At 54.9% G+C, this 141,943-nt stretch overlaps 1 protein-coding gene across 1 annotated transcript; it reads left to right on the forward strand.

Moving 5' to 3' along the window:
• Positions 1–48,495: 48,495 nt before the first annotated feature.
• On the forward strand, positions 48,496–93,245 carry HS3ST2 (heparan sulfate-glucosamine 3-sulfotransferase 2). The gene is made up of 2 exons (XM_037911008.2): positions 48,496–49,326; positions 91,760–93,245. The coding sequence occupies exons 1-2, from the start codon at positions 48,812–48,814 to the stop codon at positions 92,376–92,378; spliced, it is 1,134 nt and encodes a 377-aa protein (XP_037766936.1). The 5' UTR covers positions 48,496–48,811; the 3' UTR covers positions 92,379–93,245.
• The last annotated feature ends 48,698 nt before the right edge of the window (positions 93,246–141,943 follow it).

Raw genomic sequence — 141,943 nt, forward strand, 5'->3', positions numbered from 1 at the left:
CCGGCGTGGCTCCTTTGTTCCTGTTCTCCGGGTGCACTGCAGCTTTTACTAGTTTCCTGTAATGAAACTTTTTATTGTTATATTATAATCTGCTTCGTGTAAATGGCTTGTCCGTCCAGCCCTGCAAATCACTTGTTATCATTGCAGTCAATGGTCTGTGTCAACCCAATTTCACAGACAAACGCCTCTCTCCCTGACCACAGTCACCGACATGGAGAGCCCTGATTTACAAGCCAATAAAAATAGATCCACCGAATTACTAAGAACCACTGACTTAATATAAGAGATTAAAATCTCCAAATTTAGGGTGACTGGAAGCCATTTAATATGAGCAGGGTGGCAAATGGGTTATAGAAATGTCAGTGTGGCCAGGGTCAGATGCCACAGTGTGTGATTTATTGGAAAGAAAACAGGCTAATTGATAAGTTACCTGTAGTTCCTTTTCCAATTGCAGGTTATTTAGCCTACAGTCTGCTTGTCATCCTTCACTTTTGAGGGGGTCAGACCAAGATGTGTATAGTACAAGAGTGCCTAAGCCCCGTTTGTTAGAGTGCCAAGGTCATGGTGAAGGGTGACATTTAGCTGCAAATAATCAGGTGATGTGATGAATGAGGCCGTTATTACACATCACTGCTGGGGAGGACCAGGGCAGCGCCAGCCTCTGGAAGAGAGAAAACTTTGGCCAAAGGCAATTGACAATTGTGTCTTTTTTTCCCTTCAAGACAAATTAAATAATCATACGACTGTGCCAGGTGACAACGCCCTGGAAACCTGCAGCCCTTTTTCCAACTCTTGTATTGCCCGCAACAGTGCCTGCGTGGCAGTTCACAAGCATCAGCACGTGGTACCCATCTGCGCAGGTCCATCTGCGGGCCCCGTCTCTGGAGAGGTTGAGACATTGCCCCCGACCTGCATGGCCGCATGTGAGCTGCGGGTATGACACAAACCCACATGACCCGGGATACAGAAGAGCCTCAGACTCAGTGCAACCAGGACATTCCCATTCCATGTTCACCCCTGTCATTCACCCGCTGCCATTCACGGGCACACTGGGGTGAGCTCGACCAACTGCTTATTTCCCCCCTTCCTAGGAGAGGAGCATGGCAGGGGGGATTGGGGTTTACTCCGCTGCGAGCAGCAGCCCCGAGACCGGGGACAGTTTGTGAGATAACTTAGCTAGGGACACGTGTGTACCTAACCCAGTGTCCTGAGGGCGCGACGTGATGCAGCAGTAAATCTGTGCTGACCATGGGGTATGAGGCCATCGAGCGAAGGGGTGACTGGCTAAGTGTCTGGCTGCGTTGCCCCTTTCCCTTGGTCAGAGACACTTCCATGGCCTCGTCACCACAGTCATCAGCTCAGTCCCTGTAACGTTCTGACAAAGCTGCAGGGAGTTGTCCCTGGATTCTGAATGTGGGAAAGGTCAAAATTTCTCCCCAAAATGGCCCTGCGTCCAATGGACCCCCCCGTCCTCCCAGCACCGTGGGTTTTGTCTATCCAGCCATGGGGCGCTGGGATCAGCCTGGAACCTCTGGGCACAGGCCTCCTTAAGAAGTGATGGCGTGGCCGGAGCTGAGGAGCAATGGCTGCTGAAGGGGTGAGGAGATTCTGTGGACAGCAGAGGCGGCTTCAAGACCCCTTTGTGCCCTCTGGACTCTGGGCTGCTCCAGGGACCAAACAGGCCCTGGTGTGACGTAGGCAGTCTGGAGGGCTGCTCTAGGTGCCGGTAGCCTGTCTCAGGGGACCACCCTGCTCCTAACACATCCCCTGTGCTGCAGCTTATGAAGGGGTCTGAGCAGGGCTGCGTGCACTGTCCTATGTAATACCTGCACCAGGGAAATCCTCCTCCAGCCGTGGGAGACTTTTACAGCCTTAAACACCACTGCAGCAGTGCACAGGGGCTGCAGCCTGGGTGGGATCTTACTCGAGATCTTTACTCTTGGCCTGACCATCCAGAGAAAATTAACCTGAGTTCATCTTCCTCCCAGCTGCAGCCCCATCTGGACAGGTCAGGAGCCTCACCATGGGGCCCATTCTTTCCAAACTTGCAACAATGTGCACAGCAAATGAAGTCTGGATAATCGTCCCAGACGTGGCTCCAAGAGCAATGAGCAGAGGGCCTGGTTGTGACTCTGAGCCCCCACCCAGCCCAACCTGGGCCTTGGCAGGCACGAGAGGGCAGGTCCTCCCCATGCCACCCCTCACTAAGTCACTCTGCGTGTTCCATGTGCTCTCTCTGCCATGCTAGGGAGCGCACGCTGGGGGCAGGCTGCCCTGGGCCTTTCTGCAGAGGGGTTGCAGCCCCCATGTCTCAGGCTTCCCAGAGCTGCAGCCCAGCTCAGCCCCTGCAGTATCTGCTGCCATCCTGGCTGGCGTCTCTGGTCCCTGCCTGCAGACATTCATATTTCATCCCCAAGTCACAAATATCTCAGGGTCGAGGGACACCTTTGCTCTCATATTGAGCCATCCCCTGACCTGGCAGGTTGTTTGGCTGGACATCACTTTGTTTTTCTTCTGTGTGGCTAGTTTGGTTTTGCCACATTCCCCTTTTCAGTTTTCCTGCTGCCTTGGGGAGGCTGGGGCCCGCAGTCATCACTCTCTGCATAAAGATCTTTCTTCTGATCCCCCTGAAGTGCCCTGCCTGTCTTGCTCTCTTGTCTTTGAGTCACTGAAGATGGATAGCTGGATTTTTGCCTTTAAGGACCACTTTGTCTATCACCCAGGAATGTACTTGCAGGTGTGTTACCTGTGCTGAAAGAATGACAGCTGCTGGTCCGTCTGGATAATGCACAGCACAAATTACCCGCGTCCCATCTGTTATGTCAGATTTAGTTTGGACTGTCTCACTAGCCATTATTGGCCCAGTTTTCAGTATGCAGGGCTAGCTATGATTGCAGATATTGCACAAATTAAAACTTCGCACTATGGTGAGCAAAGTGCCCACATAGTTGTGCATCTCACTACTTGTTTGCGTGTGCAGTTATACAACTTGTGTGTAGAAATCTGGATTTTTGTACCTATACACGGATGCACGTGCCAATACAACAGATATGATTCAAGAGGCCAGATGAAAATGAAGCTTCCAGTAGCAAATGAGGAAAAGCTAGATGAAGAAGGGAAGGCATACGAAGGCTTTAGAGTTCACTCTGCCATCGTCAAGGTGTCAGTTAGAATTATTTTGGGTGTTTACGTACATGGTTTAGTGCCTCACCCGCTAAAACAGTTTTGGTTTTTTTTAAATAATAGAATTTGCAGCCTGGCTCATGCATAAAAAAATGGCAAAAACGCGACCCAGTTGCATAATTTTTAGTAATAAATAGAGTCAAAAGTGTTTAGCTCAGCTGCCTGTGTGCCTTAGTGTGATGAGCGCTTCCTGCACGCAGCTATCCCAGGGCGGGGGGCTTGTGCAGCTGGGGTTTAACAAATCTTTCTAGGTTTCGTTTAACCCTTTATACTTGAATGTAAATGGCCCTTGGGTCTGGTCCTCGGCTGCCTGGGGCTGAGGGTGCAGGTTCAACTCCAGGGAGAGACAGGGCACCACCTTGCTTCCTGGCAGCCACCGCTCTGGTCTCGTGCTGCCTTGGCAGGGCAGGGCTGGAGTCCTGCAGGGGGCAGCACACTCAGGCCGTGGGAGGATGGAGCCCCCCGGCATCAGTGACCCAGATGGTTACAGGAGCAACAAAAAGAGTTCCATCCGTTCCTGCTTTGCCGGAAGGATGGTGGTCCTGGTGCTGGGCGTTGTGGGGGGAGGAGTTTGGAGTGACGTTAGTTGCGGGCTTCACATTTCTCGGGTGCAATCCAGACCAGTCAGGGGTTGTGTCACCACTTGCCCTGCAACCCTGGGTGCCCTACTGTGCTGTGATCCCAGCCTGGGACACTCACAGCCAGCCTAAGCATGCAGGTCACACAGTGAGGGTATGTCTACACTGCAGTAACCTCCGCAGCTGGCCAGTGTCAGCTGACTTGGGTGCACGGGGCTCGGGCTGTGGAGCTATAAAATTGCAGTGGAGACTTTCAAGCTCAGGCTGGCGCCCGAGCTCTGAGAGTCCCAGAGCCCAGGCTCCAGCCAGCCTGAATGTCTCGGCTGCAATTTAATAGCTCCACAGCCCGAGCCCCGCGGGCTGAGTCAGCTGACACGGGCCAGCCGCGGGTGTGTCACTGCAGTGCAGATGCACCCTCAGGGTCTGTGTGCTAGACAGCCCTGGTTCAGCAGCTGTGAGCCCAGCAGCCTGGCTACAGCCCCACTCTGGGTTCATTGCTCCTTTAAAGAGACAACAGCACATCACAGCTTATTAACTTACTGGGGTGAACACACCCTTCCCTTCAAACACAGCACTGAGCTGGTTTAGAGTTAAAAAAGTAAAACAGATTGATTAACAAAACAGCCACAGGATTAAGTGTGTTCAAGTATAAGGAATGAAGATAGAATTACAAGTAAAACAAAACCAAATATGCTTTCTGTGGCTAAGACTTAACTTAATGAGCTACAGTCTTTGCTCAAGGAAGATTTCATGCCAGTCTTTCTTCTTTCAAGCCCTGGCTGACTTTCTGTCAGTTGGGACCTTCCACAGAAGCACAAGGTGCTGGCTTCCCTTGTCTTCCTAAGGGAAAGATCTACACCTAAGCAGGTTCCTCAGAGACTTCCACCCCTCCTTGGCTGAAGGACCCAGCTTTCTCAGCTTGCAAGATCTCTGGCCCCTTGTGTCTGTCTAGTGATGGATGCCAAAGATGGCTTCTGTCTTTGCTTATGTTGTCCAAAGTTCAGTGACCTTGTTTTAAGAGCAGGATGATCTCAAAGTGTTTTTCCTTTCTTATGGGCTCCCCATTCCCCTGGGGCTTCCATTGTTTTGATGTCACCATGTTTAATTTACATAGGAGACAGGTAAATAGCTGTGCCATTCCCTGCTGTCTCTGAAGACCTATTTCTCCCCTTGTTTGGACACAGACTGTAAAGCCTAATATCAGTGAGGAGCCATAATTCCTTATATGGTGTTAATACAGACATTTCATGATGATATTAATGGCTGATGTCGCAGGCTTTCAGACAAGACCTCACTCGATACACTGTTAGAATGCAGTGATCTTGTATCCAGTCAGTCCCTTCACTTGGTTCACCCCCCGCCCTGTCCTTATAGCCCAGCAAAACTTTACAATGTTTTCTTTGAAAATAAAACCCAGACCAGCCGTCTCTCCCCGGCTGTCTCCTGCCCCAGACCTCACATGTTAGCGTGGTAGCTTTGTTTACCTAACACGTAAATGGACCTTCATTGCCTCTGCCTGACGAGCAGGCTGGTCAGAGAAGCAAACACACTTTCCTTGGTCTAGGGCAGCGCTGTTACCAGCTCCTGGACATGCCTGGTGTAAACACATTCTAGCCATAATTCCAGCAGCTACCCAGAACTCCTAATACACACCCCGTACGCCAGGCAAGAACGTTCATGACCAGGCAGTTGTTAGTGTTCCAGTGACATATAACATGGCCCTTTTAGATCCAGACTGTAACCATAGCAAGTTGGGGCACACTGCATTGGTCAGGCCAGCTGAACCCATTGGGCCCTTTGCCCTTTGGCACTGGGATGCTCTTTGGGTCACACCGCCCCCATTACAATGCTGTAAGAGGGTTAGCTCATGGCTGACTCGTAGGCAGCAGGTCAGAAAGTCCTCTTTCTTGGACAGGGTGTCTGCCACCATATTGTCTTTCCCCATTATATAGACAAAACCTGTTTTGTTGCCTTGCTCTGTTTCCAGGACATAATCTCAGAGTCTCCATAATCTCACCTCCAGTGTAGTTCCCTACATCCGTGCCCAGAGTGTCCAATTTCGCAGGCTGTATCACGTGTCACCTTTCCAGTAAATACCGTGACACCCGTGTGAGAGGTGCACGGCGCATGTTGGGCCTGGCAAGAGTAGCTGACTCAGAGCAGTAAGCCTCAAACGGGCCTCTGTGTCCCGGGGGCCTTCCAGCTCTGGCCGCGGCACCGAGAGGGGACATGCCAAGGCCAGGCTGTGTGTTCTGGTAAGGGAGAGACACTGCCCTCGTCTTCCTGCTGGTGCCGGGCTCCCTTGGCCCCTTTCTGCAGCGTCCCCACCCGCCACCCTGGTGCCAGCCCTGAGGGTTGTTTTCACTCACAGATGAGGTGAGGCTGTCCTCGGGCATTTGTTGCTGTGGCTTTCACCACCGTGGTCTTAGTGACAGTCTGGGTTATTGCTACAAAGGAAAGCAAGAGTCTCCCAGCGCCAGTGTGTGACGCTATTGTAACTGCTGGGCGGGAGAGCGGCTATTTCCCCTCTGGGACTGCTTCCCTGTTAGCTTTTCTACAGCTCCTCCAGAGAGCGCTTGGACCTGCCAGCAATTCCCCTGGCTGTCCTTTCTTCCAGCCCCAGAGCCAGTACCATCAGGGGAGAGTATCTGATTTCACACCTTGTCAGTTCCAGGCATTAACTCACGCACAGACCCCGCTCTCGCCTCTGGCCCCCCCACTCTCATTGCCCCCACGGACGTCTCTTCCCCATGCTGCGACGTGGCAGCATGTGCAGGGCTGAGACGTCTTGTCTGTGCCCTCAGCACAACGCGGCTCTGCCTGGAGCGCGGGGCTGACTCCCATCCTGCCCGGCTCCTGTTACAGAGGGGTAGGAATAGAGCTTCTAGTCTGACAGCTCCATCTCAGGGTAAATGTCTCCCACTTTCTAGTCCAAATCAGACCCTGAACCGTTTCACCTCCTTACCGTTAAATAATTGGTGCATGAAAAAGGTTTCTATAGGAACCCCACAGATCCCAGCTGAGTAAAGCCCCAGCAACGTACCAGAGGTGTTCATTGGCATCCGTACACAGATAAGAGAAGAGAGGGGATGTAGCAGAACCTATTTGCCCAAGTCTTTTGCCCTGTCTGTTGCTCACGGTGCTCCTTCCTGCACCGCTAAGGATATCACTGGTCCCTCGCTGCTTAGCCCAGTAGCGTTCTCCTGCTCTCTGCTTTCAGCTCAAACCGTGTCCTCCTCCCCTCCCAGCCCCGTGATCAGTTCCCATGCTGGGTGGACTGGGGTGACTATCTGGGCTGGTTTGCTCTTGAATCCTTGAACCCTTCCAACACGCCCGTGAGCTAGGCAATCTGTTATCGCAGAGCGGGAAACTGAGGCAGAGAGGTGCCCAGAGTCACCCAGTTAGTCACAGACACCGGTGGAAATAGAACATGGGAGTCCTGGCTCCCAGGCCTCTGTTCACTAGGCCACACTCCCTCCCAAATGTGGTTTGTAACGTTGCTCTTGTATTTCTACTGGCAGAGGTGAATGCAAGGGCCAACTACACGTGACACCCAGGGGAATTCAGCTTACTGCCTCTTTGTACATTAGGCTCAACCCACTAGGGTGCTTTAAAGTTAAATGAGCCAATGTGGTCGGCACAGAATGAGGAGAGAGCGCCCCCAGCTGGCAGGAGTGCTGCAGGGCTGCCTGCTCTGGCCCTAGGGCATTTATAGGCCAGGCTGAGAAGTGGCTTTTTAATTGTTTGGGAAACGAATGTAACTCCTCCCAACAGCTCCTCTATCCAGAGCACTGCTCCTTTCATATGTTTATTGTGTAAAACAACAGCGCCCCTTGTCAGAGCCCCCCCGCCCCCATCTGCTGGGTTCATTAGCCAAAGAAAACTGGAGCTCCCCCCAGAGCCGCTGACAGTTGGAGAGGTTCACCCCAATTAACTCGACCTGTGATTAGCCTGCACTCGGGTCTGTTTGGGACCGTACTGCCCGGAGTGGAAGTGCCGGCTGCTTCGGCGGTCGAGGCTGATGCGTCCTATGGCCTGCCGAGAGTGCTGAGTGCGGGACGGCGCATGGGCCGGAGTCCTGAGTGCGGGACGGCGCACGGGCCGGAGTGCTGAGTGCGGGACGGCGCACGGGCCGGAGTCCTGAGTGCGGGACGGCGCACGGGCCGGAGTGCTGAGTGCGGGACGGCGCACGGGCCGGAGTCCTGAGTGCGGGACGGTGCACGGGCCGGAGTGCTGAGTGCGGGACGGCGCACGGGCCGGAGTCCTGAGTGCGGGACGGCGCACGGGCCGGAGGGCTGAGGGCTGAATGCTGAGGGCTGAGTGCTGAGTGCGGGACGGCGCACGGGCCGGAGTCCTGAGTGCGGGACAGCGCACGGGCCGGAGTGCTGAGTGCGGGACGGCGCACGGGCCGGAGTGCTGAGTGCGGGACGGCGCACGGGCCGGAGTGCTGAGTGCTGAGTGTGGGACAGCGCACGGGCCGGAGTGCTGAGTGCGGGACGGCGCACGGGCTGGAGGGCTGAGGGCTGAGTGCGGGACGGCGCACGGGCCAGAGGGCTGAGGGCTGAGTGCTGAGTGCGGGACGGCGCACGGGCCGGAGGGCTGAGGGCTGAGTGCTGAGTGCGGGACGGCGCACGGGCCGGAGGGCTGAGGGCTGAGTGCTGAGTGCTGAGTGCTGAGGGCTGAGTGCAGGACGGCGCACGGGCCGGAGGGCTGAGTGCTGAGGGCTGAGGGCTGAGGGCTGAGTGCGGGACGGCGCACGGGCCGGAGGGCTGAGGGCTGAGGGCTGAGTGCTGGGTGCTGAGGGCTGAGGGCTGAGTGCGGGACGGCGCACGGGCCGGAGGGCTGAGGGCTGAGTGCTGAGGGCTGAGTGCGGGACGGCGCATGGGCCGGAGTCCTGAGTGCGGGACGGCGCACGGGCCGGAGTGCTGAGTGCGGGACGGCGCACGGGCCGGAGTCCTGAGTGCGGGACGGCGCACGGGCTGGAGTGCTGAGTGCGGGACGGCGCACGGGCCGGAGTCCTGAGTGCGGGACGGTGCACGGGCCGGAGTGCTGAGTGCGGGACGGCGCACGGGCCGGAGTCCTGAGTGCGGGACGGCGCACGGGCCGGAGGGCTGAGGGCTGAATGCTGAGGGCTGAGTGCTGAGTGCGGGACGGCGCACGGGCTGGAGTCCTGAGTGCGGGACAGCGCACGGGCCGGAGTGCTGAGTGCGGGACGGCGCACGGGCCGGAGTGCTGAGTGCGGGACGGCGCACGGGCCGGAGTGCTGAGTGCGGGACGGCGCACGGGCCGGAGTGCTGAGTGCTGAGTGCTGAGTGTGGGACAGCGCACGGGCCGGAGTGCTGAGTGCGGGACGGCGCACGGGCCGGAGGGCTGAGTGCTGAGTGCTGAGGGCTGAGTGCGGGACGGCGCACGGGCCGGAGGGCTGAGGGCTGAGTGCTGAGTGCTGAGTGTGGGACAGCGCACGGGCCGGAGTGCTGAGTGCGGGACGGCGCACGGGCCGGAGGGCTGAGTGCTGAGTGCTGAGGGCTGAGTGCGGGACGGCGCACGGGCCGGAGGGCTGAGGGCTGAGTGCGGGACGGCGCACGGGCCAGAGGGCTGAGGGCTGAGTGCTGAGTGCGGGACGGCGCACGGGCCGGAGGGCTGAGGGCTGAGTGCTGAGTGCGGGACGGCGCACGGGCCGGAGGGCTGAGGGCTGAGTGCTGAGTGCTGAGTGCTGAGGGCTGAGTGCAGGACGGCGCACGGGCCGGAGGGCTGAGTGCTGAGGGCTGAGGGCTGAGGGCTGAGTGCGGGACGGCGCACGGGCCGGAGGGCTGAGGGCTGAGGGCTGAGTGCTGGGTGCTGAGGGCTGAGGGCTGAGTGCGGGACGGCGCACGGGCCGGAGGGCTGAGGGCTGAGTGCTGAGGGCTGAGTGCGGGACGGCGCACGGGCCGGAGGGCTGAGTGCGGGACGGTGCACGGGCCGGAGTGCTGAGGGCTGAGTGCTGAGGGCTGAGTGCTGAGTGCGGGACGGCGCACGGGCCGGAGGGCTGAGGGCTGAGGGCTGAGTGCGGGACGGCGCACGGGCCGGAGGGCTGAGTGCTGAGGGCTGAGTGCTGAGGGCTGAGTGCGGGACGGCGCACGGGCCGGAGGGCTGAGTGCTGAGGGCTGAGTGCTGAGGGCTGAGTGCGGGACGGCGCACGGGCCGGAGGGCTGAGTGCTGAGGGCTGAGTGCTGAGGGCTGAGTGCGGGACGGCGCACGGGCCGGAGGGCTGAGGGCTGAGTGCTGAGGGCTGAGTGCGGGACGGCGCACGGGCCGGAGGGCTGAGTGCTGAGGGCTGAGTGCTGAGTGCGGGACGGCGCACGGGCCGGAGGGCTGAGGGCTGAGTGCTGAGGGCTGAGTGCGGGACGGCGCACGGGCCGGAGGGCTGAGTGCTGAGGGCTGAGTGCTGAGTGCGGGACGGCGCTCGGGCCGGAGGGCTGAGGGCTGAGTGCGGGACGGCGCACGGGCCGGAGGGCTGAGTGCTGAGGGCTGAGGGCTGAGTGCTGAGTGCTGGGTGCTGAGTGCGGGACGGCGCACGGGCCGGAGCGCTGGGTGCGGGACACTCTGCATGCGTCTGCAGGACAGCAATATCCAGAGCACGATGCTGCGTGATGACACCCTCAGCTCAGGGCCCTGTGGCTGCACCCACAGCTGTGAGGTTGAGGGACATAGCAACCCAACCCCCGCCCCCGGGGGCCATAGCAGGATGAGGGGTTCTCCCCACACCTCCAGCAGGGGTGGCTCCCTCTATCCTGAGCTGCTGAGTCCCTTAGTCTGGCAAGGCCTGGACCTGGCTCTGCTTTGAGCTCCAGTGTCTTCTGGCCCCACTGCTCCTGGCTTCCCCCGAGGGGCTGGCCGCACAGCCCCCGGCTCTAGCCCCGGGAGGACGGAGACGCTTGTTAACCACGTGCTGAGGGACGGTGCCCCGCTGAGCGGACTCTGGCTATTTTAAGAGGTGCAGGCACCGGCTAGGCAGCAATGCCTGAGTCAGTCCCAATGTATTTAACACAGTGACATTTCTTCCAGCGACTTCCCTGTTGGCTCTCCCTCAGTGTCCCCCTAAGACACACCCACTCACACCCACAGCTAGCACACATTGCACACTCACATTGCACACTCACACACACAGCTAGTGCACACAGACTCTCTCGCCACCCACGCACACACACACTCTGTGCTCCCAGACGAGTGCGCTCCCCAGACAGACCCCAGTGTGCAGGGCAGGTCCCATATCCCAGCATATCACCCGTGGACCGGCCATGTGTCCCTGAGCTCTGATCCCCAGCCCTGCAGGGGGGACGCGTAAGAGTTCTGGGCCGGGAGCAGCCTCAAGAAGGAGCTATCTCCATCCCTCCTAGCTCCCCTTCACTGTGGGGGAGTGTAAGTTACTGCAGCCCTGGCTCCCTTCTCCTTCGGCCTGGCCAGCCCCTTCCACTCCCTGCCCGCACACTAGCTCCCAGGAGGACATCCGGAAAGCGGCATTCGTTCCCCACATGAGAGCTGGGCCCAAGATCCGGACAGGCCGACCAAGGGGGAGAACTCACTCCTCCCCCACGCCCCGCCTGGCTGAGAGAGAGAAGGGCCCACCCAGCCCCTGGCGAGCAGGTGCAGGAGGGGTGAGCCATGGTCCCAGTCACTAGTCGGAGAGAGGCTGACCTAAGAAGCGGCACTTTGATTAATGGCTTTTGACATGCACAAACTTCCCCTCAGCAGCCAGTCACTCAGCCGGCTGATTAGAGACTCTGACGTGGCTATTTAATTAAAAGGCTCCCTCCTGTTTTAATTCCTCTGCCCTCGATCTCCCTGTTCCGGATCATCTTGTAATGTGACACTGACGGCCTGTGACAAACAGCGCGGGATGGCCTTTCCTGTCTGGCATGGCTCACGAACAGCACAGCAAGCCCCCCTGGGGATGAGCGCCCCAGATTAGCCCCGCTCAGCGCCCTGGCGTCCCTGCGACTAACAGCCCTGACATGGCAATGGCTTTCGTTCTGTGTTTGCGGAGCATACCCTGCAAATCTTTAGGTTATGGCCAAGGATTCAGACCTACCTTCCCCCCCTGGCTGGGCACGCTGCGTGCTCCAGAGTGAGACTCCCCCCTGCATGCCTGGGCAGGGATGATGTGTCCAGGTTCCACCCACTGTGTCCCCAGCCCCTTCCCAGTCGCGGCCTGTCAGCTGTTTGCAGAGAGGCCACAGGCTTTCCCTGCTCCCCCTGTGCTAATGCTGGACTGGGAGATGGGTGGGGCTGGGGGGACGGAACACAGGGGCGTGCTTAAGGCGAGGATGTTGCAGGTTGCTTCCTTGCCCAGAGACCACAGGATCCTGGTGGGGATGATGAGCGCTGCTCCCCTAAAATGCCCCCATAGGCGCCCTATAGCTGTCTCCCACACCGAACATGAGACAACCTCTCCCTTCCATGCTCCTTGCTTGGAAGGACTGACCCCTGCCAGGCCCCTGCCTGTGTACAACCCTCCTCCAGGCTCCTGAAAGCTCCTGACAGACTCCTACCCCTGACCCCAGAACTCCAGGGGACGACGGGGGGAAGTCAGGGAATTAGCCCCTGTCCCAGACTCCGCTTCCTGGCCATCCAGCTCACCGGCCCCTCTGCAGGGAGTGCTTTGCTCCTGGCCCATCAGGGCTCTCTGTGGATTGCATTATCACCTACTGAGTGCATTATTATTGACACACCGTTTACCTCTGTCCACGCAGGTAAGACCTCTCTGAGCCTCCCCTGCCCACCGGGCTGTCACCGAGAAATCACTACAGCAAGGGGTGCCAGGGCACTGCCCCCGGAAACCAGTCGGTGTCTCCAGCAAATGCAAAGTCCTTAGCTAGAGCCTTCATGCTCTGCTGTGTGAAGTGCTGTCAATTTTTGCACCAGCTGGGGATCTGGCTCTACCATTGCAATGGCTGGCTTTTGCTGTTGCTTCATGAGGAAAATTGGTTGTTTCTTAAATCAATAAACATCAGATTCTGTAGAAATTACTTTAAATTTAAGGCCCATATCTTCAAAATCTCCTACCCCAAAATCACATGCAATCACGGGCGTCATTTGTACAGGTTCATTTATTGCACAAACTGGGAGAGTGCATATGCAAATGGTCAGCCTTGGTCAAATGTGCCTGCATCCGAATTAGGAACGTCTGGTGCTCATGGACCTTCCTGTTGGGCAGGCGGTAACACCGTCGGCTGGGGGTTGGCAGGGCAGACTAGTTAGGGGCTCTCTCCTGTCTGGTGATTTACATGCTTACAGAGGCTCATAATACACAGGCTTAAATATTACCGTACAATCTGAGCTACTGATATAAGTGAGATTCATGCCGGCAGCAGCTCCCAAGCCCGCAGTAAATGCTAAACACATTCTTCATACCCTAATGCCTGTTTTAACAACGCCAGCAGAGGGGAGCCAGACTGATGCCAGCTGCGGATTGGTCACTGTTCAGCTGAGACATGGGGACCTTGCTCGGCCAGCATCACACTCTGCACCTGCTCCAGTCTGGATTCCCAAAGTGTGCGCAGCGTTCCAGACGCGGCCTCACCAGCACCTTGGGAAGTGCTTTAATACGTCCCTCTCTCTCTCTCCTGGCAATAGCTCGTTTCACAGCACTTGCCTTTTCCATGGCTGCATCACAGTGATGGCCCACAGTCATCCGGTGATCGACTGATACACCATGGACTTTCTCCTCCTCTGGTTTTTCCATCTGACGAGCCCCCAGCTTACAGCAGAAAGTCTTACTATTAGGGAAACAATTTTGAAATATGGGCCATAGCAAAATGAATATACAGCTCTCTGCAGCAAGTGGGCAGAGAGCCTGCGGTAGAAACAGATGCAGACCAGGTTCTAGCTTGTTTCTAGTTAAAACTGATCAAAAAGGAGCTTGTAAGGTAGAACTTTTGTAGTTAGAAAAGTTGTTTGTAGAGGGAATTGGCAGGTTCTAAAGATTCCTCGTGGTCCCCAGGAGCCTAGGTCTGGTAGCGTTCTGGGAGCAATCTTTGGTATAACGCAAGGGAAATGATTTTTAAACACAAGTTTTTACTCCTATGGCATGAGCCTGATTGTGCCTAAAAATAAATCCCCTGAATCAGAAAAGACACCAGACAGCAGAAATTCTAGTTAGAGAGAGAGCCAGGGTCTGGCAAGGGCATAATACTGAGTGTGGCAGAAGAACTGGATGGATAGGTGACCAGATCTATCATCCCAAGAGTTAGCAGTGATGCTCTGTAGAATCCTGCGGTTGCTTTCTGTGGACAGGAGCTCACTTTTTTATTTTGGGACAGAGGGAGAAGGTGAGTTAGAAAGTTTGGAAGGGAGATCTGGGCCTCTAAGGTTAATGTCACTGGCAATAAAACTCAGGTCACTAGAAAACTAGTGAGATTCCTGGACAAACGTCAGAGACGCTCTCCCAGCAAGATGCTTCATCCTCCTTCTTGGCTGCATCTACCCTGAGAAACTTCACAGCTGGGGACTGCACCTGTCAGAGCTGCAGGACTGACAGGACCCAGGCCTAGGGGCAGACGGCACAACAGCAAAGTCACCACTCACCCTGTTCTCCCCTTGCTCTTCACTGTGAAGTCTGCATCTAGAGATAAGGGCTTTTTATGGGGGCCAGAATCAGCAGCATCCTGATTATGGATTCATTTCCTATTCAAACTGGGTCAGACACTCTCAGCTCAGCTCTGCCACAGCAGAGGGTTCAGCCTTTGAAGTTTATTTATGGACCCAGAGTTAAAGGTGAATTGAAAATCTTTTCAAAAACCATAAATGGAGGAAGGGGGGAATGTTCCAGCTCCCAGACCAGCAGCCCTATCTCCCTGCTTCATCTCCCCCGCCCTGCCAGCGGGGAGCTGCGTCCTGCCCCCTGCTCCAGGGAGCCTAGTAACCCCGCGGGGCAGCATCCCCGCGCCAGCTAGCAGCCTCATGCCGAAAGAGCGAGTTTACTGGGAGCAACCCGTGCTGTTGGGAAACAAGGAACTGCATTGTTATGGTAGGGTCTCGCTAAACAGGCCCCGGAGGTTGTCACTCAGTGTGTCTGCATCCTCCTGCCATTCAGCTCTGCTCCTGGAAAGCAGGCCACCCTCTCAGGCGCTCCCATGGAAATTCCCACCTTACCACTGAGTCCCCAGTGACAGCACGGAGCTCACAGCCTGGGCCCTGGCAACACCCCCCTCCCGGCACCCCTCTCCCCCCAGTGCTCACGGCACTGTCACCCTTCCCCCCGTCCCCGGTGTTCTTTGATCCTCCTGGCCTCCTGTTGCTGTTTATGTCCATTTTCCTTGCCACCAGGGTTGACCCCCATGCCTGTGAGACCCCATTTGTGCCCCCCAGGGCAGGTGGGGCCATGCCAGCATAGTGACACCCCCTCCCAGAGCAGCTGGACGCACTGTTGGGCACACATCAGTGTTACAAACCTGGCCTGACCCTGGGTTCCCGTTGAATCAGTCAAGAGCCCCTGCAGGGAAAGGCAAATGATTTCCCCCATGTCTGAGGGTGGGAGATCCTGTGAGACTGGAGCTGCCTCGGGCGGGGTAACTGCTCAGTGACGTTAGCCTGCGTGGACGTGCAAAACCATAACAGAGTCCCAAAGAGAACTAGCGTGTTCCTGGAGGATGGGTGCATCAGTGGCTATCAGCCAGGATGGGCAGGGATGCAACCCCATGCTCTGAGTGTCCCTAGCCTCTGTTTGCCAGGAGCTGGGACTGGACGGCCGTGGATGGATCATTCGATAACTGCCCTGTTCTGTTCATTCCCTCTGAAGCCCCGGGCACTGGCCACTGTCAGCAGACAGGCTACTGGGCTGGATGGACCCTTGGTCTGACCCAGGGTGGCTGTTCCTCTGTCTCTCGGGTGTGTGTGCTTTCCAGGCTCACGTCTGTATTCAGCCCTGACATCCCGACAGATTGCAAGCTGTTTGCCACCAAACCACGCGCAGTAATTTTCTATAAACAAGGAACAGAGCAGGGGTTTTACTGCAGCTTGTAACACTGGGTCGAGCCCTCTCTATGCAATGTCTGGCTCGCCGTAATTAGTATTGATTTTGTGTAGCAGAAATACAGCTACAACATTTAATTTTGCTGCTAAGATTTTTGACAACACTGTCCTGGAGATTAATGCTGGTTTTAGCGACGGATTTGGCCTCTCCTCGGTGACGTCCCCTCGCGTCCACCCAGGGCAGTAGCAGCCGCACTGGCCTCCTTCCAGGCTGCCTGCGCTGGCTGGCGAGGCACTCCCCCCACGCGTCCCCTCCCCCCACCCCGAATGCTCATTGGTGCACTGCATGGCCACTTTTAATCACCGCTCCGCGGCAGCACGCCCCGGGGTGCCGGTGCTAAGCACACAGCTCAGCCCCACGCCTGGGGGTGCAGAAAGCCCCATTGAATCATGCTCCGTCCTGTACAGCTCAGCTGGAACCGTGGTTTAGGCAGGTTCATGACGGTTATGGAAGCACCCAAAAAGAGCCCTGAACCTCAGACCATCCCCCGGTCTGTACCCCCCACTAGAGCTGAGCCTGAACCAAAATCCTGAGGCCAAGCTCCTCAGTCTCCTGGGCTGCCCCAGAGAGAGGCTCAGGGCATAGGGATGGGCTGGAAGGGTCCCTGCCACATCAGTGCAATTTAGCACCCCCAGCTTGTGACGAAGTGGGTCTGTTCTTAATGTTTCCTCTGAATAGTGTGGGGGTGCCTCAGTTTCCCCTAGGCAGTTCTTAAGTATCTAGGTGGTGGGGTAAGGGTGTATGATCGTTGCAGAGCCCTAGAGGGCAGGTGTGTGCAGGGGTCTGGACACAGACAATGGCCGACACCCTGTTTCCTGGCAACTGATGGCCTGGGCTCTTCCCCCCTGCAAGGTGAGAGCTAAAGGGTTGGAGAACAAAGGAATCCGGTGACCTCCTGGCCTGGGAAAGGGACAAAGCCTAGGGGAGGAGGGGCTGGAGGGAGTTTCAGTTTGGGGCTGGCTGGGACATGGAGTGAAGGGCAGACGTGGTTGTCTGGCTCACTGCCCCCCAAAATGGACCCAGCTGCGGGGGTCCTGTTCTTTGCACCTGCAAGCTCTGTTTTAGACCATGTTCCTGTCATCTAATAAACCTCTGTTTTACTGGCTGGCTGAGAGTCACGTCTGACTGCGAAGTTGGGGGGCAGGACCCTCTGGCTTCCCCAGGACCCCGCCTGGGCGGACTCGCTGTGGGAAGCGCGTGGAGGGGCAGAGGAGCCTGAATGCTCCGAGGTCAGACCCAGGAAGGGGGAAGCCGGGTGAGCTGTGTGTCCTGCAGACAGGCTGCTCACAGAGAGGAGACTTCCCCAGAGTCCTGACTGGCTTCATGGGGAGCAGTTCCAGAGCATCGCCCAGCCCAGCTTCAACAGGGCCCCTGGGTTTATGGGTGCCCAGACCAGGACCTCTTGAGCTGGGTGGCCAGCAGACCCGAGGCCCTGTGGCTCTCAGATATCAGTGGGGGTGCGGCTCTCAGCCCAGCTGGGACCAGTGGACACAGTGCTGGAAGGAGTACCTGGGCATGGGGATGGTGCTGGAAGGGGTCCCTGGCCTGGGACCGGTGGGCACGGTGCTGGAAGGGGTCCCTGGGCCTGGGGCCGGTGGGCACAGTGCTGGAAGGGGTCCCTGGCACGGGGCCGGTGGGCACGGTGCTGGAAGGGGTCCCTGGGGTGCAGGTCCAGTGGACACGAGGCAGCTGGATCCTTTTTGGCTATTGTCCCTTCTTTGCTCAGGGTGTGAAATCTGCCATATCTTATTCCAGGAAAACCTCTTGTCACTCATGAGAGCCACAGAGTGAGGCTACAGTCCACGAGCGTGGTGCCGCTGAGCTCCGCAGGTGCAGGACTGGGCCTAACGTGCATCTCCCCCAGGGGTGACGTGGCACAAGGGCCTGGTCCTTACACTTGGCGTCCCGGTGGGGATGGTGCTGCTCCATGTCAGTGCCTCCAGCGGGAACTGTCGAATGGAACAAGGACCATGTGGCCAGAGCAGATTTTTTGCTTATCAAATCAAGAAGCAGCTGGATTAGAGGATTGGAAACCAAATTAATTACTAATGACTCCTGTGGGCCCTCCGTGGTTGTGACATGTGTCTTTGATGCCGGAGGCAGCGAGCATGTTGCACACTCCACTCCAAACAGACTAGCCAGGAGGGGGACGTAGGCACAGGGGCATGGGGACCATTCTCCACCCCAGCCCCCTTTACCCATGACTAGCTTGCTCACGATTGGTAGTGCATTAAGACCAGCTAAACTGTGCGAGGTGAAGGCAGCCGGGACACAGTGTTTTCCAGATCTACCAATCCCTTCATGTATTTACAATCCAGCATTTCCTGAGGACGCTGCTGTGCACCAGGCCTTTTTGTAGGGTTGCTCCTGAGCGCCGAGCTGCACACGCTGGGTTGGTATTGCGGGGATGACCCGCTGGCGTCTTTAAGGACAACACACTGTTTGGGGGAAAGCTCCAGGACACACAGATCCTTGGCTCCAGCTCTTGGTGAATAGGAGAGGGAGGAATTGATTGTTTTCATCTGGTGCATTTGGAAATGTAAGCGTTGGTCATGGTAAGCCTGCCCATGGCACATATCCTGTTCCGGGTTCAGCTGGCTGAGGGGGGTTGTCTTTGGGCTGGGCGTTGGGCAACTAACGCCCTTCTCCTTCTCTCCAGGCACTGCGTGTTTCATTTCCCTTTTCCTGGGAGGAGTAGGTGTCGCGCACCCTCCTCCAGCCCTCAAGCCCTCCCTACATTGCTCTGCTCAGCAATTTGCACAGGGTTGTGTGCCCAGCGCCCCTCGTCTCTCCTCATCCTCGCTGCTCTGTTTCTCCTGGGAATTGGCTAGACTGGTGCGATCCGCGAGGCGGGAGCTGCCGGGTGAAGGGGCAAGCTGTTGCTTTGTTTGCACAGTTAATTAATTCAGTAAACAAGACTTGTAAACAACTGTGGCTGCCTCTGGTTATCCAGGACAACCGGGCTGATTTCCATCTGCTTCCTGACCTGGCAGCTGATGAAAACGTGTCCCTGCACAGGGAAAAAAGTTTTCCTCTGACCTCGCGAGCTCCGTTTCCCCAGGGGAGCAGCCCCATAGCGAAGGAGGAGGGAAGCAGGGTGGGTCAGAATGGGTCAGCCGTGGACCACAGAGGCTTTTGCCCAGGGCTAACACTACCAGTGAGCACTAGCTCCCACACAGCTCAGTCTGCCCTACAGGTCACAGAGCTTCGCAGGATCGTTACCCCCGGTACAGATGGGGCAGCTGCCACACAGGGAGCAGAAGTGACTTGCCCAATGTCACCCGGCAGGCCAGCCGCCGAGCCACAAATAGCATCCTGGTCTCCTGAGTCCCAGTCCAGTGCTCTGTCCGCTAGGCCACGCTAGCTAGTCTCCAGCCCAGCTGGGCGCTCTCTGCTGGCCACGCAAAGGGAACGCGGGGGGGGGCTCAGTCTGCTTCGCAGTGGACCCCCTGTTCACAGCAGGAAAATCATCATCACGACTAGCACCGATTGGAACCGTTACTGGCCTCCGGGGCTCCGGGAGCCCTGTGGACTGCAAGGGGGCTTGCTCTGGACAGGGGTGGAGCGCGTTAGCCAAGGATGGTGTGTGGGTGGAAATTGTCCAGCTGCTGCCCACCCTGCCCCTGTCCTATGGGGAGAGCAACCCTGAGTCTGTCACAAGGCTGACGTGCACACCCCTTGGAAGAGAAGAGAGAGACCTCGCTGGAGACAGGCTCATGCCCGCCGACTCCAGCCCACTGTGCATCTCCCAGTCACTGCAGCCCCGAGCTGCCAGCCCTGTGTGTAAAGGAAGATCCGTCAGCTGAGTCCAAACGAATTTGCTTTCCATGGGAGAGAGACTGATCCAGCTGTCTGTCTGTCTGTCTGGGATCTAATATCTAGCGGTCCCCTGCAGCTCCAGAGCCTCTCGCAGCTCTCGGGAGACTGCCAATCAAAGAGCAGAGAGAGCTTTTTCAAAATGAACTGCAGTGAACATTCTCTCTCAACTCGCATTTTCACACCAACCCCTCGGGAGGGGCCCAAAAAAGGAAACACGGCAAGTCCCCTGATGATGGCAAAGGCTGGGCCATCAGTCTGTGACCCCACCTTGAGGGGAAGGGCCAGCCCGCGGTGACACAGCTCCCTCCATGTTAGACCCCGAATGCCAGGCACCCATCCAAAAGAAAACAGGACCCTGGCGGCCCTGCCCACCTAGTACAGAGGCTGGCATGGGCTGGGACTCCTCAGGGCCCGCCCCTCACCCTGAGCTGGACCAGAAGCAGGCAAGTGAAAAGCTCCCCCCCCGCCCCCAGCAAAAGGGAAGGAGGTTCAGAGAACTCCATTTCCGTCCACCCTCCCCAGGGCACTAGTCACACCACATGTTTGCTCAGTGGATTTTGTTTTACCCCTAGCGCTGGGAAAGCCCACGCAGAGACCTGCTCACCAAGCTTCCACGTTTGCCGTCTCGTTGTGTCACTCAGAAAGTGCCCGTTTTATGGAGGGGCCCTGTGTGCGGAGCCCCGGGGATCGTGGCCACAGGGCGGAAGCCGCACACAGCACAGCTCCTGTCCCACCACAGCCAGCCGGCCACTCAGGCCAGGGCTGATTAATACCTTGTTTGTTCCAAAGCTCCCCAGAAGTAGGTCCAGCCCCGCTGGGTAGCATTGGTCTAGTTTCACTGGTTACACAAGGCTAATTGGTTTCAAACTGATTGCTGGGTCACTAATTATGTTGCCTATTGAACTGCACATCTCAGCTTAGGGATACAATTAAAAATTCACCCCAATTAATCAGGGGTAATTAACAGGCCTTACATTTCTCTGTGATTTGTTCTGGGTTCCTTGATTAATTAATCTATCTGGCCAGGACTGAAGCAGAGAAATCTGTGATCCCAGGCAGGCGTCACAGATGGTCGCTGACAAGGGCTGGCTTTTCCCCCGTGAGGGCTAAGCTGACCCAGTTTTGCTCAGAGTGCTGAGGGGCCCCAGGAGTTTCCAGGGCTGTCTGTGCAGGTTTCAATCTCTGCGTCACTCTTCTTCTGACCCGGCACTTGGGTCAGGTCAGCACCTCACACCAATCTGCATCCTGGCCACGTCTGCCACGCCCGGAGAGTTCAGGACAGCAGCGTTCAGGGCAACGCTGGCCCACGAGGCCTGGGCCTGCAGGAGAGACCATGCAACATCTAGCCCAATGGGGTCCTGGCCCAGGACTCTGTCCAAGGCACAGCCACCATCATGGAAACCGTAGTAAGAATAACACAGAACTGAGGTAACCGCAGCACTGTCTGGAGCCTGGTGTCTGCGTCCTGGGCCCAGCTCCGCCTGACTCAGCGTGTGGCCCGGCGCAAGTCACTGATGCTCCCGGATTCACACTTTCCCACACACCCACAGCCCTGAGTGCACTCCCACCCGCGGCTGGGAGTGCTCACGCCCACCTCTGAGGAGTGGTGGGCACACTTCTGCACATGCCCCTTTAAAAACACCGTCGGGGTCTCCACCGCTCTGTGCCCGGCCCCCGGGGGTGCGCAGGGCTAGGGAACCTGGCCGTCCTTCGGAAGAGCCCCGGGAAGCCTTGGATGAAGGATGTGCCCGAAGTGCCCATTGCTACTGGTGGTTTGGTTTCTATAGCGCCCGCTCCACGCCCCAAGGAGGAGGCCGAAGAGACGTTCCAGACAAAATGACAGGTGAATACTGATTCCTCGTGTATGGCTCTGGCGCAGGGTTCATAATCTTTGGTTACTAAGTAAGTCCTTGTTTGTGGGGTGATAGAGAAGCCCGGGCCAGATCAGGGAAATTGACGTGCTCAGAATGGGAATCACTAGAGGGCAAGTGCCCACCTCACTTCTCTCCTGAAAGAGAAATGCACTGCTTTGAATCTGGCTCCAGTGTAAACAGGGTTTGCGTAAATATTGTCCCCCTCCCCCTTGTAGTGCATAGATTCGTCGTTAGTCAGGAGACAGCTGGGGGTGCTGGCTCTGGCGCGGGGGCACTTGCTTTGTTTCTCTGAGTTCCGCAATGGTTTTGTTCTCTTTTCAATCCCACTGAAAATAGAAGCAGCATCTTACAACACGTTTGGGCTGGAGAGTGCTTCTGATCTAAGAGCTCCTCCTCCTCATGGGTAACTTACCTTCAGGAGCCCGCAGATAGAGACGCTGTGGCAGGTACAGCCCAGAGCTCCTGGGGGCCTGGTACGTACAGCCCTTCTTTAAAAACAGGCCATACGATTTTGCAACCGCTGTCTATTCTGATAGACTCGGCTCCGGAGTGAGAACAGGGGCATGGTCCTGGACTCACTGACTCCCGTGGGCCTGGGCCCACAGTTCTCAGTCTATGTTCACTGGGCAAGGTAGATAATTTCAACAACGGTTGCTAGAAAGCATGCTTTGATCCTGACTGTGCCACCTAGTTCTGTAGAAATGCTCAGGGCTGTGTTGTGAAATATCCACACAGCCGATTTTCTGTCCCTGAGAATATGGGCGATAATCTTTTGGCTGATTGTGCTGGAACAAGAGAGCAGATTTCCTCCACTACCCACTCTTCTCCAGGGGCCTGCATCTGGGGCAGGGGACTGGAACATGAGTCACTCCTACAAAGCAGCTGGAAGTCACTCCCATAGTGTGACATGGAGACCTTGTCCCTGCAACCCCTTGGGCCAGGCTCTCCTTCCTGGATGACTTCCCGGTCACTGCTAACTCGCCCTAGGCCACAGCAGAACTCCCTTGAGACCTTTCTCCCAGTGTGCCTGTGTGGGGCTGGCCCTTTAAATTTGACAGAGACCAGCAGCTGCAGTCCTAAACAGGCCATTTTGAAACTGGCAGCCGTGTCTCCTCCTCCTTGAGCAGCTCATATCCCTGGTGACATTTCCCCTGTCTCACGCCGGAGGGGCTGACTCATTCCCACGCACATCTCCTGGGTCAGGTAATCCAGGTACTTTGGCTCTGGCCCCAGAGAAGTCACAGGCAGAATGCCCATTAAGTAACAGGGCCAGGATTCCACCAGCGGTTTAGTAAAGCAAGGCAGGAGGGGGGGAATGCAGCATGGGTGTGATGTTATTGACTTGAACTGGGACCGTATAGAACATTGTTGCAACCAAGGTCCTGTAGTGGCACCAAATCTTGTATAAAGGGGGTCAAATAAGGTGTCTCAGATGAGGTTATGGTTTGCTGGTTAGGATTATGCGATCTGTGTGGGTGTATCATTTTTGTATTTAAAGTTATAAGTATTGGCTCTATACGGTGTGTATTCCAAACTTGTGCTGTGCTTGGGGACAGCCCAGACAAGTTGGTGTCAGCTCTGCCTAGCCTGCTGGATGGCCCATTAAGGACCATCAGTGAGACAACTGACCCACTGAGAGAAGGCAGACACACCTTGGGACTCAGCAAGGTGTGCAGGGACCTGCCTATGGGCAGAACTCCGAGGTGTTTCCAGGCCATGTGATGGGCAGCTTGTCTTTGGGACAAAGAAAGCAGAGACCACATGGCAAGAGACTATAGAAAGCTGCTGCAGCTCCTCCATCTGGTCTTCAATCCTGCTTCCTACCTCTGGAGGGACTCGGCTACACTGAAGCTCTGAACCAAGGACTGAAAGACCCATCCCAGCTGGGGATGTTCTCCAGAGACTTGATTTGAACCTGCCGTTTATTCTACCACTGCTACAAGCCTGAATCAAGATCTTTGCCATGACTGGATGTCACTGATTCCATTTAACCAATCCTAGCTCTCGTCTATATTTCTTTCCTTTTATGAATAACCCTTTAGATTTTAGATTCTAAAGGATTGGCAACAGCGTGATTTGTGGGTAAGATCTGATTCGTATATTGACCTGGGTCTGGGGCTTGGTCCTTTGAGATCGCGAGAACCTTTTTCCTTTTACTGGGGTATTGGTTTTCATAACCATCTGTCCCCATAACGAGGGGCACTGGTGGGGATATTGGGAAACTGGAGTGTCTGAGGTTGACTTGTGGTTAGCCAGTGGGGTGAGACCAAAGTCTTCTTTGGTTTGCCTTGGTGTGCAAAGGAACCCCAGCCTGGGGCTGTAACTGCCCTGCTTTAAGCAATTTGTCCTGAATTGGCACTCTCCGTTGGGTCCTGCCGGAACCAGCCTTGTTACAATGGGAGTGACTGAATTGCGATACAATCTCCATGTGTGTGCGCGGATGGCAGGGTGCTTGGCTGTCTGTCGGGGGTGGGGGGGGTGCACCAACACACTCACATGGCCAGGCTGTGCACACTCGTCTAACATGCCCTATAGTTTATGAAACATTTGCCATTTTTGCTTCTGAGAGAAAAAATAGCTTTTGTGATGCAAACTCTTCTCTTCCCGCATCCCACCACGAATCAAACGACTTGGCTCGTTCTGAAGTGTTTAAGCCATGCTGTTCCAGGGTTCTTTATTTTTCAGTAGACAGCTGGGTTTTCATTCTCCTTCAGTCACCAGTCTCCTCTCGGGTAGACCCCCACCCTACTTCCAGCCTGACCATGGGAGAATTATTTTCACACACACACCCCAAAAAACCCCCTTACAAATACAAAAAGGTAGTTAATAAAACAAGACACCTCAAATGGACGTTCCCCACCACACAAAAACCCCAACCCTGTTTAACTTATTTGCTCAAATGTTTCTGATCTAAAACGTCCATCTCACTCCATGCCTGTGCCATGAGGCCTCCTGACTCCCACACGCTGGGTGGGAAGGTGCGGGTGGTGTCCTTAGCACTCTGGGGTATGTTCCTAGAGCAGCCCAGCCTCTGCTCTGGTCCCTGGCTCCGGGCCACGTGATGCCTTGCACCAGGCTGAATGTGTGAACCTGGAAAGGGAACACAAGCACCTCCCGATCCTGGTTTGCCAGGGCACCACGCTCTCCTCCTTCAGTCCCTCTGGAGAATGCACTCCTTGCACCACACCAACAAGAAGGGAATTTATAGTGAGCTGCCTGATACCTCTCCACGCCCACTGTGCTGGACAAACACAGACTGTCTGCCTCCTAACACACCTGGAAAGGGGCATCTTTCCCCTTCAAATCCAGTCAAAGTGCTGATGCAAAGATGCTCTTCCTGGCCTGTGCCGCTGACCACATCACCCCCAACCCCCCAACACTTTGCTTCCCTCCATAGGCTCCCCTCGTCCCCTGCATCAAACACGGACTCCTCCTCCTCCTCGCTTCTGTGCCCCAGGGCAGTTAGCCACACCTGATCTACCATCTCTCCTACACGATCAAGACACTGACTCCCACCTCCGCTCCCCAGTGGTGCCAAACCTTATTGAGCGCCAGGCGGCTTCCCACAGACACTCTCCTGCTGTCTCCCACGGTCCCCTCACGGATGGAAGAGCTCCCTATAAAAATCCACAAGGCCACCACATCCCTCCTTAAAACTCACCCCGATGTGGTGCCTACAAAGCACTCGGCACGGGCAGGGGACTGGTACACCATGGCCACTGCTTGGCAGGCTGATCATCTGACTGGTGCATTGCGTTCACCCTGTCTGACAGCTGCACCAACCTGTCGTCTCTTGTGGCATGCTTAGCCTGGAGGCATTAGGGAAATTCACACTGGTGTAACTACATTGATGTGTGGCAGGGCAGACACACCAGCGCAAATTAGGGATTGCAGTGGTGAACTGAACCTGGGGCCATCCTGAAGGGATGCAGAGACCCCGCTGGGCTGGGGTGCAGCATGCCTGCATTAGAGGGTTTGCATCGGCTCAGCTACCACTGTGTGGTTCCACCAGGGCAGATCGCTTTGGTGCAGACAGAGCCGTAGGCTGCGCCCGCTCCGGGACAGGGGCTGTCTCCGTTGTACACTTGCATAGCACAAGGAGGTCTCAGTTGCTCTAGGCACCACCACAACCCAAATGACTAACAATCCGCCCAGCTCAGCCCTGGCTGACGCTGCTCCCTGGCAGTGCCCCTCTTTGCTGTGGGGCGGATGCCCAGCAGTGCCCTTCTCGGGGAGGTTACACGAAGAGAAAGGGATGTTTTCCCCTTGGTGCATTTGCCCTCCTGTAACTGCTGCTGCTAGTGGGAGCTGATGGCCTCGGTGACAGGGGCTCGGTCAGCTTGGGTGTGCCGAAGAGCAGATCTCTGACTATTGAAATCCAGTAACAGACAAGTCAGCATCTCAGCTGAGCCCTTGTATCACAACTGAACGGACAAGGGCTGAATTCAAACAGGGCTTTTCCGGTGTCTCTTGCTGTTCCGCCCTTGGCCTGTACAGCACCTCTGGGAGGCCTTGGATGCGTTCCCCAGGACGGCATGGCAAGGGGCTGGCGCTCTTGCTTGGTTTGTGTAGAGAACACACTTCATTAGTGACACTTTCTGGTGGTTTGGGAGATTCCAGAGCCTCCCTAGGAGCGATCCTCCTGAGAATGGGATCTGTAGACAGCCTGGTCCACAAGTGGGCTCCACTCACAGCTCGACTGAGGCCTCTCAACCCCATCCTGGCTTCCCCACCTCCACCCAAAGTGCCGGCTCCTTGCGCACAACTCCGCCAGTGACCTGCAGCTCCCCGTGCAAATCAAGGCCTTGGATTTCGGCACAGCTCTGTGAGCATCGTCACTTCTGGACTGCAGCCCCCTGCTGTCCCGGCGCTCAGGCATGCATTCCACAAGCCTGGCTACCTTTTCACCAGCGATCCAGAAACACACCAGCTTGCACGCAACTTCAAGTTCTTCCAACTCCAGGCACGGAGAGGAATATTTCACCGAGGCCCCCTTGCTCGCCTTCCTCTCCCCTGTCCATGGAAATACACACATCTGATTTCCAACAAGAAGCTAATTTTAACGCAAAGCTGCTAAAGGGTATTTGCCTTTTTGCTTGTCAATCCCCCTTGCATCTTGCAAGTAAGTCTGAGCCATGGGCTCCTGATCACTTCTGCGTGAGTCATTCTCATTGGAAAAGGCAGCAAGAAGGTGCTTCTTCAGCAACAGAGGCAGAGCCCATCCCTGCACTGGAGGAGGCCGTGTGAGACGCTGGGACCAGGGCCCTGCACACCACGTGCTGAGATCTGGGATCCCCCTTCCCCTAGGCAAGTCGTGACTCTCTCTGAGGCCATTTTAACTTTCAGTCACATGGTCTAGGCTCCCCACCTCTTGTCCTCCTGCTGACAAACTGCCCCTCTTGCGAGCCCTTGCCCACATTTCCTGGTTACACTTCTCCGCATGCAGGGCCAGGGCAGGCTCTCCGGGCTCTCTGCGTTGTCCAAAGGTTTGGTTAAGAGCCATCCATCGGCAGCAGCTAAACCACAGTGCACAGAACAGTGTCGAAGTGTGCGGCTTTCCAAACCAGCTGGGCCATGGATACGTATGTGCGACTCCCACTGAAGTGTCCTGTGTCAAAGGGCAGAGATGGTCAGGGCACATGTACTGGAGGGCAGCGTTTGGCCTCGTTCCCTGACTCTATTGCTAGGGAGAGCCTGCTTTTGGCGGCTGACTCGTGGTTTTGTTCTCTCCACCTGATTCACTCCAGGGGCAGGTAGAGCAGGGGTCCCCAGTGCGGTGCCCACGGGCGCAATGGCACCTCCCGGGGCAGTTGTGTGCACCGCAGGACACCGCACTGCCGAAATGCCACTGCCGAGCGAGGCCACCGGAGAACCGCCCACCGAAATGCCGCTGAGAAGCCATGTACCGAGCATTAGGAGGGGAAGGAGAACCCATCTGGGATTTTGGAGACCCGGGGTCAAGTCCCAGCTCTGCCACAGGTTTCTGTGTGACCTTGGGGGAGTCACTTAGCCCCTCTGGGTCTCCGTCCCCATCTACACCGTGTGGATAAGAGCTTTGCCCTGCCTTTCCGGGTGTTGTGAAGATAAATGGGACAAGGACTGTGCTGTGCTCAGATACGCTGGTGCTGGGGGTCAGATCAGCGGCATAGATAGACTCCGCTGCTCCCCCTGCCCCAGTGAGCCATGGCTGTCAGGCGGGAGGATGCACCAGGCAGCTATACTTTGCTGGCCAAGGTGGCTGGCTTAGTGTCTGAGGGTGTCCCTAACAAGGAGGCAGGGCCGTGTTGGGGAGGAAGGGGGTGGATGGGGGCAGCCGAATACTCCCACTTCCCCTTGGTGCTAACAAAAACAGGAGAAAAAATCATCAAGAGCAACTGATAAATCGGGGACGGTTCCTTCCCTTTATGGATCTGTCACCCAACAAGCCTCTGTGCGCAGCTCACTCCCTTAATGAGCAGCATGAAAGAGATGAAGATTTTATTGGTGTAGCTTCGTGTCGCGGGCATCCTTACAGCTCCCTGCTGAAGAGTGCGGTGATCATTAGATGCTGCATTTAAATTAGCGGTGGGTGAAACTTCAAAAGCGTTGGCGGTTCAGTTGAGCTGGGATGGGCGCCCAAGTGTCTGCACGCTCCTCAGCATGGCCAGAGGCACCCGGCCTGGCGTATTTCTCAAGGGCACAGCAGCTGGGGGAGCCTTCGGGGTGGGTCCCAGCCAACACTAGTGACCACGCAGCTCCATGACCCCAGGGGCCTGCAGCACCTCCAAGCCCCAGGACTAGCCAGCTCCCGAGGGCTGCGCTTGGCTAGCCAGGGTGGCAGCAGAAGGAACAAGACCCTGCCCCCTCCTAGGGGCATAGCAGCAGGCTGCTCCCCGGGGCACTGGGCTCCCGTCCCCACACCGTGGGCCAGGACCTTACAGACTGGCTGTGGTTACCAAGAGGACCCAGCTGAATTGACTGCTGGCTGAATCCAATCCAGTGCTTTGCGACGATTCTGCAGTGACCCCAACACCACCACATGGCCCTTGTCAAGCCCTCAGTGCCTGGGGCGACTGCCCGGGGACGGCACATGGCACCAGGCCCAGCACGCTGGTCTCACCACAGGGAGCAGCCGGGCAGGAACGCAGCTGCATTCACTGGACGGCAAAGGGACACAGAAGCATTTGGTCTGGGGTGAGGTCCTGGCAGCGGTTACTGCTGGGGTGGAGCACGCTTTCCCAGCAGCACCAGGCCTGTGCAGCTGCTGAGGACTCGACACCTGCGGAAACAACCCCCTCCCTCTGCTGCCCCAGTGCAGGCCCTTCCCCAGAGCCAGTGAGCCTCGCCCAAGCGAGTGCCCCTCCCCCACATGAAACTTTTCAGCCTGACTTCTCCCCAGGTTCCTCACTTGGGGGATGAGTCACAGTCCAGCCCCCCGATGGCTGCCACTCTCGGTGCGGATGTGCGACACCTCTGAGGCTGGCTGGTTTCTGTGACACCCCTCCCAGAGGATGTCAATGAAACCGTACAGCTCCCGGATGTCCCCAGTGATGCAGTGAACCACGTAATCCCATGTCAGCCGAGCTGCTCCTCTGTAAAGTGCACTGTGCGAATCCTTCATTGCAGCTGTAAACTTCAGACCATAACACTGACGCCATCCATAATCGGAGCAATTAAACTGCGTTGATGGTGACAACATGCTTTGCAAGGCATCGCTTTAGTATTCACGGTAGTTACCTGCAGTCAACCCCAGCAAGGATTCAGCGGCTACAGGATGCCGTGTGCTTTGCCTCCCCCATGTGCCCTTGGCCACTGGCTGGGATTGCTGCTCTGCACAACGTTAGGGGTTCTCACTCAGCGTGTTCCTAGCATGTGACGGACGGTGCAAAGTGCCCACAGAATCGATACGAAGTTTGCCACGGCTGCAAACAGCCAAAAGGCCAGTTAATGCATGCTCCATCCGCACTGACACAGAAAAGCGAGTCTAGCATTCAGAAGGGGCTGCGTTCACACCAGCAAACCTTGGAGCCCCAATTCCCCACTGGGTAGCAATGGAGAACACTGTGTCATAGACAGGAGGCAGGGTGGTTTGTTTTGCAAACAAAATTATCAAAAGACGCTACCCTAGTCTCTGTAGCAGGAGTAACTGCAAAGCTCTCCCTATTGAACGGGACCAAAACTAACCTGGCCCACAAAGTGCACGGTGGAGGTAGAGGCAGAGAGTTCCTTTCATTTTCTGTCTGACGTTTATCTAAGGAGAGGAAAGAGCTAAAAAACGATCCCTTAGGCAGGGTTAATGCTGGAAACAAGCTTTCTACAAGAGTCACCTGACAGTGTTAAAATATAAATTCCTCATTTACAGTTAAATATAATTGTGGAAATTCTGAGAGCCAAGGAGTTATAGCTAATTACTGAAAACGAGGCCGGCCCCTCTGACCCCAAAGGAAATCTCATGAGATTTAACCTGCGCAGCCAGCTCTGGAGAGCTCGGAAGAGTTTCATCCACAGTGGTGCAAGAATGAGGATGCAGATAATGGTCACAGACGTGTTTTCTGAATACACCTGAACCCCATTGCCTGTACTGTCAACTACACACACACCAGGCATGCGCCTGCATGCCACAGGCCTGGGATAGATGCTGGCCATGCACGCTAAGGGCCTCATCCAAATCCCACTGACATTTTGTGTGTGTGTGTGTGTGTGTGTGTGTGTGTGTTGCTTCCGTGCTGTAATGCTCGGATCTCTGAACAGTAACAGGAGTTGCCCTGCCTGCACTGTTGGCTGGGAGAGACTTTCTGTCTGTGACTCTTCAAGTGAACTATATCAGAGGTGAGGAACTTGCCTTAGACACAGTTTACCTGGCAGCCTCCTCGTCCACCCTGCCAACCCCGCTGGCCTCTGCTGGATGCAGTTAAAATGGGGGCACGGCCAAGGCACAGACTCACTTGAGTGCCTGCAGGACCTGCTGACCCGGCAGCATCAGTCCGAGCGACCTGCCCCAGGTCCCATGGGGCCAGCCCTACAAGCATCCAGAGATCTCCAAGTCGCTCGGAGTCTTCCAACTTCTGCAGGCCTTCTTGGGAGACGTTCGGCATGTTTTCCTATGGCCTCCTAGCCCAAAGCATGGGGACAACTTGGCAATTTGATCGTTTCCCTTCCTGTCCCATCCAAAACCAGAAGGAAAAGACCAGCACAGACAATGCCGGACCTTCAGCAATGATCTGGTACAGGCTGCTCGGCGGGGCAGATGGGCTAAGGGGCCGGCCTGCCTCCAGGTCCCTGCTTCGCGAGCTGCAGCATCAGTCGTAGCTCTTGGCTGTGCGTGGGCACACAGCTGTGGTCAGTCACATGGGAGGTGTTAGTCTTTATCTCCAGGGAAGGCAGCAACGCGTTTACAGCCACAGCTCCTGAGGTCTCAGGCCCCAGCCGCACAGAGGGGGCCAGCACGCACCCCTCATTTCGTTATGCTCTTTGCAGCGTCAGTGACAGATAGGTAAGGATTAGATTGAAGTAATCTCTGTAATCTACTCAGCAGGATTAAAGCCGTCCCCCTTTCCCCCCCGCTCTTTATCCCTCTCATCCCAGGACTCCACTAGAAGTGATTAAGTCTGGGGGGAGCCATTTAGCTCTTAAGCACCGTTCCATCCTGCTTAAAAATGTATTTCCGAATGCAATGAGTCTGTGCAGCACGGCCAGGCCCAGCGACTCCAGCTGGGCGAGCAGTCGAGATTTGAGGCTAAAGTAGCTTGAACTGGAGTCAGAAGGAAATTTATTGCCTCTGACCTTGTTTGGAGCAGGTTGTGTTCAGAACTGATTCTTGAGGCTTATAGAAGTTTCCGCCTGGATCCATGACGCTGAAGCTTTGGGGATTCATTTTCCAGCTGCATTTGGACAGAAACCTCTGGCTCCAGCAGGAGTGAGATCCTGGCGCTTTAGAACTCACAAGCTGGCCAGCAGGTCTGGAAGTTGGTTGTGGTGCTAATTAATTAGTGGCTTGAGGAAAATGTACATTGCTCTGCATTACAGCCTGCCTGCCCTAGCAATGAATAGCCATGCCAGGGAACCAGAAACAGTGGCAGCTAATGGGGCGAATATCCCACCCACCTTCCACGCACTGCTGGGGGGCATGGGCGAGTGAAAAGAAATGGAGATGGCCCAAGACAACAGCTGCCTGGCTCTCGCTGTCCTAACCATAACGAACAGGACGCCTCCCAGACAGCTCTCAGGTCATTCAGATGGTGCTGGGCCTGGGCCAGCGTCCGGGCCTCTGTCGAAGCAGGCTGGGTAATCACCAAGCCAGGCCCGGTTCTCACTAGCAGGAGACAGTGAGGTGTGGGTCTCTGAGAGCACTTGGTGTTTCTGCACCTCCTCAGGGCCGCAGCCAACTTGTGGGACGTGACCTCCTGTGTGTCACAGGCCCCATCTATGGACGGGCGCCGGCGTCAGGCCACAAACCTGCTCCCAGCCGGCTTCGCCGGGGCCACCAGCTTCGCAGGAGCTTTGCTGAAGACTTGCAAACGTCAGTGCTTTCTGATGGCTAAATCAAAGGCGGGTGGAGCCTGGGCACGGCGCACCTCACAAACGTGTCCCCTGCTCAGCAACGTGCCTGGAGAGCTTCCTTTCCAGCAAGGCACGAGCTGGGACCTCCCCGACTGTGCCGTCCTGAGCACAACGGGGCATTCGCTGTAGTAAATTCATTGGTGTTTGTCACTGGGTCCCCTCTCCTCAGTAAATCTCCTGGTCTGAATGGAATGGAGGCCAGGCTGGAAGCAGCGAGATCAGGGAATGGTGTCAGGTTACATCCATGACGTCGGAATATACTGGGCCAAGGCCTGCGGCAGTTTCCATCTGGAGCCGCTCTCCTGCCTGCAGCGGCACCCGCCTGGCTTTCCACCAGGACCACCGAGAGACGAGTTTGTTCTGCTGAATGAGAACAAATTGTATCAGCCCTTTAATTAGACTCTTGTTTTCGCTGCTGATGGACACAGAAAGTGAGGCTATTTAGGGGGCTCCATTCCAGTATAAAACTAGAACCAACCAATGGGCTAATGGAAGTGGCTCATTCACCCCAGTGATGAGGGTGATTGCAGATGCCATCTATCTAGTAACTCCATCGCTCTGGCCTTGGCCATGCACAGTCACAATGCACCAGAACACACAGGCAAAGTCCATTGTTTTCTTTTAACATCCTTAAGTGGACCCAGTCTCTCACCGTCAGAAAGGACTGCTCTTATCCTTGTCTTAGGAGACAGGAAAGAACTTCAGACCAGTTCAGACACAGAGTGGGTTTTGCTTTCATGCGAGTGCTTGAGTGAATGGGTACTCCCAAGGTCACATGGCTGGAAACACTGCAGCCCCAACTTTGCCTCATGGCTCCTGGAGTTCCCAGCCCACACATGGGATGTGTATGACACAGGGATCAATTCCGGCAGGATTAGAAAAATACATCAGCTTGTAGGCTCCAAGCTGGTGTATGACAAACACATTAGAAATAGAAAAATGGATTAGCCCTGATATTTTGGCCCCGAGGTCTTTTTTAGGCTGTGGAAATAAATTCTAACCTTGATCTCTTCTCCCACAACCCGAAGAAGACATCAAGGCTAAAATATCACCTTTAATCTTATTTGCTGTTTTCAGCATGTATTTTATTGGCCTCCTTTTCTCCTATGGAATAGTGTCATGTGTATCTCAGCACAGATCTTCTCTCTGCTACATCTGTAAAAATCTCTTACATAATCCCTTGTGTTTCTACAGCCCTTTCCGTTTCAACGTGCTTCGCCAGCTGCCTCTGCCGGAGGGGAGGCTGGGATGTGCCCAAGTCACATTTGGCTGCAGACTCCTTCCCTTACAAACCCCAGCAGGAAGCATTATCACTAGCATGTCTTCTGTGTACTGTGGGAGCAACCAGAGCCCTCACTCAGGGCTGGGGCCACGTTGTGCCAGGCACTGCACCAAGACACAGTAAGACATGGGCTGTGCTCTGGAGAACGTGCCATAGGATATCACAGTGAGTGTATCCGACAGCAGGGGAACGGCATGAGATCTCGTGGTCACCTGGGTCAGTAACTTGCAACTCACTCACACTTTGTCTTTTATTAATATGAAAGCGAATGGCACCTGCTGGTCCCAATGGCCGCTAGTTGGCTGATGCCGGGGTGAGTCTGGAGGAGGGATTTGAAGGAGAAGTGGGTGGTGGCTACATGGACTCTTTCAGGGATGGCGTTCCCTGCACACGGGGCAGCGCGGAGGCAGACATGGAGCTGTCCGTGGGAGAGGTGGGCATGCAGGCACAAGGCTAGCGGGCGGTGAGGGGGGTGCCTTGTGGCATGAGGAGGGACAAAAGCCGGGGGGGAGGCAGAGCTGCGGAGCGCCCTGATGGGGAGGAGAAGAAGTGGGAATCTGGCCTGTGGCAAATGGGAAGCGAGTGGAGGGGCTCGGAGAGGGCAGTGACGTGGTCAGGGAGCTGGGCAAGGACGGTGATGAGAGCAGCTGCGGTTTGGACAGCCCTGGTCTTGGGCGACTCGGCCATGGGGAGGCTGCTGGAGAGCTGGGGAGTGCAGACGCCGAGCTGGAAGGGGGCTAGGAGATGAAGGAGTGGTTGTAAGAGGGGCTGGGGAGAAGGAGGAGGGGAATGAGGGGCCGGGGCTAGAGGATGGGGATACTAGAGAGGACTGGTACAAAGGCCAAGTTGTGGGACAGGATGAGCAAGGGAGGCAAGTAGCTAGCAAGGGAAGGCACTGGGGGAACAGGTGGAGAGCCTGGGGGCAGGGGCGCTGGAAGAGTGTGTACAGTGGGGGGGGGGGCTGGGAGCCACTGAACCAAACTGTAAACCCACTTCAAGCCAGGGGGTGTAACACCCCCCTCCCCCGCAGCACCTCTAGTTCCAGCACCCATGGGTGGGGGTGGAAAGTGAGACCTCGGGTTGAGAGGTGGGTGAAGGAGAACAGGGCATCAGGAGAGGAGCGGACGGGGAAGGAGCTCATGCTTTTCCAGAACACATGGCCTCCCCGCTGGAGTGCGGCTCCTGTCTCTTGAGCGAGTTAGGGCCTGACAACTGTGGCTAGTGACCGGAAAGGGGAGATGCTCTCTCACTCGCCTCAGAGGGCCTGTTCCGTTCTTTGACACGGGAGTTACTCCAATGACTTCTGCAGATTTACACCAGCAGAGGTGAGATCAGAATCAGGCCCAACTCCCTGTGGCTCCTGTGAGCACAAAAGCCAGGGTCAGAAATGCACAGGAGGTCCCCAAAGCTGTTGTTTGTGTGATGTCTGAGGCAAACTGCAAACATGTCACGGGAAAAAAACCCTGCAGAAGACAAAGACTGAAAGCAAAATTGTCAACTTTCGGAAACATTCCTTCCTTGCAAGTGGGGAACGGGGGAGTTGAGCGACAGACACCAGCTTTATTTATCCAGGCTCCTCTAACGTTCCGGTGCTCAAGCAGCGTGTTTGGTGCTGAGGCTTATCAGCGCATGGAGATAACGAAGTGGCTCAACGTGGGAAAACCAACTTTTCTGCAGCTTCACGGTGGCTGCTTGTCCGGAAACGGGAACGACTGGAATGACCCACGCTTCTGCTGCCGCAGCAAAGGGGCTGGCCCGAATCAGCGGCTGCGAGTGGCCCCACTGTACCCCGAATGGCTAATGTAACTAACGCCCCCTTGTCTGCACACAGCGAGCTGCACCTGGGATGGATGCACGTCTGCACACTCCATAGGCTGGGTCAGCGAGCACCTCCCCCGCTCACGGGGCCCTCCCGCAGCCAGGGGTGGCAGGAGGAGAGCTACGGTCTGGTCTCGCTACAGGCCACAGAAACCCTCTTTGCCCTGGTGTCGTCCCCTAGGAGCCAATCCCAGCCCCGGCTCTGTGGCCGCAGTGCCCCTTGCAGCAGAACCAGGCAGTGCCATTGTGCCAGGGCACGGGGGAGCCTGCCCACCTGCTCTCCCATTATGTCCCCAGTACTAGACCCCAGCACCTCGGGCCAGACACCAGGGTCTGGATTTAGAGCAGTGAGATGTGAGGGTGAGGAGTGAGGACAGACAGACAGACACACACACGCTATGAGACCGGGACCGCCGAGAGACCTGTGACTGCACAGGGAGAGCCTGCCATGTGTCTGTCTCTTTGTAGCAGATCCTGTCTCTTGCTTCCTGCGCATGTTGCTCAGAACATCCCCCAGGTCTGCACCAGTCCCATTCCGCATCTAGGAGGAAAGCCAGGGCAGAATGCCACCCGCTGAGGGGGCTGGAAGTCACTGGCAAGCCTCCTCAAGGCTTTCTGCATCGCACTTTGGTTTGGACTATACAGGGCCAGATCTCCAGCAGGTGTAAATGTGGGTGGTTCCAGTGAAGCCAGTGGGCCAGATCCCCAGCAGGTGTAAATTTGGGTCGTTCCAGTGAAGCCAATGGGCCAGATCCCCAGCTGGTGTAAATGGGGGTAGATCCAGTGCAGCCAATTGGCCCGGTCCCCAGCCGGTGTAAATGTGGGTCGTACCAGTGAAGCCAGTGGGCCAGATCCCCAGCTGGTGTAAATGGGGGTAGATCCATTGCAGCCAATGGGCCCGGTCCCCAGCTGGAGATCTACCAACTGAAATTAATGAAACTAGCCTGACCTACCCCAGCTGGGCACCTGTCCCAGAGGTCTAATTCCTCTTGCCCCCCCCACCCCCCACTGCCACACACAGACTCACTAGGACACAGTTGCCTGACAGCACAAGTGATCAGCAGCTCTGAAGCGAGCACAGCTTCGCAGTGGATCTGTTCTTACACGTCACCACCACGTTCACACTCGGCAGCTCTCACCAGCCACCCCAGCCCTCTTCCAGTCACCAACAGCTGAGAATGCACAAACCAAAAATGGACCAAATGGCCCAGACCCGAGTGCTCCTTGGGGATCCTAAGGATCACATGAGGACACCTGTCCCACAGGGACTCGGGCTCCTGTCCTATGGTCCAGGACTCTTCTGAGCGAGTGGATTCTTATTCCTCAATAACCGCTTTGCAAAATCCCCATCAAATTCCTGGGTCACTCCTTGCACCCGAACACAGGGACAGAATGGTGCTTTTCAGGAAACATTTTTTCTTTAAATTTGAACTCATCTGACAGCGTTCCATAAAACAATGCTGCAGCGTCCAGCCCGCAACAGGCTGGCAGCATCCCGTTGTGTTGGGCTGGCACATTTTGCCCTATCTCGTCCTGTTATCATCCCTCTTCTCAGGTAACAGGGCAGGTAGTTTTGAGCAGCTCTCTGTGCTGAGAAAGTCGCGGCAATAACGATTATTGATAAACTGGCTCTGCACACCGTCCCGGTCTAGCCGGAGCAAGCTGAGCAGAGAAACAACCCCGCAGGTGTGTGGAAGGGAGGCGGTCAGACGGGGGGGGGAGGGGGGGGGGGTTGTCACTTAGATTCCTTTAACGGCATCCAATTAAACTGCACTTGAGTTGATGAGGCTCAAGTGTGGGCAGTGGGCATAGGGCGTGCCACACCTCACACAGTCCATCCCTGCCACTCTAAACACGCACGTGCTGCACTGCAGGCCACATTTGGGGATTGGCTTGTTTCCGCTGCAGGAACCAACCCCTGCGCAGCACGCTCTGTCCACGGCCGACTTACTCACTACCTCATCTTTCCATTCCCGACTGCCCTTTGCCATTGTAAACGGTTCCCTGGGTGTCCCACTTAGCTTAGCTAGTGCAGCCATTCTGGGATCAGCCTGCTGGTCCATCCACCTCCCTAATCCTGTCTCCCAAGAGGTGCAGCCTTCCCCATGTCCAGGTACCCAGGTCAAGCCAGGCCTACAGTGGGCAATCTCAGGACAATCAATAACTTTGCAGTTGCATTGGCTCAGAGTGTTTTCCAGGCACCGTCCACAAGCAGGCCAGGGCAAGAGAGGCCCAAAATGCCCATTTGTACAGTCATTAGAGTGCACTCCTTTTCCAAGGCTTCTCCCTAGTGCCGCATCAAGCCCCTTTCTCCAAACAGAGACAGAGCTCTCACTCATCTGCCCAGAACCCCACTTCAACCTGGAGCTGCCGGACCTTTGCTCCACTGCCCCTCTGTGTCCATTCACATTAGCTATGGCTGTGCGCACTCACGTCTCCCATCACGACAGACACAACCTTGGATATTCATCCATTTGCTACCTGTAAACGAACGGGGAGGAAAGGCTGCCTGGGAGCCTGCTAAGGAACTGGTTGGTTTTCACACTTTGGAAGGCATACAACAGATTTCTCTTCAGTAGAAGGTCTCTGCACAGAACAGGAACAGCGTTTACAGAAACACATCCTCAGAGCCACGTCCTCGGGTGTGAAGACAGAAGCAGCATTGAATACCTGTCACGGAGTGTGGGGGAGTCCAGGCCCTGCACCCCTCTTCCTGGGATTCACTGAGACTCTCAGCCAGCCAGTAAAACAGCAGGTTTATTGGACAACAGGAACACAGTCCAAAACAGAGCTTGTGGGTACACCCAGGACCCCTCAGTGAAGTCCTTCTGGGGGAGCAGGGAGCTTAGACCCCAGCCCTGGGGTTCCCTGTGTTCCTCCACCCAGCCCCAAACTGAAAACTAAACCCACCCAGCAGGTTCCCTGCTCCAGCCTCCGTCCACATTCCTGGGCAGAGGTGTTACCTCCCCCTCCCCCTCCTGGCTCAGGTGACAGGCTCTCAGGTCTCCCGTCCCCAGGGCACATTCCCAGGGCAACACTCCCCCCTCCCTGCTGCTTCACATCGTCACATCTCTCCCCCCTTCGAGACTGAACTGAGCGGGGTCACTGTGACCAGTGACCTGGGGAAGTTCGGGGCCCCCTCTCCGGGACAGCGCATCCGCTATCAGGTTGGCACTTCCCTTCACGTGGACCACGTCCATGTCGTAATCCTGCAGGAGCAGGCTCCATCTCAGGAGTTTGGCGTTGGCTCCTTTCATCTGGTGCAGCCAGGTCAGGGGAGAGTGGTCGGTGTAGACGGTGAAGTGTCGCCCGAAGAGATAGGGCTCTAGTTTCTTGAGGGCCCACACCATGGCCAGGCACTCCTTCTCGATGGCCGCATAGTGTTGCTCCCGGGGTAGCAACTTCTTGCTCAGGTACACGATGGGGTGTCTCTCCCCCTTTTCATCCTCCTGCATTAACACCGCCCCCAGTCCCGTGTCGGAGGCGTCGGTGAACACCACAAAGGGCTTGTCAAAGTCTGGGTTTGCCAGAACTGGGCCACTGACCAGAGCCTCCTTCAGCGCCCGGAAAGCCTCCTGGCACTGCTCGGTCCAGACCACCTTGTCTGGCTTCCCCTTCTTGCATAGCTCAGTGATGGGGGTGGCTATGGCGCTAAAGTGGGGCACAAATCTTCGGTAGTATCCTGCCATCCCAATAAAGGCTTGGACCTGCTTTTTGGTGTGGGGAGCGGGCCAGTCTCTGATCACCTCCACCTTGGCCGGATCTGGCTTTAGGCGGCCGCTCCCCACCCGATGGCCCAGGTAAGATACTTCAGCCATCCCCACCTTGCACTTCTCCGCTTTGACAGTCAGCCCAGCCCCCTGGAGTCGGTCCAGCACTTGTCTAACCTGGGACACGTGGTCCTCCCAGGTCTGGCTAAAGACACAGATGTCATCAATATACGCCACGGCAAAACTCTCCATCCCCCTCAGGAGCTGGTCCACCAGGCGCTGGAAGGTGGCCGGCGCTCCCTTGAGGCCGAAAGGCAGGGTCAGGAACTCATAGAGCCCCAGAGGGGTGATAAAGGCCGATTTCAGCCGGGCATCTGCATCCAGCGGCACTTGCCAGTAGCCCTTTGTAAGATCCATGGTGGTAAGGTACCGAGCTCCTCCCAGCTTGTCTAGGAGCTCGTCCGGCCTGGGCATGGGGTAGGCATCCGATACAGTGATGGCATTGAGCTTCCGATAGTCCACACAGAACCGGACTGACCCATCCTTTTTGGGGACCAGCACCACCGGCGAGGCCCAAGGGCTGGCCGATGGCTGGATCACCCCCAAAGCCAGCATGTCCCGGACCTCTCTTTCCAGGTCCTGAGCAGTTTTCCCTGTGACTCGGAAGGGGGAGCATCTTATCGGCGGGTGCGACCCTGTCTGCACCCGGTGGACAGTCAGATTAGTGCGTCCAGGCTGGTTGGAAAACAGCTGTCGGTACGGATGCAGCACCCCCCTGACCTCAGCTTGCTGGGCAGGGGTGAGCTGATCCGAGAGGGGAATTGTTTCCAGGGGGGAACCAGCTCTGGTCCCAGGGAATAGATCTACTAAAGGGTCATCTCCCTGCTCCTCCCAATGTCCACACACAGCTAACACCACATTCCCCCTGGCATAATATGGCTTCATCATATTCACATGGTACACCCGGCGGTGGTGCGCCCGGTTAGACAGCTCCACCACATAGTTTACCTCATTGAGCTGCTTGACGACCTTGAAAGGGCCCTCCCAGGCGGCCTGTAGTTTGTTCTTTCTCACGGGGATGAGAACCATCACCAGATCCCCGGTGGCGTAGGCACGGGCCCGCGCCGTGCGGTCATACCAGACCTTCTGCTTCCTCTGGGCTCTGGCCAGATTCTCCCTGGCCAGGCCCATGAGTTCAGCCAGTCTCTCTCGGAAGATCAGGACATACTCCACCACTGACTCTCCATCGGGAGTGGCCTTCCCCTCCCACTCGTCTCTCATCAGGTCCAGGGGGCCCCTCACCCTCCTTCCATATAACAGTTCGAAAGGCGAAAATCCGGTAGACTCCTGGGGCACCTCCCTGTACGCGAACAGCAGGTGAGGTAAGTACCTGTCCCAATCCTGCGGGTGCTGGTTCATAAAGGTTTTCAGCATCATCTTTAGCGTCCCGTTAAACCTCTCCACCAGCCCATTGGACTGGGGGTGATACGCTGAGGCCCAGTCGTGCCGGACCCCACATTTCTCCCACAAGCACCGGAGCAGGGCCGACATGAAGTTGGAGCCTTGGTCTGTCAAGACTTCCCTGGGGAACCCCACTCGGCTGAAAATGGTCAGGAGCGCATCTGCCACGGTGTCTGCTTCAGTGGAAGCTAAGGGCACTGCCTCGGGGTAGCGGGTGGCGAAATCTACCACCACCAGAATGTATTTCTTCCCCGACCGGGTCGTCTTGCTGAGAGGCCCCACGATGTCCATGGCCACCTTCTGGAAAGGCTCCTCTATGATGGGCAAAGGTCTCAAGACCGCTTTCCCCTTGTCCCGGGCCTTCCCCACCCTCTGACAGGGGTCACAGGATCGGCAATACTGCCGGACCGTGGTAAAGACCCCGGGCCAGTAAAAGTTCTGTAGCAACCTCTGCCGGGTGCGCCGGATTCCCTGGTGCCCTGCGAGGGGGATGTCATGGGCCAGGGACAGGAGCTTGCGGCGATACTTCTGGGGGACCACCAGCTGCCTCCTGATCCCACAGGACTCCCCTTCCCCTGGGGGAGCCCATTCTCGGTACAGGAACCCCTTCTCCCACAGGAACCTCTCCTGGCAGCCTCTCCTCATGGTCCGTCCCACACTGAGGTCGGCCAGGTCCCTGAGCTTCCGCAAGGAGGGGTCTTTCCTCAACTCGGCCTGGAACTCAGCGGTTGGGGAAGGGATGGGGCCCAGTTCCCCCTCAGTGGTCAGGTCTAAGGCCTCAGCCTCTCTGAGCCGTGCCCCTTGGCGCCCCCTCCCCACCCGAGTAGGGTCTTGAGCCTCCGGTGTGGTACCCTCCCCAGGGTCAGGTCGCAGTGCCCCTCGCCGGCTCTGGCTACGGGTCACAACCAGAGCGGTCTGGGGGTCGCTTGGCCAGTCCTCTAGGTCTCCCCCCATCAAAACTTCAGTGGGCAAATGGTGGTGTACCCCCACATCCTTGGGGCCCTCCTTGGCCCCCCATTTCAGGTGTACTCTTGCCACGGGCACCTTAAATGGGGTCCCACCCACCCCCGTCAGGGTCAGGTAGGTGTTGGGCACCACCCGATCTGGGGCCACCACCTCGGGCCGGGCCAGCGTCACCTCCGCCCCCGTATCCCAGTATCCATTGACCTTCCTCCCATCCACCTCCAGGGGAACAAGGCACTCTCTCCGGAGGGACAGCCCCGCGCCCACCCTGTAAACCGAGCACCCTGAGTCCAGAGCCTCCAGCCCTCTGGCGGAGCTGGCCGGGGGTACTCTTCCCTCCTGAGCAGGTGGTAAGCTGGCAGCCCCCCTTTCCTGGGTCGCCTGCCCCTCGTCCAGCTGAGTCCCTACCCAGTTAACCCTGGGTAGGTTGGGTCTGCTCAGTTTATCCCTGAGCCCAGGGCACTGGGCCCGTACGTGGCCTCTCTGGCCACAGTGATAGCAGCTCAGGTCACGTTGGTCCCCTCGAGCGGGTCGGAGGGGCCCGACACCAGGCGTTCCCCTTTGGAGGGGGTTCTCCCTATTTCCCCGCTGGGAGGCCCCATGGTGACTCTCTCTCTGCATCGGGGGAGGCCTGTTCTTTTGGGACTCCTCCCGGCTACCCCCTGACCGACTGTTCACAAACTCGTCGGCCAGCTGCCCTGCGTGCTGGGGGTTCGCGAGCTTTTTGTCCACCAGCCACAGCCTCAGGTCGGAAGGGCACTGTTCATACAGTTGCTCCAGTACGAACAGGTCAAGCAGGTCCTCTTTAGTTTGGGCCCCCGCTGTCCACTTGCGGGCATATCCCTGCATCCGGTTGACCAGTTGTAGGTAGGTGGCCTCAGGCGTTTTACGCTGACTCCGGAACCTTCTCCGGTACATCTCGGGGGTCAGCCCAAACTCACGGAGCAGGGCCTGTTTGAACAGTTCATAGTCCCCTGCCTCCGCCCCTGTCATCCGGCTGTAGACCTCCACGGCTTTGGGGTCCAGTAAGGGGGTGAGGAACTGGAGCCTGTCTGCAGGGTCAACCCTGTGCAGCTCGCAGGCATTCTCAAAGGCCGTCAGGAAGCTGTCTATGTCCTCCCCCTCCTTCCGCTGGGCCAGGAAGCACTTATCAAAGCTCCTTGCAGTCTTGGGTCCCCCCTCACTCACCGCAGCCGGGGCCCCACTGCTCCTCAGCCTGGCCAGCTCCAGTTCATGCTGTCTTTGTTTCTCCTTCTCCTGACGCTCCCGCTCCTTCTCCTGACGCTCCCGCTCCTTCTCCTCCTGCTCATGTTGACGTTGTTTCTCCTTCTCCTGACGCTCCCTCTCCTTCTCCTCCTGCTCATGTTGACGTTGTTTCTCCTTCTCCTGACGCTCCCTCTCCTTCTCCTCCTGCTCATGTTGACGTTGTTTCTCCTTCTCCTCCTGCTCATGTTGACGTTGTTTTTCATGATCCTCCAGCTCCCTCATTTTCCTCTCCCTCTCCCATTCCAGCCGCATCCGCTCCAGGGATGGGGAGCTCCGCCGGGAGGATCCCCTGCTGGCTGCCGGGGTCAGGGTACCCTCGGTATTCGCTGGGCTTCCCCCAACCCCTCCCCCAGGCATAGGTAGGAAGGGTCTCGGGAGGTCCTGGGCAGCAGTCTGACCCCTCCCAGCCCGGTCAGGCCCCAGGGCCCACGCTGCATCCCCCGGGCGGCTTCCCTCAGGGACAGGGATCGGGTCATCCAAGCGATCCCTCTCCTCCAGCTGGGCAATCAGCTGTTCCTTGGTGGACCTCCCGATGCGCAGCCCCCTCTGCCTGCACAGCTCCACCAGGTCGCTCTTAAGGCGTTTAGCGTACATCTCCCTGCTGGCCACTCGCAGGCCGGGCAGCTTTCCAAGGTTTCCAGGAAAAACCCCTCGTGTGCCAGTCCTTCTTGAGGTCACCACCTCTTTGCCAGGGTCGAGCTGCAGACTCCTCCGCCCCTGGGACCGCTCGCTGCAATCCCCCGGGGGACCCTGTTACTGCAAAAGTCCTTCTCTCTGGTCACACACTCCCAGGGGTTAACTGCCCCCTGGAACCGTCTCTCTCTGAATCTTCAGCACACCTGGTCCCCGTCAATCCCCCTTCGTTTTACTGTTCCCCAGTCACTTACTGCAGGAAGCGCCGTTCACGGGGTGCAGTAGATCCCACCGCTGCCACCAGTTGTCACGGAGTGTGGGGGAGTCCAGGCCCTGCACCCCTCTTCCTGGGATTCACTGAGACTCTCAGCCAGCCAGTAAAACAGCAGGTTTATTGGACAACAGGAACACAGTCCAAAACAGAGCTTGTGGGTACACCCAGGACCCCTCAGTGAAGTCCTTCTGGGGGAGCAGGGAGCTTAGACCCCAGCCCTGGGGTTCCCTGTGTTCCTCCACCCAGCCCCAAACTGAAAACTAAACCCACCCAGCAGGTTCCCTGCTGCAGCCTCCGTCCACATTCCTGGGCAGAGGTGTCACCTCCCCCTCCCCCTCCTGGCTCAGGTGACAGGCTCTCAGGTCTCCCGTCCCCAGGGCACATTCCCAGGGCAACACTCCCCCCTCCCTGCTGCTTCACATCGTCACAATACCCATTAAACAGAGATGGATCGACCTGCAAAACTAGGAACCAGCTCTGGGTTTCAGGAATTTGGGGTGGTTTGGAACTGGGTCACATGAAAAGATTGCAAGCTCTGGATTCAGATTCAATGTTAAAATCTGGGTCTTTCGTTCAGGCTCATCTCTAGCGGAATCATCTTTGCCCTCAGGGAACATAGGAATGGCCAGGCTGGGTCAGAGCAGGGATCCCTCTAATTCAACCTCATGGCACCAACAGCGGCCACGCCAACTGCCTCAGAAACCCCATTATGGGCGGTATAGAGCAACCTGCCCCAGGGACAGCTTTCTCTACCCCTCATTAGTTGGTGACTGGTTATGCCCTGAAGCAGAAGGCCTTTTTGTGTGTGTTGCCTTTTGGGGATTTTTAATCCATACTAATGTAACTCTGGAAATTCTAATTACCCACAGTCATGTCCAATCCTTTATTGAATCCTGCTAAGGGTATTGGCCTCAGTGATATCTAGTGGCAATGAGTTCCACAGGCTACTTGTGTGCTGGAGGGGGATGGAAAGTATTGCAGGGATGGGAAATCATTTCCCATCCACTTTCCTTTCATTTGCTTTTCTGCAGACTGCGCAGAGGCTTCCACGGAGCTGCCCACAGTGATGTCTGGGTCTCTGGTGCGAGCTGTTAGGGTGAGTGTAGAACTCAGAAATGGATCCGTGGGGCTGCTCCTCGGTGCTCCGGAGCTGTGGGGTGGCAGCTGACACAGGGGCCCAGCACGTGTAACGCAGTCCAATGGGGAGCTTCTCAGCTTCTGTAGCAAGACATCAGCCAGTCCAGCCGCTTGTGACGTTCCTGGGACACCGTTATTCCTGGGTCACCTATTTATGTCAACCCTGCTTAGGCCTGGACCTACCCTGGCTAAGCTCTGTCGGGATGGAAAGTGGATGGGAGGGACAGATTGCTGTCCAGAGTACTCTCACTGCAGGCATTATTTTTGCCTTATGTTACATGGGAGGAAAGATCAGGACACTAAGTCAAGAAATGCCCAGGAGCCAGCCCCGCTCACTCCAGGATATACGGCCCTAACTGAGAAGGGCACATGCAGCTGCAGAAGGCTGCAAACTACCCCTACAGCACTGACCTCGAGCTGTCACAGCAGGCCAGCCCTTCGCCAGGGCCTCTGCAGTCTTCACAGCCTGCCCAGCACGCCTGTGGGGCAGGGCATGGCATAGTGCCCCCACCAGCCCACCTGGCCCTGCCATTCATGATGTCTGAAGTCTCCGTTTTGCCGTCTACAAAACTGGCTTTGCGTCCAGGAAATCAAAGCCAGTTACAGTGACAAACATCTGCCAGGATGCAGCCTGTCTCCATCTTGGCTTATAAAATCCCTGTCAGCGGGGATCTATTCCACTCAATTAATCTCCTAATCGTGACGCCCATCAGGAAAGTGCTGGGAGAGCAGGTCTGTAACACACAATGTCTAAACACAGCGTGAGAGCTTCGTTCACACACCCCTCTACTCACGGCTTGCCTCATCTTCATTGCAGTGAACGTACTGCTGGTGAAAGGTGCTGGATTGACAGCCCTGGATTGACAGCCCTCTCTTTATGCACAGAGCCCACGCAGCATCACGTGCATTGCCCTGCTAGCATGCTGCCACCCAGGCTCCACAGATCCAGGGGACTGCGTTCTCCGTGCAAACCGAGCCCCTCCAAGAGGTCCAGCAAGAGGGAATTGTAGTGATGACTTTTTTGATGCAGAGACCTGTCCCCTGGGAACTAGACTGAGACCTCTCAAACTCATCACAGATAAGCCACTGAACAGCTGCCCCCCCTCCCCTCATGACATGGGACATGGACTAGATTCATACAGACACAGGAGAGAGGCTCCACAAACCATCCTGCATTTGCTGTGCCATCTAATGTGAGCGGGTCCAGGCTTTCTAGCCTGCCAGTCAAACGGCTACCACCTGCTCCCTGACACGGGTATTTACGGAGCAAAATTGTTCTCACTTCTCAGCACCGTGGTCATCTTCCCTTGGCCTCCCCCTTCTCTCCAGCCCCTCTGCTACTCTGGCCTGCCAGGGAATCTCCAGCCGACAGTTGGGCAGGGGCAGAGATAGCAGGCTGGAAGGCAGGGACAGCCAGATGGAAAGAGGCTCAGGGTCACTTAACACAGCCAAAACCCCTCTTCAGAGCGTGAGCTGTGTGCACGGCGCGCTCGCCAACCCTGCCCCCGAGACGCGCTGCCCATTCCAGAGCGGGCAGCTTGGGCGGCAGCTCTGGAGGCTGGGAGCTGCCACGAGGCTCCCCTGGAGCTGGTGCAGGGCGAGGCAGATGTGCCGTGTGCTAGTTTCCAGGGGGGCCATGGGCATTCTGCCTCGTCTGCCCCAATGGCACCACACCCCCAATCCCCCCACACAGGGCAGCGGGAACGCTGGGCAGAGGTCTTGCCGGGCTGTCTCTGGGAAAGCAACTCCAGACGCACGGGCGAGAAAACCGACAGCGCGGCAAGTTGTTAAGCAACCCTGGCCCTGAACCTGCAGCAGGGCCGCTGCTCCCTGGAGGGAGGCCCTGTGCCTGGCCCAGGCTGAGGAGCCCCCCGCTTGTCCGTGCGTTCTGCAGGAGTCTTTCCGGGCTCCCTCCTTCAGACTCCCCAGGAGCCCGGATCCACCACGAGAGGGCGCCTGAGCAAAGCAGAACAGGGTGTGTTTTGGTGACAGGCTGCTTGCGACCCTCAGGGTGTGTCTACACTGCACAGAAAAGCCAGGGTTTGAGCTCACGTTCAAGCCTAGCCCCTCTTCCATCTACTCACAAATCATGCTAACCCACGGCTCAGACCCATAGTCCCAGGACCCACAGGGGTGGAGGGTCCCAGCCTACGTCAAGCCGGGCCCAGGCGTCAAGCCCTATTGCTCTGTGGTGTGGATGCAGCCCCAGTGGACTCATGCTCTGGGACCCCACAATCCCACGGGACACCGTCCTTTTCCTCTGGACAGTCAAGTTTCCCCACGCCGCACAGCGAACCAAGGGCTAGAGCCGCCATGTTTTGGGAGGGCGCTAGGAGGTCTGGAATAGGGATGATTACGCTCAGCCTGCATAGCGCTGTGTAGACACTGAAGCCCCAGGTGAACAAACCCAGGTCTGCCAACTGGAGTGTTATTAACCCTGGGCTAACGTTACAGCGTCAACAGACCTTGAGGCACAGAGTGTCCTTGCCTGGCCGGACCAGACCATACCAACCCCCTGGCAGAGACACACCCAAAACCACACTAACCCTGCATGCAGAGGGACTGGCCTGCACCAACAGCCACCAAGGCTGGCAGCTGCTGTGTCCCACTTGCCGGAGAAGGTGTGGGTGGGTGTGTCTACACAGCAGTTAAACCCAGGCTGTCTCCTGGGCCTGATCGGGGCTGGCTGTGGAGCGAGAACATGGCTCTGTTTGGGCTGGCTGAACCCCAAGCCCTTGGATCTCACGGGGGGGAGGGCCCTAGAGAGCCCAGATGTCTACACAGCAATGTTACAGGCCAAGTCCGCTGAGCCAGGCCAGCAGGGGGGTTAACTGCAGTGTAGACGCACCCCAGAGGGTTCAGAGAGGCTGAAGTGGAGGCTCCTGGGGTCCGGGACTGCCCGGAGAAGGGAGCCAAATTGGGAGCATCTTCACCTGACCCCCCTCCCCAAGGAGCTGCAGGTGGCTTGTGGGGAGCAGGGCCACCTAGCTGGGGCAGCCTAGGAAGAGCTGCGGGAGGTGTTGGGGGGGGAGAGGAAGGGCTGGGGGTGCGGGAGGAGGGTACAGGCCCTGGGGTGGGGGGCTTGAGATGCAGGAGGGGGTTCAGAGTGCAGGCTTCGGGCTGGGGGTGCAAGCTCTGGGGTGGAGCCAGGCGAGAGGCTCAGCGTACAGGAGAGGACTCCAGGGTAGGGCAGGGTGTTGCAGTGCAGGAGGGAGTTTGGGGTGTGGGCTCTGGGCTGGGGGTATGGGAGAGGGTGAGGGGCTGAGAGCGATGGCTTTAGGGTGAGGCCAGGGGTAGGGCGACCAGACAGCAAATGTGAAAAATCGGGACGGGGTGGGGGGTAATAGGAGCCTATATAAGAAAAAGACCTGAAAATCGGGACAGTCCCTAGAAAATCGGGTCATCTGGTCACCCTAGCCGGGGTGGAAGGTTTGGGTGCAGGCTCTGGGGTGGGGCCAGGATTGAGGGGTTCATGGGGGGGCTCTGGGGTGGGGGGTGCAGGCTCCAGTATGAGGTCAGGGTGAAAGTTTTGGGGTGGGGGTGAGGGGCTTGGGATGTGGGCTCTGGGGTGGGGCCAGGAGGAAGTTTTGGGGCGGGCTCCTGGCTGAGGGTGTGGGAGGGGGGTGATGGCTCTGGGGTGAGGCTGGGGGTGAAAGGTTCGGGTGTGGGCTCTGGGGTGGGGCCAGGGTTGAGGGGTGCAAGAGGGGGCTCTGGGATGTGGGGGCTCTGGGAGGGGGCTTCGGGCTCTGGGGTGACAGGTTCGGGGTCCGGGCTCCGGGCTGGTCTTGCGGTGGGGGTGCGAGGTTGGGGTCCGGGCTGGGGGTGAGGGGTGCGGGTTCCCTGCGGCTCGGGCTCCGGCGGTTCGTGGGGGCTCCGGGAGGCGCTGACGTCAGGCGGCCCCTTAAATAGCAGCGGCACCGCCGCTGCCCCGGCATTTCCCGGGGACAGAGGAAGCTGGAGCCGGCCGCTGGGCCCCGGATTCGGAGTCGCGCCCGCTGCGGGTTGCCGGGCTGCAGGAGCCGGCCATGGGAGCTGCGGAGCCGGAGCTCGGGGCGGCGCCCGCAGGCAGGGGCAGCGTGCGGAGCCCCCCGGGCCGCCCCTCCTCCTAGGAGCGGGACATGCCAGGGCAGCCGCCGCCGCTTCCCCGGAGCCGCGGGGAGCCGGGCACGGAGCCTGCCTTAGCCTCGGTGCGCTGCGCGCCGCCCGGCCCCAGCCCCATGCGCCGCCGGCAGCGCAGCGCCGCGCTCCCCGGCCCCATGGAGCCATGGCGTGCCGGGCGCTGAGCGGCCGGGCCGGGCCACCCTCTCCCAGGCTGACGCGCCGCTTCCTCTTCTTCTTCTTCACGCTGTCCCTGTCCGGCACCTACCTGTGCTATAGCCTGCTCCGCTGCGCCGGGGGGCCCCTGCCCGGCCCCGAGCGCCGCTGCCCCCCCGCCCGCAGCGCCGGCGCCAAGAAACTTCTGCAGAAGTCCCGCTCCTGCGGCCGGGGGCCCGGCGAGCCGGGGGGCGCGGCCGCCAGCCCCTGGGGGCGCGACCGGAGCGGCGAGCCGGCGTGGAGCGGCCCCCGGGGCGCGGGCCAGGAGGCGCCGCCGGCTGGGAACGGCTCCGGCCCCGCCAAGCTGGGCAGCAAGCGGCTCCCGCAGGCCCTCGTCGTGGGGGTGAAGAAGGGCGGCACCCGCGCCGTGCTGGAGTTTATCCGGGTGCACCCCGAGGTGCGCGCCGTGGGCACCGAGCCCCACTTCTTCGACCGGCACTACGAGCGCGGGCTGGAGTGGTACAGGTGAGCGGCGCCTGCCCGGCTCGGCGGGGCGCTGGCTGGGGCGCAGGGCAGGGGGCCGGCGGAGAAGGGCCCCGGGGCGCTGGGGGCGGGCGCAGGGCAGGGGGCCGGCGGAGAAGGGCCCCGGGGCGCTGGGGGCGGGCGCAGGGCAGGGGGCAGGCGGGGAAGGGCCCCGGGGCGCTGGGCGCGGGCGCAGGGCAGGGGGCCGGCGGAGAAGGGCCCCGGGGCGCTGGGGGCGGGCGCAGGGCAGGGGGCCGGCGGAGAAGGGCCCCGGGGCGCTGGGGGCGGGCGCAGGGCAGGGGGCAGGCGGGGAAGGGCCCCGGGGCGCTGGGCGCGGGCGCAGGGCAGGGGGCCGGCGGAGAAGGGCCCCGGGGCGCTGGCTGGGGCGCAGGGCAGGGGGCCGGCGGAGAAGGGCCCCGGGGCGCTGGGCGCGGGCGCAGGGCAGGGGGCCGGCGGAGAAGGGCCCCGGGGGCGCTGGCTGGGGCGCAGGGCAGGGGGCCGGCGGAGAAGGGCCCCGGGGCGCTGGGCGCGGGCGCAGGGCAGACGGAGGTGCCCAGCCAGCGGCTTAGCGGCCGGACTGGGGCTGCGCGCAGGGGCGGCGGAGGGGCCCTGCGGGGCCGGCTGCCGGGGGCCCCTTTCCCCGGGAAGGTCTGAGTTGGTGGCTCCCTGGACCCTTCCCCCCTGGGGCCGGACCCGCCGGCGGAGCAGGGAGCCTGGTCCCGGGCCAAGCCTGTGACCGCCCCGCTGGAGCCCAGCGACCCCTGCGGCCACGGGTCCGCTCGCTCCGGCCCGGGTGTCCTGCTCGGTCCCCGGGGAACGGCCCTTGGGCTCCCGGTGCCCCCTGCCCGGACCCGGGGCAGCTGGAGGAGCAGCCCCGCTGGCCGACCCGCCCTGCCCTCCAGCACCCCGGGTCGGCGCGGAAAGGGGCGAGCCCGGGGTGCCTCTGGGCCCGCTGCACCGTGAGCCGCCGGGCTCGGGAGCCGTGGCCGTGGAAAGCGGGGTCCGTGCAGCTCCTGAAGCTGGGCGAGGGCTGGATCCCTTGGACCCCCTGCAGGACCAGCCCGGGGGTGGGCTTCAGGCGGCGGGGGGGCGTTGTACTGGGGCCCACGTGTGCTGGATTGAGACGGGGGGACCCGGCCCTGTCCCCCGCACTCTCCCCATTCCAGCCCCGCTGCCCCTAGCGCCCCGCCAGTTCCCCAGGCTGGGGGGGGGGGCGAATCACCCTGGGCGCCCGCTGGGAGAGCCCAATCCTGGCTCACCCTTCCCCAGCAGCCAGCGCAGGGTGCTGCCCCTTGCCAGAGGCGGGGGGCTCAGGCTGGGCTCTCAAGGGGGCACACAGCACCGCCGGGGGCCTGGCCTGAGCAACCCTGTCACCCCCAGGGAGCCCGCAGGAGATACAGCGCTGGGCAGCCCAGGGGGCTTGGGGTGGGGGTCGGGGTGGGTCCCTCAGGCCCATGTTAGAACGTGAGGGGCTGGCCCCTGGGTTCCTACCTGGGGCGTGTCTGCCCACCCCACAGACCATCAGCTGCTCCCCCGCTCCTGCTCCCCACAGCGGCCTCGCTTGGGCCAGTCTGCGCCCGATTCGTTTCCCTTGCCCCCCGCTCCCGGTCAGTGCCTCTCCCTGCCTCCGAGACCCTGGGAGGGCTGTCATGTAGCCAGGAGGGTGGGGGGTGGTTTATCCTTGGGGGGGGGGACTCTGCCTAGCACATGGATCACTGCCTGTGGGCTTTCTTTATAAGACTAGCCCCCCCAAAGACCGGCAGAGCAACAGGACGTACGGCCAGGCGAGCGGCTGCCCTGGCCCGGTTTCTGTGCTAATAATTGATCGGTCCCTTGCTTGACTTCCCTGAGGTGGCTGTGTCAGGAAGCAGCGCTGAGCCTGGCTAGGGGCAACGCTCTTATTGCTGCCTGTTGGAGGATCAGAAAGTCCCATTGTGCTTATGTCTGTTTCCAGCTGTGAGGTACACCAGCCACACCCCAAGGCGCCCGAGGGTTTTAGTCTGGGTGAACACCCCATGGCTGTGTGGGGAGGCTGGGGCGCTCGCCAGGCAGCAGACATGGAATGCCCAGCGCATTCTGTAAACTAGTGCCAAGGGGAAGGGACCTTCACAACCTGTATGGCCCGTTCTCGGGCAGACTGCCCTCCAGGAGACCAGTCCACCGCCTCGGTGGCCACCGTCCTACCACCCGTCTCTTGCTCTCGAGCGGCCCCGAAACCTGCTGCTGCTGCTGGTCCCACAGAAGTGCAGCCTCTCGTGCACTCTGTCCGCTTTCTGAAATCAAACGCGTGTAAAATAGCTGAGATCTCTAATAAATCAACCCTTAGAGGGTAGTCCCTGCATCTCCAGGAAGAGACGGGGGGGGAAAGTAATTTATTTAAAAGGCTTTCTTGTAAAATGTGGAGGCTCTAAGAGATACCAAGCCATTCGGTTTCTGGGTGTTGGATAAGAACAGCCTGTGTGTGGGTGCGACCCCCGCTCCTCTGCGTTCAGAGGCCAGCACAGGCCCCTGCCGTTCAGTTGGACGGTTGCCAGGCTGTTCTCCGTGCTTTCGGGGGTGGGCGTCTCTGATGGGAGCTCAGTGTCGTGCACCTGTTGCACAGGGCGTCCCTTTCTGAGACCCCGCAGGGGGTCACTGCGGTGGGGCTGTGTTCACGTCGCCCCTGCAGTCTTCTCTCTGGCGCTGTGGGGAGGGCTGTGCCTGTGAGCTCCGTGTCCGCTAATGAATCCTGCGGAAGGGAAGAGCTCCCTGCGCTAGTTGGTGCCCACAGGAGCCAGGTGGCTGGAAGCAGCCTTTGCAATGGCCCTGTGGGCGGGCAGCCCCACTCCAGTCCCACACGCCTGCCCTGCCAGCAACTCACTAATGGAAAGAAGCCCCCAGGAGCTGTCAGGCACGCTCGGGTGTCGAATGGGGGCCTGGAGGTATTGGTATTCTTCCACGGCCCACCCATTTGTGGTACCAAAATGATATGCCTCTCTCAGGAGATTGTGTTGACATTTAAAATATGGTCACATGGGCTCTGCTGGGCTCCGGGCTTGGGGGGAAGGATAAGCAGTGCTGTCTCCCACGCGCTCACCGTGCCAGCACGAGCGGTCTCACACAGTCATTTGTGTAGCTAGATCTTCATAACGAAACCCGCTCCTTCCGTATGGGTATTGATCAGCAGTGAAACAATTAATTGCTGAGCAGAAACTTAAATTGGGCGGCTGAAGTAATGCCCCATGGGGTGAATGGGGCAGTTCACCCTCAGAGCTATTCCGGCTCTCTGCAGCTTCGGCCAGGCATTGCTGCATTAGGTTGTACTTAGGCCAGGTTCTGAAGGGTTTCTCCACAGCCCTAGGGGCTGGAGATGCGCTCTGTCTTTTCCAGTGAACGCTCATTCTGGAGCACAGGATGAGCACTGCCACACCCTCCCATTCCGAGTCTGGAAGATCGGCCCCAGGGGTGATATACTGTGTGCAGCTGCTCAGGAGTTTCTTGACATTGTTTTTCATTAGAAAATGCAGACTTGTTGAAAGTGGCACTTAGTGTGGGGAACGTACCAGTTTTGATGATGATTTTGTAGAGAACGATTTGAGGCCCAGGATGGAATTTCTGGTCAAAATGGGAGACGCTCACACAATGGCTGTTGGCTATTCTGGGATCTTGATCTCTCTTAGTGCAAAGTTCAAAAGGTCTCTGTTCCATCCTGGTGAAGAACAGGCTAGTTTTGAAATAACATTTTCACCAGGTGGGGAAACCGTTTCCTGCCCAGCTCTAACACTGCAGGAAATGAGTGATGCCCCGCAACATGAGGGACGGGATGGTAAGAAAACGGGGCCTGTCTCAAGTCAAAAACAAGTGTGATCCAAGGATGTATCAAGCGAGCTATTTCCAGTAGCCATAGGCAGGTATTAATGCCATTGTATCAGGCACTGGTGAGACCTCTTCTGGAATCGTGTGCACAGTTCTGGTCACTCACATTCAAGACAGATTAATTCAGACTGGAGCAGGTGCTGCGGACAGTTGCTAAGAGGATCGGGGAAGGAAGAGCCTGTTTTAGGAATGGCGAGTAAAAGATCTTGGCTTGTTTGCCCTACGCAGGCTGAGAGGGGATCTGCTTGCTCTCGATAAATGCACCAGGGAGCGAGAAGAGCTGTTGAAGCTAGAAGACAGTGTTGGCACAAGAACACAGGAATATGTTTAGGCTGGAGATGCTAAGAAGGTTTCTGACCTCAGAGGAGTGAAGTTCTGGACCAACTGCCCAATAGGAATAGTGGGGAGCAAATACCCTACATAGTTTGAAGCTGGAGCTTGGTAAATTTATTAAAGGGATTATATGACGGGATTGTCTGAAATAGCCAGGGACTGGACTCAATCGCCCAGCAGGTCCTTTCCAGCCTTATGGCCTGTGTTCCTAAATCCACCTGCAGATCCATGTTCCTCTCAGGCTGGGAGCCACTGTCTGCATGTGTCTGCTTCTGTATCCGAGTAATGAGGGAATCTGTCAGTGGCTTGAGAGTTTTATTTTATTTTACTTGGTAATTCACTTTGTTCTGTCTGTTATTACTTGGAACCACTTAAAATCTACTTTTTGTATTTAATAAAATAACTTTTTACTTATTATTTAATCCAAAGTATGCATTAATACCTGGGGGGAGAAACAGCTGGGCATATCTCTCTATCAGTGTTATAGAGGGCAGACAATTTGAATTTATCCTGTATAAGCTTTATACAGGGTAAAACAGATTTATTTAGGGTTTGAACCCCATTGAAAGCTGGGCATCTAAGTGCTGGAGGCAGGAACACTTCTTAAGCTGTTTTCAGTTAAACCTGCAGTTTGTGAAACGTGGTTCAGACCTGGGTCAGTGTTTGCAGCAGGCGAGCGTGTCTGGCTCAAACAAGGTAGAGTTCTAAAGTCCCAAGCTAACAAAGAAAACGGGCTCAAAGGTGGTCTCAGTGCATCAGTTGGCAGCCCCAAGGGGGTTTCTGTGATCCAGCCTGTCACAGAGGGAACAGACTCGTGTTAATAATTTAGCACCACCATCTCTGAGGATGGTGATGGGCACTTGCTGAGCCGGGCAGTGCCAGCTCTGTGCCTGCCTGAGGAATGTGACTTAACCGTGCAGGGAGAGCGGCTGAACTGCTGCCCAGAGGCCTGGGTTTGTGCTCGGATCAATGCAGAGATCTCGTCAGATAAAACAATTAAATGACACTTCCCGGGTTTTATTAGATTCTTTTTGTATCTTACATATGTGCCAAAACGTAAGAGCACAGCTCGCTAAACTATAAAATGCTGGATTGATTTTACTCTCTCAAGGTGAAGCAATTAAGTAGACCCGTTCGGTGAGCTCTGTAACCTCAGCGACATGATTAGCTCCCCTCCCTCTGCCAGTAGACCCAGGGAAGCTAATAGGACATTTCATATTGACAGCTGGATTCCAGAGAAGCGCAGTGCTAATGTAATTAACCAGCCCAGCGTCCTTTATTACCTTGGATATTGCAGCTCTCCTCACCTGGGAGCCCCGGCGGGCTGTGCTGATCCAGCACAAAGGGGCTGGGGATGGAGGAGGCCGCTCCTCCCAGACCCTTGGAATACACCAGCTGCTAGCCTGCTGCCTCGTCCCTGAGAAATAAAGCCCCTCTTTGCACAGCCTCGTGAGTGTGACTCGGAGCACCTAGGCTAGGGTGCTACATGGTGTGTGCGGGGGGAGGGAGGGTCTAGAGAAGCCTCTGCTACAATCTAGACTGTGGGGACCACACACATCATGACTGTCAGAAGGGGGCTAGAGCAGGCTTCACCAGCCAGCAGGGTTCCCATCCGGCGCAGCCAGGCCAGGTGTGTCTCATGCATCTAACCGCAGTTGAGACCCCAGCTGGCTCCTCCGGGGCTTGGTCGGTAGCCAAGCCTTGCCTCCTGCTGCATGAGCTGCACTGGCTAGGTCTCAGCTGGGAGTCTCCCCCCTTGCTCCATCATTAGGAGCTGCACTGAGCAGGTCTTGGCTGGGGTCCGCCCCTTTCTGGCCATGCTGGCTGAGCTGGACGTCATCCCTGCTGGCAGAAGCTGGACTGTTCAGGTCTTGGCCAGAAGTTGAGTCCTTTTGGCCAAGTCATTGCAACAGAATGGAAGGACCCCGCGATCTGCATCCATCTAGCCCAGCAGTGGCCAGCACCAGCCACAGGAACCTTGTGTCCATAGGGGAAATTTCACCATGACCCTGGGCACTGAATGGGTTTGTTTGTGCCCTGAAAAATGAAGCTTTAAATCCCTTATCTCTTTTCATCTTATGTGGTATAATTGTGGATGTTCTTGCTGTCCATATAAAACTCTAATCCGTTTCTTTGAATCCTGATAAGATCTTGGCCTCTTGATATCTTCGGGCAATGAGTTCCATAGACTAATTGTGCCATGTTAGAAACAAACACATTTTCAATCTATTCTTTGGTTGCCTTTCAATTTAATTGACTCCCTTGTTCTTTTATTATGAGAAGGGTTAACAGGAGCGTCTGATTTCCCTTCCCTGGGCTACTCTCTATTTAGCACGACACTGTTCATAGCAAAGTAGATGATGTCAGGTTCTCATCCACACACCCAGCGTGTTTTATAGGTTACTTAATAGGTTTGTCTTCCTAAAGGCATTTCCATGACAGTCGCCACAGTGGTGCCTAAGCATTTGTTTTGGGTTTCAGGCCCTCTGGTGTAAGTGACCCAGAATGGGGTTTGATAAGGAGGAGCAGATGGCTCTAATGAAAACAAGAACCAGACATGGGACCTTCCACGAGACTCCTGAAGGGTCAGTTGTTTTTTCATTTCCATCCACCTTCTGCCTCCCCCTAGTGCAGTCTGAGATGGAGGTATCAAAATCTGTGTGGTGGATTAGACTCCTGATATTTCCCTCCCAGAGGGCACCAGAAATCTTGCTTCTCCAAACCAGCTAGTTCCACGTTGTGGCCTGTTTCACAAAAGGCAGCCTTTTCTCTGTGTCTTTTTCAGTGAATGGATGTAAGTTTGACTTGACCCTGATCCAGATCTCACCCTTCTCCTGTGGCTCCAAATCTCCACGCTGTATTAACATGCACCAGAGCTGACTATCTAATGACTCCGTATCTGCTGCACCCACGCCCTTCCCAATTCCCATCAGCCTCTTTAATCCACCTCATTAGCCAGAAATCCAATACCAGAGCGGTATTTTTGAAAGATCAGTGTTAAGACAGCAGAAACCAAATAGCCAGTGACTGGGGAATATTGATTCATTACCAATCCTGGTCAAAATATCTATTTCCCTGCCGCAAGTGTAGCAGGCCAATAACCTTCAGGACTTCCCAGAACACACGGAAGATAGTGCCATTTAATTTGCACTTATACTTGGAGCAGAGACTCTAATTCTGGCGTTATGGGGTTCAAAGTCAGCCTCTCTGTGACTCCTGCACATGCAAGATGCTCCAGCTGATGTGTGTTAGGAGATGGGTTTCCTAGCAGCCTAGGCTGCATGCGCACCCTGCTTCTGAAAGGCGAGCTGTGTGCTTTCTGGCTTCAGCATTCCCAGTAACGAGGCCTGCACGATTGGGACTTGCTGCAATGTTCTGTGGATGGTGTGCGAGTCAGAGTAGAAGCCGGGTGACTGCGTTGGCTCTGTCGGGCAAAGCGCTTGGGTTTCCCGCGTGTGCCAGCAGATGTGGCTCTGAATCCAGGCAGGGAGCCGGGCTGTTGGGTCAGAAGGTGCCATTGGTACGTGGTCACCTTTTGAACTATAACCAGTTGGCACTACCCAGAGCTGCAGAACATCGTCGTCATCCTGTTCCTGCCAGCAGATTCCGTCTAGAGATTTTATTCAACCGTGTCTGTTCTGACTTCAGGAGTTGCCGCACCAGAATAGACCAGCGGGCCCTCAAGCCCTGTATCCATGGTGCCCCTGAGCCAGCAGCCTCTCCCTCACAAGGACTCCTCCTTGGACGCTCACTGGCTGATGGGCGAATACCCGTCCTCCCTCAGACCAGTACCCATGGCGGGTGCAGATGTGTCTGGGGTCTGCCTCTGCTGTGCTAGTGGCCACGTGGACAGGCCTCAGCAAACTGCAGGATGCTCCTGTACGCGTGGGGCAGGGGATTCTGTCGTGACGGCCACGTGAGGAAGATAGTATCAGAGGGGTCGCCGTGTTAGTCCGGATCTGTAAAAGCGGCAAAGGGTCCTGTGGCACCGGATAGACTGACAGACACATTGGAGCACGAGCTTTCCTAGGTGAACACATGCATGCATCCGACAAAGTGGGTGTTCACCCACGAAAGCTCACGCTCCAATACATCTGTTAGTCTGTACGGTGCCACAGGACTTTTGGCCGCTGTTAGGAAGATCGGAGCTGCAGCTGCCCTTTGGGGTGGGCAAGGCACTCCCCTCCCATTGCTGTCTGGGCAAGGCACGTTTAACATCGAAAGCTCTGTGTTCTTGGTGACAGACTTGTCTGGGGACTTTCCTCTGTACACCCCCCTGCCAACCACTACCATGTGCATTTGCATGTGCTGGAGCATTACACTGAGTGGATAACTTATCTCTTAAATGAGCTTTTAATTAGGGAATAGTTACAGCAGCTGTAGCTGATTATGTGGTTTTTAATTATTCTAATTTTCCATGTTTGTTTCACCTACAAAAAATTGCTCAGAAATGGGGGGGGGCAGTTGGCCCTTCGAGATGGGGTGGGGGCAAGCAAGGGGGGAGTTCCAGCCTGCCCCCCAACACGTGGCCTCATCATCCTGCTTTCCCTGTAACTGAGCAGACTACCCTGGGGAATTGGTGCCCAGATCTTTCAGATCCTGGTGGGGCTGAGGACAAAGGGAATCTCGCAGATGTTGGCCCAATGACAACAAGGCAAACAGCTGCTGCTCTCCTATCCCCAGCACCCAAACCACTGGGAAGTGGAGACCCTCCTTGTTGGCTGCCACGTCTCCGCATCCCATGAGTTCTGTCGCTGAGCCCTACTGCACGCCATGGGGCTCTGGTTGGGCAAAGTGCCTGTGGGCCTTGCCCAGCACTCAAGGGATTCCCATCGTGTCCTGAGGCCCGTGTTGTGCCCGGTCTCTTATACCTGGGGAATATGTGCTGTAAGGACCAGTGTGCGCTGGCAGGATGGAGCAGGAGCTGGGGAGGAAGGAGATTTCATGAGTCTTTTCTTCTCTTCTTGATTTCCACGGTTTTGTATGACAGGCGATGGGTGGCTGGGACTGTTGTAATCTGGTGTCTCCTATATCTACACTACGAAATTAGGTTGAATTTATAGAAGTCGGTTTTGTAGAAAGCGTTTTTATACAGTCAGTTGTGTGTGTGTCCCCACACAAATGCTCTAAGTGATTTAGTTGGCACTAACTCGGCAGAGTGTGTCCACAGGAGCGAGGCAACCGTCGACTTCTGGAGCGTTGCACTGTGGGTAGCTATCCCGCAGTTCCTGCAGTCTCCGCCGCCCATTGGAATTCTGGGTAGAAATCCCAATGCCTGATGGGGCAAAAACATTGTCGCGGGTGGTTCTGGGTACATTTAGTCAGGCCCCCCCGTTCCCTTCCTCCCTCTGTGAAAGCAAGGGCAGACAATCGTTTCACGCCTTTTTTCCTGGGTTACCCTTGCAGACGCCATACCACAGCAAGCGTGGAGCCCACTCAGCTCACCATCACCGTACGTCTCCTGGGTGCTGGCAGACGCGGTACTGCATTGCTACACAGCAGCAGCTCATTGCCTTTTGGCAGCAGACGGTGCAGTATGACTGGTAGCCATCGTCGCCGTACTCCAGGGTGCTCATTTAGCCGACCTCAGTGAGGTCGGTCAGGGGCGCCTGGGCAGACATGGGAGTGACTCAGCCAGGTCCTTTCCCTTTTAAGTTTCGTCTCATGGCGATTCAGTCCTGCCGGCAGTCCTACCGCACCGTCTGCTGCCGAGCACCCAGGAGACGACGATGGCCGGCGGTCGTACTGCACCGTCTGCTGCCGAGCACCCAGGAGATGACGATGGCCGGCGGTCGTACTGCACTGTCTGCTGCCGAGCACCCAGGAGATGACGATGGCCGGCGGTCGTACCGCACCGTCTGCTGCCGAGCACCCAGGAGACGACGATGGCCGGCGGTCGTACTGCACCGTCTGCTGCCGAGCACCCAGGAGATGACGATGGCCGGCGGTCGTACTGCACCGTCTGCTGCCGAGCACCCAGGAGACGACGATGGCCGGCGGTCGTACCGCACCGTCTGCTGCCGAGCACCCAGGAGACGACGATGGCCGGCGGTCGTACTGCACCGTCTGCTGCCGAGCACCCAGGAGATGACGATGGCCGGCGGTCGTACTGCACCGTCTGCTGCCGAGCACCCAGGAGACGACGATGGCCGGCGGTCGTACCGCACCGTCTGCTGCCGAGCACCCAGGAGACGACGATGGCCGGCGGTCGTACTGCACCGTCTGCTGCCGAGCAGCCAGGAGATGACGATGGCCGGCGGTCGTACTGCACCGTCTGCTGCCGAGCAGCCAGGAGACGACGATGGCCGGAGGTCGTACCGCACCGTCTGCTGCCGAGCACCCAGGAGATGACGATGGCCGGCGGTCCTACCGCACCGTCTGCTGCCGAGCACCCAGGAGATGACGATGGCCGGCGGTCGTACTGCACCGTCTGCTGCCGAGCAGCCAGGAGACGACGATGGCCGGCGGTCGTACTGCACCGTCTGCTGCCAGCAAGATGTGTAAAGATGAAGTGGATCAAAACAAGAAATAGATCAGATTTGTTTTGTATTCATTTTCTCCTCCCTCCCTCTGTGAAATCAACGGCCTGCTAAACCCAGGGTTCTGAGTTCTATCCTTGAGGGGGCCATTCTGTTTCTCTGACGCAAAGCCACCCCCTTTGTTGATTTTAATTCCCTGTAAGCCAAGTTGTCAGTCACCCCTCCCTCCGTCAGAGCAACAGCAGACAATCGTTTCGTGCCTTTTTTCAGCGCAGATGCCATAGCACTGGGAACATGGAGCCCGCTCAGATCACCGCAGCAATTATGAGCCTATAAACACCACGCGTGTTATCCAGCAGGATACGCAGAACCATAACCTGCAAGAAAAGCGAAACCGGGCGAGGAGGAGGTGACGTCAGCGCGGTGACGAGAGTGATGAGGACATGGACACAGACTTCTCACAAGGGATGGGCCCCTGCAATGTGCACATCATGGTGTCAGTTGGGCAGGTTCATGGCGTGGAACGTCAATTCTGGGCCTGGGAAACAAGCACAGAGTGGTGGGACTGCATAGCGTTGCAGGTCTGGGACGATTCCCAGTGGTTGCGAAACTTTCACATGTGTAAGGGCGCTTTCATGGAACTTTGTGACTTGCTTTCCCCTGCCCTGAAGCGCAAGAATACCAAGATGAGAGCAGCCCTCACAGTTGAGAAGCGAGTGGCGATAGCCCTGTGGAAGCTTGCAACGCCGATCCGTCGGAATCAATTTGGAGTGGGCAAATCTACTGTGGGGGCTGCTGTGATGCAAGTAGCCCACGCAATCACTGAGCTGCTGATATCAAGGGTAGTGACTCGGGGAAACGTGCAGGTCATAGTGGATGGCTTTGCTGCAATGGGATTCCCTAACTGTGATGGGGTGATAGACGGAACCCATATCCCTATCTTGGCACCGGAGCACCAAGCCGGCGAGTACATAAACCGCAAGGGGTACTTTTCAATAGTGCTGCAAGCTCTGGTGGATCGCAAGGGACGTTTCACCAACATCAATGTGGGATGGCCAGGAAAGGTACATGATGCTCGCATCTTCAGGAGCTCTGGTCTGTTTCAACAGCTGCAGCAAGGGACTTACTTACCAGACCAAAAAATAACCGTTGGGGATGTTGAAATGCCTATAGTTATCCTTGGGGACCCAGCCTCTACCCCTTAATGCCATGAGTGACGAAGTGGGACTGTTCTTAATGTTTCCTCTGAATAGTGTGGGGGTGCCTCAGTTTCCCCTATGCAGTTCTTAAGTATCTAGGTGGGGGGATAAGGGTGTATGATCCTTGCAGAGCCCTAGAGGGCAGGTGTGTGCAGGGGTCTGGACACAGAGAAAAGCCACCACCCTGTTTCCTGGCAACTGATGGCCTGGGCCCTTCCCCCCTGCAAGGTGAGAGCTAAAGGGTTGGAGAACAAAGGAATCAGGTGACCTCCTGGCCCGGGAAAGGGGAAAGCTCAGAGGAGGAGGGGCTGGAGGGAGTTTCAGTTTGGGGCTGGCTGGGACATGGAGTGAAGGGCAGACGTGGTTGTCTGGCTCACTGCCCCCCAAAATGGAACCAGCTGAGGGGTCCTGTTCTCTGCACCTAGAAGCTCTGGTTTAGACCATGTTCCTGTCATCTAATAAACCTTCTGTTTTACTGGCTGGCTGAGAGTCACGTCTGACTGCGAAGTTGGGGTGCAGGACCCTCTGGCTTCCCCAAGACCCTGCCTGGGCAGACTCGCTGTGGGAAGCGTACGGAGGGGCAGAAGAGGCTGAATGCTCCGAGGTCAGACCCAGGAAGGTGGAAGCTGTGTGAGCTGTGTGTCCTGCAGACAGGCTGCTCACGGAAAGGAGACTTCCCCAGAGTCCTGACTGGCTTCATGGGGAGCAGTTCCAAAGCATCGCCCGGGGACTCTGTGACACCAGAGCTCATGAAGCCATACACAGGCAGCCTGGACAATAGTCAGGAGCTGTTCAACTATACGCTGAGCAAGTGCAGAATGGTGGTAGAATGTGCATTTAGGCGTTTAAAAGCACTCTGGCGCAGTTTACTGACTCGGTTAGACCTCAGCGAAACCAATATTCCCATTGTTATTACAGCTTGCTGTGTGCTCCACAATATCTGTGACAGTAAGGGGGAGACGTTTATGGCAGGGTGGGAGGTTGAGGTAAATCGCTTGGCCGCTGATCACATGCAGCCAGACACCAGGGCGGTTAGAAGAGTACAGGAGGGCGCGGTGCACATCAGAGAAGCTTTGAAGACCAGTTTCATGACTGGCCAGGCTATGGTTTCTCCTTGATGGAATACCCCTCCCCCCCAGTTTCACTCTTTGTTCCTGTAAGCTAAACACCCTCCCCTCCCCCCTTCGATCACCACTTCCAGAGGCAGTAAAGTCATTGTTGCTTCACATTCGTGCATTCTTCATTTATTCATCACACAAATAGGGGGATAACTGCCAAGGTAGCCTGGTAGAGGTGGGGGAAGAGGGAGGGACAAGGCCACACAGCACTTTAAAACTTATTGAATGCCAGCCTTCTGTTGCTTGGGCAATCCTCTGGGGTGGAGTGGCTGGGTGGCCGGAGGCCCCCCCACCGCGTTCTTGGGTGTCGGCTATGGAACTTGGGGAGGAGGGCGGTTGGTTACACAGGGGCTGTAGCGGCGGTCTGTACTCCTGCTGCCTTTCCTGCAGCTCAAGCATACGCTGGAGCATGTGAGTTTGATCCTCCAGCAGCCTGAGCATTGGCTCCTGCCTTCTTTCAGCAAGCTGCCGCCACCTACTATCCTCAGCCTGCCACCTCTCCTCGCGGTCATATTGTGTTTTCCTGCACTCTGAGATTGTCTGCCTCCACGTATTTTGCTGTGCTCTGTCAGTGTGGGAAGACAGCATGAGGTCAGAGAACATTTCATCACGAGTGCGTTTTTCGTCTGCTAATCTTCACTAGCCTCTGGGAAGGAGAAACACATGCAGCTGGTGGAGGGGGAAAAAAGAGAGCGTGGTAATTAAAAAGACACATTTTATAGAACAAGGGGTAGACTCTTTCATGGTAGACCTTGCTGTTAACACTACATAGCACATGTGCTGTCATTACAAGGTCGCATTTTGCCTGTTATTGAGGATCTGCCGGTTTGGTGTGAGAGATCACTCACGCAAGGCCGGGCAGCAGAATTCGGCTTGCAGGCAGCCATGGTAAGCCACAGTCGTTTGGCTCCTTTAACCTTCCTAACATGTGGGAATGGTTTCAAACAGCAGTGCCCTCATTTCCCATATGAAGTAGCCGTTGGGCTGCCCATTAAAAATGGGCTGGCAATTTAAAAGGAAGGGCTGCGGTTTCCAGGTTCACGTGCAGCAGAAACCCAATTAACCCCTGAACACACACGCCCAATTCTCTGGGATGATGGCTTCACCCCTCCCCCCACCGCGTGGCTAACAGCGGGGAAGATTTCTGTTCAACCACAGGAATGGCCACCTCTGCATGTCCCCTTAAGAAAAGCACCCTATTTCAACCAGGTGACCATGAATGAGATCACTCTCCTGTGGGTAACACAGAGAGATAAAGAACGGGTGTTGCTTGAATGCCAGCAAACACCGGGACCATACACTGCAATGCTTTGTTCTGCAATGATTCCCGACTACGTGCTACTGGCCTGGCGTGGTAAAGTGTCCTACCATGGAGGACGGAATAAGGCTGCTTTCCCCAGAAACCTTTTGCAAAGGCTTTGGGAGTACATCCAGGAGAGCTTTATGGAGATGTCCCTGGAGGATTTCCGCTCCATCCCCAGACACGTTAACAGACTTTGCCAGGGCAAATTAATCATTAAACATGCTTGCTTTTAAACTATGTGTAATAGTTACAAAGGTACACTCACCAGAGGTCCCTTCTCCACCTTCAGGGTCCGGGAGCCCGCCTTGGGTGGGTTCGGGGGGTACTGGGTCCAGGTCCAGGGTGATAAACAGATCCTGGCTGTTGGGAAAACCGGTTTCTCCACTTCCTTGCTGTGAGCTATCTACAACCTCTTCATCATCATCCTCTTCCTCGCCCCCAAAGCCCGCTTCCGTGTTGCCTCCCACTCCTTGGACGGAGTCAAAGCACGGGGTTGGGGTAGTGGTGTCTGCACCCCCTAGAATGGCATGCAGCTCATCATAGAAGCGGCATGTCTGGGGCTCTGAACCAGAGCGGCCGTTTGCCTCTCTGGTTTTTTGATAGGCTTGCCTGAGCTCCTTAAGTTTCAAGCGGCACTGCTGCGGGTCCCTGTTATAGCCTCTGTCCTTCATGCCATTGGAGATTTTTTTCAAATATTTTGGTATTTCGTCTTTTCAAACGGAGTTCTGCCAGCACGGATTTGTCTCCCATACAGCGATCAGGTCCCGTACCCCCCATTGGGTCCATGCTGGAGCTCTTCGGCGATTCTGGGACTGCATGGTCTCCTGTGATGATGGGCTCTGCATGGTGACCTGTGCAGGTGAGCTCGCCATGCTGGCCAAACAGGAAATGAGATTCAAAAGTTCGCGGGCCTTTTCCTGTCTACCTGGTCAGTGCATCTGAGTTGAGAGCGCTGTCCAGAGCGGTCACAACTGAGCACTCTGGGATAGCTCCCGGAGGCCAATACGGTCGAATTGCATCCACACTACCCCAAATTCAACCCGGCAAGGCCGATTTCAGCTCTAATCCCCTCGTCGAGGGTGGAGTAAAGAAATCTATTTTAAGAGCCCGTTAAGTCGAAAAAAAGAACTTCGTCATGTGGACGGATGCAGGGTTAAATCGAGATAACACTGCTAAATTCGACCTCAACTCATAGTGTGGACCAGGCCTCAGGGAAAGAGCGGGTCAGATCTGTAGTGAAAAGTTTTTTGTTCCGCTCATTTCACCCTGGTCCCAAACAACCCACAGACTGGTCGTGAGTTTTCCTCTTTCGTTTGCTCTGCCGTAAATATTTTGCGTGGGCCCCTTTGAGCCAATGGATTGTTTGCAGCCTAGTGAGCAGGAGTATTTGCTATTGTTTGCACCACACGATTGGTCCCGTCGATCCTGTGGCGTTGTCCCTGCTCCCTGGCGGATGACCTTTGTGAACTGGAAAAGGGACGTCTACTTGTAAAGTGTCCATGACCCTTTGTCTGGTGAGAGTGTTTGTGCGACTAGTAAAGAGTTTTTCAGCCCCCCTGGGAGCCCGCGTTGGTGCAGCTCCTGTTGGCTTCTGCCAAGTCTGGTTGGGAATGAAGCTCGCCCGCTCCAGCGTTCGAGAGAGCGGGGGTGGCGCATGCCCGGGAAGCACTTCGGTGGTTTTGTTTATAGCATATTCACGCCTGGGAATGTCTTGGCCAGACTTCCCCAGCCAGGTGCAGGTGCCGCTCAGCAGCGAAGGTGGGAACGGCTCTTTGGGTGAGGGCAGGTCGTAGGCCGGTAGACCAGGGTTTAGGAGAGGGGGATTGTACAGAGCCTGCGGAGCAGAAAGGGGACAAATTGCTGTAGAGTTTACTGGGCCTCTCGGCAGATCAAAAGGGGGCAGAGAGACGTGTCGACTGCACACTCCAATTGCTGAGGCTGGTGGCTCCTCTTCTCACACCTGCAGATGGGGCCGTGCCTTCCAGAAGCTAAAGTCGGCGTCTGTCTGTCGTACTCCAGGGGTTAAGTCTCACTCCAGTGCTCGCCCAGCCTTAGCTGCTGGGAGCATACACAGCAGCAGCATGCTAAGCCAAGGGCTGCTCTGGCAAACAGTGAGCCCAAGGGCATCCTGGCCATAGGGGTCCCATAGCCATGCACAGACCTGCTGGCTGCCCTTGGGAGCTGCCCATCCTTTGGCTGGCAGCTCTGACATCTGGAGGGCTCAGGGAAATTCATTCCAACACTGACCTTGTGAGCTCAAATTGATTCCTGGTTTTAGTGCTTCAAATCTGGCAGTAGCCTAATGAGGAGCACGTGGCCTCCCAGCCAAGCAGAGCCCTCTGGGGATGGGAACGCCCCTCGCTATTGTCATTGGGCTGTTTGGTTAACGAAGGAAGTCTGCCAGGGCCAGCCCTTCGCACAGCGCAGAGAGTGGATGTCCCACGACAAGCCACGCCTGGCAGCTCGCTTTGAAACCGTTACTCAGACCAGCGCTCTGCCTGCCCATCTGGGCTGGGTTTGAATTCTCTCCTCTGCCCCAGGCGCCAGCTCTTGGCTGCGGCGCTCTGTGTATCGTCAAGAACAGCTCTTCCATGAGCGTCGACTGCCAGCCGGGAATTGTTTTCCTCCTTGCTGGGAAGCCGTGACGATGGGGGAAGCCACGCAGGGATAGGACGTTTCCTTATGCCAGGGCTTGGGCCCACCACTGGGAAACACTGCTAAGAGAAACCAGACCCCGGGCGGTTATGGTGCCAGCCAGCCCTAGAGACGCACCCCAGGTGCCGGCAGCAACAGTGCCCGGGTCCCGATTGCTGCCCCCCCCATGCCCAGGGAGCGCTGCCTGGGGCCAGGAGGCCAGCGCTGAGCCTGTGACCAAGAGCGACGGCCATGCTGGGGAGCCTGGGGTGTAGCTCTCCGTGTCTAGCCGTCTGGTGGCGTCTCCTGAGGGGGGGCGGGGAGTGGTGTGGCTCATCACCGCCTCAGGAGCTAGCCCATCGCTGGGCTGGCAAGGCAGCCGGGAACATACGGGCGCCCGCTCAGCTGACCTACGAAACGAGGGCAGAAAGCCCGGCGCTGCTCCATCCCACCCACCCAGCCTGCTCTGCAGCAGCCGTCCCCGGCCACCCCAGCAGCCAGGTGCCAGGAGCACGCTGGCAATTTGAGGCTTCGTGTTGGTGCTTCCCAAATCCAGAGGTTTCTGCTATTCTCTGCCATGCTGTAGCCTTCTGGCCCCCTCCCCCCAATTCCCCTGGCTGCTCAAGTTGGGGGTCATTTGCTCCCTATCCGTGCCACCCTAATAATGAACTGGCCCAGTGCTTTCCTCCCCCCAGGAGGTTGGACCCAGACCTGCCCGCTGCTGCAGCCAGCTCCCTGTTGTCCATGTGTCTGGTGAACGTTTCCAGCAGAGCGTAGCTCACCCCGGCACACCTGCCTGGGAGCCCTGGGACGGCTTAGCCTGGGGGGCCTGGCAAGGGCTGCTTGGCTGTCCCCCGTCAGCACCTACCGTGGCACTGGTCAGGAGCACAAGGCCGCAGCCTTGCAGCCGCTTCAGAAGAAGCTTCTTGGCAACAGCCCAGCAGCGATTTACCCTCCCGAGAGCTCCCCTGGTCTCTGAGCAAACCCAGAGCAACGAGGGACTGGGGAGCTGCCTGGGGGAGCCGCAATGCGGGCGCGTGGGCCGGGCCACTCAAGGGGCGGAATTGCGGCTCTCTGCCCGCGCCCACGGGTCTGGCATCAGCGGGTCTCCTTTCCCCACAGGGGTGAAGCGTCTCTGCTCTAACAGTGCTCCGTGCTGCTCCAACGGAGGCAGATGTGTGCGAGGGGCCGTGCGAGGTGCATGGCAAGGCTCTGTCCCAAGGAGCTCCTAGCCTCCATGAGGCTCAACGCAGCAAAGGCACCTAAGGCAGGGTGGGGGCAGGGGAAAGTACAACACGGAGAGCGCCATAGGTGGGGCCCCTCTGTTCATCACTCCCCTTCAGTACCCTGCCTCCGATCCCGCCTGCTACCTGAAGTCACTCTCTGGATTTAAATGTGTGACTTACTCGAGGCCAGAGCTGGGGTCAGGGTGGGTAGCGGAGGCTCAGTGAGGAGAGGTCAGGTTGGCGAAGGCTGGGACAGGAAGTCCGAAAAGAGAGACCCCGGTGGTGGGGGCATCAGCGAGGGGAGGCCAGGTCTAGGGAAGGCGAGAGGGGGCAGGGGCTGACCAGAAGTAGTGCACTGGGAGGGTGTGTGGTGCGGGGTCCAGGAGGCTGTGCCAGGCACACGCTGGGGCATGAGACAAGCCTGAGTCCCCACAAGGGGAATCTTACTCCTGGGGGAATTCTGTGCAAAAAATTCCAAATTCTACGTACAATATTTTAAAATTTTGCATAGTTTATTTATCAAAATAACACAATATACTCACACCAGTTTCAATTATTTTGGTCATTTATTTCAACAGAGAACAAAAAAGATTCAGGAAATGTTTTTTTGACAAATAAATTCCTTACTAGGCATATTAATACAGAACTTTGCGTAATAATTCATTTAAACTGCACTACAGAAACCTATTTCCTGCACCCCTCAGAAGCAGCGCAAAGGCTGGGGGGGCCAGGGGTAATGGAGGAGCTGATGGAGAGGGAAGTAATTGCTGGGAAGGAGCCTGGGAGTGAACCTGGAGGGATGTTGGGTATGGGTGGGAGAGGTGTGGAACCGTTGTGGGTTTTTTTTTTTTTTTGGGGGGGGGGGGGGAGGTATTGTTGGGGAACTTCCCCCATGCAGACCCTGACTGACCCCTAGCCTCACCCATTCATTCAGGCACATCTGCCCTGGCCCCATGTGGCCCTGCACCCCACTCCCATTCAGCCCCTGCCCAAATCTGTCCTCCCCACTAGCCCTTCTGAACCCATCGGTGACCCTCCCCCAGCAACCCCCTGTGCCCCCCTCTGTCCATCCCCCTCATCCTGTGCCTCCCCACCTGGCAGGGCACTGGGAAGAACTCCCTCTCTTCCTCCCTATTGGCTGCTCGTTGCCATGGCTGGCTGAGCCGGCTGCCCTCTGTCCGGGTGCTGCAGAAGCCCCTGGTAGACAAAAGGCGTAACTGCATCGCCTCTCTGGCAGAATGTATTTTCTGCAGAAGACATGAATTCTGGGCATGCGCAGTGGCGCAGAATACCCCCAGGAGTAGAATATCAAGTCAGGCTGTATTAGCAGTGAGCAGGATGTGGGAGCTGCTGGAGCTGAGATGCAGGCCCCTGGTTTGCTTGGGGGCTTGGTGGGATTGATGGAACAGGGCAGCTCTCAGCAAGTCCCAGCTGTATCTGTGCAGAGGCTCCCAGCAGGAGGGGCCTCTGATTCGGTGCTGGCACAGCATGGGGACGGCAGATCGTCCCGCTGTGGCACTGAGCAGCAGCAGTGCTCTGAAGGCCGCAGGGCCAGGAGCTCCCCAGGGAGCAGCGTACAGATCAGCGCAACAGCTGGACAGCGATTTCATTCGTGACTTTGGGAGACCAAAACCTTCCCCACTGGCAACAATGGAGCAGTTCTGGGGGAGTCAGATTGGCAGGCAAGGAAACGTTCCCGGGGAGCTTCAGAAGACAAACGCTGCCCTTTCCAAGGGGCTGCTCAGCCACGTGACTGTCTATGCATCGCTCGGAGTCCATCAGCAACAAAACCGTAGGTTCTTGTGTAACCTGGTACTCCCCAAAGCAGGGCCTGCACCAGCCAGGCTCATCTCCCCAGCCTGGCTCGCCGGCGCTGTCCCTGAGAAGGCTGGAGATGAAGGCTTGAGAGAGCTGCTGACGGCAACAGGGAATGAAACTGAATAAGAGGATGGTGCTGAGCCAAGGGAACATGTCCCAGCCCTGGCTGCCCCCTTCTGCTGCCCTGCTTGGCCTTCAGATGAAGCCTGACTTGTCCCCGTCTTCCAGGGCGTCTTTGGTGAGGGACGTCCCCAGCGTGTGGCAGGTAGGAGGGTTCCTCTACTCTTGGTACTTGACTCTTTCTTCTTGACTCGATTCTGATGTGAATCAGGTCTTTCAATGTGTGTCCCTCCCTGCGCACCCCTGTGGCCAACTCAGGGCCTAAACCTTCCCTCCTGAAAGCCCTGCTGGGTTTGCAGCCCTACACCCACGTGTCACCCCATGGCTGCTGTGACGGCCGCTCAAAATATGCAGATTAGCCGTTTGTTTGCAGGCCTGTGATTTCCCCGATGGGGGGTGTTAGCAATGCCTGTCCTTGGAACGCTGTCAGTACGGCTTGTGCAGTGTGATGTAATGCAATCACAGCTGCCTGTAGCCACCCCATTTCCAGGCTGGTTCTGCCTGCCAGGTTCCTCTCGCTGCTGCTCCGTTGTGCCAGGTTCGGTTTAATTTCGCAGTGACCAGCTGTTTAGAAGGAGAGGAATTAGGAGCATGTGTGCATGGCATGAAGGACGTGGGCCCCACCAAAGAGAAGTTATGGGCTCAAAGGACACTTAGACATCTCCAGAGCACTGAAATGATTAAAAATGAATTGGCAACAAAGTTAATTACTGTGCTCGCACTGCTGGCATGCATCGAAATGTCCCTAATTATCTGTCTGTGAGCACCCTCGTAAATTCTTTGAACATAAACATTTATTAAAGGGAGTTAATCCTTTGGTAACTATTCCAGCCTCTCTTAGCACTGAGGCCGGAGATTCTGAATCTAGAATTAGAGCCACAGCAAAGCCCTGGATCAGAACCTCCCTGCACAAACCTGGATCTGGGCCTCAGCTCCACAGATAGGCCTTATGACCCCCATGGGCCAAACCAAAATCACAGTCCCCAAAACCTCCAACCTCCAGGTGGATGAAACCTGAATCACTTTATTCCACTATAAACCCACCCCATGCCCAATGGGAGGGCACTAAGAAAGCACAGGTCCGTGCCCAGGAGTCTGGTAAGATTGCATGTGTGGACACGTCACAATTAGTCTTTAACTGCATGAACGCTTGCTAATTATTTATCAATTCCTGTATCGAAGGGTTCTGCAAGGGAAAGTCCCCCCCACACACATACAGCGCAGACTTCCAGAAGCCTGGCCCAGTGCTGCTCAAACTTTCATTTAAAAAGCCAAACACTTCTCCCTCGGGCAGGCCAAGTATGGGAAATGTCGACTTGAGTCCCAGTTGGTTCTGAATGACTGAAAACATGGGCATTGCCTGGCTGCCGTGACCCGCCTTAGCTGCTGTGGGAAGGGGCAGCCAGTGTCACGGGGAACGGCACCAGCCGGGAAGCAGTGCTGAGGCCCCAGCATGGCCCAATGTGAAGACCGCCCCTGTCCTGAAGCACTGGAGAGCCAAGGGCGATGAGCGGGAGGGAGGCTGTTTGCAGTGACCGCTGGCTAGCTCACTGGGATCTCTCTCTGTGCAGGCCGTCCATCACTATTGCTTTGTGCCAGCGCAAGCTGCTGCCTGGAGTGTGGGAACGGGCACGCTCTGGCCTATGGAATAGTCTGGGCAAGGGGTGCTGTTCTCACACTTGCAATAGGGAATGATCTACAGTTCACTCCAGCTGTCTGTCTCTTCTCCCGCTGTGTGCGTGGGTGCGACCCTGAGCAGCGTTAATAGCTGTGAGGCGCAGGTGCATTTCAGAAGGTGTTTGTTGTCATCTCCGATGTTCAAAACTCTCCAGAGTTCATATTTTGTGTTTTGTAGATTCCCTTTTCCATGCAGGTTTTGCAAGCTCCACCTCAGTCCTGCTGCCTCCCAGCCTTGGCGTTCAGAGGCCCAGCACCCCATGGTGCAGGTCTCAAGGCGATATCAGCACATTCCTCATCTTGTATTGGGAAGAAATTTGTCTCCTCCGTACTAGCCCTGGCTGTCCCTCTGTTCCCCAGCTCCACTGTCCTGGAAGATCTCTTAAACACGAGCAATGGAGCTGTGCCAGCAGCTGGAGGGGGCAGGTCATCACCAGGGGAGCTCACCTTCCGTGTTTTGCTAAACTAAACAGTTTGTTTTTATGCCTGCATGTGGCTAAACTCCAGGATCACACACACTTCAGTCTGTCGCCTCTGAGAAGAGTCAACTGTCGGCCCTGTGAATCCTCTGTACGCATGAGCTAAACGAGCAAATATTTACTGAAGAGCCCCCCCCCCAACTCCATTCTGCACCGAAGGAAGCCGTGATGTAATGGGATTATGCAGTTTGTCGTTACACGCACACGCTTATCAGCAATAGCTCCGTCAGCTGATGAATTTTTGTACAAGTTGATTCCTGGGAGGGTGTTTCGTGCATGTTTGACGTCAAAGCAATGCAGCCAGCGAGGGAGCGTATGTTTCTTTAATGTGGGAGTGTTGTACAGGCATTAGGGTGCCTGAAGACAAATGATAAAGAAATTAATAATTCAGGGTCTCAGAAAGGTGCTGCTGGGGAATTAACTCTTCCTAGGGGCTGAGCCAGTTTAACAAACATGGGGCTGACTTTCAATACCTGTAGCGAATGCCTCCTCTCTTCCCCCTCGCAAATCCCAGTGTCACGCCTACAGTGGGGGAGGTGGAATATGGCCATTGAGCCGTGTGACTGCAGCTGGCAAAAGGGTGTGTTCCTGCTGCTGCAGGGCAGGAGTGTGGGTCTGCAGCACGGGGCAGTGATTGCTGTGCCCATAGCGTGTGCCCCTTGCCCACTTGGAGGAGTTGGCAGTTCACAGGAGGATCTGCCTGAGACAGGCCTGAGACACGGGTGGTCACGTTCTGGCACATCATCCCCAGCCTGGGTGACCTAGCCGGCTGGAGCAGTGACGGTTAGGCAGGGAACGTTACCCCGTGAGGGGAGACTGATGGGTAAGTGCTTTCCGAGTCACTTACCGAAACAACAGCCTTCATCTTGTGGGACGCTCCCCCAAGGGCCTGGGTTCCCAGCCACCTGACCTGCACCTTGACCTCTCTTGGCCCAGCTCTCCCCAGTAGCACAAAGCAGCGTGCACCGACGAGACCAGCTGAAAGAAAGCAGTCCTGGTTCCACCTCCCCGCGCCCGCCCCCCTCGTCTGCCTGCAGCGAGTGAGCTGGACAGCCGTGCTCTGCTGCCAGGAGGGGTAAAGGGCCTTGTCCGAACCATGTTGTGTTCGAATCCTTTGCAGCTGCAGCCTGGCTGTGGGGCTGCTGAAAGACGACCACCCAGCCCAGTGGGCTACCTGTGGGCGAAGGGCAATATTCATTGGCGTGAAGGCAGCCTGGCAAAGTGACCAGGACCCTGGCACCCCACCCCTGACAGTGCCCGAGTGACAGCACTCACTGGGCTGCAACACCATGTGCCCAGCAAAAGCCACACGATAGGCAGGCTGCAAAAGCCTTGCTCAGAGCAGCTTGGCCAGGTTAGCAGCGCGTGACTCAAGATGCAGGTTTGGGAGGGAAAGGTAGGCAGCTGCTCCTCCCAAGGCCACCTCTGCTTTCCCCAGCCCTTCAGGGACTGATGCTACAGGCTGTGTGAGCACGAGACTAAATAGCTGGAGACGGGCCATGCCTCGGTGCAAGGGGCTCCCGCGAGTGCTGGAGAACAGCAGGCAGGAGCTCGCGTTCTGGTGGCCTTAGACACACTAGGAATCAGCGTTGGCTGGTGTATGAAAGACCAGGCCCATGGCAGACAGGTGCAGGGCATTGTTAATCCTGCTTGAGTCTCTGACTTTCCATCAGCAAAGCTTGTTGTGGTGCTGTGCTCGACAACTGTGTCAGGCCATGGCACAGCCACGGTGCCTTAGCTATGCCACGGCCGCGCCGAGTGTCAGCGTTCCCACAGCGATGGCGGGGAGCTCTCCATTGCCCCCCAAGCGCCGGTAGCTAGGCAGGTGGCACCACTCGTCCGTTGACCTAGCTGTGTCTGCCCCGGGGGTTAGGTCAGTCTCGCTGTGGTTCTCGGGGGGGGGGGGATATTTTTCACAGCCCGAGTGCCACCGCTGGGTCGACCGCACTTTTACATGTAGACGAGGCCGAAGGGTATAAATGAGAAGTCCCTGAGCCGCGGTGCCAGGTCTGGCCCGTGCACGTGGCCTGGCTTCGTGATTTCTGGTAAGGTGCTTCCTAATGATGGTTCTGTGTCCATGTTTTATGTGCTCTCCTGATAATGCAGACATGGGGTGTGATTATACAAACAGCAACCTCCGTCTTGGGGCGTCCATGGCTCAGCAGTGCCCCTGAGCACAGTGGAAGTTGGCAGGGCGCCGTGGGAGGCAGTCTGCCCGCTGTACGGGCGGCTCCAGCCGTGCGCTGAGGGAATGCCAGCTTGGCCGCAATGCGCATGGGGAGGCCGATGAGCCAGGCTTGCTGCCAACAGGCAGATGTGGGACCTTACTCCCTGGGATCTGCATGGAATGCAGCATTCCCTCTGCTAGCGAAGCCCAGGAAAGGGTTAAGGAAGTAAGTGTGTGTGTGTGTCCGCTTAGAAGTCAGGTAGGAGCGTTTGAAGCCCTGGCCCGTTCTCTGGCTGGAAGCAGCCCTCTTTAGCTCAACCTGAGGGCACGGGAAAGCCAGGTACCAAGAAAGACTGGGCCCTTTTCCCAGCTCTTCTGCAGCCTAGATCCATCCCCGCCCCTCCCCTTCCTGCTTCTCCACCAGCCCCCGCCAGGCAGACACGGTGTCTGTGCGGAGCTGGGGATACTGCAATAGTGACAGCCCACCTCACCCCGGCACCCCTCTCGGTGGATCCAGAGCCTCTTGCTGAGGAACCCACTTTGCAGGGGACTCTGTAGTGAGCACGTGGACTGGGCCGGGTCCTCTCCATGCTACTCCTGCCCCTGTCTGTGGACTTGCTTGAGAGAGACCCGGGACAGAGCAGCTGCCTTGACTGAGGCCCAGAGATTGCGGAGAATTGCCAGGCAGTGACTGCGTAGGGAATTATCCCGGCCGGCCGAGTCACCTGTCCGGCTTTTCATTCCTTCAGCCTCCTTTCCCGTGCGCTGCCATGCAGGAGACAGAGCTGCGTGAACACTGCTTAGCAGGCGTGATAGACTAGACCAGCTTTACGGTGTCCCTGCTTGCCGTAGAAGGTAATAAATAGAATCTACTTGTGAACCTGTGTTGTCATCTGTGCCGTGCGGTGAAGTAGGCCTGTTCCAGGCTAGCAGGTTAACCTGAGACACTTCAGGCCTGTTAGCAGGTGTTAGTCCTGTGTGGACTCTTTAAGGCAGGAGGCTCTTACCCCACCTGGCTGTAAAGGGGAGGTGGGAGTCTCTCTCTAGAGGTAGAGGACCAAGGGGGCAGGCTGAGCATTCCTGGCAAGAAACCCTAGGAGCAGCCCACCTGGGGAGGAGGGTGAGCTGACTTAATTTGTTTGTTCATAAAGCCATGTCCCAGGAAGGGGGTTGAGCCCTGCACTCTGTGTGACTTTGATCTAGAGCAGGTTGGGAAGGTGCCTGCCACAAGCCCCAGGTCTGGCTTGTCCGTGGAATGTGTCGGGTTTTGTTGGGTTGTGCAGTACAGTCGGGGGCGGGGGGGGAGGCTCGGCTCCTGACAGCTGATTTGGGGCCACCAAGGGTGAAATCTTGGCCCCAGTGAGTTCAGTGGAGACTCCCGTCCACCCCAGGTATTTTTACCATGGGCAGCTTCTCTCTGATTACTCTTCGTTGGGCTGGAGGACACGTCTGTTCTGCTCATTCCAGTAGCATGGCCAAACGCAGTCCTGAAATCTCAAAGCTTGAAGAGCTTTACTGCTCATGCATGGCACAAAAAGGCTTTAGAAGCTGAGTAACTATCGTAAAAAATAACCTCTCATTCAAGAGAAATTAATGCTGCACCGGCTGCCAGATTAATGTGTCTAACCAGGGCTTTCGCCAGTGTCAGAAAATCCCCCCTCCCCGAGTCAGTAACAAACCCAAGAGGGAAACTCCTTGGGCTCTTCCCCATGTGCCCCCTGCAGTCTGTGGGTTGGTGTCATTGAGCGCTGGGGCTGGAGGCCCATCTGTGGCCATGCTAGGAGGAAGGCAGAGCACGTTGGCAAAGAGAGGCCAAAGCAAAGGCGGGGCAGTGCTGGGCAGCGCCAGCAAGTGGGCCATGTTGGACTCTGTGGTTTCAGGAAGCTGACACGTTCCAGCTGCAGAGGAGCCCATCAGGCAGCTGGTCCCTTCCTCTGCTCATTGAGAACCTAGCATCTCTCCGGAGGAGGCCTGTCCGGCTGTGCCCGGGAGATCTCGGGTGATACCCGGTGTGTTGTGCTGTGCCTTATTCCCAGCTCCAGTCCTCCCAACTTCTGAGCCAAAAGAGAACTCGATAAAGGTGAGCCAGATTCTGCTCTCAGTGCTCTCCTTTTCCTGCCTAAAATTCTCTTGTTGTGGCAGGGAATGGGAAATGAGTCTGGCTGGATTTAAATGCCAGACAGAACATTGAGCTGGTGGGAGAATGCACCCTGTGAGACCCGGAGCCCGCTGCTTCCCCTGCCAGGCCCCACCGTGTGCAGACCTGGGATGTCTCTGCACAGGCCGGCATCGCACGCACGCCACATGTGTTCTAACCGTGACAGACACTCTTGCTACTGGACACTGTTTTCTCTGGGTGGATTCACAGGAGCCTAGCCAGAGAGTTTGATTGGCCTGGACAGCACCGGTACTTCCGACAGTTAAACCCCTCTGGTGATCTGTGTTTTAGCCTCTTGGGAAGAATGAGGAGAAACAAATGAGGCGGAGAGTCTGAGATGCTGAAAAGCAGGTGCCAGGAGCGGCAGATAAACTGCGCTCCCAGCACCAGTGCTGGGGAAATACACAGAAACGTTCCACGAATATTCACGCCATTAAAACAACGCAGCGACTTGTGCTGCGTTCATGGCCCTGCCTGCTCACTTTCCCTGAGCACTCAAGCAAAGGAGTTTACTGTCAGCAGCCGTCCAGGACACAGCAGGGTGTAGAGAATGCTCCCAGAGAGCCCCGCTGGATTGCCAAGTCGGGTGTTCGATGCAGAAGCTGAGTGGTGGCAGTTCTGCTAACACAGTCAGGGCAGAGAGGCAGCATCTTGTGACCCGTGTGTCCATTCACAGCCCAGAACTTGGATCGCGAATACTTGTAACTACCATTGCGATCCAGGTGACGATTCACTGGCACAGCTTGGTGCATTATAACGGGAGGAAATCAGAGACTGTGCACGGGACGACTGTGACAAGAAGAAAAGCTCAGATGAAGGGAGCAAGCTATTCATTCGGGAGGGGCCAGGACTAGAGGCGTCTAAATGGCTCAGATCCCTTGGCAGGGCACTTGGGCCACCCGCGAACCATTTCATCCTACAGCGCACACCCTGTGGCTCCTCTCCGAGGTGTCGTCGCCCTTTCCCGGAGGCAGTGCTGGGGCTGTACAATGGCCTAGTGCTTGTCAAATCGGCTCCAAGGTGGCTCAGGGTGCTGCTGAGCTGCTTGATACCTTCGTTTATTTTTCAGTCCTTCCTCTTCCAGGCCCATCCCCAGGGCGTTTGTGCACCTGCTGTCCCAGAGCTTTTGGGGGGTCTGAGGATCCTGGAGAGGAGTCTGATAGGACCTGGACATTTCCATGGTGACGGTTACGTACAGCTCCACAATTGAGGCATAATTGTACTCGGGCGGAACGTCCCGCAGGGCTGAGCACCCGCAGGTCCAGCTGAAATCAGGCTCTCCGCCCTCCCAGGCCTGTTCTGAACTCCTTAGGAGCTTGCATCGGCCGGCGTGCTGCACCATCCTGCCTTCAGGCTCCAGCGGCGCAGGGAGGGCAGCCAGAGCGGGATTGGACCCGTTGCTCTTGGCCCGTGCGTCGGCCCGAGTGAGAACCATGAGAAACCTGGCTTTCCCTGGGGCTGCCCTGGTCTGAAGTGTCTGGCAGGAGCAGTGTCTTCTGAACATCCTCCCTGCGCTCCAGCCTCGGTGCGGAGCAATAGGAAGAGGAAAGCGACGCCACTGGCCAGCCTGCTTCCTCTCTACAGCTGCTCCCAAACCGCAGGGCCCGCCCCTGCTCCTCACCGTCCCCTGCACGGCCCACTGGCTGGCTAATGCGTCTCCCCGACCCGGATCATCACTCCTGCAGTGTCATTAAGACATACCCATGTTTGCCCTTAGCTCGGACCCACTCCGGGGAGGGGCTCCTTTAGCATGAGCCCGGGTAGCCTTGTGTAACGCACCGGGGATCCTTGACGCGGTAGCACGTTCCCACCACACACAAGCACGAAAAGCTGGATCTCTGCTGTGAGTCCTCGGTATGTTCCACAAGGAGCAGGACACTGAAAGGTTTCAAATCTAAACCATCCATGAAAAATAAAGCTGAAGACTATGACTTGCTACTTGCATGCAAATAACTCTGCCAATGCAGAAGTCCAGAACTATCATTTTAAAGGTTTCAGAGTAACAGCCGTGTTAGTCTGTATTCGTAAAAAGAAAAGGAGTACTTGTGGCACCTTAGAGACTAACCAGTTTATTTGAGCATGAGCTTTCGTGAGCTACAGCTCACTTCATCGGATGCATAGCATATCGTGGAAACTGCAGAAGACATTATACACACACAGAGACCATGAAACAAAACTTCCTCCCACCTCACTCCCCCGCTGGCAACAGCTTATCTAAAGTGATCCTCAAGTAGAGCCATTTCCAGCACAAATCCAGGTTTTCTCACCCTTCCCCCCCCCCCCCCAACACACACATACAAACTCACTCTCCTGCTGGCAACAGCCCATCCCCCTTTGAAACCCCTCTTTATAATGCGCATGATAATCAAGGTGGGTCACCTCCAGCACTAATCCAGGTTTTCTCACCCCCCCCACCCCCCCCCTTTTCCAAAAACCACACACACAAACTCATTCTCCTGCTGGCAACAGCTCATCTGACAATGTGCACAGCAATAATCCAAGTTTAACCAGAACGTCTTGGGGGGGGGGGGGTTTTGCAGGAAAAAAACAAGGGGAGACAGGCTACCTTGCATAATGACTTAGCCACTCCCAGTCTCTATTCAAGCCCAAATTAATAGTATCCAATTTGCAAATGAATTCCAATTCAGCAGTTTCTCGCTGGAGTCTGGATTTGAAGTTTTTTTGCTTTAAGATAGCGACCCTCATGTCTGTGATTGCGTGACCAGAGAGATTGAAGTGTTCTCCGACTGGTTTATGAATGTTATAATTCTTGACATCTGATTTGTGTCCATTTATTCTTTTACGTAGAGACTGTCCAGTTTGACCAATGTACATGGCAGAGGGGCATTGTTGGCACATGATGGCATATATCACATTGGTGGATGTGCAGGTGAACGAGCCTCTGATAGTGTGGCTGATGTTGTTAGGCCCTGTGATGGTGTCCCCTGAATAGATATGTGGGCACAGTTGGCAACGGGCTTTGTTGCAAGGATAGGTTCCTGGGCTAGTGGTTCTGTTGTGTGGTATGTGGTTGTTGGTGAGTATTCGCTTCAGGTTGGGGGGCTGTCTGTAGGCAAGGACTGGCCTTTCTCCCAAGATTTGTGAGAGTGTTGGGTCATCCTTCAGGATAGCTTGTAGATCCTTAATAATGCGTTGGAGGGGTTTTAGTTGGGGGCTGAAGGTGACGGCTAGTGGCGTTCTGTTATTTTCTTTGTTAGGCCTGTCCTGTAGTAGGTGACTTCTGGGAACTCTTCTGGCTCTATCAATTTGTTTCTTCACTTCCGCAGGTGGGTATTGTAGTTGTAAGAATGCTTGATAGAGATCTTGTAGATGTTTGTCTCTGTCTGAGGGGTTGGAGCAAATGCGGTTGTATCGCAGAGCTTGGCTGTAGACGATGGATCGTGTGGTGTGGTCAGGGTGAAAGCTGGAGGCATGTAGGTAGGAATAGCGGTCAGTAGGTTTCCGGTATAGGGTGGTGTTGATGTGACCATCGTTTATTAGCACTGTAGTGTCCAGGAAGTGGATCTCTTGTGTGGACTGGACCAGGCTGAGGTTGATGGTGGGATGGAAATTGTTGAAATCATGGTGGAATTCCTCAAGGGCTTCTTTTCCATGGGTCCAGATGATGAAGATGTCATCAATATAGCGCAAGTAAAGTAGGGGCGTTAGGGGACGAGAGCTGAGGAAGCGTTGTTCTAAATCAGCCATAATCCGATGAAGTGAGCTGTAGCTCACGAAAGCTCATGCTCAAATAAACTGGTTAGTCTCTAAGGTGCCACAAGTACTCCTTTTCTTTTATCATTTTAAAGTAAACTGTCGTTACGTTTGCAATGCATGTTCCAGCTCCTGCAGGCCTGGGATCCCACCGTTACCCTAAAGATGAAGTCTGGATGACACTTCTCCCCCTTGCCTGCTTTCAGAGTGATTTATGCCTCCAGTCAGGGTGTGTTTTGTTGTCTCAGCAATCTCCATTGCTCCGTTGCAGCAAGAACTAGGAGTCCGTTTTTTGTTTAAAAAAAATCCTCTTGTCTCATTTCAGTAATTTACTATGCTGTTATTTTGTATTTTTCATAATTGATTAGAACGTGTAATTTCATTTTTAAATACATAGACCTAATAGCTCACGTAATGAAACTCTAACAACCCTGAAGATGGGCCATTAACGAAACAGCAGTTTTATGATTCTCTGCCAATAGATTGTAATGGTGAATTGCTTATCAAGCTGCCCTGCACTGATTTATGACAAAAACTTGTTTGTGATCTAGAGAGAGCAGCAGTGGGGCCTGGCACTAAATTAGCATTTCCTGACAGTCATTAAACGATAGGACTCATAACCTGGATTTATGGGGTCTAAAGCTGGGCAGTGGGAAAGGCCAGTTAAGCCAGGCCCATGCTCTGGTACCTATGTAGAACAGGCCTATTAATTTATGCAAACTAATTACTTGGGTCTCTTTCTAATGAGAAATTTGGTAGAGCGAATGGGCACTGCACAGACCAATAGAAATACTGCAAATCCCTGCTCGGGGGTGCTGGCTGGGGCGGGGCCTATGGTGACCGGCCTGGCGCATGGCAAAGGCAACGCTGGGGGCTGATGGAAGTGCTGACCATGACTGTGGGGCTAATATCTGAAGTAAATGGGTCGGCCGAAGAGGGGCTCGTGCAGGTTATGCCAGCCCTTTAGCTGTCCCTGATGCAAAGGGGCCCTGTGGGCACTGCAGCAGCCCACGCGGCTGTTTCCTTTTCAGTGTTCGTGAAAGATGCTTGAATGCAACTGTGCAGCAGCCAGGGCCCCGCAAGCGGTGGCATGGCAGGTCCCCACGCTGCTGCGGCAGTCCCCGGGCCTTAGCCCTCTGGTGCAGGAAGGAGGAGGGGTGTCTGCACTACTGGGGGCCAGTAATTGCTGACGGTGGCGGTCGGCTTTTTGAGCATGCTGGCCACATGGCTGCAGGCTGCTTGAAGGAGATGCAGTCACGGGACGTGCTTAGTGAAAACCAGATAGATGTGGGCAGTGCTTAGACCCCCCCCCACCCTCGCCAGGTGCCTGAGAACCCTGCATCGGAGGATTAGAGGGGAGCCTATTGCAGGGATTGCTCAGTTGGTATGCTGTCCCCCATCCACTTATTTGTAAACGGTTAATGGCTGCTGCGTGTCTGGCCCCTCCAAGCTGCAATAACGCCTGCAATGCATGGGGGACCGCAGGAGCGAAAGGCCCAGAGAGCAGTGAATGGAGCTGGCTCAAAGAGGGACTTTTCTCACAGAAATTTGCACCTTTTAATTCTGGGCAGTTCCCCCATCTGCAAAATGTCGTGTTTTCACCAGCTGGTGTTTCTTCCCCAAAAGCCCCTGCAACCACATGTCTGCATGGGGCGGTGGGGTGGGGTGGGGTCCGGGTGGGAGCACCCAGCTTGCTATGCTCCGCTCTGCCCAGTTGGGTAGGTAACGGGTCCATATCCGCCAAAACCGACTCAGGGTTTGAGCAAGTTACGTTTTCTGCAGAATTTTGCAAACAAGATTAAATGTCCCTTCCTGGCCCAGCGGCGAGAACGTTCCAGCTGTGCACGAGGGCAGGCTGGTTTATTGGCAGTAATTCCACGTGACCCGAGTGCTGCTGTCCTGTGGCGGGACTGCTCACAGGAGGACACCCCAGGGCAGAGCCAGGTAGCGGGGCAGGCTCCGGGCAGAAGCTCGGGTGACCATAGGTCCCGTGTTCCCAGCAGAGTCCCTTTTCTAAGCCTTGTCCCCGCCTCCCTGACTTTTTTGACCGAAGCGGGCATTGGCCCATTTGCTCTTGCTGACTTGGTCAGCTGACAAGAGCAAACGGGACACGTGCCCACTTTCGTCAAACAAGTGGTGTGTGGAGGAACGTGTGGAGGTCTCCGAGGGCGAGCAGTGAAGCCAGCCCCGTGCAGCGGGGGAGGTCAGGCTCGGGTCGGGCTCAAGCGACCTGTGACCCCAGTTTCGCGCAGGGGGCAGGCAGGGCTTGGGTTAGCGGGTCGGGCCGGCCCCACCTGGGGAGGAGGAGGGCTCTGGCCAGTCCCGTGCGGGGCCCCATTTTCCCCTTGGGGGATTTTGGTCCCTCTAGCAGAAAGCCTTTTCTAAACCTGAGTTTCCCTGGACCCTTTGCTGAGATGCCCCTTGTGCAAACCCAGTGCCCATGGGTCTGTCCGCGGAGAGCCAAGTTCTGCGATGTTCTCAGTGTTCTTAACTCCCATCCATTCAGTGGGAGCTGATGGTGCCTGACCTGTCCCAGGAGCCCTCAGCACCTCCCAGGATCAAGCCCTTAGCCCCAACCCTGGGGTGTAGCTCCTAGAAATGCTTTTCTTTCTATCTGCGGGCTATGGCTATAAGGGTTTGGCTGGGGCTTACCCCCACAAAGAGATCAGTGTGTGGCCCTCTCCCACCGAATAACTGCAGGCAGCATTGCGGCCGTTGCTTTCCCTGTCGGCCTTGATCCCGGTCCGACTGCACAGCACCAGAGCTCATCTATTAAAATGACTCGTGCTCTGGGTCCTTCTCCGCCCTGCTCCGTGGTCTCCCTCCCAGAGGGATCTCACGCCAGGACTGCCTGAGAACCTCCACTGTTCTTCCCCAGCACTTGCAGAATGTCCATGGAGCACATCATGAGTTTTAATTAATCTGTGAGTCTCTTGGAGCTGACCCAGCGGTGGTCCAAATGGTGGTGCTTAGGCCAGCACCGTGCTGCCGAGGAGGATCAGGGGGCAGAGTAAAGCCGATTCCCTGGGGCCATGGGGGGAAGCAGGGGGAGAGGGGGGTGCATGTCTGCTACAGAACTTCACCTTGGTCAGCAATCCAGCCAGGCCGCGTTTGCAAGGGATGTGGCACGTTGCACGGCTGAGCTGGGACAACTGTCCCATTCGATTAACTCTTCACGAGCTGTGCGTTGCAGGGGAGAACACGCTCGCGGCCTCACGAGCTGTTAGTGCCAGCGTTAATGCAGCCGGCTCCCAGAGCGGCTGGCTCCCCGCATGTCCTGAAATCCGCCAGGCTGTCACTTTCACGGGGGCTGCCGGAGTGTAAATGAATCCGGAGGACAGCGTCCTGGCTGCCTAATTCTGCCTCGCTGCAGCCTTGGAATAGGTTTGCTGTGCTGGGAGCCAACGTGCAAGGCTTCCTCTGGAGGGCGGGACCCTCCTTTGCCTGGCTGCCACAATGACCTCGCTGGAGCCCAGGGACCTGGCTCGCCCTGCCCTGCAGCTTGTCCCATCGCCACCGCCTGTGTGAATGCTGCCAGATCAGATCAGAGCGGCGAGTGCGCGACGCCCAGGGCCAGGTGAGGATGATACAAACAGTGCAAGGGGCTTGCAATGGTATCTGGGGAAGCATGGGGCCCATTGGGATTACACTGGTGTCGGGGGGGGGGGGGATAAGCCCATTAGGGCTGGGGCCAGGGTGGGTGCAGGGAGAGGCAGGCCCCCTGGAGCCGAGGCGGCATGGGGCTTTTCGACGGCATGGGCTACAACGCATGGAGCTGAGACCTGGCAGCCTGTCTCCTCCTGCAACAATGATGCACCTGAGCACTGTTAGCTGGCTTGAAATGTCTTTGCAGGAGCTGAGTACGACCGCGGTGTGCTGGCCTGGCTAATGCGGGGGGGTCGTCCTATGGACCCCTTGCCCCAGACAGCCACCTGTCATGTGTCTCTGACATTTCAACCCACCGCTGCCAGAGCCACAGAGCATGGCTGTTTCGACTTGGCCCCCCGGCTGTTTTACTAGCCTGAGCCAGAGGTGCGAGCGGCACTCTGTGCTGTGCTAACGGGCACCGGCGCTTACAGGAGCCTTTGGCCTGGCCAGGCCTGGCGGAGTGCAGGGTTACAGAGTGACCGGCAAAGCCCTGCTCAATCTCCCACAGCCAGGTGTAAGTGAAGGACGCTGGGGGGAACCAAATCCCCTCTCTGTGTCGGGGTTTAATAAGTTAATCATAGAATATTAGGACTGGAAGAGACCTCATCTAGTCCAACCCCCTGCTCAAAGCAGGCCCAACACCAACTAAATCATCCCAGCCAGGGCTTTGTCAAGCCAGGTCTTAAACCTCTAAGGAAGGAGATTCCACCACCTCCCTAGGTAACACATTCCAGTGTTTCACCACCCTCCTAGTGAAAAAGTTTTTCCTAATATCCAACCTAAACCTCCCCCACTGCAACTTGAGACCATTACTCCTCGTTCTGTCATCTGCTACCACTGAGAACAGTCTAGATCCATCCTCTTTGGAACCCCCCTTCAGGCAGCTGAAAGCAGCTATCAAATCCCCCCTCACTCTTCTCTTCAGCAACTCTTCAAATAACCCCAGTTCCCTCAGCCTCTCCTCGTAAGTCATGTGCTCCAGCCCCCTGATAATTTTCGTTGCCCTCCGCTGGACTCTCTCCTATTTGTCCACATCCCTTCTGTAGTGGGGGGACCAGAACTGGACACAATACTCCAGGTGTGGGCTCACCAGTGCCGAATAGAGGGGAATAATCACGTCCCTCGATGTGCTGGCAATGCTCCTACTAATACAGCCCAAAATGCCATTGGCCTTCTTGGCAACAAGGGCCTGCCACATCAGTTACGAAAGTAAAAAACTTGCTTGAGCTCCAGCACCTCTCTCATTACAAATTAAGCCCTGAACCATCCCCACCCAGTCCCCAGATCTGTCTCCTCCCCATTACCACCTAGGGCATTTCAGTCAGGGTGGAGTTCATGAGTTGTTATGCCTATTGCTGGGAGCCGGAGTCCCTTCCTCAGGCCCTAGTGTTCCTGCAGCAGACGCAGTCCCATAATTAGTGTTGTGTGCTGTGAACCCGGCAGCAAGGTGAGGGATGGGATGGATCTCAGCTGGGGGACCAGGCGTGGGGGGATGACTGACAGCATGACAGACAGACACAGCTGTTGAATCCAGCTAGTTAAGCTTCCCTGAGCGGTAGCAGTTCTTGAGTACATGCAAACTGCGCTTTTAAAATGCTGGCTCCGGGCATGTCCCTGTCTCTGCAGCCTTCACCTGGACTTGTCACCCCGTGACCAGCTCTTCTGGCGCTGTGGGCGCGGCTGCCCCGTCCCCGAGGAGCAGTCCCCAGGGTCAGTTAAAGCGCTGTCCCCTGGGCCGATAGCAGGGTCCAGGGGCCGTAGGTCTGTTCCCAGCTGCGTAAACCTGGACACGTCGCTTCATGTCCGGGTCCCCTTTGCTTGGCTTCTCTATTTACATTTTAATCACTTGGGGGCCATGGTCTGTCTCTTGGGCTCTGGCTATGCAGCCCCCTGCCCAGGGGGGCCCTGACCGCGGCTGGGGGGCCTAAGGACTATTGCACAATAAATTGTAATAGAGAAAAAAGAAAAGGAGGACTTGTGGCACCTTAGAGACTAACCAATTTATTTGAGCATGAGCTTTCGTGAGCTACAGCTCCGATGAAGTGAGCTGTAGCTCACGAAAGCTCATGCTCAGATAAATTGGTTAGTCTCTAAGGTGCCACAAGTCCTCCTTTTCTTTTTGCGAATACAGACTAACATGGCTGTTACTCTGAAACTTGTAATAGAGAGTTAAAGTTAGCGGTGATGGGGGCCAAAGCTGCCCCAGTACTTGGTCTCCTCGAGGCCAGGGCCCCAGTGCGGGCAGGGAAGGGGAACTGTGCTGTGCCTCACTCTAGTTCCGTCCGGAATTGCCATGGGCTCCGCGCAGGGCCCGGGCAAGCAGGTTCCATTACACAGCCGGACTCTGGTTTGAACAAGCCCCTCCTGGAGGCACATTTCCCAGGTCCCCAGAGCAGCATCCGCCCCAGGCAGCTCCCTGAGCGGCCTTGCTCCTTTGTGTGGTGCTGCACAGCACAAGGCAAAGCTGCTCACTGAGGAAAGTCACCCGCTCACCCCAAAGTGGGAAACGTAGCAGCTGCCTTTGAGCACTAAACATACTTTCCAGCCCGTAACCGCGAGCCTGCCATCGTGCGGAGACCCTGGGATAACAGAAGTGTATCTGCTGAGCTGGTCTGTCCTTTCCCAAAACCCACGCTCCCTGAAGAGCTGCAGCAGGAGACCCAGGTCCCAGCTCCTGTGCTGGGGACCCGCAGCCTTCTGTCGGAAGGGGCCGTGCACGCGCTCCTCGGGGTGCAGCAGGAGCCAGACTGGGTACGTCTACACTGGGATAAGAGACCCGCTGGCCTGGGACAGCTGACTTGGACTCCCAGGGCTTGGCTGCAGGGCTACAAATTGCTGTGTAGACATTGAGCTTGGGCTGGAGCCTGGGCTGTGGGACCTCCCCCTCCCAGTGGGGGGCAGCCACGGGTCCGTACTGCAGTGTAGACATACCCATTAAAGCTGAGGGAGTTACACACGCGTGTGTCGAGGGAGAAGGGGCCATGGCGAGCTCTGACTTCCTGCTTTGAAGCAGAGGAAGGGGCATGGGCATTGCCTGAGGGCACAAGGCAGCTGAAATTAAATCTCTCCTTTACCCAGCAAGCCGGTTCCTGGCTTCACAGAGAAAGTGGGAGCTGGGGCCCAATGCAGAAGTCAGCATCAGCTTGCAGCAGGGAAAATGCGGGGTGTGACAGGAGCAAGGAATGCCCCTCTCGGCCCAGGCATCCTCCCCGGGTCACGGCCTGTGTGTGCCAGACAGGCACGGGAATCATGCAGAGGGACAGGGCTGAGGGCAGGGCATTACAGGCAGGGGCAGCCGAGCACCAGGCTGAAGGGCTCTGGTGCTGTGGGTCACACATGGTACAGAAAAGGCTCAGCACCGGGCCGGGCACCACAGCCCGTGGGACACGCACAAAGCATCTCCAGCAGTGCGGCTCCCTGGAGCCAGCCTGTCTGGAAACGACCCGAATGAGGCGGAGGTGGGAGAGAATGGGCTGCCCTGAAGAACTGCCTGAGGCAGGGTTATTGCCAGAGTCCGTAGTGCCTTGCTGCCCTGCTGGGTTCCTAGGAGCGGCCCCTTGAGGCCAGGCCCTGCCCCTTCTCGCTGGGCACCTACCACGGGCACAGCTGTCCCGGGCCGGCCCCAGGACGGAGGGGGATGCAGTAGCTGCCGGGCTGGAGCTAGGCAGCAGTGATCTGGCCAATAGAGCTGGGCTGGGGGAGCCCCCTGAGAGTTAGCCCGGTGTTCCCGGGCTGCACTGCTGGCTAGTAGCTCTGCAGCCCCCGGCTCAGTGGCTGGGTTGTGGCTCCTGCCATGGGCTCAGACCCTTCGAGGCCGGTTGGTGTGTCTTTGGCACTGTGCTCCACAGAAGGGCAGGCTGCGGGCCAGAGCGCTCGTTAATGCAATCAAGGCGCAGTGAACCCATGCAATGGCAATCATTCCAGATGGCGCCAGCTGCAATTTGTTTTGCAAATGCCAAAAGTGCTGTAGTAACAAAAGGGGAAAGCTTGTGGAGCCAGGCTTGTGGTGAGTGGCGCGGGGTCTGCGAGCAGAATGGCTCGCGGGCACCTGACACGCTGTGCTGGGCTCGGTTCAAGCTGCTTTATTTTAAACCTGCAAAGCAATTTACTGCTTGAAGGTGAAGGAAGAGCGGCCCGGGCTCAAGTCCACAGCACAGGCTTCCTTCTGCAGCGCTGCCCATGCCCCTCGGGCCAGACCTGCAGCCCCCTACTACTGCCGCTCTGCATGCCCCATGGCTCTGCCAGGGCCCCGTCCTGCAGGCCAAGTGAGGAAGCAGGGGCATGTGGGTCCGGCACGGCAGGCCGGGTTCTGGTCTTGTTGCGAGGGCCTAATCCTGCTCCACTGCCCTGAGTCCATGCGCGGGGCACAGAGGAGCTACCGGTATCCGCCACCTGGGCAGCCCACCCCAGTGCCGCCTGGTGCTGCTCCGGCACAGAGGCAGCGTTGTGAGAGCTTGTGATTTTATCGCTAGTCCAAAGCCATGGGGTAAAGCCCTGGGGCCTGGAGTCCCGTGCCTGGGAGGTGCATGGCTTTCAGCAGAGGTAGGTTTCTAGCCCTCGTGGTTCTGGAGAAGGCTGGAAAACGTGACCAGAGCAGACAAAGGGACCGTGGCTTTAAATGGTCTGATTTTCAAGCCAGGCTCCAGATTTTGGGGGGCTTGACTCCATGTTAGAGCCCTTGGGGCTGGCGCTGGGCAGAGGTCTGAGCGAGGGCCCCCAGTGCCACAGAAGGGCTGGGTGCCAGCCCTCTTCCATGCCTAGCCCCTGCCTGGTCACACGCAGCACGGGCAGCTCCGCTCCGTCTGCTCCTGGGTGCCTGTTCTCCAGGGGCTGCCAGGGCAGCCTGGGGGTGAGAGAGCCCATCAGGAGGATGGAGAGCAATTGGCATCAGTACAGCATGCTGGGTTTTAAGCCATGTGACTTTAAACCAACCCCCGTCCCCCGTGGTTTTAATTCTGCACCATCCTTTCCCCGCAGCCCGGCGTGGGTGCCGGCTCAGGTGGGCTTTGCTGGCAGTGCCTCTCGGAGGAGCGGGCCGCACATCCACACAGGGGAGAAGCAGGCAGGCTGCCTGCTTGCAGTGCATGGCCTGGGTGCGTCCAGCGCCTTTAGCAATGACAGCTTCCTGCCTGGCGCCCTGGCTCCTGCCTGCCAGTGGTGGAAGCTGCCCTGGGATGCATGCAGTGGGCGGACGCTGGGCTAGGACTGAACCTGATACACTGAAGGTTTATTGGAAAAGCTTTTCCAGCCCCAGGGCCTGGGCCTGGATGAGCCAGACCTCAGTGCCCAGCCAGGGGGCTATGGGGACAAGCATCCTAGGCACTGGCAAAGTTACTGGCTGCGCTGGTGGCCTGGAGCCCATGAGGTTACACGTCCCTGTCTCCATTGTTCTGCCATGCTATGGTTCCTGCTGGTCTGGGAGGCCCTCATGGGGACCGGCCCTAGCTGGAAACCGAGCTGACACATCTCTGCTTAGAGGAGCAGCCCCGGCTGGTGGCTGAGGGGGCAGGCTCAGCTGGCCCCATCCCGCCGGCCCAGTGATGCTCAGTGGGGTACTCGCCCCGTCTGCGTATGTCCATGGTCCTCCTCCTGCTAGTCTCCAACCCTCCCAGCCCCTGGTGCAGCCCAGCAGTGCAGTTGTGGCCCCAAGTTGTGAACAGTGCTACGGCACATCCAGATACCCGGCACACGCCCCTCTCCTTAGAGCTGTCGTTGAGCTTGAGCCCCGGGACTTTCCCCACCACTAACAGCTCACGTCTGGGGCCTGCCCAGGTTCTCAGGGTCTGTTTAACGATCTCAGTTGCATGCCCGTCTCGGGCGGCTGGCTGCTTGGAGGCAGGGCCGGTGGCACTAGGACGAATAGCATCATGACTATTTCAAGGGCAGATGGGGCCCTGTAGCAGCAAGCCACCGCTGAGGTCTCACTCGGAAGCTCTGCGTCTCTCACAGCCCCAGGTCTCTGTGACAATCTCCCCCCACGCTATGGGCTATAAGGGACTGAAAGGACCTTCGAGGAGTCGTGTGACTGAGCCAAGCCCCAATAAATCCAGGAACCCCCGGACCCCCTGATTGTTCAGCAGGGCGATTGACTTTAGCAGACAGCAAGACCTTGCCCTGGTGGTAATCCTCAGCAAGGGGGCGATCTCCCCGTCATGCCCCTGCGGACTCTGCTGGTGGCTGCGAGGGGCTGGTTCTGCAGCAGAGAGATTGTCAGCAGAGATACTGTCCCTGAGAGGTTTCAGAGTAGCAGCCGTGTTAGTCTGTATCCGCAAAAAGAAAAGGAGGACTTGTGGCACCTTAGAGACTAACAAATGTATTTGAGCATAAGCTTTCGTGAGCTACAGCTCACTTCATCGGATGCATTCAGTGGAAAATACAGTGGGGAGATTTATATACATAGAGAACATGAAACAATGGGTGTTATCATACACACTGTAACGAGAGTGATCACTTAAGGTGAGCTATTACCAGCAGGAGAGTTGGCGGGGGGGGGGGGGGACCTGTTGTAGTGATAATGAAGGTGGGCCATTTCCAGCAGTTGACAAGAACGTCTGAGGAACAGTGAGGGGTGGGCGGGGGAATAAACCTGGGAAAATAGTTTTACTTTGTGTAATGGCCCATCCACTCCCAGTCTCTATTCAAGCCTAAGTTAATTGTATCCAGTTTGCAAATTCATTCCAATTCAGCAGTCTCTCGTTGGAGTCTGGTTTTGAAGTTTTTTTGTTGAAGAATTGCCACTTTTAGGTCTGTAATTGAATGTTGAAGTGTTCTCCCACCTCTCCCACTGGTTTTTGAATGTTACAATTCTTGACGTCTGATTTGTGTCCATTGATTCTTTTACATTCTTAGAGACTGTCTGGCTTGTGGTGCCCAGACCAGTGGCAGAACGGCGTGACGGTCTCCCACTGTGTTTGTTTTCTGCACCCCGGCCCAGCCTCTGTTTGCGGCTGGAGCTGGTGTGAGTGTGAGTGTGCAGGGCTCGGAGACGCCCTCGCACATTGCTGCTGGCACCTCAGCCAGCTTGTCTGGCTCAGGAGCAGAGCAGGAGACGCTCACTCTGCAGCATGGCTCTGGCCCGGGTCTGTCTCCACGAGCCGCTCAGAGGGAGCAGCCCCGGGTGTGTGAATATCCCACCTCATCGTCGGTGTCTGAAGCCTACGCTGTCTGAACAGCGACATGTCCTAGCTGAGGGGGTGGGGAGGGAGCAGGTGTGGCCAGCTCCTCTGTATTCAAAACCCAGGGCTTTCCTTGTCAGGGTGCATAAGCTTCCCTGTTGCAGTCTGCCAGAGCGGGATAAGTGCCTGTAATGTGGAAAGCCAGCTTCTCCTCGACCCCTCTGTGCAACCTGAGCCTGAACGCCGTGCTACTGACCCGCCCCGGGCGAAGCGGCAGGTTACCATTTCAGGGGTTAGTTCTCGGGCAGCAACACAACCTTGTGCTGTGGGCTGGGCAGGTTTTGCCAGGGCTGCGTCAGTGCCTGGGTGGGAGCCCTGCCAGGGACACCGACACGCCGGTGCAGCAGGAAACGATGTGGGTGAGTCAGTAGGTCGCGTTACTGCTGATGCCGACACCCCGCTTTGGTACTAGGGGCACTGCCGTGCCGGAGGTGCGCGGCTGAGCTGTAGGTCTGAGGGCCTGGTCATTTGAAGGCCCCTTCAGACTTTTCACAGGAGTAGGGGTGATAACCCAAGTCCTGGCCAATTCCACCGGGCCTCTCTCAATCCCTCCAGAAGTTTCAATCGGGCACCGTCTTGTTTTCAGTCCCTGCACTAGCCTGGCTATTGTCCCTGTGGCCCACCTCCACGGTGGGGACTTTGAGCTGGGCTCTCTCTGTTTCTGAGACAGATGTTCTAAATGTCCGGCTGTCTGTCTGAACTCAAGTCCTTCTCCACCTTACAAAGCCCAAGTGCACACAACAGGGAGGCTGGGAACGGCTGAAACTTTATGACTGTGGGATTAACATTCTTGGATGGTTGGAAAAAAAACCTGGGTGGGTTCTTCATTGAGCCCAAGAGCTGGGAAGCCTTAGAAGATCAATAATCCATCTCCCTGGGGCCAAAGCAATCCCGAGAGTGCCTTCCCTGGGGCTTTGTCCTGTCAGTGAGATGACTTAAGCAATGGCGGTTTCACTCCTTCGGTCAGGTGAGGAAGGATGCCTGAACTCTTGGGTGCTTCTCTGAACCTGCCAGACTGTGGCAGTTGTCCCATCAGTAGCTACAGTGCAGGGAAAGTTTCCCGTGTCCCTCATCTGGCATTGCATGCTACAGCTGACTGCTGGGGGCTCCTGTCTTCTCCTGGCCTCTCAGTGGCGTGGTCCCATCTGGATGGGAATGAGTCTCTTGTCTGGTGCGTGTTAGTCTGACTATTAGGGAGCTGAACCCCTATTGGTGCCCTTCCAGGCAGTCCCCAGCTGCCTGGGCTCTGAGAATGGGGCTCCTGGGCTGTGTTTGCAAGCACCTCGTGTGGGTCCCAGCTCCTGTCCTCACCTGTGCGCTTCTTTGCTTACAGAAGCTTGATGCCCAGGACGCTCAGCAGCCAGATCACAATAGAAAAGACACCCAGCTACTTTGTCACCAAGGAGGCCCCACGGCGGATCTTCAACATGTCCAGAGACACCAAGCTGATCGTGGTGGTGCGGAACCCGGTCACCAGGGCCATCTCGGACTACACGCAGACGCTCTCCAAGAAACCCGACATCCCCACCTTCGAAGGGCTGTCCTTCCAGAACCGCAGCCTGGGGCTGGTGGACACCTCGTGGAACGCCATCCGCATCGGGATGTACGTGGTGCACCTGGACAGCTGGCTCCAGTACTTCCCCCTCTCCCAGATCCACTTTGTCAGTGGGGAAAAGCTGATCACAGACCCGGCTGGGGAGATGGGCAAAGTGCAGGACTTCCTGGGCATCAAGCGGGTGATCACGGACAAGCACTTCTACTTCAACAAGACAAAAGGGTTTCCTTGCCTGAAGAAAACAGAGAGCAGCAGTTTACCGCGCTGTCTGGGCAAGTCCAAAGGGAGAACTCATGTGCAGATAGACCCTGAGGTGATAGAGCAGCTCCGGGACTTTTATAGACCATATAATATTAAATTCTATGAAACCGTTGGGCAGGACTTCAGGTGGGAATAAATGTCGAGGCCCAGAGCAGCGGTGAGGCGAGCATGCCGCAGTCTTCCATGAGGGTGGTAAACTGGGGGCCAACGTGCGACCCACCCCCTCCGTCGGCCATCTTGTCCCTTCTCACGGGTGCTGGTGAGAGCGGCTTTCCGGACCCTGTGGGAGGCCAGGTCTTTCCAGGCCAAAGGCCAGGGAGGATGTGGAGTTATGTCCCCAGCCCAACATGTGCCAGGCAGAGACCGCTGGACACAGCCAAGCCCTCACCAGCTTCTGTCAGCAGCTGGGGGGCTTGTTTTGCATTTGGTTTTTATACTGTGATCGGGCACTCCCTGAGCAGCCAGAAAAGGGCCCCAGGGGCTGTGTGGAGGCCACAGGCCATCTGATCTTTAATAATGGCTGGTCGATACACACTGCTGCCCATGCGCAAACTGGCTCAAGCGTCTACCTGGCATGTACCTTGTGCATGTTCCGAAAATAACCACCAATTGGAGCATTCCCTGGCTAAAGCTTCCCAGGCTCTGGGTGGGTCAGCCTCTTGCCTCCTCATCCAGTTCACCAGGACTAGGATGGATGTCCCACGCCCGCAGGGGCTGGGGCCTGCATGGGGCTCTGTGACGCATGGGAAGCCATGCGTCTCAGGCTGGGGTGGGCCTCTCCATTTTGCCTTTTGTCACCTGAGCGAAGTATGTACCCATGAAGATGGTGATGTGTATGCTTGAAAAAAAAATGTTTCCAAACACATTGTGATGATACTTTGTCCTGTGAATAAAGCACAGATTTCTGCTGGTACGGGTACTCTAGGGCCACTGGTTTTCTTGTTCAGCATGTGACTCCCTGTGAAATAAAGATGAAGAGAACTGGTCCTTATTAAAGTACTTTTCTTAGGAATGGTCTTTCCACAGCGGGTTTGGCCCTCCACCCAGCACAGGGTCTGTGTTCAAACGCCCTCAGACACTATGCAAAACCACCAAAGCATCAGGCGCCGGCCGGATTCTGCAGTGACGGGGGCCAGAGAAGGAACGAGGGAGAGAAAGCGAGAGAAAACCAGGCCATATGGACCAGTGCTCTCAGAGCACATAGGAGGGGACAGATCCCAGCCATCCCACCCAGGGTGGATTGAGACGTGACACACATGGGATGGGCTGACACAGCCTATGGGCACCAGGGTGAGCAGTCCCTAGGTACCCCAGGGTGGCGGGGAGTCAGAGGAAAGTCAGCATTTTCAGGCTTTAAAGGTGACAGGTTTCCATGGCCAGCGGATATTGCTGGAGCTGCCGTTTTCCACGCTGATGAGGCACCGATTGATCCCGACTGATAACAGGTATAAAACTCTCCTGTCGTCGGGCCCGGACTCTCTCTGTGCCTGGCCCGCTCTTAGCATGACGGATGGGCTCTGCGGGCGCACCCAGCACATTTATGAGCCTGGTCCCTCGCTCCTGTTTGGGGGTTTTATGGGGAACTTGGCTGACGCAGAAATCTGCATGTTCAAGGCTCTTGTGTGGCTCTGGCAGAGGAGATTATTGCTGGCCTGGGGTGGCCGTATTTCCCAAAAGGCAACCCGGGACATCGCCTGGGGCTATCCCAAGGCCCCCTTACTTTGGCCTTGCCAGTCCGGAGAGTGACCCGAGTGCCAGGCAGAGCTGAGTCCCATGCAAGCAGCCCCATAGGGCGCACGGCAGCACCGGGCAGCCGCTCCCAGCCCAGCGCCTCACCCAGGCCTTCCTTGTACTTTGGGGGGCAAGTTGCTCCTTGAGTGGGACAAGCCATGAATAGCCCCAGCAGCTCCTGTTTGCCAGAGGGTTTCCATGTGCTGGGAGGGAAAGGCCTGTCTGTGGGGAGGCTCCCAAACCCCAAAGGCCCCAGCTGAGGCGTGGCCAGAGGTGACTGTTTGTCGGGCCTGGCAAGGCTCATGGTGCTGTGTGGAGGGGCGCCCAGCGCTGGACGAGCAGGGGGCGTTGGGTGGGGACTGAGGCTCAGCAGAAGGGCCAAGGGGGAGCCCAGAGCTGGGAGAGCAGGGAGCCATGGGTCAGGATTGAGAGGCACCAGCAGAGCTGGCTGGGGGCGGGGGGAGATGGGGGTAGTGCCCAGGCCTGGCATAGCAGGGGGCGGCTAAGGGTGGGGGTCGAGGTGCCTTGGCAGAGCTGTGGGGGTTGCATAGCACACACCCGCCTCACACTTAGCCCCACCCAGCTCCACTCAGCCCCCCCGTTGCTGGTTTCCGACGGCACCCAGCTGAACGTGACGCGCCTCCAGAGCCTGGCGCGGGAATAGATCAGACATGGGCAATCGGGGAGGGGCACCGGCAAAGGGAAATTATTCGCTTTGCCTGGCCTAGGACAAACAGAGCCAGCGCTGGGTCAAGGCACGTCTCTCTGTGCCCCATCCTCAGGCCAAGCCCAACGCAGGACTAGGGGTGACAAGGCCTTTGCCACAGCCGGAGCCCTGCTCCTACCCACGGGATGTCCAGGGTCGGCCCAAAAGCGACTAAACGCGTCGTTGAAGAACGAGCCCAAGGCACGGGTCGGGTTGGTAACTCCTTCTCCTTAGGCCAGGTACTAGCTAGTGACGAGGGCATCACACGCAATAGTAAGTTATGGCCGCACTTAATGGGATGTTTTATAAGACCCCACAGTTATAACTGTGTCACGTGACATGACTCTTGCTGGATGGTGTCTCCAAACAATTCACACCGCATAGTTCATTTTTTCATATTAATTCTTTCATTCAAATCCCGTCCCCGCCTTCTCCCCGTGGCCCATTTGGGCTGTTCTGGGCTGCGCCAGGCCCCTTGCTCTCATTGAAAAGAGAAGCGGAGTCAAATCTCCCACATGCTGCTGTGTGTAACTATCCACGGGGAGGTGGGGGGGGGGAACAGAGGAAAGTTACAGCCCCCTCTGGGCAGTTGTTAGAATCATAGACTATCAGGGTTGGAAGGGACCTCAGGCGGTATCTAGTCCAACCCCCTGCTCAAAGCAGGACCAATCCCCAACTCAATCATCCCAGCCAGGGCTTTGTCAAGCTGGGCCTTAAAACCTCAAAGAAAGGAGATTCCACCACCTCCCTAGGTATTGTTGCATTAGTGCATTCAAACAAACCCTGCACTGATCCAGCCTGGCGGGAGCACGTGCAGCCGGTGACGGAGCGTCCTCGTGCCTCGGAATTGCCGTCCTCAGGAGACGCTGCAGCACAGACACTGATGTCTGTGTTTTCCAAATTAATTTGTCAGCTAGAGCCTGGACCAGATGGTTTGTTTTCCCCCAATCGTTTAACATGGCCCGAGGGACTCCACAGAAACTCCCTCTGCCGTGAGCACTGTCTGGCCGGCTCCCCCCGGCTCCTGCCCTGCTGGGTCAGAAGGATGCAGAACCCACAGAGGAGGCTCACGATGCCTCCCCTCTGGCGAGACAAGGGCCAATGTGGCAAAGCACCCAACGCCGCCCCGGTGGCGGGGGCCCTCCCACAGACGCAGTCCATTTTGATCAATTTCACAGTCATAGAATTTTTTAAATCTTAAATTTCATGTTATCAGATCTCGGCGTCGTAACCCTGGGGGTCCCGACCCAAAAGGGTGGGGGGTTGCAAGGCTATTGTAAGGAGGGCCCGGTTCTGCCACCCTGACTTCTGCGCTGCTCCTGGCGGTGGCTCTGCTCAGAGCTGGGCTCCCGGCCAGCACCCGCTGCTCTCCGGCCGCCCAGCTCTGGCAGCACAGCAGTAAGGGTGGCAGAACCGCCACCCCCAACAAGAGGCAGATGCCATGGGGGAGACCCGATGTCACAGTCCGTGACGCGTTTTCCACGGCCGTGAATTTGGTAGGGCTGCGCCTGTGCCAGGGCCTAGAGCAGGGCAGGGATAAAAAGCACCCACATGGGGTGCAGAAACCTGCCCCACAAGAGTGAACAAACCGGCCACATCCCTGGTTTAGCACCTCCTTCCCCGTCCAGCTAATGCCCCAGACACCCTCTGTTTTACCCAGGAAGAGTCAGTGCTGGGCATAGGCCCCTCCTAGACAACCCTTTCCTTAATGCGGCCCCTACCGGAAAGATGCCCCTTCTCCTCCCCCATGGGCAAAGGGACACTAGGAAGATGCGCAAACTGTGACTTATAACGTGACAGGTCAGGACAGGAGCTCCCACCTGCACCCTGGGTCGCTGCTTCCAGCCCGGCAGCAGGTCAGTCATCACTGCCCCGTGGCTCCGATGCTCTCTTGCTTGGTGGCCTTGGCCCGGGGTCCAGACCCCAACTGGTAGTAAATTGGCATGCTGGCCACCTCTGTATTTTAAACCATAAGAACGGCCAGACCAGGTCAGCCAAGGGTCCATCCAGCCCAGTGTCCTGTCTTCGTGGCCGGTGCCAGGTGCTTCAGAGGGAATGACCAGAGCAGGGAATCATCATCAAGTTCACTCTCAGCTTCTGGCGGTGGGAGGTTTAGGGACACCCAGAGCCTGGGGTCACGTCCCTGACCCCCCGGCTAAAAGCCATTGAGGGCCCTGTCCTCCATGAATGGAGCTAGCTCTTTTTTGAACTCAGTTATACTTTTGGCCTTCACAACATCCCCTGGCAAGGAGTTCCACCGGCTGACCGTTGTGACGCACCCATCACCCCGGGCTCTAGGTGCCAAGGCTGGCAGCCTCTCAGCTCAGGCCACCAATCAAATGGGCTATGGAGCCCCAACCATGGACAAGGCAGGGGCAGCAAACGGGGGAAGCTAGTGCAGCCGCTGCCCAGGCTGCGTTGGAGAGGAGGCCGCTCTCCAGGGCCGTCACTCAGCAGCACTGCCACTCGCTCTAAATCCAGTGACAGACATTGTTCCACGTGCTCCACATTGTTCTGTGCTTCCGGGCGGCTCACGTGAGTTCCCAGAGACCCAGGCACCCCTGCACCACAGCCAGGGCAGGTGTAACCCACACACCTCCTGCGTCTGGTGGTCTGTCCCCCCTGGCGGTACCGAGACCACCTAGAGATTAATGAGTCCGCTACAGCCTTAGCTAAGAGCCACATGGCTCATGCACTTAGCTCCAGAGGTCCCAGGTTCGATCCTGCCCGCCGACGCCCGGGGTCTGTGGGTGTTACACAGAGAGTGGGGGGAGATGGTGGGGGCCACAGGCACTCTACGTAGAGAGCAGCCCAAAAGCTCACGGGGGAGGAGAAAGAGCCACATTGCTGCCTCATCCCCCTGCGGGGAAGTGGGATTAGGCCAGTGGGATTAGACCCCTCCGGATACAGCGCTCGCCCCCGAGCCAAGCCCTGCCCTGCATGCCCCGGGAACTGGAGACGCACAGAGAGGCTCAGAAAGCTATGGCCAGAGAAAGAGCAACTTTCCACGAGCCTGCAGACCCCTGCGCACAAACAACACGAGCTGCCCCCTCTCGGGCAGGGAAATACCTCAATCCCCCTTGGCAAGGCCCCACCAGCCACGGGTCACCTGCTCCGCGGTGGGCGCCGTGACCAGCTGGGCGTTTCAAAAAGCAACGAGGGGTAAGTGAACTAAGCAGCTGCTGGAGCCCTCGAGAGAGCCAGACCCAGGACAGCTGGGCTGGGGCTGAGGGAAGGGGCTCGTGATCATGGGGTTGCTTCTTTCAGTTCTCCGGGGTGTAACATGCCTTGTCTCCGTGCTGCTGGCTGAGTGCTGAGCAGTCCCGCGCCCCGCCGGGCCCCCTGGAAATGAACTGCTGTGTTGTTAACTGTCTAGGACAAACGCCCACCTTAACTCCTCGCCCACGCCCTGCCAGCCACAGCAGGGCAAAGGGGCCCAGCCACACCTGGGGCCCCTCCCATCACACAGAGGCTCATTGATTTGGCCTCTTTGACAATGAGCACATTACACCACTACCTGGGGTGACTGCAGCAGGGTTTCCAGCAGCCCAGCTTGCAAATGGAAATAACCTAACCTCTCCTCTCCTCTCCAGCTAGTCACCTGCCTGTATGCGTCGGTCACGCCCAGGGAATCCCCCAACCTCCTTTATGGGGCGCTCAGCAATAGAGGAGAGGGCTGAGCACAGGAGGGGCCAGGAGCTCCTCGGTTTTAACCCCACCTCTGCCACCACCCTTGGGGTGGCCTTGACCAAGCCCGTGCCTTGCTTTCCCCACCTGCAAAACTGGGATTCAGAACAAATTCCAGCCCATGGGGGTGGTGTATCCTAGTCCATTCTGTTCAGGTCATTAGACCACACCCGTCACCAGTGTATCTGGGCTCCTGGTCAAAGTCTGGAGTATGTTTTGGCAATAGAAACCCCATCTCTAAGCGCTGGGCAGTATGACCGCTGGCTTCAGTCTTCTCCGCCCAGCTGTCAGGGATCGTGCGTGTGTTCCCTGGGAACCAGCCGCAGCTCCGGAAAGCGAGGCTGGAGCTGGCCCAGCCTGGCTTTGGAGCGAAGCGTTGCTGGTGGTGGGTTTGGAGCCGCCTAGACTGCCCTGGTGATGTGGCTGTAGGGCAGGCTGTAGGCACGCACCACAAAGGGAGAGGGGTTGTGTAATTACACACTCCTGTCCCAAGCCCCTCCTGCAGCAACCCATCTCACTAGCCTGTGCCCAGCTGCTGGAACGAGTGGCCCCTTCACTGACTATCAAGGCGGACGCCTGCCAGCATGGTGGTGAAGTGTTATTTGCCTCGTGGAGTGCTGGCCTGGGTGAGTCATCTATTGATTTCCCTAGTAAATCTCAGCTATTTCTGTCAAAGGTTACAATTTACCACTCGCATCTAAATCACAATGGAGTGGCTGCTGCTTCCAGCCTCCTCCATGTGATTGTAAAAATAGTTTAAAGCACCATTTTGTAAACCACTGAGCCGCTCTCCCCTGGGGGGCCGGGGGAGTCACAGGAGGCCAGGAAACGCCCAACTGAACTGGTCTCCTGGTGCCAAAGGAATCGCAGTGTCAGCGTGTAAAAACCTCGGCTCCCCAGCCCCTCCCAAAGTGCCTAACCAGGTAGGAGCAAGATGCTCCCACCAGCTGTTAAAGTGCCGTTTGTAAGGCCAGAACCGAGCAGGGCACAAGAGGCTGAGGAGAAAGCTGCCTTCCCATGCCAAGCTCAGGCTGCTTATTCCTGCTTGCAAGTGGTACTTGTCCAGTTGCCTGCAGCCCCCTCCCCAGAACTGCCAGTCAGATGGGAGTCAGAGGGCAGCTGGGGGATGAGCGGGGCAGGCTAGAAAACAGGACTGGAGCCCCAATGGGTCCATCTGCAGCTAGGTCCATAAATAGCAACAACAGACAATCCGTGAGAACGAGCTTACGCTGCCCTAGGCCACTTCACCCCCAAAGGATTCAGAAGCACCTCGTAATCTTAGACTAGACAAACAAAGCGAAGTTACCCACCACTGCAGTGCTTCCACCCCGACATTCAACGCAGCAGCTGTGGATCAGCTCACGGCAACAGAATCCTGTTGCCCCTCCTCTGCCAAGGGGGAGCAGGCTACTGGAGCCTGGAAGATTTTCTCCAGCACTAGGAAGCCGCCCGCAAGGTAGAGCCTGAGCACTTTCTACGTGTCACTTGCTTTAAGTACCTACACACCAGTCCAGAGCCCACAGCACACAGGGCAGTCCCTTCCTCCAGGTGCCTCAGCCCAGCTCCTGGAGAGCAGCGCTGCCCCCAGAACCGACTGTAAACTCAGCTGCCCACACAGCTCCCTTCCTCCAAAGCCACCCTCGGGCAACGAGAGCTAGCAGCCCCGTGCCTCCGAAGGAGCAAACCTTGCTCTCATGCGGCGAAAACAACTTGGCAGACTGTGCCAGCACCATGCGGCGATGCCAGCAGTCGTAACACTCCAGCCCTCTAGGGCAGGACGTGCCAAGGAGCTCTAGCCATGAAGCCGTGGAGACATTTTGAGGGCACCTTCAGCCGGGTTTCAGAGGTTTCCCTCCCTGCCTCCCCTTTGCAGACCAGGGCTAGAACCCTAATGCGCTGCAGCATCGACTCACCAGGCCGCGCCAGTCAGGGTGTAGGTGTCAGGGCTGGTCGGGCCGGACCCAGCCGATACATCACACAGAGGGGCACGGATCCAGTCTTAACACAGCCGATGGCTGCATTGCAAGGCGGCCCAGACACCACGCCCAAGGGGAGGCTAAGAGCACTTCACGCTGCTCCTGGGCCCACGGCTGGATGATGTGCCCGTGGCAGTGCCAGGGTTGGCAGGAAGGCAGGAGCCACGTGCTTGTTGGCATGTTACAGCCCAGGCTGCTTTGCCCGCTCCCAGCGATTCCCTGCCTTCCGTGGGAACTCACTGAAAACGCCCCCAGGGAACAGGACCCAACTGCCCGCGGGGCCCCTGTTGAGGCTGAGGGACGCGCTGCAAATATCAGACGGTTACTTTACGTTTGGCCTTACAAAGGGAGGGAGCAGACGTGTGCTTCTGTCAAGTGTTAGATTTCTAGAGGGTCAGCAAATGAGGGCTCAAGAAGGGCTGTAAAGCGGAAAATGTTTATCACATTAGGGGCTCTTAAAATGCAGCTTCAAAGCATTAGTGTAGACGACAGACATTCGAGAGAGCTGGGCCGGAAATTGAAAAGGCGCGAGCGGTGGCCTTTGCACAGAGCGAGCCGGGTTGCTAACAGTCTGTTGCAAAGCTAGTGAGATGATGCTGAGGCTTACAGCTGGGACGAGCCCCTCACAGCCAGAGGGGAATCACAGTAGAGACCAGCTCAGCACTGCTCCAGCCAGCCGGGCCAAGGAGAGCCCCTGCCTGGCTCATGTGATGCAGCCTTTGCCCACGTGCCCAGAGGGGTAGTTCAGAAAAGGCACGATGTGAGCACAGCAGGCCCTACCCCCCGGTTAGGTTCATAGCAGGATGCAGCTGGCACTTGGCAGACACAGTCATTCCCAGCCATTCTTGCCCAGAACAAGAGACTGCCCGGCCCAGCCCACTTCTACCGGCCCACAGTTCTGCCTGACACACCTATGAGCATTGCAAGTCGAGCGATACAGCTCCCAGGTTGCCTTGCGGCGCAGGGAGCAGGACCAGCCGTTCAGTCACCAAGCAGCATGGAACAGAATTTACTGTCCCTGGGAAGGCGTCTTCTAGGATAGACTCACGCAATGCACAGGCCAGGTGCTCCCTGCTATGAACTCAGCGGGGGAGGCATCCTTCCTTTTTTTCTAATTTGGGGGGAGGGGATTAAGGAAAACACCTAGGAATTTCCATCAAAACCTTTATTTAAAAAAGTGAAGACTGCAAAGATTCAAAAGACAAGGAAATGCCCAAGTTAATTGTGCCTCATTCCCTTAGTGTCTTAGGACACCAGCTCGAGTACGTGGCCATGTCCTGCTTCTCAGAGAGCGCGTCCCGTAATGCTTATTAGATCATACCATGCCGGGCCGTCCACCTCCGGGCGAGACCTGTCTTGTAAGGCACGCAGGGAAAGGAGCCGGGTGCGACATGAGCCCCACCAAACCCCACTGAAGTCAGTGGGAAGACTCCCCTTGACCTCCGTGGCTTTTGATCATGGCCACACTGGCATCATGCAGACGAGTGACTTTCACAGCTGGTTTGGCAGACACACTGTGGTGCGCGGTGCTACACGAAGCACGTGCAAGGAGAGGGCGTGACACGCAACAGAGGATCCTGGGAGTGAAGCCCTATTGTGATGCATACAAACTAGTCCTGCGGCTTTAAATCAAGCATTTCCCTACCTGAGTACTCAGCCAGGCAGCCTGAACATCTTGTTCATGTCAGTTTTGTTGTAGATGGAATTATTGTTTGCATAGTGACAACTGGGTCGTGCTCTCCTCTGAATATATGACCCTTTGTAACGGATCCTTCAGACTGAACAACATAAAATATTCTTGCTGGTGTTTTTTCTTGTTCCAAATGCAAAAGGCCTTAGAAGGAAACTGCTCCTTCTCCAGATGGAGAGAGATGGTTGGATCCAATTAGTTTAGCCCTAATACAGACGGCTGAGGGATATTACAGAACAGAATGGCAATTTCTTCTCCGCTGTAATTTCACCCCAATGATGAAATGGCTCCTGCGGAGGTACCGTGTGAGTTTTAAAGTACCACGTCAAGCTAAAGATGGAAGACTAGGTTTTTTGTGCTGCAATCCCTTTAGGCTTTGTTGAAGCATTAAATTATACTGTTGTTCCTTTTTTACCTTCAAATTAGCCATTGATTTATACATTGGATCTCAGTTATTCTCACAGGAATTCAAATGAGAGCTGTCTCGGGGTTTATACAGGTGAGTCTGATTCTGACACACGCTTTGTAATCAGGAGTAACGCCACATCAGTCAATGGATATGTCACATTCTGTCATTGAAATTTGCTGATTTGTCAAAATCAAAACCTATTTCAGAGACAGTTCGATTTCTACGAAGTTCTGACAGAAACTTGCGGGCAGCTCACCCACCCAGCTCCTCTGCAGCCCACCTGTTGGACTGCCTCGGCATCAAGGACCTCCCCCAAGTTTCCAAGGTTTTTGGGTCTGGGGCAGCCCAGCAGGCAGACTGCCCTGAAACCGGGGTTCCATTCCCTTTGGCATGACATTTTGGGTTTTGTTCTAAATTGGAGTGAAATCAGATGTCAAAATATCAAAATCTTCCATGAAATGGAATTACCTTTCTCTGCCCAGCTCGATCAATAGAGTGTTATCTGGGTGTGGCTCAGAATCAGGCCTAATGCGTCGCTGCCATATTATGAGCAACCGTAACTGCATGAGGACGAAACTCCCTTGTGATGACGTGACAGAGCAGAGACTGACCTAACACGGGATGAGCTGGGCAAGTCTCTTGCTAGGCTACATGTGTAGTCAGACTTACTGGCCAGGATCGTGAAACACCTCACACATTGCAAACATTCAGTTTGAATACGTAGCCAACGATTTGGAAACTTCCCTGAACTTTTCCAACCCCCTGGGGTCACAGGACCGCCCCAGGCCAGAAAGGGAGCAGCAGAATGCAGAGGGGTGACAGGCTATGAGCCAAAGCCACCTGGGGGGATCACGCTCCAAACCTGTACTTATTTCTTCTCTCTGACATGGATCAAGCAGTGTTGCTACTGGACACTCTGCTCTGCCCAGTGCTACTACCATGCCAAGAGTTTAACCTCCAGGCCTTGCTGCCTCCTTTGCTCAAATAAAGAGCTTAGCGTGGACCTGGGCAGACCTGTTTGCGTGTTTGCTTTTTGGCTCTCTCCTGTGATGTCCTGGTCCGGGGGCAGATCCCCAGCGGGATCGGGCACAGTGCAGACATGCAGGGCTTTGTGGGGCTGCATGCCACATGACAGAGAATACCTGATAGACACAGAGAAGTCTGTCATAAATTATTGACCATGGGCATGCAGTGCAAGGATGGATCGGAAGCAAAGGTTTAAAGTTGCACCTTCCGGGACACCTGCGATGGTTGGAGAAGGGCAATCAAAGCTGCAGTGAGTGAAGGTCAGCCCAGCGTCTGCTTGGGCTATTTTGTGTCTCAACACATCCTCACACAGCACTTTCTGCGAGCCCAGAAAGCCCTCAAGCCTATAATGTGCGTAGCACCAATGAGCTAGACCCTCCTGTGCCCGCCATTGTTCAGCAGCTTGTTAATCAGCTGCAGTCCAAGCAGGATTGTTCCAGCCTCAGTAAAGTGCCTTCTCTGGCCATAGATCTTCCAGGCCAGGCATGTAAATGTTTCCAGAGCTGTGGTTATTACACAGTACGTCACTGCCTGGTAAATGGACGAGCCTGCAAAGCCCAGAATGCACACAGCTAGTCCTCGTTACTCCGGGCACGGCAGAGGGAGCTTGTGACGCATTGTTATGGGATGTGCTTCACCCTTCCGTTCCTGCTGTTTGTTTAGTGAGGCTTGGACTCACTTTAGTATCAAACTGCCCCCTTGGTCTATCAGCAGAGGCTCTCCGGCCCTGTGTGCTCCTCCCTCGCTGGAGCCAGAGACCTCCCACATCCAGTCACTGCAGTCTCCCCTGACAGTGGGGGCACTTTGGGCAGCTGGTAGCTTGGGACCCCCCCATCTCTGTGACAGAGGCCATGGAAATGGAACGCACGCTGGATTTCCCACCTGCTGCAGACAGGAATTAAAGCACTGCAGGTTGTGTGCGTGCGTGGAACCTCCTGACACGTTGCTCATTGTAGACTGCTGGCCCGATCCCCAGGTGACGCAGATCAGCACAGCACCATTGACTTCAGTGAGTTCTACACCCCAAGCCTTCCAAACGCACTGACCCCAAAGGAGCTGCCCCCGTTTACATCACTTGAGCATCTGAGCCTGGATGTGTAGAAGGTACCTGGAATATCCCTTCACTACGGCTGGAAGTTTTCAGCTACAAGACCTGATTCCTGCTTGCCAAAATGGGCTTCCCCAGAAGCGTCTTTCTTCTATGCATGGTCCAAGTGCAGCAGAGGCTTGGGGTCCTGCACACCAGTTACACTGCACTCACCACTCTGGTCGCTGAGCCATTTGGAAAGCACTCTGTAAATGCTGAGTAATATTATCGTATTATATAGTTTTCTATGTGCAAAGCCATGTACAGACCTGAACTCATTGATCCTCACAACCCCCTAGTGAGGTAGGGGAGTGAAAATTATTAAACCTCCCTCCCCCATTTTACGGAAGCAGAAGTCAAGACAGAAAGGTGAAGTGATTCACCCAAGTCAGCCAGAATCCCCAGCCTGTGCTCATTCCTCCAAACCACATCACCTCCGGAAGCCAGCTGGGTGTCTACCCTAAAACGCTGGTGATTTGCATAGCTATGGGTTTTGTATTAGTTCTATTGCTTAATTAGCAAAACCAATTAACATTCTGTAGTCTGGCAGGGTTCTGCCTCGTGACCAGAGCCAGAAATATTAGAGTTATTATGAGGACCCCAGTGTGCACAAGACAGACAGTTACACTTTGGAAAGGCAGTCTGTTCTTGTAATATTTTTATAAGCACCGTTAGCAAAAGTACAAACTCTCCAACCCAGCAAAGTAGATTGAGATAGTACAGCACAGTCAAAACATCCCTCGCCTGAGCATCCACGTACTGACATCCTCCCTGGGGAAAAACCCAGTGTAGTCACCACCCCGGTGCTCCTCACCACCATCACCACCACCAGGGGTCACGCTGGCACCTCCCACGGCACGTAGCCTATTCAGCAGGGGTTTCAGCCCCTTGCCCTTCTCTGTATTTCCTCACCTTGCGAATGCTGGGGTACCCGTCTCCCCTAGGTTACTAGGCCTTTCGCCTCACACTTATCGCATATAGGTCAATTAGTCACCATGGCATTCTTGTGGTCAAAAGTCTGCTGATGTTTCTAACTTAAAATATCTAAAGTGGATATCAGCTGGCATCCTCTGCCCAGCTGCCAGCAGTTTAGTCCGGTTGTGTATTACAGCTCCCTATCCTGTAGGGTCATTTCTGGGTTGGGTCTTACGTCAAAACTTTAGGCCTTGGGCCTGAGCTTGGCTGAGCTATTCTCTGTACAGGCTTGAGACCTATTGGCTTTTGCATTAGCGCCTTGCTCCACACCTGTATCTTACCTACCTCTCCCCACAGGCTGCGCTGTACAGAACCCAGAAGTAACAGGCTGGTACTGGGACTTCAGACACACGCCTCAAGGGCAAGCAGCCATTTCCCCCTCCCACGCGAGCCCTTCCCCGGAGGGCACAAGGCCAGGGGCGTCTACTGGGCGGGGGAGCTCGCCGGGGACACAGAGATCCTGCTGGGCTCCGTTTTACACTCCGAAGAATGAGGCAGTTAATGATCTGGGACATGCTGAACATCAGCTCTTACTGTGAAAGGTGAATTAACCATGGCTCAGCTCCCTTCACATCTCGGGTTAGACCAGTCAGTCACTGGGGCACTCATTACATGCCGACCAAGGGCTTGTTATTGATCCCTACAGATCCCTGAGCAATTGTCAAGCTTCTCTGGTGCTTTCTGGTAGGAATCCGGGCCACGGCCCTCAAGGTGACAGACACCAAATGGAAATCAATGGGCGTTACACCTTTGAGGAGCTGGGCCCACTGCTGACGAACATAGTTTTAAACTGATTAGATTAGCTAGACGAATTTCTTCCCAGCAGCTAAACCTGTTCGAAGCTAGCACTCGAGAGAGATCTTGTTTAGTTTTGATGGCTGCTTCAGAAGCTGAATGAGACTTAAAAGGAATCGGGAGGCATTTAAATCACCAGCGTCCATTCTTGACTCACTGGTCTGGTAACACAGTTTCCACCCACCCCCCCACCCCGAATCAAGAGGCTGCTCCCTTTTGCTAGACGTGCCAATAACATCTTTCCAAAGTTATAAAGCCCCCGAGGCCACTGGCCCCTGCCAGTCCCCGGGCATTTCCCCCAGATCATGGGCTGCAAGGCCCTCGGTAGAGCCATATTGGTTTGGGCTCAACACTGAGGTGCTCAGAGGATCCTGGGTTAGTCAGGAATGGGACAACTCGTCCTACACCAGTGAGAGCAACTTCTGAACCCAGCAACCACAACCTCTAGTGAATGAATGGGACTGTCCGCATGGCCCATAGAAGCTGCCATTAGATCTATGTCTTTCCCACATGCTTGATGTTAAAAAGGACACAAACATCTGCTTATTACATAGTCACATTACCCGTGGGTGAGGTCACTGGTGACACAGACAAGCTCAGACATTCAAACCAGGAGGTGGTTGTTTCTTTGTCCCCAGTGTCGGCATGGTAACAATAGATTCTCAGTGCGAGGGGGATACGGAGGGGGTACCAACCGGAGCCCTTTTCACTGGTGGGGCAGGGGGAGATGTGCACAATCACAGTGTTCTTACACTAGCAGGGGACGATGGCAGGGTTCTGGCTGAGTTCTCACTACCCCCCCCAAGCCACATGTTCTGAACCCTCAACTCTGAATATGCTCCCCCCCCAACCCCCTCAGACACCACTAAATTATCCCTGTTCTTCCAGATTGCCTGGCAGCTTTGGAGCTGTTTGGAAGGTAAAAACAGCCACTGTGACCAATATCTTCAAAAGTGGCAGCTACTGTTGGGAGATACCGTCAATACAGCCGATTCTCAGAGGTGCTGAGCACCACAAATCCCGGTACAGTACCTGGGAGCTGCAGGTGCTGAGCACCTCTGAGAATCGGCCCCTGTGTCTCAGACGGAATCACTCACACACTGAGCCACCAAACAAGAGTGGCCACTTTAGAATATGCTGGCCTCTCTACATAGCTATAACGGGGTTCAAAAAAGAACTAGATAAGTTCATAGAGGGATAGGTCCAACAATGGCTACTAGCCAGGATGGTCAGGGACACAACGCTGTGCTCTGGATTTCCTTAGCCTCTGTTTGCCAGAAGCAGGGAATGGGCGACAGGGGGATGGATCACACAGTGACTCCCTGTTCTGTTCATTCCCTCTGGGGCACCTGGCACTGGCCACTGTCGGAAGACAGGATACCGGGCTAGATGGACCTTTGCATGTTCCAGTGCAATGCTTTGGTGAGCACTACGGAGAAATAATAATGGTGCCCTGGGTGGTAGCACTAATACATGGCTCTGGGGTGGCCACATCTGGAATTCTGTGCTCAGCTCCAAGGATCTCGTTCCCAGAAACATCTTAAACTGGAGAGCTCGCAGAAGAGCAATAAAATGGACCATGGAGGCAGAGGGATTGACTTGGGTGGAAGTTTAAAAGAGTTAACCCTATATAGCTTGGCTACCCAGCAACTCAGGAGGACATGGGGATAACGGGGGGTGAACACCAAGGACTTATTTAGCATCATGTACACAGGGTAGAACTAGGAATCCTGTGATGAAGTTAAGGAAGGGGACGTTTAGGAAAGGGGGTGAGAGTGCGGTGTGCTAGGCTGGGGCAGTTTCCCATGGGAAGCAGTAGAAACCCTGTTATTTGGCAGATGTAAAAGTGGACTGGATGAAATGCTAGTAAATGTGCAGTAGGGACCAATCCACGTTCTGAGGGGGGTGGGCTAGTTGAGCTAATAGGGCTTTTGTCTATGATTATTTGCATTCTCTCAGACAAGACTCAGTCCTGCCCCTAAGTGAGAGCTGGGCTTCCCTTTTTCAAAGCCAATTATCTTTGATTGTTCAATATTTCCTCTGGTAGGACACTGCGGCCCTGAACAGCTTCCCCGCTGTTTAACTACTGAGATAGTTTGGGGGAAATATTTTCTTTGAGTGTGGATTTTATAAGCTAGCATATAAATTGTAATGGCCAGTGTACAATTCTGATAATTGAAGCCATCTATTTACTTGGTAAGGGAGACAGTGCGCTTTGCTCCAATATACTGTGAAGACTTGATGAAAATGTCCAAAGATGGTGACAAGGCAGACCTTTCGGTGACGTGATTAATGTGCATGCCAAGTCCAAAATGCTAACACCCGATTGCACAGCGAGGGGGGACGAGATTTCAGTAATAGGATGTCAGAACTAAAGTTCAGCCCGTAGTGAAATAGCACTGCCCTTGTAACTGTAATATAGACTAGCCAGCTACCTCCCTCCGGGGCTGCCCGGTGCACACATGGGTATGAACACATGCTCCGCTGGCATTTGACAAAGCTGCCTTGAGCTGGCCATGAGTTTATTAAACCTCAGCAAACCACATGCACAGTGTGTGTAAAGGCTCTGACCAGAAAGTGGGGATGTCTGAGGCAAAGACTCAAACACCATCCCTAGCCTGGCTCATTCTGCTATGGGTTTGCAGACAGCTAGACGTCGTAGCCAGGCACTGGTGGGAGGAGGGGAAAGAGTTGAAGCCCCATTGCTAATTCGCCTGCAGTGTTAGATTAGTCCCTTAACGTGATTAACATTTCCTCCAGTTCATTATGACCTGTAGTTATAGGTGCTAAACAGAGGAGGAAAATATCCATTTAAAAACCAAGCAGTTCAAGCTGTAAGAAAGACTTTGCAGAAGCTGCTGAGCTGGTGGCTGGTACCCCGGATCCATGGACTGTGACTCCTCCAGCACCCAAGACTCTCCATGGGTCATTTCTGCAAGAGAGACCGACCTTCAGAGTGCTACCTATGGGCATGAGGCCACCCAGACTCTAACAGAGGGACAAGGGGCATGCTGAGCTGTAGCAAAATGTTTGAGATCAAGCCCGATGCCTCACAGAGCTCACAGAGTGATGGCTTCAGGGGTCATCACAGATCTGGGACTGGGACCATTTTTATCCCAAGGTTTTCTCAGTAGGTCTCCCACTGGAACCTGTCCCAGTCTCAGACAAACCTGGCTTGATGTGTGAGTTGGCATTATAAAAATCCCTGAGCTCACATGGTTCCAGCCCAAGCCAGCTGGAGCCCTGAGGTCTGGGCTGAGCTTCCCTTAGATTCGCTCTCACCTGAAGCTCCAGACCCCCATACTGACTGGGAAGAGAGAAATTTTTTGTAGGAACCAGAGAAATGCTGGTATCTGCCTGGCATGTATTGCCCACATGCTCAGGGCCTAACTGATCTGATCATATTAGGGTCAGGAAGGAATTTTCCCCCAGGTCAGATGGGCAGAGACCCTGGGGTTTTTCCACCTTCCTGCAGCCTGGGGTCTGGGTCATGTACAGGTTTAAACTGATGTAAATGGCGGATTCTCTGTAACTTGAAGTCTTTAACCCATGATTTGAGGACGTCAGTAACTCAGCCGGACGTTAGGGGTCTATTACAGGGTGGGTAGGTGGGGTTCTGTGGCCTGCAATGGGCAGGAGGGCAGACTAGATGATCACAACGGTCCCTTCTGGCCTTAAAGTCCATGAGTCTACATGCTAAAGTTGCCTGGTGGGCCCTTGACAGCCAGGGCTGTACCTGAAGGTACGACCATCTGTGCCAGGACTGAAGGAACTGGGTATGTTTAATTTGGAAAAGAGGAGATTAAGGGGAGATATGAGAGCGGTCTTCAGATACTTGAAAGGCTGCCACAAAAAGGATGGAGAAAAGTTGTTCTCTCTGGCCCCAGAGGGCAGGACAAGAGGCAGTGGGTTCAAACTACAGCAGAACCGAGTTAGATTAAATCTCAGGAAAAACTCCCAAGCCGTAAGAACAGTCGGACAATGGAACAGACACCTGGGGAGGTTGCTGAAGCTCCTTCACTGGGGGTTTTCCAAAGGAGGCTGGACAGCATCTGTCCTGGATGGTTTAGACACAACAAATCCTGCATCTTGGCCGGGGGTTAGACCAGGTGACCCTTGCGGGCCCTTCTAACCCTCTGGCTCTACGATTCTACCTGGAGTCACTTTACACTGAGCCAGCTTCAAAGGCTCTGCAAAGCTGGCTTATAATGGAAACCGTCAGATGCCAAGACAGCCTGCTTTGCCCTGGAGTTCAAGATCCCAACAGAGGCCCTCATCCGCACTCACAGACACGGGCCTCTCTTTTGACAGCTAGAAGTAGCCTGCACTGCAAAGAGGTGAGCTGCGTCATTGTAACAGTGCTCGGAAAGACATCTGTCACAGCAAGGGCAGCCACCAAGAAACACTGCAACTTCAGGGGCTTATTTGAAATAAAGGATCTGGAGCGGTGCCCAAACGGCAGTGCTCCAACCAGGGAGCAACACCCAGGCCCTGGGACGAATAGGAATTGTGTGATTTCATATCATCGGTGTTCCTTTTCAACATGCAAATGACAAGGCAGGGTGCTCTTCGCTCTAATTGTCAATTAGATGGGAAACAGACAACCTGTGCAAAACCATCTGCTTCTATTGTCAAGGTCCCATTGTTGCTGTCTGCAGGAAGGGCAGAAAATGACCAAGAATGGTTTTATTTACCACGTTTTAACTGCAGCAAAGGCCAAGGAAATGCTCACATTTGGCTGGATCAGGGAAGGGAGGGCTGGGTTGGAACCCTGTGCAATTTTGTCTCCATTATTCATAGAATCATAGAAATGCAGGGCTGGAAGGGACCTCGAGAAGGCCTCAAGCCCAGCCCTCTGCACTGTGGCAGGACCAAGTAAACCGAGACCGTCCCTGACAGATGTTTGTCAACTTGTTATTAAAAACTTCCAATGATGAGGACTCCACAACTGCCGTTGGAAGCCTGTTCCAGAGCTTAGCTACCCTTAGAGGTAGAAAGTTTTTCCTAATATCTCACCTAACTCTCCCTTCCTGCAGATTAAGCCCATTGCTTCTTGTCCTGCCTTCAGTGGATGGGAGAACAATTGATCACTCTCCTCTTCATAACAGCCCCTATGATATTGGAAGGCTGGTATCAGGTCACCCCTCAGACTTCTTTTCTCAAGACTAAACGTGCCTGGTTGTTTTAACCTTTCCTCATAGGTCAGGCTTTCTAAACCTTTGGTCATTTTTGTTGCTCTCCTCTGGACTCTTTGTAATTTGTCCACATCCTTCCTAAATCGTGGTGCCGAGAAGTGGACCCAATCCTCCTCCCCAGAGCAGAGCAGAGCGGGACAATTACCTCCTGCGTCTTACATACAACACTCCTGTTCATACTCCCAGGAATATTAGCCTTTGTTACAGCTGCAGCACATTGAGAACTCATTCAGTTTGTGATCCACTAACACCCCCAGGTCCTGTTCAGCAGTACTACGGCCTGGCCTAGCCTGGCATTCCCCGTCCTGTGCCTTTGGTTTTTCCTTCCTGAATGTAGTACTTTGCACTTGTCTTTATTGAATTTCAGCTTTTCGAATTCAGACCAATTCTCCAATTTCTCAAAGTCATTTTGAATTTTAAACCTGGTCTTCATAAGTGCTTGCTCGGTGTCATCTGCAAATTTTATAAGCGTATTCTCTACTCCATTATCCACATCATTAATGAAAATATTGACTAGTACAAGACCCAGGATTAACCCCGGTGTCACCCCACTAGATATGCCCTCCCAATTTGACAGCAAACCAGTGATAACTATTCTCTGAGTACAGTCTTTCAACCAGCTGTGCACCCACCTTATAGTCGTTTTATCTAGATCACAGTTCCCTGGTTTGCTTATGAGAATGTCATGGGGGACTGTGTCAAAAGCCTGACTAAAATCAAGGTATATCATGTCTACTGCTTCCCCCTATCCACTAGGGCAGTAACCCTGCCAAAGAGGGAAATTAAGTTGGTTTGGCATGATTTGTTCTTGACAAATCCTTGCTGACTTTTCCTAGTAACCCTATTATCCTCCAGGTGCTTACAAACTGAGTGTTTAATAATTTGCTCCAATATCTTTCCAGGTGTTAAAGTTAGGCTGACTGGTCTGTAATTCCCTAGGTCCTCCTTGTTCCCCTTTTTAAAGATAGGCACTGTGTTTGTCCTTCTCCAGTCTTCTGGGACCTCTCTCATCCTCCAGGAGTTGCTAATGGCTCTGAGATTGCTTCAGCTATTTCCTTAAGTGCCCTCAGATGAATTTCATCAGGCCCGGCTGACTTAAATACCTCTAATTTATCTAAAGATAGGGAAGGAACAGGTTAAACTATTTCAGCTTGCATTTATTCCCCCTGCTTAATACTGTGTTGTCATCATTAACCTTTTTAGTGAAGACTGAAGCAAAATAGGCATTAAGTATCTCCACTTTCTTGATGTCATCAGTTATTAGCTCTCCTTCACCACTAAGTAGAGGACCTATACTTTCCTTCATCTTTCTCTTGCTCCAAATGTATTTAAAGAACCTCTTCATATTGCCTTTATGTCCCCTGCCAGGTGTAACTCATTTTGTGCCTCAGCCTTTCTGATTTTGTCCCTACATACTTGCGCTGTTCTTTTTCACTCCTCCTTAGCAAGTTGATCATGATTCCACTTTTTGTAGGATTCCTTTTTGATTTCCTGTCATTAAATAGCTCCCGATGGAGCCGTATGAGCCTCTTACTATTCTTCTGCTCTTTCCTTTGCACTGAAATAGTTTGCAGTTGCACCTTTAATATTGTCTCCCTGAGGAGTTGCCAGCTCCTCTGAACTCCTTTTTCCCTTAGATTTTCTTCCCACGGGATCTTACCCACCAGTTCTCCGATTTTGTTAAAGTCGGATTTTCTGAGTCCATTATCCCTGTGCTGCTGCTCTCACTCCTTCCTTGCCTTAGGAATCATGAAATCTCCTAGCATGATAAATGGGAATGAGGATATGGAGGTAGACATCACCATATCTGAGGTAGAAGCGAAACTCAAACAGCTTAATGGGACTAAATCGGGGGGCCCAGATAATCTTCATCCAAGAATATTAAAGGAATTGGCACAAGAAATTGCAAGCCCATTAGCAAGAATTTTTAATGAATCTGTAAACTCAGGGGTTGTACCGTATGATTGGAGAATTGCTAACATAGTTCCTATTTTTAAGAAAGGGAAAAAAAGTGATCCAAGTAATTATAGGCCTGTTAGTTTGACATCTGTAGTATGCAAGGTCTTGGAAAAAATTTTGAAGGAGAAGGTAGTTAAGGACATTGAAGTCAATGGTAAATGGGACAAAATACAACATGGTTTTACAAAAGGTAGATCGTGCCAAACCAACCTGATCTCCTTCTTTGAGAAAGTAACAGATTTTTTAGATAAAGGAAACGCAGTGGATCTAATTTACTTAGATTTTAGTAAGGCGTTTGATACGGTGCCACATGGGGAATTATTAGTTAAATTGGATAAGATGGGCATCAATAGGAAAATTGAAAGGTGGATAGGGAATTGGTTAAAGGGGAGACTACAACGGGTCCTACTGAAAGGTGAACTGTCAAGTTGGAGGGAGGTTACCAGTGGAGTTCCTCAGGGATCGGTTTTGGGACCAATCTTATTTAATCTTTTTATTACTGACCTGGGCACAAAAAGTGGGAGTGTGCTAATAAAGTTTGCAGATGATACAAAGCTGGGAGGTATTGCTAATTTAGAGAAGGATAGGGATACCCTACAGGAGGATCTGGATGACCTTGTAAACTGGAGTAATAGGAATAGGATGAAATTTAATAGTGAGAAGTGTAAGGTCATGCATTTAGGGATTAATAACAAGAATTTTAGTTATAAGCTAGGGACGCATCAACTAGAAGTAACGGAGGAGGAAAAGGACCTTGGAGTATTGGTTGATCATAGGATGACTATGAGCTGCCAATGTGATATGGCTGTGAAAAAAGCTAATGTCGTCTTGGGATGCATCAGGAGAGGTATTTCCAGTAGGGATAAGGAGGTCTTAGTACCGTTATATAAGGCACTGGTGAGACCTCACCTGGAGTACTGTGTGCAGTTCTGGTCTCCCATGTTTAAGAAGGATGAATTCAAACTGGAACAGGTACAGAGAAGGGCTACTAGGATGATCCGAGGAATGGAAAACTTGTCTTATGAAAGGAGACTCAGGGAGCTTGGCTTGTTTAGCCTAACTAAAAGAAGGTTGAGGGGAGATATGATTGCTCTCTATAAATATATCAGAGGGATAAATACCAGAGAGGGAGAGGAATTATTTAAACTCAGTACCAATGTGGACACAAGAACAAATGGATATAAACTGGCCACTAGGAAATTTAGATTAGAAATTAGACGAAGGTTTCTAACCATCAGAGGAGTGAAGTTTTGGAATAGCCTTCCGAGGGAAGTAGTGGGGGCAAAAGATCTATCTTGCTTTAAGATTAAACTCGATAAGTTTATGGAGGAGATGGTATGATGGGATAACATGGCTTTGGTAATTAAATATTCATGGTAAATAGGCCCAATGGCCTGTGATGGGTTTTAGATGGGGTAAGATCCAAGTTACCCGGGAAAGAATTTTCTGTAGTATCTGGCTGATGAATCTTGCCCATATGCTCAGGGTTTAGCTGATCGCCATATTTGGGGTCGGGAAGGAATTTTCCTCCAGGGCAGATTGGAAGGCCCTGGAGGTTTTTCGCCTTCCTCTGTAGCATGGGGCACGGATCACTTGCTGGAGGATTCTCTGCTCCTTGAGGTCTTTAAACTACAATTTGAGGACTTCAATAGCACAGATATAGGTGTGAGGTTTTTTTGTGGGAGTGGTGGGTGAAATTCTGTGGCCTGCGTTGTGCAGGAGGTCAGACTAGATGATCATAATGGTCCCTTCTGACCTAAATATCTATGAATCTATGAATCTATGATCTCGGTCTCCCAAATTGCCTTTCACCTTCAGATTTGCTACCAATTCCTTCCTGTTGGTCAGAATCCCATCTACAATAGCTGTCCCCCTGGTTACTTCCTCCACTTTCTGGAACAAAAAGTCATCCCTGGCACATTGCAAGAATGTATTGGAAATTTTGTGTTTTGCCATATTTCTTTCCCAACAGATGTCTGGGAAGTTCAAGTCCCCCATTAGTACCAGGTCTTGTGTTTTGGATATTTCTGTTATTTGTTTTAGAAATGCCTCATCCACTTCCTCTTCCTGATTGGGTGGTCTATAGGAGACCTCCACCATGATGTCACCCCATCTTTAATCCTTTTATCTTTACCCAGAGACTCGCACCTGGTCTGCCTCCCACCTCCTTCTGGACCACAGAAGAAGTGTCTATATCCCTTATGTACAATGCACCCCTCCTCCCTGTTATCCTGCTTGTCCTTTCTAAACAAGCTATCCCCCTCGCTACCAATATTCCAGTCATGAGACTTCTTCCTCCCCCCTTCCCCCCGAGTCTCTGTGATGCCAAATAAATAATAATTTAGCTTATGGACTAGTACTTCCAGCTCTTCCTGTCTATTCCCCATTCTCCTTGCATTTGTGTACAGACATCTAAAATGTTGATCAGATTCCCCCACTGATCTTCTTGTTGTTCCTTTGACCCTACTGGAGTATCCCATGTGTACCCCCAACATCTAACCCTCTGTTAGGGTCACCCATTTATACTCTGTGCTTTGGCCACCTATTGAACCTCCTCGCTAGGCTGGCTAATCAGTGTACAAAGATGCTCTTCCCCTTCTTGGTCAGGTGGACGCCATCTCTTCTTCAAAGGCTCAATGCCAGACACACTCACTCTCCCAGCCCTGGTCTGCCCCTCCCGGTTTGGCTGGGTGTGAGGGATAGAGTAGTGCCAAGCGCTCACTTCACCTGCACCCAGTGCGTGTGGCCCCAGACCCTGACCTCTGATCTGCCCCATGGCAGCACTGGGACTTGGCTGCCCCAGAGCACACATTGCTCAGGAGTCCTGTACAAATCCTGACACAGACTCACTGGCTCCCCCTTTTCCAACACATCCAATTCAACCCTCTCCTCCTCACCTCCAGGGCCCTGCCCCTCCCACTTTCCCAGCCTTGTCCTTTGTCACTCCCTGCTTCTCCACCAACACTGCCAGCCTCCAGGCTTTGTGCTGTCCACCTCTCCCACACCCTCCCTGTACTTTCTTCCATGCTGTCCCCTACGCATGCAATGCCCTTCCTGGGTTGATCTGTAAGGACGCTGCCTCAACCCCTCCTGGTTATTTTGTGGGCCCATCTCATTTCATTGTGTTTGCAAGTTCATCCCGCAAACACCTTGCAAGCTGACAAAATGATCAGGAGAGAGTCAACTCCCCTTTTCTATTCAAAGGGTCCATTCCCAATATGCTCTAACACGAGCACAATATTACTCTCTACAATGGAGGTACCGGTAACCTGTCCCGCCCCATCATCAACACACACTCCACAGCACACATAAAAACAAAGACTTGAAAAATCTATGTACTCCAGCACGAAATGACACCACCGTATTCTTCTATGCCACCAACACATCCCCCTAGAAGAAAGGGCTCTCCCATCCGGGGATGGTTTCTCCTTCCACCCCATCCAGTCCTTTGGAACAGACAGAGCAGCGTGCCATCATCCTGACACGAAGCACACATGGGCACGGGTGTTCCGGTTGGACCCTGCGCTGCTTCGCAAAGGAAACCAGAGCGTTTTTAATGGTTTTCATTATGCTGCTCTCCTCCACCTGGCGCTTGGAACACAAGGTTAGAGAAGGAGACGTATAATTAGGAAATATTCCGAGAGCCAGGAAGGGACAGACACTCGGCCCTTTGTTTAAATGAAGAAGTTTTCTCTCCTCCTTATCAAGGGCACTGGCTGCACATTAAATGTGATCTCCACGTAAACACTGTAAGGTTCGGAAGTCAGACCTGGGAAACGTTTGCCAGCTCTAATTAGTCCGAGACCTTTTGCTATTTCTTCCTCCCACAAGACGCTGCTTAGTTTTCACCCACAGTAGCTCTGACTTTAAACCTCCCAGATGGAGCACGGCTGGCTGGATACGGCTGGATCTTTTAGAGCCTTGTGTGAAGACCTGCACACTGGACAAAGGGCAACTCTGCTTCCCTGTACCATTGAGTAAAAGAACATTGTTCTGACCCCTACCGCCCAGCAGTAACCACAATGCAAAGACTCCAGGGAGCAGGGGTAGCCGCCTATGGGAGCGGTCGCAGGGCACGGGTAGACAGATCAGGAGTGACGTGACACGTAGGGAACCACAGTGCAGCAGAGGCAGATTCAATCGGGGTGCTGGCGTAGAGTGGTAGGGCTGGGACAGTGGTAATAAGGGTTTCCTCACTCCCCCAGAACAATTGCTCCGGGGCAGCCCTGGGATTTGATGCTACAGTCAAACTCTGCTGAGTTACGAGGCCAGCGCAGACAACCACGAAAACAAGAGACACGTGTAGCTAGGCAAGCCACGCAAATATACAATGGCAAAAACACACCTAACAGCTATTAGAGGGAATGCTGTAGCAGAGAGTGTCTTGGTTTGTTCTAATGACTTAGAGAACATCAGCCGTTAACGAGAGGGCCGGGTGCCTGAGCGAGATGCTAGACGTGCTGGTTTCCTACAGCAGAGGTTCACAACCTATTTCTTTCTGAGCCTCTCCCTCTGCCCCTGCCCCAAAATACTATAAAAACTCCCAGCCCACCTGGGCCACAATTACTGGTTTTCTGCATATAAAAACCAGCGCTGGCGTGAGGGGGTAGCAAGCAGGGCAGTTGCCTGGGGCCCCACGCCACAGGAGCCCCCGCAAACTGTCTTCAGCTTCAGACCCAGGAGGCAGGGCTCAGGGCCCCGGGCTTCAGCCCCATACGGTGGGGCTTCAGCTTTCTGCCCTGGGCCGCAGTGAGTGTCATTCTGGCCCCGCTTGGAGGACCCCCCTGAAACCTGCTTGTGGCCCCCCAGGTGCCTCCGGACTCCTGGTTGAGAACACAACAGGCTAGGCGTGGTCTGTGACTAGGGTGGTTTGTTCTTTGTGGTGTCCAGTCCCACCAGCAGGCAGCGCTTGCTACGCGCTGAAACACGAACAATGAAGCGTCTGTTCCCCTCTCCTGCTCAGCTGACGGATCCGGCCCCACGTGTTCAAGTCCAAACCGAGCCTTTGCAGCAGCTCCCAGGCTCCAAGAGCCTGTTGGAAGCACGTGAAGCGCATTGCGTGACCTGCTCGCGATCAGCTGCCTCAGGGGTAGGGCAGGCAGCGTCTGCTGGGATCGCACCCCTTCGTTCAGCTGCCACCATCCATCCCCCGAACGCGCCCAGCCCACGGCCAGGAGCGTCCCCACACTCCCCAGAGCCATGCAGAGCTGCTTGTTCATGGCCGTTGCGTGCACCGTGTTTAGACTGGTTCATTCAAGCCTGAACCCCCAGCGGGAAGGTCTTTAATATTCATCATCTCCTGAATACTTAAACAGCATAAATGTAAACTGAAGTGGGTTCTGCTCCCGTAAGCATTTGAGCCAGATCCGTTCAAAGCAAGCCTTTTTAGGGCCCGAGCCTGCCATCTCTACTGAGGGCAGCAGGATCAGGGCCTTCTGAATCCTCTTAACAGAACCGTAAAGGCTCTGCTTTGTCATCTTTTGACCCCTTCTCACGGTCAGAAAACGGCCAGTCTGTGTCCTCGGCAGCACGGAATTCCGAAGTCTAAACACACCAGCCGCAGCATTTGGATCAACCAATTAAACAGCTTGCTGCAATCCGTGCAGCAACTCCCCCTGGAGAGGAACTGTAAAATCCAATTCCTACGACCACAAGAGCCATCGCTCCTCCTGCCAAACAGGCCTGAAAACCCGGCACTGGCTCATTCCCACTGCAATGTCCCTCCCTGCGCCTTTCCTGTGTACTTCTTTCGGGTTTTTCTGTCCCAGCTGTATCCTCAGACTGTAGCTCTTGGGGACAAGGCACCCAGCACTTCTCTGGGAAAGGCTCCTGTTATGGGGGCTGCGTCAGCCTACAGCTCCAGAGAAATAGGTCAGGCAGATTTTATACTGAACTCTTTATAAACAGAACTTTATCCATTGTTAGTACGTGTTAGAAGCGTGTTGTAAACATGAGTGGTTTACGCTCTAGAAGGGGATAAGCAGCCTATTTACCTGGTTGACTCGGATTAGCTGTTTATTAAAATATTTATTAATCTTTCATAATCTGTTTATAATTAAAATCTTAGAGTGACCAATAAAGATCAATACAGTTATTAATAATGCAAGCTAAGGCCCAGATCCTCAGCTGGTATGAATTGGCTCAGCTCTGTATAAAAATCAATGGAACTTCGTCAGCTTACACTAACTGTGGATCTGGGTCTAAACGTTAGCTAAACTGGGGCATTTTCAATAGAATAGGCAGCTTCATTCCTCCCTCAAGCCAAGCCAGGAACACGCCTTCCCAAGCTGTGAAAAAATTTCAACGAAATTATTACTACCAGGGTTCAATTGTGCAAGTGCCTGTTTCCTGATTGAAGTCATACTGGAAATGCAAGTGACAAAATCCTTAGGGAAGGTTGTTCTCAAGGTATTTCTAGTGCAGCTGGATGCAGGAAATGTCTGAAATCTCACTGGATTCCCAGCCCCAGCCTGCAGAGCAGTGAGGCTGGTACAGTGCAGATAAGAACCCAGACTTTCTGTTCTCATCTGCACTAAACCTCTCGCGGCCGGCCTATCATTAGTTCAAACATTATCCTACTCTTTCCTAAAGCTGGCTCTGCCCCTTGCCCGGTGGCTAATGACCTACAGGTCTCCGCTTTTTTGCCTCTGATTACAGATCCCATTCTCCTCTCCTTGTATTTGATCTCCACACAGCTCTTGATATTCTCACTCTATTCTTTTTGAGCAAGAAGCCAGGGTAGCTCCGAGGTCTCTCGACCTGCTCCTTGCTCCATTTCTCATGGAAGTTTGACGTAATCTCCTCTGTTCTGTCAGGCCCAAGGCTCTGTTCTTAGCCCTCTTCTGTTCTCCCTGTGGGAAGGCAGGAACTGCTGTTCTGGGTCAGACAAGGCCAGTATCCTGCCTCCCACAGTAGCCAGTGCCCAATGCTTCAGCGGAAGTTGCAAAAAAACACACACCACAATAGGAAATTCTAGAAGAACCTGCCTGTAAGAGACATTTCTTTCCAGCCCAAGCAGTGGTTGGTTTATTCATTGTCCCGCACTCCAAGACCTTGCCAAGCAAAAGGAGATGGAAATGGCTGTGAGTGGCAGGTCTTTTTGGTGATGTGCAGACCTACTCACGGTTGGCTAGACAGGGTGACTGGTAACTTGCCTTCTGTGCTGGAGGCTCTGATAACTAACATTGTCACCAGGACCAGGTATTCTTCACTGGCCTTCCCCAGCCACAAGAGACTGCTCTCCATCCCCATTCTCACTCCCTCCTCTCCACCTTCCCCCTCACTGTGCTCCTCACTGTGTTTCCATTACAAGCTAGCACCACTGTAGCTGGACAACTGGCATCACACGTACACCCAATAATTACCCGAGCCTCTCCTGGGATCCTCGCTCGCCGGAACTCAGAGTCCTGTTACAAAAACAAATCTCATTTTTCTTTTATTTAAGCTGCCGTGGTACAGTATATAAATTAATCAAGATTCTCCAAAGCTCAGATGTTCTGTACAGTTTCATTCATTTTAAAACAATCCACACATTCCCAATCCAATTTCAGGGCCCCTTTTTGATGTTTTTTTAGCTTCCTTTAGCTTTCAGCGCACTTCAGAACCAAGTAATTTGCAAAGACAGATTCAGAGCTGGACTCTGATCATAAAACCCATTTTCCAGATTCCCTGGACTCCCAGCTTCAGAGGAGGTCTCTTCCCCCGCTTTTCGGCTTCTCATTGCCAGCAGTTTGTGGTCTGTAGCTTTCTTTGTCAGGATTCCCATTTCTCTGTAGCTCCTCTGCGCTGATTTCATATATTTATAATACGCCACCTCCTTCCATTCAGCAGGAGCTGTGCCCCAGCGTCAGAGATTCCAAGGGCAGAGGGACCGCTGTGACCATCTCGTCTGACCTGCTGCAGAACGCAGGCCAGAGAACCTCACCCAAATCATTCCTAGAGCAGGTCGGTTAGAAAAACTCACCTGAATAAATATCACCCCTGCGGGAAACCTTCCTGAGGCTCTACCCCCGGCAGTCGAGAGGCTGCACACTGGTGTCTTGCTATGTCCAGGGAGGTCACGTTTCCTACCAATCTCTTAGTACCTTGCACTAAGGCACGGAAATGCCCTGTCCTCAGAGCTGACTGGCCCCTGCCCACTCTCCAAGGAAGACGCACAGATGTTACAGCTCCTAACACAAGCATGACTCGTACCTGTGGCAGCAAGGTCGGAGGGTTTCCTGGACGTGGCCACGGCAGACTCCAGTGAGCAGGGTGCCTAGGCAGGGCTACTGGTCAGTCACCAACAGCTCGACCCACCGGAATGGAGTCTTTCTATTGACATCAGTGGGTTTCAAAACAGGCCCTGGCTGGGAGGGGAGCGTACGGCAGAAAGGTCACTCACCGCTGTGCGCACGACTGGCAAAACGGCATCCCAGCAGGGCTGGCTGGAGGAGACCACAGTCCCCATAAGCCCTGAGAAATCACAGTGAGGCGAGCATGAGGGGTGGAGACTTGGAAGGAGGGGGCCTGGGCGAGGGTGTCAGAGGTTCTCATTACAGCGCATTCACGGCTAGCGCTGTGCGAAGTTGTCCTTTGCACTCCCCGCTTGGTCCCCAGGCATGCGGGGGAGCCGCTTGAAGGCCCCAAGAGGGGGTTTTGGCAGCCAGAGTGGCTCTGCTTACCCCCCCTTTCCCTTAGCTATGCCCCAAAGGAGCGTGGGAAGGCTCCCCCGCTGCAGGAGGGAAGCTCCAGGCCCATGGGTCTGGCACAGAGCCCAGGATCTCTGTGACCATCCCTTGCAGAGCCCAGACCTCTCAGAGCCAGTGCAGTATCTTGAGGTACTTCAGGTGCCCGTGGTTTCATCTCCTGCTGCGAAGGAGACGCTAGGCCCCAGCCCATGTTGGCAGCTACGTGAAGGAGGAGCTGATCTTTGCCTCCTAGGCTTCTGGATGTGTTATTAGTTGGTGTGAGTCCACCCGTCTGTCTTCTCACCAAGTTAGGATCTTACACAGCCAGTTAATGCATTTAATTTGCTTCTAAAAAGTTTTTGGAGTTCACCTTTAAGCCTCATTTGAGTTTACTGATCTGGAGAGAGTGCGCGTCTTAAAAAAAAAAAAAAAAAAAAAATAGATGAGTAAAAAAATCCCTACATTATCCTTTGTTGGAAGATCTGATCGTATCGACACTGATCTGAACTTGTGGCATCTGCCCATAATTCACGGTCTGACAGCTAATTAAAGGGCTGGTCCAATTAAGGTGACCTGTGCAGCCAGGCTCAGGCAGCAGATCAGACCAGGAGGGAGAGCCCTGACAGATCCCTGCAAGCAGGCAGCTTCGCTGAGATTTTCTCCAGCTCAGGAACAATGATGTCAGTTACTCCAAGGGAAATGGTTGTGGACAGATGGTGCTGGGCATCGTGCGAAGTGATGGCTGTGAAGGCTCCTGTCAAATACATTCTAGCGCTGACTGCAAAGCGATGCTTCTTATATCACTGCAAGAGAAGCAATTCCAGCGAGACCCCTGAAGGCACCCCTGGCACGGAGCCGTGTGACTGCAGTGATCAACGCAGGGGGAAGTGCCAGGCAGCACCAGAAAGGGAGCGGGCAGCCAAACTCAGCTGAGATGCTGCCTCCCCAAAACACACACGCACGCAGGACTCACCCAGGCCCTCCACACGCAAACCTGGTCTTTTCACCAGAGAGGCGAATGGTGCAAGGCTGGGCTCGCTGGCTAGCTGGGGGTGGGTGCTGGGGGTCTGTGGGGATTGCCAGGCACCGGCCTGGGGGCAGGGAGCCACAGAACTGGTGGAAGGGGCAGCACGGCTGCTTTGTCCTGATGTCCCGTGTAATGCGGAGGCCACTGCAAGCTGCACACGCGAGTGCACCCACACAGGCATGCGGTTACGGGGAGAGCTCAGCGGGCAGGGAGGACAGGACGGTCTGGACAAGCCAGACTATCAGGCAAGTTCAGACCTCCCTAGCAGGGCCGTGACACCCACTGCCACCCTGGAGCCCAAGCCCAGTAGAGCACTGGCCTTTGGATGCCTTTTCAGACTGATGGTGCCTCCATGTTGCCAAGTGACAGAAATTCTGAGATCAGGCCCAGAACCCAATTGGACTGAACCCGAGACCCAGATCTGAGCACTCCAGAATGCTAGCAGAGTTTGGCTCCTGCTGTGAGCTCCATCGCTGACCCCTATATCTAGAGAGTGGTCTGAGCCACACCCCTGGCTCCAAACACCTCAAACTTTGGAAAGTTCAGATCAGACTTTGCACGTAGGCCTCTCTCTGCTCAGAGCTAGGGGATGCATGGAAATAGCACTAGACACCCTAGCGACATCCCAAGGGATCTCAGATCCCAGCGGCACACAGGGGGTAGGAAGCCCTGCTGGAACTTTTACATCCTGAGGTCACCAGCCTTGGTCAGGAGTTTTTATGCTCAGGGCTCTGGTTTTCTCCTGATTTTGAGATTTCAGCTCAGTTCAGGACAACCTGGGGTTCAGATTAATTCTACAGCACTAATCACAATCCTCCGCCTGTCTCAGCAGCTTTCTGCGGGCGTACCACGCACGGCAACAAGCTACAGGTCTGCCTGTTCACAGCTTCGCACACGCCCAGGTTTTGAAGCAAGGTGACCCACCTGGCTGCCCTGAACACCCCAGGCCCAGTCCTGGCCTCCCTTACACACACAACCCCATTGACCTACTCATGGTTTAGAGGGGTTCCCAGTTAGCCCCCCAGTTCTCTGCCCTGCTACACCTCAGAAGTGCCACCTCAGGGAGCCCTGCCCGGTGCCAGCCAGCCGTCACCGCTGCCAGTGGTGTTTTGCAGCTGTAGCTCCGAGGGCTGCACTAGCCGAGGACATGAAAGGGAGACTAACAGTTTAGGTACAAATATTGAGCCAGGGACTGAATGGATTCGATGGAGTTCATTCCTGCTAGGGAACCGGTTCGTAATTGTCCAAAGATGCTTTATGACCCAGGGCCCCTACTCTGGGGCAGCGAGGAGTCCGAGCGAGCGGCTCACCCGGCAGGACAACCAGAAAGGGAAGGTGGGGAAGGGCACCGCCTCCATAGGCAGCAAGGGCAGCGTGGATTTCAAGGATAAAGGAGAGAGTCACTTCAATTGCAAAGAGATTTTATTGCTCCAGTAAAAATACGGCTGTAGGAAGTGGCACGCATCTCCCTGAGCCTCCCAGATGCTGCGGATCAAAGGCAAGTCCTGCATTAATGCAGCCGTATCAACAGAATGGTCAGAGGGCTGTGCTGGGAGTAACAAGATGTGTCAGCTGGAGAGGCAGGGTCGTAGACCCGAGAGCTCAGAGAGGGGGCAGGCTGCATTGCTACGAGTCACAGGGCAGCGATATGGTCTAATAAAGCACATTCAGTGCTTCCTATCAAACGCACAAGTTGCACGCCCCTCTCCCGTGGAGCACGAGTAACAGTGGTGTGGATGCAACGCAGCTCTCCAGGCTGGGTCTCTCATGTAGGGGTGCCCAGCCTGCCTGTGCCTTGCTGGTTAACAACAGAGGCACCCCAGGCCCCGAGCCCCTTTAAAGCGTGTTCAGCCCCTTCTCCCCTGAAATACCAGCTCTGCTGTCCTCAGAGACCCTGTGTACACACCAGCTCATGCAATGCAACTCAGGGTCAGTGCCTTGCTCAATATTACAGCCCTGGGATAGATCTGTAGCGAAAACAACAAGTGTATTACTGGTTATAACTTGAATTGTTGGTTACATGTAAATTACGATCTCCTTGCCACTTGTTTCCATTTATAACATGGCTGTTAGAGACTAACCTTCACCAACAGGCTAAGCTCCTGTCTGCAGAAGTTCTTCTCACACCCCTCCTTTGCCCGGTTACTGCCTCGGCGCAGGATAAGGAGTGGCTTCTTTGCCTTCTACTTAGGCCCCACAGCTCATGGTCCGTCCTTCCCTGTTGATGTCACATCTCTTCATTGACTGTGTATGTAAATGGCCATCCATTGTGTCAGCTCGCAGTGCTCCATTTACATCCGACAGACAGGTGAATAAACGGCTCTGGCTGACTGAAAACCTGCTTTTTCACCCCTACTGGTGATTCACAGCTTGATACCGCCTCCAAGAACATACCTGCAGTAAGAACATAGCTCCTAACTCCGCACCTGTACACGCATTTCCCAGTCAAGACCTCCCAGGACATTCTTGGGCCGATTCCGGTTCATCAGTTCCTGGAACCCCCTTGCCAGATGGCATTAAGGGGTTCTTGAGTCACAGCAACATTGTTTTCTGCCAGGAGAAAACCCCCACATGGGAGGACAGAGTTAAAGGACAGGGCCACCAGTTGAGAAATGAGATCATGAGGGCCACTCTGAGGGACTGAAAGGGCCAGGCGTGCACCTGCTCTACATCTGGCCCTGTACAGGATCACGAGCAAACTCAAGGAATTTTTAAACAAGTTTAAGAACTGACCAAAGGAAACAACCCGTGACACAATGTGAAATTAACCTGTCGATCTTGCTGTTGCAGGATACGCAGGCCCAGAACTTGGAGAAAGTCATGGCTTGTCTTTTTTTCCCCAGGTACATGAGAACAGGGTGGGTGATTGGAGCGCCACCTTGCTCAGTTTGTGTTTAGCAAGCTCTTCGGAATTTCACAGTAGTTACATTTGGGTACAAATCTGGCATAAAACTTTAAAACTGCAGCCAAGGGTGCTCCGTGCTTATGACTAGGCTTTGCGTACGAATTGAAATAAAACAGACAGGCATTAGACGCACGTGGATCAGCTCCAGCTACACTCCTCTTGCTGCAGGTATAAACGAATCACCAGCCTTAGTGTGGAGCAAAAAAAAAAAACAAACCCCCCAAACCCCAACAAATCACACAACTGTGGGCTGGAGTGGACCTCAAGATGTCAAGTCCAGCCCCTGTGCTATGGCAGGGCCAACAGGTTTGTCTAACTTGTTTTTAAACCTCCAGTGACGGGGACTCCAACCTCCCTTGGAAGCCTGTTCCAGAGCTTAACTCCCCTTATAATTAGAAAGTATTTCCTAATATTTAACCTAACTCTCCCTTGCTGCAGATTAAGCCCATTGCTTCTTGTCCTGCCTTCAACGCACATGGAGAACAATTGATCAGTGTCCTCCTTATAACACCCTTAACATATCTGAAGACTGCCAACGTGAGCCTCCCCAGAGCAGCATAACACGAGTGTCCTGGGTCTGTGTGTATTGGCCAAGCACGTGGACGTGTGGCAAACGCCAGGCAGACCACACCCCACATTACTGGGCACACAAACACAGCCTCTGTAGAATGCAAGAATCGGTGATGGCACTGAAGGTTCTGTTGGTGCCCGAAGTGGCAGCCTAGGAGAACAAGTGCCCAGCAGTGACTGAGATTAATGACGGTCGCCCTATTCTGTGAAGGGTCCAACCTGCTGCATGCAGCCTTTCACTTCAATCTATGTCACCGTCTCCGGCATTCTGCATCCCCAGCAAACAGGGCTGACTCGGACACATCCCCGAACTGGTGCAATCGGACAGCTGCTGCGCTACCTGAAAGAGCAGGGAGACCTAAACACCAGCCAGCTCCCACCGTGTAGTGGAAATGCAATGCGTGAAGTTGGCATGTCAGGACGAGACACCCAAGTCCCACAGCATCAATCAGCACCTACACACATGCTTCTAATATGCACACGCACACACACAGCCTCCAGAGGCGACAGGGGTCTCTTCCCCTTCCTGGAGAGTTGTCCCACTGAAAATAAAACCAGGTCACACCCAGGAGCAGGGCAGCCAGGAGCAACGCACTGGGGCTCTGGGGCAATTCCGAGAAAGGAGCACAGGGGAACCCGTGGCCAGCCAAGCACTGGGCTGGCAGCCAGGCCAGAAGGGAAGCTGCAGAAGAATTGTATTGTAGCGTGCTGGGTTGTGGGTTTTGTCCTTGTCACTCACACCATCCGGCCACGATCCACTGACTCAAAGCCGAGATGTAGGAGTCCATTAGGTCACCACTCACCTCTCTTGGACAGTTCAGGACTGACCCCCAACAGCAGCTACTCCTGCGCTTTGCTCAGCCCTCTTCTGATACCCCACAATGACTTGACCTCGCACCACTTCCCTTGGGAGACTGCCCCAGAGCACCCCGGCTCCTCCCCCTCATCCCATTCCTCCAAGGCCCCTGCCCTCTGGCTGCCCCGCGACAGTTCTTGGCATCGTTAACAGAGCATCGCACTGAACCGGGGACGAGACGAAGACGTAAGATCCTGTTTTCTTACAGATTCTAACCAACCTTCAAGGAACTCTGCTCATTAGCTAGATTTCAATTAAACCACCTCCCACTCACGCTGGCCTGAGGGACATCAGCCTGTTTCCTAGATGGGTGAAACTCCCGAGTCTTAATTCTGCCTATACATAGTGATCCCCTGGGCTCACGGGAGACTGAACCTTGCCAGGTGGGTGCCAGGCTTCTTGTGCGACTCCTCGTCCACTGCAGCTCAGGCGTCGCTAGGTCGTTATTCGGTAGGGGCAGGGGCCCGACATGGAAAAAGGTTAGCGAGTGGTCAGCACCCACGGACAGCCAGCTCTCCCTCTCGGCTCCCCCCGCCCGCCGGCGGCTCCACCGGTCAGCCCCTCCCTCCCAGCGCCTACCACCCGCTGCAATCAGTGGTTTCGGGGCACGCAGGAGGCTCCGGGAGGAAGGGGGAGGAGCGGGGACAGGGTGCGCTCAGGGGAGGGGTGGGGTGGGGCAGGAAGAGGCAGAGCAGGTGGTGAGGGCTTTGGGGAAGGGGTCGGGAGAGGTTGGGGCCTGAGCACCCCAGGCCTGGAGGACGGCTGGGCAGGAGTCAGAGCGGGCTCTTGCTGCCAGCTGGCCCGAGCTCTCCTATCCCGCTGCAAACCCTGTTCTTAAGGAGAGCTCTGTTTACACACCCTCATCAGGCCTCCAGCACGCTGGAGGGGCCCTCTCTCCCCGGCCCCAGAGTCTCAATGGGGCACAGCAAAGGCCATTTGGCTCTCGGCAGCAGCTTCTGGGGAGGCAGATCTTCCCTTCCGGACCCAGATTTAAGTCTAACACAGAGTTGTTGGCTGCCTCAAGCCAGGTCTGCAGGTGTCACCCCCATGGAAGGCTCCCCACACCCTCCAGCTGCCCGGATGGAAACAAAGGGCAAAGCTCAGCAGCCCAGAGCTCAAGTCCATGCTTAGGCGTCTGAGCAGAGATCCCCAGGGCATGCAGAGAGCTCTGTCCATCCAGGCTAGTGCTCCTCAGGGCCTGGCCAAGAGAACACAGCCAGCTCCTGCACCTGGCCACAGTACAGGGGGGCTGGGTATCTGCCATGTAGATCCCGCACTTATTGCCTCCTCTCCACTTTTAGACAGTTCCATTAGAGTCCTTGCTAAATGCTTCCAGGTCTGATTGGCTTAGGGGTGTTTAATATCCTGCTCTGAGGAACAGCTCACAATCTGTCCCATCTCTGCCCCGTGGGTTAGTGCCGTATTTAGTCACGGTGCTGTTATGAGAGCAATACAGCCATTAAGCACTAATTTCTAAAACAAAGATAAAATTATGTGATTAAGATCTAATTAAACCTTTAAGTACCCATGCTATGAATCATTTCAGCACACAGTTTAATGGATGTCTTTTGAAGCCATCATGCATTTTGTTTCCTTCTGTGGCCAGTGATTTCCCTAAAGGGATCGAGTTTGCTTGGTCTGATGTTTGCTTTCCCTGCTCTTGCTTTGGCTGAGGACCACTAAAAATGTTTACATATGAGCAAGAAGCTAGAAAAAAATCAATTCCTAACCAGACAGAAAATTTCAGTTGACAGGCTCATTCAAATGTGTATCACAGTAGAAATAATCTGATCACAGAAGGCTCTTAATGTTGATCCCAGCCCACAGCCCCCCAGCCTGGGAGCATAATTTTAGAAACAACGTGTAATTAGCATGAACAACCCACACATTACCAAGCTCTGTGTCTAGCGTCCTTTCTGCCAGAACTACAACAAGTTGTATTAAAAACTCCCCTTGTTGGGAAAGGTTTCAGAGGAGCAGCCGTGTTAGTCTGTATCTGCAGAAAGAACAGGAGGACTTGTGGCACCTTAGAGACTAACACATTTATTAGAGCATAAGCTTTCGTGAGCAGGCTGTTGACATGAAGGGACGGTGCTGTAATAACAACTTTGATGGGGAGCTTTGTCATTTTCCTTTTTCCTCAGCAAAATGTCTCCAGGTGCCCCCGTGTCAAATCAACACCAGCATTTTAATGCCATTGCTGCTCCGGCTGCCACCTACGGAGGCGGAGGGGTCGTCAAGAGTCATTGCTCTTGGAACGGGCAGCAGGAGCCATAGCCATGGCCCTCTGGCTGACCACTGGGGCACAGTGCCATAGCTGTTATATGGGGCTCGTGTGTGGTCACAGTGGAAGGCCCTGAAGGACTCCTTGTGCTGTTAATGTTACGATTCCTCCCCACCCCTGTCTAGAGTCACACTAGGCCTACATGCCAGCTAGCAAGGGCAGCACTGTGCCAGCTTCACAGAACCACACGTCAAGAGCTGCTGCCCTTTTCCATCCATGGGTTGGCCAACATCAGGCACAGACTCTGATTTGCCGCCTTGTGCCTTCACTTCTAGGAGAGCAATCCCAAAAGGCAGCTCCCAGGGACAAATCAGGATTGCCAGAGCTGTTGGGGCATTGCTGGGCATGTCTTAGCTGGAGAGGAGGGGCAGGGAATAGGGTATCACCCCCATAGGTTTAGCACCTTTCCTCCCACAGGATGGGGGCGGAGGAGCACCAGGAAGTCTAGAACTGTCCTGTTTGCTCACCAACAGATCTACCCTGCAGAGCAAGTGCCGAGTGCTGTGGGCTCCCATTGACTTCAGCCAGGCAGTACTGAGCCCTTGCACCGAGCCACTTCCATGGGAACTGACCTGGGCCCCAAAAGTGAACAGGCCCTTCCTGCCCCTCTGTGTTCCTAGGCTGACTCAACCCCCAGGTTGCCTCACTCAGATGGCGCGGTCCCAGATAGCGGTGTTACCTGGTGGAGACCTTGCCACAAGGCGAAGGGAAGGAAGATGGAGTCGCAGAAGCTCTGTTGACCTGGGAGGATTAAGAGGAAGAAAATTGTATTTTGACATGAATCTGGGGCAACACAGCCGGGAAGCTTAGCAGAAGTGAGTGTTTGCACTGGTAATATGCACACCGACACCTACTGCTTGGCCACATGAGCAGCCAGGAAATTGGAGTCGCGACCTTCCCAGCACCCTCAGGGCAGCTGCAGAATGTGTACTAACGAAGAGGCATGTGGCTCCCGGTCCAGGTATTTGACACTCCTCTGAATCTCAAATACTGTGAACGTCTGCCGCCCCCGGAGGGCTGGCTTGGGCAGCTGTGTGAAACGGCCACAATCACACATGAAAGCCAGGTTCCCAGGGGCATTTGAGGATTTCATCCTTTGCACCAGTCCATGCTGCGTTTTGAAAGTATCACTCCCTCCCCACCCACCCCACCACTGTTACCTCTGGCAGCCATTCCACTGCCTCCACTTGTCTGGGGAAAAAATAGGGGCCTCACTTAAATCCTAGAATATCAGGGTTGGAAGGGACCTCAGAAGGTCATCTAGTCCAACCCCCTGCTCAAAGCAGGACCAATCCCCAACTAAATCACTTGTAAGATCTCACCCCAAGACTCCCACAAAGAAAGCGCAGGGACCAAGTCAACCTACCTCCAAAGGATGGGTGCTCTGGGTTACAGCCTTGGACTGGGATGGCCTCCTGCATGACCAAGGGCATGTCACTGAGTGTCTCTATGCCTCAGTTCTTCACCTCATTCCTTTCTCCGACCCTTTGCTTCTGTTGTCGGAGAGCTCCTTGGGGCAGGGACAGTCTTACTGGGGTGAGTGCAGCACCTAACACAATGGGGCCGTGATTGCAATCGGGACCCTGGGACGCAAACATAATATAAACAACAATCATAACAATGGGATGAAGTGCTGAGCTGACCAGACGGTTATTAGAAGGTGGTAACAGTCTCTCCCTCACACCTCACCATAAATACTTGTGATGAAAGGGCCTGTCCTACTGGCTGTTACTGTATCTGTTGTCTCTTTGCACAGTTGTTTGTTAGGGCTGTGAGACTATTTACTGTACCTGAAAGCACAGGCTAATGTGTCTGCACCAATCTTCCACTTCACAGTCCTGCAGAGGGAGGCAGAGCAACCTGCTAAACACGGAGCATTTAATGGATTAATTACATGCACGGGGGGATGTTTAAGGTGAAGGGAGCCAGATATTTGTCTGGGGAAAAATCAGCAATGAAAAGGATTTCTTCCTGCCCATTCCCGTAGTGCACAAGAGGGGTGTGAGAGAGGAACACTATGGTAATCCAGAAAGATATTCCTTTGAACAAAAGAATTGCTCTGTTTTTCCTGAGATGTTGCAGAAAGGGAGCAAATAAACTCCAGAGAACAGCTGCACCTGTATGCTGGAGTGGCTGCCCTAAGTATCTGACATCCTGGTTAATGGTAAGGTTTTTCCAGCAGTTAACTACACAGTGAAGTGATGTGGTTCTCAAACCTCACACACCAGTATTACTGTAGGCAGGCAGGAATAGCCAGCAATAAGGTCCTGAGACTGGATCAGGACAGGATGTCTAGCCCATTAATGTGACATTACTGACATAACCAGTCACCCTATAGATCATTGTTGCAACCACCATTATATATTTGCAGCAACTATTGTACAAAAAGTTGTTGTGTGAGGTGTCTATAAAGAGGTTATGATTTGCTGGTTATGATGATGCTATCTGTATGTGTGTGTGTGTGTATCATTTTGTAGTTGACGTTATGAATATTGGCTCTGTACTTGTATTTCAATGTGCTTTGATTCTAAGTAGCCTCAGTGAAGCACTGGGTCAGCTTCTTGAGAAAGGACTATTCTCAGTAAGTGCCCAATCAAGAAACACTTAACGATAATGAACTTTGGGAGACGCCAATCCACTTGTGATCTTTCCTGGGAACATTCAAACTAACATGTAAACAATGGCGTCGGAAAGAACAGCGTCGTGCGTGGACATGGGACTTGCCCATGTGACTCCAAACTCACTCTTGCTGCTGTGATCTCCCACAGGTCAGAGAATAAAAGAGGCCCTGGAAACCCCTCCTTTTTGTCTTCAATCCTGCTTCTGACCTCTGGAGGAACCTTGCTACAAGCTTAAGCTCTGAACAAAGGACTGAAAGACCCATCCCAGCTGGGGATATTCTCCAGAGACTTGATTTGACCCTGCAGTTTATTCCATTGCTGCTGCAAGCCTGAACCAACAACTTTGCCATCACTGTACGGAATTGATTCCATTTAACCAATCCTAGCTCTCGTCTCTATCTTTTTCCTTTTATGAATAACCCTTTAGATTTTAGATTCTAAAGGACTGGCAACAGCGTGATTTGTGGATAAGATCTGACTTGTATATTGACCTGGGTCTGGAGCTTGGTCCTTTGGGATCAGAAGAACCTTTTTTCCTTTTACTGGGGTATTGGTTTTCATAACCATTTGTCCCCATAACAAGTGGCACTGGTGGGGATACTGGGAAACTGAAGTGTCTAAGCATTGCTTGTGTGACTTATGGTTAGCCAGTGGTGTAAAACCAAAAAGTCTCCTCTGTCCTGCTGGTTTGGTCCCTTAGAAGTGGAGAAACCCCAGCCTTGGGCTATAACTGTCCTGCTCTAAGCAATTTGTCCTGAATTGATATACTCAGAAGTGTCCCACCAAAGTCACCATCATTACAATTAGACATTAGGTCTTGTTCCTGTTCCCACTGATGGCAGCAGGGGTCTTTCCATTGACTTCAGTAGGCTAGTGAAGAGACATTACAAATTATATTTATTACACCAAAACAAGGACACTGCACCAGAGAAATAGGTTGCATCATGGAATGGGCCACCAAACACCCTGAGAGAACCTGCTTCAATACAGAGGATGGGGACACACACACACAGAGCTACCCCTAGTTGTCACCTATTATCCCACACTGGAACCCATAGAGGGTATCATTAAACAATTACAGCCCATACTTTCAGGATGGGATCCCCAGTGAGATCTTTCCCAAACCCACTCTGACCTTTAAGCCCCCCGCCCCCGACCTCACCAAGCTCATCATCAGAAGCAAGCTCCCCACAGACCAGGACTCGTCAACTCAAAGCGGCACCAGATCCTATTAGAACAGATGCCAAAGCTGCAGACTTACTCACTGCTAGGATGATCCATGCCCCACACAGCCCACCTGTCAAGATCCATGCGTCCTACACGCGCCCATCACAACATGTGCTGTACCTCATCCAGTGCACTAAATGCCCCAACAACAACGACTATGTGGGTGAGAGGAGACACTCACTCTTATCATTTTCTTTGTGAGTTTATTGGAGAGCAAAGACAAAAACCTCTCAGGCCTCAGCCTCAAAGGAAACCTGCACAGAAAGGAGGAGCCTGGGAGCGTCAATTCATAACTATTAAACACTAGAAATCATGGACTCTAAACAACCCCTGGTTTTATACCCCACTAACCCTCCTTTCTCCTCTGGGTAAGGGCTGCCCACTTCACCTGGAATGGTCTCTTACAATACGTGTAAACTCCTTATGCTAAATAATCTGCTCCACCGTGTATTTCGCTGTGACACTCGGAGGGCCGGTCTACATTGGGAATTTACACCAGCACGGCTATATCTCGGGGGGGGGGTGCCGCTGTAGCATTTAAAGTGTAGAGACTGAGTACCCATCCCAGCCTTGAGGAGCTCTGTGTAAACGCAGCAGCCGCTCTTTCACCACCAGAAGTTGGTCCAGTAAAAGGTATTTCCTCACCTTGGTCCAGTTCCTAGAACTATCTACACTCCTGGATTTGCGATTTCTCAGGGGTATTTCGTGTATCTGGAGTGTATGACATCACTAGGGCCCTACCAAATTCAATTTCCTGCTCACAGAATTTTTAAAAAAATTGTAAGTTTCATGGTTTTAGCTATTTAAATCTGAACTTCCAGAGAGTGTCGTAATTGCAGGGATCCTGACCCAAAAAGGAGGAGCAGGGGGGGGGGGGTCGCAGTACTGCTACCCCGACTTCTCCGCTGCTGCTGCTGACGGCGGCGCTGCCTTCAGAGCTGGGTGGCCGGAGAGCGGCAGCTGCTGGCCGGGAGCCCAGCTCTGAAGGCAGAGTCGTCGCCAGCAGCAGCAGGGAAGGGTGGCATGGTCTGGTATTGCCACCCTTACTTCTCCGGTGCTGCTGGCAGGCCTCGGCCGGGCGCCCAGCTCCGAAGGCAGCAGAGAAGTAAGGGTGGCAATACTGCAACGCCCCTACAATAACCTTGCGATCCCCCTGCAACTCCCTTTTGGGTCAGGACCCCCCATGAAATCTACAGTATAGGGTAAAAGCACACAAGAGACCAGATTTCACAGTCCATGATGTGTTTTTCATGGCTGTGACTTTGGTAGGGCCCTAGACATCACACAATACTGAACGAACTCTTCATTTATTCCAGCAGAGCAACACAAGGCAGCACGTGGCACACCCGACAAACTCACTTCCCTAAGTGGGGGTGCCACAGAGGTCGGGGTTTAGGCATTGGGTGACACCATCTGTGGTGTTGGGAACAGTCGCTAGTGTACATGTCAAACAGGGCATCGGTAAACCCATTTGCTAGGTACAATCATGAGACTTGGGCGGACGCAGCATGTCAGCACCAGAAGACCTGTCAGCCACATCTCTCCCAAACAGTGAGTGATTCAGAAAGCACATTCAAGTGCAAATCTCTCACCCCGAGTTAGTGCGGGGATTTGACCCCACACTTGAAACTGTCCGTAGTTTTCCAGGCTCATTTCAAAGAAGGTTTTCCAGGAGATGTATGGAAGTGACGGTTGTAAGGAACTAAATGACAGAGAATGCTTAGAAATGGCATAAAATAGGATTAAGTCCTGCTCCTGTTCCCACTGATGACAACAGGGGTCTTTCCATTGACTTCAGTGGGCTGTGGAGGAGGCCTTTAGACTGGAACAGAGCTATATGTCTGGCAAAGGCATTAAAATAGACATTGCAATTATATGTAGGACACCAAACAAGGAAATAAAGGTTAAACTAGCATGGACAACCATGGAGGCACCTGCTTGGAAGCCACTGCTGTATTCTGAACAGAAACCAGTGATTGGGAATGCAGGTTAATGGCTCCAGAGTGAAGAGGAAGCCGAGTCAGGCAGGGAAGGTCATTCTGGATATTTTGCTTTAGACCCATAAATACAAGTGCCTTCCCAGCCGTCACAGTCCAGGTTCAGCTGCTTAGTAAAAGCAGGAGCAGAGAATCTCACCCACTGGGGCCCCATAGAAATAGCGATTATTTAGAAGAACTGGGAAGTGACAACAAGGGAGGGAGGGTAGAACGCTCCCCCGCCAGGTAGAACAGCATGCCTCCATCAGCGGCCGCCACTTACTGATTTTACAGTGTCTCGGTTCTTGAGACCTCTTAAATGGGACTGAATTTCCTGAGGGTGGGTCCCCAGCAATCTCTGGGAAATCAGGCCCATTTGAGGTATCTTAGGTTGGGCCCCCAAAAGCTGAGGCACAGAAAAAAAAAAAGTCACTTTTGAAAGACTGGGTGGAAAGCGCAACGGACACTAACAATTAGTTGACACGCACGCCGCTCTGGGTGCCTCACTGGATAACGTCAGATACGGTGACTAAGCTACAGTATGAAATAATGAGGCATTTTGCCATGAATACACGCTTCCAGGAACCACTTAGTCACCAAGGTGTAGGTGCTGCCTTAGTGTGAACAAAGTGAATTTCAGATCATTTGAAGAAATCACTCCCTTGTCACCCAAGCTTGACACCAGCATTGACAGAAATCACTCGGACTTTCGAAAGCACCAAAGTCCGACTTGCCTCCGATCAGAAATCAATTCAACACAATTAGTCAAACTAATAGCTAAAGCAACATGAGCTGCAAAGGGAGAAATGAGAGGAGACAGCTTGCTAGTTTTCAGACTGTGCATTACAGAGCCTGTGATTAAGGTATTATAGGACTATAAATAGCTGAAGCATGTAACTGCCAGCAAGATCTCTGTGACCAGCAAGTCCCACGAGGTCCCTTCCAGATTAGCTGGATCTGCAGCGAAAGATGAAGAGCCAGGCTGGCATGTTACAAGGGAATCCTCAATGGTGTGAGGGGGATATTTACCTTGAAACTAAGACAAGGGGCCAAGTTATTTGCCCCCTGCACAAAGGCTTCCATAGCGCTGCAACAGGAGAGCACTTCATGGAAACGAACGCACTGCCCTGGCTAGAGATAGGAGGGGACCCAAGAGCTGACTGGGGCTGGCAGCGCTGCAAGCCACCAGCACCCTGGGGTCTGGCAGAAGCGCAGCTAAAGTTGGTCCTCCTGGTTCTGGCAACATGCGTTGTCTAGTTTAGCCCCAGGGACAGAGCCCTCACTTCGGGGGGGGGGGGGGGGTTCCCAGGTGTTACGCTGCCAGGGCCCAGTGTTGTAGCTCTTGTTCACCTAAAGCTCCTATTGGTAATTTTGCCTGTGGAAGGACTGCAGGCTGCAGCCCTAAATAGCTCCCTGTATACTCACATTTTGTCTGGAGCGCAGCTTTTTAAGAGCTCCCTGGGCAGGCTCTGCACAAACTGCCCTGGAGGCCTACACCTGACAAGAACAATTTCCATCCCACCATCAACCTCAGCCTGGACCAATCCACACAAGGCGTCCATTTCCTGGATGCTACTGTGCTAATAAGCGACGGTCACAAGCACCACCCTATACCGGAAACCTACTGACCGCTATTCCTACCTACATGCCTCCAGCTTTCACCCTGACCACACCACACGATCCATTGTCTACAGCCAAGCTCTGCGATACAACCGCATTTGCTCCAACGCCTCCGACAGAGACAAATACCTACACGATCTCTATCAAGCCTTCTTACAACTACAATACCCACCTGCTGAAGTGAAGAAACAGATTGACAGAGCCAGAAGAGTTCCCAGAAGTCACCTACTACAGGACAGGCCCAACAAAGAAAATAACAGAACGCCACTAGCCGTCACCTTCAGCCCCCAACTAAAACCTCTTCAGCGCATCAAAGATTTACAGCCTATCCTGAAAAATGATCCCTTGCTCTCACAGATCTTGGGAGACAGACCAGTCCTCGCTTACAGACACCTCCCAAACTGAAGCAAATACTCACCAGCAACCACACAACACTAACCCAGGAACCTATCCTTGCAACAAAGCCTGATGCCAACTGTGTCCACATATCTATTCAGGGGACACCATCATAGGGCCTAATCACATTAGCCACGCCATCAGGGGCTCGTTCACTTGCACATCTACCAATGTGATATATGCCATCATGTGCCAGCCTCTGCCATGTACATTGACCAGACCAGACAGTCTTTACCTCAAAAGAATAAATGGACACAAATCTGACATCAGGAATCATAACATTCTAAAGCCAGTAGGAGAACACTTCAGCCTCTCTGGCCACTCAGTAACAGACTTAAAGGTGGCAATTTTGCAACAGAAAAGCTTCAAAAACAGACTCCAATGAGAAACTGCTCAATTGGAATTAATTTGCAAACTGGATACCATTAACTTGGGTTTGAATAGAGACTGGGAGTGGCTGGGTCATTACACAAATTGACTCTATTTCCCCCATGTTAAGTATCCTCACATCTTCTTGTCAACTGTCTGAAATGGGCCATCTTGATCATCACTACAAAAGTTTTTTTCCCTCCTGCTGATAATAACTCATCTTAGTCTCAGAGTTGGTATGGCAACTTCCCCCTTTTCATGTTCTCTGTATGTGTATATCTTCTTCCTAGATGTTCCATTCTGTGCATCCGATGAAGTGAGCTGTAGCCCACGAAAGCTCATGCTCAAAGAAATGTGTTACTCTCTAAAGTGCCACAAGTCCTCCTGTTCTTTTGCGGATACAGACTAACACGGCTGCTCCTCTGAACCATGCACAATACTGGGTAGCGCAGGCAAGAGCTGGGGCTGGAAGTGCGCAGGCTTCCCTACTGCTGCCTGGGCCCAAGACTCTCCATTACCCACACAGTCTTTTCCTTCTGCTAAAAGCAGTGGGGAAATGTTGTTCTCCAGCAGAGCGCCCTGCCAGGCCCTCCATTTGGATAATCCTAGAGTGGGGCCTTGCTCCTGTAGAGTTTAGAGCGTGTGTGGTGTGAGTACACCACACACTTGTGAAGTGGTCCCTCCTCCAATGTGCTGCATTGTCCCTTAGAAGCCTCACAGCTGAGGACACGCTATGGGGCCTGGACAGAGAGGGAAGGGTGGGACACTCTCACTGCTTTGTCTAGCCTTTCCCAAAATCCAGAAAGTGACTCATAGTCAGATCCAGCAGAGGTTTGCTCACAATGGTATAGCATCCTCCCAGCTGAGGCCGGCAGGGGCTCTCTGGGCTAATGTATCCCTAGTTTGTTTAATTAATTTACCTATTAGCTCTTAATATTGCACTAACAAAGCCCATGCAGAGCAGAATATTAGGCCTAGTGGATGATGCAGGCAATGGTGTATGCTTCACTGAGGCACAGAAGAAAATCTTAGCCCCTAAAAGTCTAGGTGATGTTGGGTAAAGAGGGAAAAAAGATTTGAGTTTAAATCTATTGCTAGGCACCGATGAGATGACAGCACCAGTAACTTGTATTCCTGAGCCTGCCACACGGATTGAGTGACCTGCATAGCCCCATTGCACTTCGGACATAATGGTGTGTGACGCCTTTTCCAAAGGCATGGCTCACTGAGGAAGCATTTAACCACAGAAACCAATTTAATACTTGAGAAAAAAAACCTAAAACATCTTTGTTTTGAAGCACCAAGGGGCTGGCTCTTGGAGCGTCTCTGCACCCCCAGGCCAGGAGCGATTTCTCACACATTTCAGGCCGGAAAGTGCAGCCGGGGCCGCTCTAGGAACGTGCGGGTGTAATCACGGTAGCTTCAGAAAGTCACCTGACTCTCAGGGACCTGCAGCTCCTGCTCCGCAGCTGCGGCTCCACCACGCCAGGCTTGCTGCCCCAAGCGATAGCTACAGCATTGTTGCTGTAACATCATCCTTGCCTGGGGGCCCTAGATGTGCCCTTCTCCCCGTTCCTGACCCACTTGCAGCCAGCTCTGCACTTTTCTATCCTAGAGCATCCACCTGGGGCAGGGGCCCATGGACCCAAATCCCCACAGCCTCAAACTACTGAAAGGCTCCAAGCCAGAACAGAACATCCTGGGCTGAGCCCATCTCTGGAATGGCCCACACCAGGCCTTTGGGAGGCCCCAGTCTTATATAAATCGATACTCCAGCTCTGCATCGTGGGCTCAGCTTTTATTCATCTCTTTGTTTTACAGATGGGGCAGTGGCCTGCCCAAGGATGCCCACACAGGAACAGAACCCAGGTGTCCTGACACCTGTCGCCCACTCTAACCACTCGACAATCCTCTAGAGCAGTGCTACTCAAGGTGGTGGTCCGCGAGCCATCGGCTGCCGGTCTGCGCGCACACTGGGGGGAAGTACCCATCCCCCACTTCAGATAGCGTGAGAAGCTCGGCTCTGGAGGCTGCACGGCACTGCAGGCAGGCAGCGGGAAGGGCCTGCTCTGCTTTTGGAGCAACAAGCCATGTTCCATATCTCTAAACCACCAGGGACTTCATCCCCACCCCCACCCCTTGAGTCAAGAGAAGAACGAGAAGCTGAACTGGGCTGGGGGCACCCTCTGATCGCTCCATCCCGAAACGTGCAGCACGACATCCCCCGGGAGACTCCTCTGGCCAGCAGAATGGGAGCGAGGAGAGTTACATCTTCAGAACAAACTCCTGTCGGCTACAGCACCCTCGGGAAGGGGCAACATTCCTAGCAGCCTCAGGAAACCTCTCCAATTTGGTCTGTCCTCAGTGCCACGTGCACTAGACATGCCAGCCCAGTAATACTATAAATAGCAAGTGGTACCGTGCCGCACCTAGATTTCAGACAGAGCTTCGCTGTCTTTTTGGCATACATTTTTTGGTGCAGTGTCAGTCCAGTACTTCGGTTCAATGAAACCTTTTTCATGGTAACATTATTTCCGTAGCAATTTCTTGGTCCAATTACAGCTGGAATCCCAGCAGGAATGGCCCACCTCTCATTCCCTGAACTCCAGATCACTTGAAAGCGCAGCGTCCCCTGGCTACATGACACCACTCTCCGGAGTCATTCTCTGCTCCCATCAAGTCCCACTCGCCCAGGGCAGTCACGCAGATACAGAAAGATGTGACAGATTAATTCAGCATCATTTGGAGGGTAAAAACCAATGTCTGAAAGTGACAATACCAGTGCCTGCTTCGCACCCTGGAAACCAGTCTGGGCACATGGCAGCCACTGACCCCCAGGAGGAGAAAAGGAAGAGGGAGACAGAAGCAGGGAGGAGAGAACCCTACCAAGCAACCAGCGTGATGAATACAGCTAAGAACTACACACCCTGTGTGTGGCAGACACAGCAGTCAGACCCCAGAGAGCCCGTTGGGTCATCCCATGAGATGGGAAATGAAATGCTCTGGACCAAGCAAACAATGGTACCCGCTCCATTTCCACGGACTTGGCACAGCAGCTCTCGGATGAGGTAAAAAAAACAAAAACAAAAACCACCAATCAGAGGCTGGCGTTCGTTACGGGCTGGCTTGAAAAGGGCTGAATGAAAAATGGGGCTTAGTCCTTTCCCAGCCGAGGCTAGCAGCAGGGCGGTGAGCTCCCGGGGCAGTGGGTGAAGCACACCCCGTGCAGCCCTGCAGCCTGGCCTAGCTCCAGCACGCAGCGAGGGGACGGGAGAAGCACTGGAGCAGTGACTTCGTCGACTGCCCAGTGGAATCACGCCGAGATTGGAAGCACCCTGTGCAGCGGGGGGGGGGCCGTGCAGTCGTGCCTGGCCCCAGACAGGATGGGATTGGGAAGGGACAGCAAAGCCAGGCGAGCGTGCCGGGACTAGGCCAGGCTGCAGTGACTGCACAGGAGGGGAACATTCAGCAGCTGCACTCCCGGGTCTCCCCAAGAACTTCCCCAGGCCTCGTCACGGCTCAGAAATGGCCTGGTGGGTCGGTTAACATCATCCTCCTCCACATTGCACCAGGGAGAAAACGAGGCCCAGGGTGGGTAGGTGGCCTGGCCATGATCACACAGCACGTCAGCAACTGAAAGGAGAAAGAACCCAGGAGTCCTGACTCCCAGGTGCCTGCCAGCAAGTGTCAGTAAACAGCCGCGTTCCCGGCGCTGTGTGAAGCTGGGTGGCAGGATGGGTTCAGATCTTCACTTTAGTTGTGCCCCACATGGAAAGAGCCACGTGGAAAGAGCCACCCCACTACACCACACACCAGCCAGGGCAACCGAGCCAGCCTGGACGAGAGGTCAGCTGGGGCAGGGAAGGGGCTAGAACAGCAGATCCCCCTGCAGGGAGGGGGAAGTCGGATCCCAGTTCAGTCCTGTTCTGGTCTCATCCCCAGGCA

This window comes from Chelonia mydas, chromosome 10, assembly GCF_015237465.2.
Source record: "Chelonia mydas isolate rCheMyd1 chromosome 10, rCheMyd1.pri.v2, whole genome shotgun sequence".
Taxonomy (NCBI): domain Eukaryota; kingdom Metazoa; phylum Chordata; order Testudines; family Cheloniidae; genus Chelonia; species Chelonia mydas.

What these genes read in the sequence shown, in the direction of transcription:
- HS3ST2 (XM_037911008.2), top strand. Translation starts at nt 48,812, where the DNA reads ATGGCGTGCCGGGCGCTGAGCGGCCGGGCCGGGCCACCCTCTCCCAGG. An exon ending in CGCGGGCTGGAGTGGTACAG is followed by an intron (nt 49,327 to 91,759) that starts GTGAGCGGCGCC and finishes CTTTGCTTACAG; the next exon opens with AAGCTTGATGCCCAGGACGC.